This window comes from Macrosteles quadrilineatus, unplaced genomic scaffold (assembly GCF_028750875.1).
Source record: "Macrosteles quadrilineatus isolate MER2022 unplaced genomic scaffold, UCM_ALF_1.0 Scaffold_2__2_contigs__length_208266976, whole genome shotgun sequence".
Taxonomy (NCBI): Eukaryota; Metazoa; Arthropoda; class Insecta; order Hemiptera; family Cicadellidae; genus Macrosteles; species Macrosteles quadrilineatus.
The window spans coordinates 47,539,815-47,683,993 of NW_026542595.1; the positions used below are offsets into that span (position 1 = coordinate 47,539,815).

The following is a 144,179-nucleotide window of genomic DNA, read 5'->3' on the forward strand; positions in this document are numbered from 1 at the left end:
CGCATCTGATCAGCTGTGAACTGTGAACTTCAGTGTTACCAACACAACCAGATTCACTCAAATTATGGCTCAATGTACCCGATCTTCGACCCTCTCTGTCAATAATAAGTACAGTCGCGTCTCGTTGACGGTACAGTCGTCGCCTCTACAAATAGCTCCTTCTCAAACTGTATTCCTCCATTAGCCCTAATATCCACATAGCAAAGTAACTACCACGGTGGTATTCCTGGTAGGGCAATAGATAAAGTTGGTTGGTCCATGCACTATATATATACACATACTGGTAATTGGTATATGGTAGGACCTAGGCGTGGAAAAGTAATGTATAATGTGTGATCTAGTGTATATAAATAGTAGAATACAGTGCAACATTAACAGTGTATGTTGTCAAATCAATGTTTATGCAAAGATAGGCTATTATATACTAGTGATTTTACCATTAAGTGAAAATAGACAATTACTGTATTTATATTGCTGTAAACCCCGAAACGAGTGTTGATGCACGTTCCGTGCTGGTGACGTTTGAGTGCACTGGCGTCAGATACGAATAGCTTTCATGAACAGCTTTTTACTTAAATCGGACAGAACTAATTTTATCAAGTCTTCAGGTGATCCCATGGGAGTATTTTTTAGAGAAATGCTTATGCTGAAGTTTTAATATTACTTGAAGAAATATTTAGTAGGGCCTATAGTACAAAGCAAACAGATCATAATCCTTACCTACATTAATTATTGTTTTTTACTCGATTCTTCCTTAAGAAATGGCACCGGATTAGTCACAAAACATTCTTTAACTAGGCAAGTAAATACGTATACGCTTCTCAACACTTGAAGATACTACGACTACGCTGGTGCAGCGTTTCCCATTCCGTTCAATGCTTGGATTTAACATAACCTAAAAACGTTATGTAATGTTATAAAACGTTATAGTGTGTTTGAAAGACTAAATTATTTATATGCTTTACAATAACTGTAGGAAAATACTTCGCACACTAGTTACACAAATAACTATTGTTGTAAACCATAAAATATTATGTCTATATCCTAAACTCTTATATGAGCAATGTTTGTTTGTATGATTGCTTGCTTGCTCGCACAAAGATCTTGATGACGGCTTCGACGATTTCCTAAAAACTATACCGAGCCATGTCCTGGTCACCCTGTACTATTATATTGTTTTGAGCAAGGCTCAGTGCCCCGGTACTATTATATACAGTAGTTCAAGCTGTGACATTGACATTATTTACAACGAACTATGTCTACAGTTGACGCAAACTCAAGATAAATTAGACATGGACTGACTTAGCCACAAATCATAGATTCCATGTGTGCCGGCAGTGGACAGCGATACCTGTTAACATTACTTGTTACTGTTACACTGATCAAATAAAGTAAACAACAAGATCAGTGTCAGCCACCATCGACAAACATGTTGTCAACCGAGCAGTCATACAGAGACCACTGGCAAGGGAGTTCTCAACAGTCGTTACAATGGTGGAATTCAAATTGATGACGAGCTAGTTGACAAATATACACATTATTGTTTTTCTCTGAGGCATACAATTACATAGATTTCCTGTTATCAACATATTAATTCAGTTATATGGCAAGCTGGTTTATATGTACACGGTTTACGTACATAAAGTTACGTAAAATATTACGTACACGGTTTACTTTGAATAATTTAGATGATTAGTGATATCCAATAGAAGTCAATCAATTATATCAATTATTTAAGATGGAGACGCCACTATGTGCGTATTTTAACCCAAATATGAGTGAAGGATGAGTGTAGGATGAGTGGCACGATCTTGTAGTCTTGTTAGTGACTAAGGCCATAACAAAATCATCAATTTTTACACGATCTCTAGACACAGCTGTTAATTAATAGCCCATACAGCTAATGGCAACTAAGGGTCCTACAGTTCATAGTGGAATCCGAACCACATTTTAACCTTGGTATTAACGAATTATTCTAACTATCAGATAGTCATACTGTGAACACTGAATAGATGGGCAGCTCAGTGGTTAAAGTGCTCCCTAGAAGGTCGCTGGTTCGATCTTGTGAAAAGTCAGTACCTCTTTGATGGTCGAAACTGGTCCCAGCTGTCCTTTATAATTGGTCTTTAAATAAATGGTCTGTACTAAATAAACAGCTGACCTTACCAACAAAGCTAAACAGATCATCTCACTCTATTCTACCCTCTTCGTGCATCCATACTCCAGCTTAAAATACGCACCTCAGAGTAAGAAGCTATCTCAATGAATCGAATCAAAACTTCCAACTACGTTTATTTCTTAACATTGCCAGATAAATTATATTTAGAGCTAGGTGACTGATGTACGTAGATATAATGTTGCACAGTTCTCAAGTTGTTCTCAAGTACCTATACTCGAGTCCATTGACCCCTGCACAGCTATTAGCCGTACTCCGCTGTCCGCAGGGAAGTCTTATACATAGTACAGTAGTTGTTTATATCGTTGGTCTTTGGAGACTGGAGGAAGGAAGGACACAGTTGCACCAGTCCATGGCCGCGCCTCCTACACACGCCTAACCGGTTCCAAGAGGAGAAATTTACCATAAACCCAAAATAAACACACAACCAAGCTTGTTTTGAAGAGGACGTATTTTTAAAGTACCCAGCTGTTCCCGATCAGTAGGCTTTAAATAATTGATCATGGCTAATGAAACACAGCTGGTCTTAAGTCAATGGGTTTGGACCGCTTTCCCTTAAAAGTGTTTGACTTCATTACAAAAATGCCGCTGGCGTACATACGAGCAAAAAAAAAAAAAAATCTACACAGATCATCTCACTCCATTCTACACCCATCCTTCACACAATTGGGTTAAAACACTCACCAAGGTGGCGTCCCCATCTCAATTGATAATAATGATAATGATAAAGTTACAGACCTGACCAAGTTTAAAATAAACCTATTTCCACAGAGAAAAGAAATCCGAGGTATTACTCTGTGGCTGTTTACCAGTCCAATTTCCTTCATTGTTCTACTGGTCTCTCTACTGGTCGAGAAAAATGATTAACTGCTTTAATTTGGAGACTTTTATGTCATATACAGTTTATTTCTTACGTTTATGTAGTATTGCTTCCTTCATGTTTTATAAATAAGATATCAGCTTTTACCTATAGCAATTGTAAGAAACTATACGGAGACCTTTGGCGTAGGTTATAAAGTTGCGGTGTTGCTGATATAAACTTTACAAAGATTATACACGCAAATAACAGGTCAGCACTTACCACAATAGTTGACTGTGTAGAGAAATAGTCAAATAGATGTCCCATTTCTATGTTAAATTTGTAGCCATTTTTAGAATGAATATAACGCGGTTGAATTAAGCAAACGCTATACACCTGTAGAGGTGTATAGTCAATGCTATTACTGATGTCTATTGGAAACCAGACTTTTGACGAATCTCAAGCGAAAATATAACATTGGAATAACGCAAACTATAGCATCTTTAATGTTACATAAATGATCGTGATCAAGTATTAAAAATTAAGAATTAAAATTAATAGTAGACTCTTTGGACGGTTCATTAGACTATAATTGATTTGGCTACATCTAATCCATTCCATATACTGTTGATGTCCAGTATAGTATACAGCAAATCAATCCTACACATCTGTTGCAACCCGTTCAATGGTAGGGGTCTAATGGTTTTATGTTATTTTTGTCGACAACTAACGCGATCTATACATGTTATTGTTCTAAGTATATCTACGTCATAGACAGTATCTTGACATTATCTGGTGTGTTAAGCTTTTATTAATGACCGGTCATTGCATCAGCCAACGGTCCGGGCTTGGGGCGCCGCTAATCATCTGTTCAACAATCAACAAAGCTCAACCAATCAGCTGACGACCCCTTGTTGACACGCCCAGGTGTTTGTTATTTTAACGTTAATGGTGAGGGGATTTCCAGATACCTAATTTGATGTTATGTTTTGATACTATACGATTAATAGACATTCAAAACAATAAGTGTGTCCATAGTCAGAGAAAAAGAGGATATGACCTTAAAAAATTGCAAGAAAACGTTTTATGGTTTTTATTTGGTAGTGTTGGGTCTGCAGAGTGACATACTAAAAGTTGCTAAAAATCGGTCGACAGGAAACCACCTAAAATCACTATTTAAAATGGCGGCGTTACCCATCATTGGCCAAATTTGAAAGAAATATACCACATGCATTATTTTATTCAATTTTTTTAGACATTGACTTGGGACGACCACAGATGTTTATTGGGTGGTTACTACTTTATTTCGATAGGGAACTCATTTTTGGCCGCCATCTTGGACCCACCATATTAGATATAAATAAAAAAAATCAAATGTAGGCCTAATGATAACGTTGTGACACATCATTATAAACTAGATTTTCACGCAAATTTCAATGCCGAAATCCATTTTTAAAATTATGTTTACGTTTTGAAGATATATTCAAATGAAAATTCTCCCCCATACATTTCTTATGGATGTTTCGTACTTTCGTAGATTTTTTAAGACAATTTTTCTTATATCTCCAGTTCTTATCAACGCTTGCAGTTCAGTCTAGCCTTTAAATATTCTGTAATGTAAGGGGCTTTCATTTGGCCTATTGATCATTCAAATCGAACGAGTTAGAGACGAGCTATGATCCCCAAACCAATATTAAATTTAACTTTTTTGAAATCTTTTTTTATTAAAGGATTTGTATCTCACGTTGTTAAATACGTCACAAAGTTCTTTGTGGTCTCAAATTACTCATTTATTGTTTTGCTTTAATTAATAAAATCTGGCAAATTTAAAATTAGCAGAGTGCCTTAATTTAACATAAAATTATTTTTATTTTGAAATTTGTCTTTAGTTAAATGGTATTATGTCACCAATTATAAATAACTCCCAAAACTCATAATGGTGTTAAATAATTCCTCAAAGTATTGACTTTTATTTTAGCTAAAGATTACTTATGGATTGTTTTTTATAATTGGGTATATATGTCTTAAACCAAAGACAAACTTCTAAATAAAAATAATGTAATGTTAAATGAAGGTCCACGAGTCACTTTAGATTAGTCAGATTTTATATAGTGATTAATAAAATTAAAGCCAAACATTTACTAAGTAATTCAAAATCAGAAAGAACTTGGTGACGTATTAACAACTCGAGATAAAAATCTTTTAATAATAAAAGATTTCTAAAAAGTTAAATTTAATATTGTTTTGGAGATTGTAGCTCGTCGCTAACTAGTTCGATTTGAATGATCAATAGGTAAAATAAAAGCCCCTTACATTACAGAATATTTAAAGGCTAGACTGAACTGCAAGCGTTGATAAGAGCTGGAGATATAAGACAAATTATCTTTAAAAATGTTCAAAGTACGAAACGTCCATTAGAAACGTATGGGGGAGAGTTTTCGTTTGAATATACTGTATATTCAAAACGTAGACAGATATTTAAAAACGAATACAGAACATATATTTCGGCATTGAAATCGGCGTGAAAATCTATTTATAAAGATGTGTCACAACGTTATCATTACATTTAATTTTTTTTATTAATATCCAATATGGCGGATCCAATATGGTGGTCCAAAATGAGTTCCCTATCAAAATGAAGTACTATTTACCCCATAAACATCCGTGGTCGTCCCAAGTCAATATCTCAGAAAATTTTGAAAAAAATATGCATGTGGTATATTTTTTTCAAATTTGTCCTATGTTGGGAAAAGACACCATTTTAAATCGTGATCTTAGGAGGTTTCCTGTGGACCGATGTTTGGAAAATTTTAGTATGTCACTCTGCAGACCCAACACTACAAAATAAAACCATAAAATGTTTTCTTGCAATTTTTTTAACGTTCCCTGTGTCAGTTTTTTTAGTTTGCTTGGACTACCAGAGAATTGTTTGATAGACCAATACGACTACATCCATCCTCAACAATGTCATAGTAGCCTACTTAAAACGCTTAGTAAATTAGTCATACTAAAATTTTTAAATTTTTAAAAATTATGATTAATTTATCATATTAAATTTAGTTAAAGAAATTAGGTCTTAAGCTCCACTATAAATGTATTGAATACCAATACTTTTCGATGTATCAAAAATAATATTATTAATTTTTCTAAAATGTGAAACGAATGATTTCTGTATTAATTTTGTAACGGTATTCTTAAATTGATTTTAAATAATATTTAACTCCGAAATAATTCTATTTTGGTGAAGTGTGATATACTTGGTTGATCAGAATGCCTTTTACTCTGTGTTTGGTCGGATACCGATGATTTGCGACCTATCGCTCATCGTGAATTCTGGTACTTAGAAATAATCCTCATGCACGACAGCAAAAATACAAAAATATGCACAGTTATTTTCGTCTCTAGTTGACAAGACTTTGGATTTTATTGATATTAAATCCACAAACAAAAAATATACGGCTATATTTATCAAAATTAGGCTCAAAGAGCAGCCTGTGGGCCCGCCCATCTGCGTCACCGGGGCTGCGTGCTGATAAGGTGATATCTGGACTGATAAGACACTAGGTGATGTCACAAGGTCACTCGGCAGAACACACCCTCCTCACTCCCCAGCCGTCGTCTGCCGAGACAAACAACAGCCCAACAGGGAGGACCATCTCAAAGTGCAACTTTGTAACGCAAAGCTAGGAAACGTAAACAATTTTTTAGAGTTACTGTATTGAAGGCTATGACCTTTGTTTGTTTGTTACAAGTTGTGGAATAGTCTGTGTACAGTCAATGATTGAATATAGTTTTTACAGCGCTAATAATACATGCATAAGTAATGCTGCATGGTGGCAGTATGGGAAATTAACAGCTGTGTCTAGGAATAAGTCGGCCTTTTGTCACTAACAAGACTACAAGATCGCGCCACTCACCCTACACTCATTCATACTTGGCTTAAAATACCTACTTTGTATGGTCGCCATTTCATTGAAAAGTATTAAAGTATTAAGTAATAAATACATTAAAAAGTATTCATTCATACATTATTCATTTCCAGAATTATTTGACCGTAGATAAAGGTTCAAATAATTATGTAAAAAAATAATTCTCTCCTGAAAGGTGCTGCAGTGTTGTATTTTCCTTGATATTGCGTCATAAAAATTAAAAACAAATTAGAGGATGAATAAGAGCACATACAAAATATAACGTATGGCCGATCGGTATTCATTGTTTGATATTGTTTTTATTATACATTATGAGAATTCCCATTTATACGTGTACAATTCACATAATGCAACTCACACTTTACCACCTAACCTACGTAACTAGTGGAAATTTCCATTCGTAAACTGCAATACTACAATTCGTTAGTAAGATTCCACTTGAGTTTCAGAGAACCATTTACGTGCTTATACAGCAAGGCTGATAATGCCAGTGCATGTTCGCTCTTTGCGTCTGTATCTGCAGATGATGTAACTGCTGCCACCATTTGTATCATATATTTTGGATCTGCTTTTCTAAAGGTTAGTTAGTTTCATTATATATTTTTATGTGGTTCATTAAGGTATTTACCCTTGAAACACGTTATGCTTGTGTACCAATCAATTTAAATGACAACGTAATACTTGTCCAGGAGAAAAGGTCACTACTTGTCACAATCACAGCCCCCTCTTTAAATGCAATTTTGCTCAAACCAACTTCGTAACTAACCCGTATGAGCGATAACACACTCTTTACAGCAAAACTCTTGACATTTCCCTCCAGTTTTATTCAACGAAAAATAGAATTGTACTTAACTGAACAATTTTTTGCCATTCAACTCTTTTGGAACACTTACATATACACTCGAGTTAGAAGGTAATTCTCAAACAATTCCCTAACAATCTCTTATTGGGATTTATCTACTTTCTGAGACTAGTGTAGCTGTGTACTTGTTTAGTGTTATCGTTGGAGCGGTTGCCCAACGATTCCTTTACAAAGGAAATTATACTTGTCTTATCGCTTTTAATCAATAGACAGAAGTTCTAGTAACATGAGCGATCAGCCACGGGTCAGGTATTATCATGTAGCCACAAACCATCGGCGATTTGCGGGATTTGAACCTGAGACATTGTTAATCACTGGACCAGCCACGCACCATTCAAGGCAAGAATAAGTTGTATCATATTTACGTTATGGAATCGTGGGATTGTAGGTTTACAGTTGATGACATACATGTTTTCACCGTAACAAACACAGCGATTGGCGGCATTGGCGCCTTGTGGCTTGTTTCGAGTGTAATCCAAGATAAGCAAGTAATTGGACTGACTCACTCCCAATTGGGCTGTAATTGACGTTTCGGCGCACCACCCTCTTCACCTTAATTGGATCATTTACTACCGCATTCAATGTTCATGGTCATATACATTCCCAAGAGTTACATAAGAAATCCCAGAGTTACGAAAAACATCCACTCAAATTTTGTTTTCCCAAGAAAAGTCAACTTTGCTTAAGAAATTGATGAACTTCTCAAGCTATTTTAAGATCATATGTATTGTTGCTTATATCTTGAGATTTACAAATAACACAAGAAAACCTGAAGAAGAAAGAGAAAAGGGGTCTTTAAACAGCAGTGAAATTGAGAAGTCTACAAAAACAATTGTCAAACTTATCCAGGAAGAATGTTTTCAGGATGAAATAAAGCAACTGAAAAAACATGGACATGTCAAAAACAAGAGTAAACTGAAAAATCTATTCCCATTTTTGGACGAGGAGGGTCTCTTGCGAGTTGGAGGCAGATTGGCAAATGCAAATATACCGTTTGACATGAAACATCAATTGTTATTGCCAGGAAAGCATCATTTTTCAAAACTTCTGATTAGAAATGAACATATCAGACATCTACATGCTGGCACTCAATTGGTTCAGAATGTAATACGACAAAAATATTGGATTATTAACATCAAGAATGAAATAAAGTCAGTTATTCGGAGTTGTACAACATGTATCAGGTACAAATCGTCAACAGCTTCCAATATAATGGGTAATTTACCAATCTCCAGAGTCAATGTTGGAAGAGCCTTTAGTAAAACAGGAATAGACTTTGCCGGTCCTATTACTACAAAAAGGATGGGAGGAAGAGTAAAAGTATTCTTAAAGAGTTATGTTGCACTATTTGTTTGTTTGATTACCAAAGCTGTCCACATTGAATTAGTTTCCGATTTAACTTCAGATGCCTTTTTGAGCGCTTTCAAAAGATTTGTTGGTCGAAGAGGATTTCCTAACGACATGTATTCTGACAACGCAACCAATTTTAAAGGTGCCTATAACCAACTACACCGTGAAATTGTCAAGTTCGATTCAATTTCGAGATTTTCTCAAGAACGAAGTATCAACTGGCACTTCATTTTTTCCATCATCACCACACTTTGGTGGATTGTGGGAGTCAGCAATTAAATCTATGAAGATTCACCTAACTCGAGTAATGGGCGATCAAGTGTTAAACTTCGAAGAACTCTCCACTTTACTGGTTGAAATCAAAGCTTGCCTTAATTCAAGACCATTATCCCCTATGTCTAATGACCCAAGAGACTTAAATGTTATTACACCTGGGCATTTTCTTATTTTTGCTCCTTTAACCTCAGTTCCTAACCGAGATTTGACTGGTGATAAAATTAATCACGTAAAAAGATGGACACTTGTAACACAAATGAATCAACATTTCTGGAAGAGGTGGTCTCTAGAATATTTAAATAACTTACAACAAAGAAGCAAATGGACGGAGGTAACAAAGAATTTAAAGGTCGGAGATCTAGTCATCATCAAGGAAGAAAATATTCCTCCATGTAAGTGGCACACTGCCAGAGTAGAAGAAGTACATCCAGGAACTGATGGAATAGTACGTGTGGTCACCTTAAAAACGACAAGTGGAATAATCAAACGATCCATCTCAAAACTGATTGTCATTCCAACGGACTGATCTTGAGATACAGGGTATCTCAAGGGGCGGAGAATGGTTAGACTTTACCATAATTTCTTTATTTAAGTCATATGTTTTCTAATTATTAAAATGTTAGCGTTTACTTTCAAAAATGTAAATAAATATTGAGTTGAGTGAGTAAATGAATGAGAAAACCATGTCCACTTTTCTGAGTAAATATCTATAATTTCTTTAGATTGGTCAAGTCCACCACAATTTATTATGTCATCATAGATCTACACTCATGTCGCACCCAAAATTTGACATTCTTGGATTCTATCTAGTACTTGAAAACCTCAAAGTTCTATTTTATTAGAAGAAAAAACACCAGCGACAATTTGTGGTATTTTAATAACATTTGAAAATCTGATCTTGTTTCAGATGTCTACCTTTTAGTTAATTAATATTAGACATCTATAGTCTAATTCTAATTTTTGGAATTGAATAAAGTTTTAAAACCAACAGGCATCGTAGTAGGGTGCGTATTTCTGCTGTATTAGTTTCAGCCTACATCGTGGTCTCGTAACTTGGCTCCTTAGGAAAATGTCTTTGATAAGCAAATATAATATAATATAATTTCATAGTAACATTATGATTGAGGCACGAATTTGATATTTTGGAAATTCATATTTATTTTGAAATTAGAATTTAGTTATATTGTGCCTATTAGCCATAATGTATTATATTAATTATTCCAATCTACTATGAACAACGAAAACTACCAAACCCATAGATAGTTCTTTATAAAGCTTTCTCTGTTATGAGAAACGTTTTCAGACTTTATGACGTTTTTAAACGATTTATAGCATAGAAGAACTGGATTGCGGATTGCTTAGCTGCAGTAATATGGATAAATAACTTATCTGCATTTACAACAACACATGAACAACAAAAACAACAAGGTAGGACTATAATGGGTAGGCCTACTACCCACTGTGGCCGTGACCTTGACAACAGCTGGGATGAGGCCATAGATCTATAATAACAACACTGGATCGCTGACTGAGGTGGCGGAGTAGCGGCTAGAGCGGTCCGGTGGCGATAGTGCTCCCCCCACCACTGTAAGGGGTTTCCCGCCATCGGCAGCGCTTCACGTACACGTGTGTCAGGTGCCAATATGTTGATGGCTCGTCTCTGTTTGTGTATTTACCATCATTTTGGAGCCAGTTGTATGTTTCTATTATGTTGAAATATGGTACAGTTCTGTGCAGCATTTGGTTGTAGTAATCAATTTTCAAAAGGCTGCAGCTTATCGTTTCACAGGTAAGAAAAACTAAACGTTCCGTAGTCTTTAACTTACTTTGCTGTAATATAAAACTAATAGTATTAGGGTTATGTAAATACACTTAGCTAATAAGCCAATAATTTTTTGCATACTTACTGTCCAGTATTAGGCTTAGCCCTTTAAATTATAAGTTTTAGTGTAGGTCGATTTAAACTGTTTAATCGTTAACCAGTACCAACGTAGTTGATTTGAGACTTTATATACCTGTAATTAAACTGTATAAAATCCCAGCAGATCCCCTGTTGGTGAATTATAAACTAGCAAACTAATTAATTGCCATTCATTTGCTTAAACAAATTAATTACTTCATTATGACAATAAAGGTTTTATATATAGTACTATAATTGGACATTTTTTCCAGATTTCCGAAAAATCCTGACCTGAGAAGGAGATGGGCATTAGCTACAAAAAGAAAAGAGTTTACGCCAAACAACACCACCGTACTTTGCTCTAAACATTTTCAAGAAAGTGACTACGAAGTAGGAGGGATTGTTAAAAGATTAAAACCAAATTCAGTTCCTTCTGTGTTCGAGTTCCCCCCAAATTTGCACCTTCAATCAAGTGCACCAAAACACAGAAGAACTTTATTTCGAGCTGAGGTTAGTACCTACCACAAACTAAAACTAATAAACCTATTCTTAGTGTAGACTTGCTTTAAATTAACAAGTCTTAAACATATAAAATAATATACGCTGAAATTGTATTTTTTTCTACAGTTTAAAATTAACTCATTTGGTTTGCAGAGTAATACCTTTTGACGGAATTGATTTTTTACAGGTCTCAAGGAAAACATCAAATACAAATACCGACATCAACGACAACAATGACATACATAACGAGAATAATACACTTACTTCCTTTACCGAAGCACAGAATAAACGAAATACAACAAATGAAACTCCAACAGACTGCTCATCCACCACCAAAAATAAGAAACAGGTAATTGTAATTATTAATTAATTATAATGTATCTATTGACTTCTACTTACATCAAATCTTGTTGTTCCCGGTAAAAAAAGGAAGGTTTATCCGATGTCTGAACGAGAGAATATCTTTTTTCATTATACAGGGTGGTCATTAAATAATGTCACAAACGTCATGGCCCAATAGTAATCATCAATTTGAACAACAAATGTCCGCCTGCCGCTAGCCGCCATTTTGTATTTTTTTACAATTTATATTGGGATTATTCAAGCTACGGAAACCAAAGTTTGGACATTCATTTGTTTCTGTCAAGAGGCCATTACAAACAAATTATAATGTAATTACCTAACAAAATGGTGACCGTTTAAAATCTTTAAACAAATATGGCTGATTTTATGACACTAAATTACCATATAACTAACTCTTCATTTACAAGTTTGTACTTTGTTCAGGCACATACCATTAGTAATTACTAATTTCATTCGTGTTTAGGTTTCATCACCGACGAAAATTCTTCTCAGAAGAAAAGTTAAAATCCTTCAACAGAAGCTGAAACGTCGGGATAAAAAAATACGGACAATGAATGACATGATCACAATATTTAAAAAAAAACTTAACGCGCCAGAAAAGCTAATAAATCTGTTAGAGGATAATTTTAGTGGATTTCCATTAGAACTTATTGTATCAACTCTGAACAACAATGAATTAAGTAGAACCAAAAAACATTACACAGAAAAAATGAAAGAGTTTGCCTTAACCCTGTATTTTTACTCGCCGAAGGCTTTTAAGTATCTAAAGAATATAGGGTTTTGTCTTCCAAATCCTTCAACAATTAGGACCTGGTTATCCAAATTTAACTGTTGTCCAGGGTTATTGGGAGAGGTGTTTGATTATTTGAAAACAAACGTTTCAAATAATCCTAGCCTAAGAAATGTAAGTTTGGTTTTTGATTGTATTAGTTTAAGAAAACAAGTAATATTTGATCATAATGCAGGGAAAAACTTTGGATATGTTGATTTCGGAAACGTAAACATCGAAAATCAGGAGGAATTAGCTACAGAAGCGCTTGTATTCCAAATTGTCTCCCTCCAGAAATCGTTTAAATGTGTTGTAGCATATTTTTGTATCAACTCAATAGACAGTAGTGTTTTATCTCAGTTAATAAAAACTGTTATTTTGAAGCTTAAAGAAGTTGGTGTTACAGTACACAATCTAACGTGTGATGGTCCCTCAAATAATATTAGTGCTCTTAGAAAGCTTGGCTGTGATCTTCCTGAGAAACCCTGGTTTATTTTGCCTACTATGTCCGAAAAAATCTATGTAAGCTTAGATGCTTGCCACATGCTCAAGCTGTGTAGGAACGCCTTAGCAGACATGGGTGAGATTCAGTCTTCAGACGGGATAGTTAGTTTTAAATATATATCCTTGTTAAATGATGTGCAGAAACAAGAAGGTTACACATTTTGTAACAAGCTTACTGATAAACACATTCAATTCAAAAACAGAAAAATGAGTGTGAAAACCGCAGCACAAACGTTGAGCTCGGGAGTTGCAGACGCCATAGAGTTTCTCTGTTCTAAAGATTCTCGATTTTCAGGTAGTGAAGCAACAATTAAGTTTATAAGAACTATCGATAAACTTTTTGATATTTTAAACACCAGGGACCCATATGGGAAAAACTTTAAAGAGCCAATAAAGTCCTCAAATAAATCTTCAAAAGAGAAGTTTTTGCAAGAGGCAAAGATTTTTCTCTCTAATCTGAAAATAAATGGTGTTCCTATTCTAAAACACCCAAGGAAAACGTTTGTGCTGGGGTTTATAACCGACATTAACACTGTAATGGCCCTAACCACGATACTACTTGAAAATGAAGGTTTTAAGTACTTGTTGACATATAAGTTGTCCCAAGATCATTTGGAACTGTTTTTTTCTTGCATTAGAGCTATGGGAGGACGAAATAACAACCCTAATGTGTTACAGTTTAAATGGGCCTTAAGAAAACTAATGTTTAGGAACAGCGTTCGAAGCAGTGACGGCTCAAACTGCATTGAGTTTGATCCGCACGTTCAAGCGTCTGTTTTAAGTAACACAAATGCAAATAACACAGTAATGTTTCACCCCACACTGTAAATAAAACATGTGATTGGAGTTTCTTCCATTTGTTTTGATTTTCTGTTTATATTTCGTTGTTATTTCGTCACCAGCATGGCAATGCATAAGATCCATGTAATTTTTTTCAAATTTTTAAACTCATTTTTTGTGCTTATCTTTGAGCCTATTTAAATTTATAAAGGGATTCTGCACAACTACAGGAAAATAGCATTCTAACGGTATGCGTAGATTTTCCCTACGATGCACACGAGCTGAGAAAAAAGGTTTTAAAGAAACATGCTTGCCTATTAATATATAGATTGGATAAAGTAAGACAGAGGACGGAATAAACAGATGACTATAAGGGGCTAGCGAGCGTTCAGCCGTGAAAGACCGATTTTTGACCGTGAGTGCAGTTCCATATGGCTTAGGCGGGCTACCCTTCCAACCCTTGTAAATTCCTTTGACCATGAGTGCAGTTCGACCACTGGACATTACTCGTACTTTATTTAATACACGTTTTAGTGTCTGTCCCAATAAATACAACAATAAAAAACCTAACCTAACCTAACCTTTACAAAAGAAGCTTCGTTATAATAAGAAAAAAACCTATCATGTTATCGTAAATACTATGCTAGAATTTTCTGTGCACATATATATGTGTATTTTTTACAATGTCAGTAGTAAGTTTATTTTTTGACGTTTAGATTAATTTAATCAAAACTTTTCAATATATTTCAACTAATTTAATAAGTTTTAATCAATTCAATCATGGTGTTGCACAATGTGATATAGGCTAATTAAAAACTGACCGTGAGTGCAGTTCCAGTACCTCCAGAAAGGCTCAAAGTGACCGTGAGTGCAGTTCCGTAGTTGGATTAGGACCAGGGACTGACCGTGAGTGCAGTTCCAGCCCTCCCGCCTGAAGATATAGGTTCTGGTGGAGTATTTGTAAAACAAAAAAAGGAGTGTAGAATAAGGGCGCTACGCTCGCTCCATTTAATAATTACGACGATATCCTACTAAGGTTATGCAGTTGACTTACATATAACCAAAGAACAATTATACAACGTTGTAACTGTGACCTAAATGTAATTGTAAGTTTTGAAGTCCTCAGTTTATACCACCTTAACTGTAGCCGCGTGAGACAGCCAGTAATCAATTTGTCGAGGACAAATGAATCGCTATTTGGATTTACATTTAGGGATGGAAAGTTAAATGGAAATGTCTAACATTTATCACTCGACTTCTAATGTACATTGTATTAAAATGTGACCTCGCGGTAGATACGGCTCCTTTCGTTACCCCACATCACACATTGCCTTGTTTCACATCTATTCTTGGTAAAGATATCTTGACCTTACATTTGTGTCATGTGACCATTACGATAGGCAGCCGTGATCAGTCTGGTCAACTTAGTCTGTATACAAATGTAATTTCTCCCTTCATGACCAAAAACTTTACTAATTAGTAATTAAATATCAGTTGTGTACAGCTGTCAAAGACAATTAGTTAGCGTTATTGAACGAGTAGTTGAATAACTACAGTACTTCAAAATACCATAAAAATAGAAAGCATTTTATAATGATATAATTTAATAGATTTAGGATTGTTTGTACCTCACAGTTATACTGTACTAATAAACTGCTTGTGTCGTAGTAAAAGGTGTAATACTGAGCTCAAGCACATATACCATCTAATACTTTTTTACAACATGAAATTAATAATAAGCCTCATTTTCGAAACTGTTTCCAGCTATTTTAACCTTCAAATTCGATGCAAAGGAGCCTTGGACCGTCCGCCGTGTAAGGCCTTCGACTGAAGCTTCCGCTGCCTGGTCAGCCTTTCGCTGCTTCGCTCAGATGCAGATGTAGAAGATACACTACTGCTGGAGGGATTATCATTATTGATAAACTACTACTATGCTGTTGTTCATGGTGGTACAGCAATCAGCAATTTGTTAATTTAGAATGAAATGGTTTATATTACCTGTCCGTCAGTGATCCTATTGTTGTCGTAGGCGACCGGTTTCAGGATTAAAATCCCATCATCAGGCTATTAAAAAATGTCATGTCACTCAAATCGAGGTCATCGGTAAACACAAAAACACACACATACAACACGAAACACGAAAATACGGATTAACATTGCTACTGGCCAGTACAGGACACTATGACGGGGCACGGGTAGTTGCGTGGTCATGAACTACACCGTATTTCTGCAAGTTTATTTCGTTTTTCATTTTAATGTCCCCAGAGGCCAAAAACACCAATCGTTCAAATGTGTATAAATGTATATATATATATTTTCGTACGAATATAAAATTCTTATTTGGGAATTTTTAATTTAATTTTTTTTAATTTTCTCCTTTACTAATAACGGTACAAAAAAACTTTGGTATACTAAATGATTTATTTTTTAAGCACTTGAAAAAAGTCTAAAGATAAATTGAGAAATTTTGTGTTTTGAGGGCCAAAAATGAGAAAACCAATTTTTACTCCCATAAAACCCCCCGTAAATCCCGTTCCCGTGGTCCGATCATGTTGGTTCGCGAACTCATTCAAGATTATTCCGCATTACACCTTTAAACCAAATTTCATCAAAATTGGACAAAATTACTCAAGTTATCGTGTTCACGGACATATACATCTATATAAATTTGAACGAATTGTGTTTTTGCCCTCTGGGGACATCAATATGAAAAAGTAAATCGGTCCCGGACCTAGGTCTTACCGTGCCACCTACGGTAATCGCTACTTCCCTATAGGGTAATTCGCTAAAAAACAAAAATAACTTGTTATTCCCTAGGGACAAAAAGAGTTAGACCCGCAACATACGTATTAAAAACGGCTGTTGTTGCTGCAGTTGGACGAAAATGTATTTTAATTGTACGCGAAGAACAAAAATCCGGTGAGAGAGAGACTAGGGAACTGGAACTGGTGGAACGGTTTTCTTATTTGTGGTTCGCGTAACGTAGATTTGTGTATATAATGTACGTGCAAGATTGTAGTTCCTTTTGGTTTTCAAACATGTAGAATTTTACTAGAATGCCATTTGAGTTAAATGACTCCTCAAAATTTAAATTGTATTGTTCATACAGTAATGTTGTTGAGAATACAAAGATTCCGTTCATTATGAAATTACTAATCAAACCTCTCGCAACAAATAACACAAATTTTTGTAACATTGGTTAGATCCTTGATCAATTGTATACCATCGCCAATTTTGGTAATGAAACTCATTATCTTTTAAGATCAAACGACGTAATAAGGTAACATAGTACACTGTGTTTATATGTTATAGTTAGTAAACAAAACTATAAATATTCGTTCAATTGTTCATTTATTTTAAACACGTAATCACAGTCAAGTGTTTCTACGGAAATAGATTACAACAATAGTCAATGATAATAGTCTGTCTGTATTTTGTAAGTGATCGCAACGTAAAGAGTGCTCATAGTCAGTGTAGTCAAGGAAGTGGAACGTGGAGCGTTACAGACCAATTGTATTGTATGCATGCAAGCAGGTGGGTGACTCACTGATAAGGCGACCTTGTCAAGGTCAAACTGGCTGTTATCAAGGTTGGATTGAAAGTTCCCTCTTTCTTCACCAAACTGTTATATTACAATTCCACTACATCTGAGTGCTTTTGTCTTCTATTTAGACGTATATATATTTAAATGACCAATGAGCAAAGCGACAGATTCATAATTTCCTAATGTTTTAAATTTTAACTTTTTATTGCAGTCTCACTGTTACGATTATGCCACGAATACTAGAACAGAAACAGTATGGGTCATAAACATAAACATGTGATGTTACTGGCCCGAATGTAAACACTTTTTATCAATGAATGGAACTGTCTAAACCATATTATGTTAATACTATTATAGGTTAGGGTTCGGGTCAGTTACTTCATTTTGTTTATGTTTATGATCCGTACGACTTTCTGTTATAATATTGTAGTAGTTTTGCTAACAGAAGTCCAACAGTTTTCTTAAAAATGCTTTCTTTTATGAGTTGTCAAAAACACATTTGAGTTGAAAAAAAAACACATGCAGGATCTCAATCAATATAAAACATGCAAAGCAATGCATGCAACTAAAAATAAAGGAAAAATGAAAACTACATGCTGCAAGCCAGTATCTTCACAGCTGTTTATATGTTGAAAATTCAAACAAACAAAAAATAATAGCGCTTAAAAACTTCGTAACTTTTTAATGCTATTGAACATCATAGAATCTAGCTTATGTGTTTAGTTGAAACAGCTATAAAATTCTTTGATTCTTTAAAGATGAATAGCCTACCCAATAAGGTAAACATAGAAAACTCCAGAGCCACTGGAGCGGAGTCCATAAGGATTTTTGAGATAAGAATATGCTTATGCTGTATATTATTGGGGAATGTGAGCTATCATCTATCATCATGCCAAATCAATTTTGAGCCCAATCCGACCAGTAGTTAATACGTGATTGAGATTAAGCCCCAAACAAGCAAAAAACTAAAACAAACAAACTTTCACGTTTTTAATATTAGATATAGTATAATATGAATAGATTAAGTATCATCATAGACAAAACATACTCCCTTAGTACGTTTCTCATCATTATGGATCAGCTGAGGACAATTAATTCTTATATAGTTCCGTTCGGTGCACTGTAGAGGTCGTGTTTTGTTGGAAAAGTATTGAATGCTATATCCGCTAAATATTGCAAGCAGACAACTGCATTGTACACCTAACCTAATCCAGCTATCTCAGCAGGTATTAGTGTGATAGTACTGTAATAATAATGCTACAGTAGATCACCCTGTCTGACACTAGCTGTTTGTTGTGTCAGTCTACAGTATCTCTAGCTGTCTCAGCAGGTTAGTGTGATGGTAATAATAATGCTACAGTAGACCACCCTGTCTGACACTAGCTGTTTGTTGTGTCAGTCTACAGTATCTCTAGCTGTCTCAGCAGGTATTAGTGTGATGGTAATAATAATGCTACAGTAGATCACCCTGTCTGACACTAGCTGTTTGTTGTGTCAGTCTACAGTATCTCTAGCTGTCTCAGCAGGTATTGGTGTGATGGTAATAATAATGCTACAGTAGACCACCCTGTCTTTTGTAAGTGATATGGTCTTTTGTAAGTGTCCCTGTCTGACACTAGCTGTTTGGTGTGTCAGTCTACAGTCTACAGTATCTCTAGCTGTCTCAGCAGGTATTAGTGTGATGGTAATAATGCTACAGTAGACCACCCTGTCTGACACTGGCTGTTTGGTGTGTCAGTCCATACTCTACAGTATACATTATCTCTAGCTATAATTGCTCTTATCTGGCCCGCGCCGTGATAACACCGTTACAGCTTCATTGGGATAATTGGTTTTGGAGCTATTTTTAACAATTCAATAGATATAGATTATTTGTTTGTAGCATGATAGCTCGGTTATTTAACTTTTTGCAGATTTTCTTGTAATGATTTATTTTTTTTTAATCAGTAATTTTCCATGTGTGTCAATTCGTGATCGGTGCGTGGTTGGTAACTGGTTTTGTTGCATCTAATAGAGGAGAGGGTTTGACAGTCCAGACTTTACAGCATGTCTTCGTTAGTGTATATTATTTGGGAATTTCCATAAAAGCTGTCAGGTATTTATACTATAACGAAAATTTATTAGAACTATTTAAATTATTTAGTACCGGTACATATTGCAAGAAAGTGCAGTAGTCTGATCAATTATATTCAAGGGATATGTCATCCGATGAAAGTTAGAAATGTAAATTGGTTTGGACTAGCAAGGAATTTAGCATGCACCTACCTTCCAACAATGGGTACAGTATTTATAACAGCCTGGTTACGGGAGGAAAAAAGTTTTAAAAACAACCCCAGTAGGCTCGCTACTCAATAAATTAGGCGTTACATCTTTTAAAGAGTTTGGGAGTATGTTTTATCTATGGTTTGACCATCGATGTGGTTAAAAATGGTCCCATTTGGACTATAGATGTGCGTTGCCATTACGGAGGCATTGGGAGATCAAATAAGGAGGCCTTAACACACCCCCGCAATCCCCGCTTTGCGGGGGGCCGAGGTCCAGGGGGCACAGAGGTCCAACTGTTGATTCGCGGACCGAGGAGCGCACAATACTTGCTCTAATGGGAGGTCATAAATAAAATCCGTAGGGGTAGGACCAAGGAGCGCAGAGGTACCTTGCGCGCCTCGGTCCTACCCATGCAAGGAACTAATCCCCTAATTATACGGATTAAAAGAGACAATGGCTGGGTCAACCCTGCAAGTAAATCCCATTAGTCGCGCCTCATTGAATACACTTCTTTAAAATGAAAATGTAAGGAGTAATTTTGAAACTATAAATATGTTAACAGAGACAATGCAAGATACTGGATTATGCATTCGAAGTAGTTATCTTAAAAACAGTTGGGTTTTGTCCTACGTTAATAAGCCCATTTTCAATGCAGACACACTGCATATTTTTCTAAGTGCAGTTTAATACAAATTAAATATTTATCAAAATAATAGTACGGAACTAAATTTGCATTATTCTATTATAATTAAAATCATATTAGATTATTTGAGACAGCTAAACTTTCTCTCTGCGTTTCAGAACTATCAAATGTTTACATTATTTTGTTTTGCAGGTATAGTTTATACAATTTTGAAATAGCTTTGAAGGCATGACGACTATTAATTGCTTATAGCATGCATGATTCTACGTGATTTGTTTTGATCATCGACCCGTGATTCAACCTTCGTCTCCGTCCTGTGGAAACACCTGACATTTTCTCTCGTGATAGAGGTTAGGATATTGAATGACTTAATATTACCGGACGTTCGTACTATTTAGGAGCAACGCATACCATTCTTGAAACTAATTCTTAAGAACAACATTATATGTTGTGCATTTCCGGATTAGGTGGGTGAGCCTACTGCTGAAAGTGATATTTGCCAAATGACAATGTGCCTGGGCTAAATTTACTTCAAAAAGTAGTGTTGTTTACATAGGCTTTGTTTAAATTTAAAAATACTTTTTGAATAAGAATTACTTAGGTTTTTCTGAAAGTATATAGTTAGAAATATCTGAAAATAAATCGATTATTTTGTTTCGTTTACTTTTTTAACTGTTGTATTGCCGACAAAAAAGTGTATCTAATGAAAACATTTACTCCTCAAGATCCTATAATTATTCCCAACTGTTTAGACAAGCACAAATTTGTTTAATCAGAATTTACTTGGCTATTTCCAAAGTAATGGTTTAAGCATCGTAGATTTTATAGCCTCCGGATTACCAATAAATATAAACATAATTACTCTATTTTAATGCTAAATTCAAATAACAATGCTAAATTCAACAACTGGCACATACTCTAAAAGGAATTCTAAAAAAAGAGTAAACTACAAAAATTAAAACTTGTCTTTATTCAAGTAGTGTTACCTGTTACAAAGTAAATTATCTATTATAAAAAAATAAACTTTTGAGTCTAGAATCAAATAAGAGATAATAAGTAATGAGTAACTTACAATCAGTGACGTGGGTTTTTTTTTTAATTTCTTGCTGTACATCTAATAAGGTGACCAATTTTACAAATTCGTTACCGGTGCAGATTCCTAAAGAAAGTTCTATTCTCGGTTAATGTTAACGGTGCAATTGGTACATTTTCTAACTAATGTCACAGATTCGTGGGTAAAAATACTTCATTGGGGCAAATAAATCCTAATCAGAGTGCACCATTACTCAGCATCCACAATGTAATATACTGTGATTTTTCTTTAAATTAACAATAACTGTTTCATCTAAATAAGGCTAACTGATTATTTCAGGGCAAAATAATCAAACTTATTTATCCAGCGAGAACAAAGTTATTTTTGAAAAACATCAAACCGTAGGCCTACAGTTTAAACATTTTTTAGGCCTATACAAACATTAGTAACAATGAATTATGTTGTTTGACGTTGTGACATGTTGCTATTTAGACATTGTGATGACAATGTTATATTATACATCATTTGTGTCATTTAACAAACGTTTTACATGGTGACAACATAAACGCCAAATATAGATGATAATTCGAAAACTAAAAGAAAGTACTGTAATACAAATTGAGTTTAAATTAGGAAGATTATTTGGAATTGCAATAACTTTAAAATTATATGGAATTTGAGTCATGCTACCATATAAAGTGTTGGCTAAGTAACTTTAAAAAATTGTTCCTTTGTAAAATCTTGTTTTTGTAATATAATGTTATCACTGTTGGCATTTAAAAGTAAAGCTTACCTCCTAAGAAATGTGAAATGAATTGAGAATGGCCCGTATTGTATTTTTGGAAAAAATATATGGGATTCGAAATAGTACAAAATTGTCTACATAAAAAGTCATCATTTTGACACAAATACAATATACATAGTAAAATTCTGACTCCGATCCTTGCTCTCGAGTCTGAGAAACTGCAAAGTATATCAACTATATACTGTATTGGTACGTATGTTTTGTATTACCTTTTCTTTTTATCAATCAATGGAAAAATAAAGTACTTCAATGGATATGCGCATTTTACATATCATAAAGATGAGATGGTTTCTGTCTGTTGAATTTACCTATAAAACTAAGATGAAAAATTCAGGTTGTTTTTATCAATGGTGGGTACACGTTGAAAGCATTTAATTGTATTCATGGATTTAAATTAGCTAAGGATTTTACAAACCATTCCTGCATAAAAATTAGTATATTTCATAGCGAGGGGTCCCATTGCAAATTTGCACATTTTAATAGGGTTTTAACACCTTTTCCAAGGTAAAACTAACGGTGCTATACCCCTTTCTTTTCAAAGATTATGTTTGTTTAAAGCAGTTATTAAAAGTGAATAAACTTACTAATTTACAATAATTTCCATTCATTGATTTTAGATCCACACCATGAAGACTAAAGTCACCTACCTTAATCAAGTCGCAATTATTAAAAAGTAGCCTATTTTAAATCCATTTTTATAAAATAAAAAAATCTAAATGTGGTTTAACATTCAACTGAAGGATCAGCTTTTATATTGCAATTTAAATTCGAAAGTGAAAGTGTACGGCCTGGTAATTTGTTGATACATTAGTTTGGTAATAAGTTGCACTAGAAAAATATACCTGAATCAATGGTGTAGACAGTGAGGCGCGACTAATGGGATATACTCACAGGGTCGATTCAAGCATTGTCTTGTTCAACCCTCGTAAGTAGGGGATAAGTTCCTTGCACGGGTAGGACCAAGGAGCGCAAGCACCTCTGCGCTCCTTGGTCCTACCCCGACGAATTCATCGGCCGAGGGGTTGACAGTTTTACGACTTGCGCTCCTCTGTCCGTTTCCCCCAACTGTTACCGCGCACCTCAATCTTGGAAAAAGGTGACGTTTCCGTGACCGCGGGAGACATTGATGATATCTCCAAGAGCGAAGAAGATATTCAAGACTTTGCCGCAATGGCGGAAAAATATGTTGCCGTTTTAATGACCGTGGGAGATGATGATGATGTCTATAATACCGAAGAAGATATTCATGTCTACGATGATCATGTCTACATGAACGCACGATATATTCAAGGTTTGACTGCGATCACGGAAAACGCTGATGATGTTTCCATGACCGAGGGAGACGATGAAAGAACGTCCGCGATAGTTTTTGGATTTTGCCGCAATCAAGGCTTTTGCTGAGATAAACGAATAAAGCATAAGTGGTGATGTTTTTAACGTCATCACTGTGCTGTCTACTGTACGTTGTAGGTCTAGGACTATAGTCCGTGGTAAAGTCCCCCGCACGTAGAGTTATCGCTGGTGTGTGTGTGTGTGCGTGTTGTGAGCCTCCCAAGTCACGTACACTACAGTGTATGTGGCCAGTCAGTGCGCGGTGGTGGTGGTGTCGGATTTAATGTGATAGTGGTTTTCGTTTTGAAAGTGTCGTCTTCAACACATGGACCAACGTCACCACATTTATCTCTGCTTCACTGCTTCAATGGTACGATACCCTTTTATAACTCATGTGCAAATCAATCAATTACTAGGTACCCGTCGAAATCGATGGTCACTCTTGAGGTTTCAAGCAAATTCAGCTAACTGTGATTGATAAATTAAAGTTATTAATACCCCCACTGCAGCAAACCTGCTGACTAAGCGAATTTCCATTTGCCTGGATTGATTTTACATTAACGTATTGAAACCACAACAATGTAGATAATTTAATCCTATTAAAAATGCCATCCTAACTTTGATTCTACGTTTAACGTCCGCACTAGTGGGTACTGCGCATATCCGCAGTACCACATATTGTCTGTGGCAGTACTATCCTGATAATTACACCAATTTGTTGATACCAAGGCAAAAATGTGGTTCGGATTCTACTATAAACTGTAGGTCCCTTAATTGCCATTAGCTGTATGGGCTATTAATTAACAGCAGTTTCAAAGGAATATGTCGGCCTTAGTCACTAACAAGACTACAAGATCGCGCCATTCATCCTACACTCTTCTCCATCCATGCTTGGCTTAAAATACCTACTTTGTATGGTCACCATTTCATTGAAAAGTGTTAAAGTTTAAAAAGTATTAAAACATGAGAAATTTATTTATTTTATACTAAGCTATTGATATTTTACAAAAAAGTACACTTTATTAGTTTCCTTGTAGAAGCAAAACCGCAAACTAGATAAACCTAATGTTATTTAAATAGATTTAATTGAAAATCAATTCTGACAAATGAAAATTCACTTAGTCGGCAGGTTTGCTGTGGCGGGGGTATTATTTTGATGTAATAATGATTATTGAAAGTAGAAAAAAAGGCAAGTGGCAACCCTTACAATAAATACAAGCTAACCCGATAAGAAATAATTATCTGTTCCTTTGAAAGAAAAAAAATGATAACACTTACCATGCAGTGTAAAATGAATGTTAAAATCACAAAACATGTTCAACATTTTCATTTTACAGTTTCAGTAAAAATGCTTATAAACATGACCTTTTCAATAAAATTTCAATGTTACTGTAACTGCTGTTTCATTAAAAGATCGTGTAAAATTCTCCACCTGGCCATAATCTAAACAAATCTGGGGAGGGAACTTTAAAGGCCTCTAGGGAAGAGACTCAATGCAATTTACCTTGTTTCTCTTTTGATGGCTCATTGGCTCATTTACAGACCAAAACCTTTCTTAAGACACCCCTATCCTGCCAAGTTTCTACGCCCAGCCGTTCTCTCAAATTAGTGGAGCAAAAAGCCCGTTTTTCTTCCATAAGAATAACATGGGAATTGGGAAGGGAATTTTAAAGGCCGCAGAGACTCAAGGGAATTTACCTTGTTTCTCTTATGATGGCTCACCTACAGACCAAGACATTTCTTTAGACACCTCTACAAAGTTCTCTCAAATTAGTGAAGACAAAGAATAACAGTTTCCAATTAAATATATAGATTGTTGAGATGGGGACGCCCAATAATTGTTCCGTAGAACATATTAACTGTGATTTTAATGTCTCATGTTTATTTTCACTTCATTGGTTGGAATTTGCGTAATATTATAATGCACAGTATAACTCGTATGTCTTAACGTGTTCCTCTTGCTTTTAAAGCGACCAAAGGTGATTTATTAGAATTAAGTTCATAGTATGTACAGTACACTTCATTGTGTTTAACACTGGGTATGCCTAGAGCAGTTATATTGTTGGATTGTATTAAGGGAATTATTATTGATGAAACAATAGTTATCAGGGTGTTCTATCTATCTTATATATTAAAACACTTTTGCAAAACTTATGACAGCCAGGTGAAAATAGAGAAATTTGCACAATTACTTTTGCTCGAGTTTTCGACCACGGGGCGAGCTCTAGTAACCAAAAATCCCAATGATCAAGGACATCCCAATGGTAAGGTAAACATCGCCCCACCACGCCGTTACGGAAGCTGTATATATTCAAGTATTATAGTAATCACATAATGCTTACGACGTGCTTTGCTCTAACGTGTTGACCAACGAGGAGAACATGAGCTCACTGGTTTATAGCTCGTAGGCTGCATTTGCATTCAGTAAACACTTAAGCCAATTAAGCACTTGTGTAAAAAGAAATCTTCAATAAAAACTAATACAATCTCAAACTATATTTTAGCGATTTTTTTAAATGACAGTTGTGTTAAGATTAGATATTTCTGAACCAACAGCCAAATCCAGATCAGAGGTTTCCAGAATTTTGGTCAAACAAATATGCATCCCAGTTCATCTCCGGTTTTTACTTATTGGTAAGTGTTATTCCACTGACCACAACATACCTAGTCAGACACTATACAAATTACAAACATCACGTATCCTGTGGTATGACGTTGATTCTTCAGCTGAAGAACCATCCCGTCCGACGCCCTAACTAAACTGCTGACTATCAGCCCAATCCGACCAACACCAGCATTTCTACAGCTTCAGAGCCAATGTATGGATGTGGCGTGATGTTCATTCAAATTCTACTATGACCTCATTACTCTTATCATGTTAACATTTAACAAAGATAAATAACTCTGCTCTGTGGTCTACCTCCACGACGTTTATTTGTCATCCTTTGCTTGTCATGTCGTTTTATACTGCTGTACATACTTGCTGTACATACTTGGACTCGTTCAACACAATCGTTTGTTACTCACGATAATAATTTATCGGCTATAAAGGCAAGGGGGTTGTTTAAGCTGTTTTGTTTCACGATTGATCCTAGTTGGGAACAACGAAGCCCCCCCCCCCTTAATAGTCTCTCGACCAATTGGTTTATACGAGCACGAGTCATCACTTTGTGATAAAGAATAAACAACCTTAACCACAAAGTTATGACTGTAAATAGCCAACAAACAACCTTGTTTGTCTGTGTGGCTTTTATTGGGCCCAATGTACTTTGAGTGTTCGGATGAATATTTCTTCATTTTCATTTCATTGCTTGTACAAGTGTGCCAAATTGTATGTATGTTTATCATATTTACTGATAGTTTGGTTTTGTTGTGAAATAATAATGCATGTAGGCTATAGTTAAACTGACAAACACGGGTTCTCACCCCATACAATCACGCCGTCATGCGCTGAGTTTGATCAGCACTTTAAGTTAAATGGGAGCTATCCTGGAGCTATGCACCGCGTGAGCGACTCGGCGATCTCTAAATCGCGACAAATCGCAGCTTCAAAAAATGTGTCGCGCGCGGTTCAAGTTCTCTTGCTTGGATCAAATGGGTACGTCGCGGCGCGACAGTTGTATTTTTCATACTCCACGTGGTATATTCTCCATATATTGATACTACCATATATTAATATGATATATACCTTTCACATATATTGATTAACGTCAAATATTAATATTTAAATAATTTCTTTACCCTTTATTTTTAACTAGCTGTACCCGCGGGCTTTGTCCTGGATGAAGTTCGTTCGCTACGCTCACTCACCTTTAGGTTGGAGCTCGTTCGCTGCGCTCACTTGCCTTCAGGTTCGCTACGCTAACTCGCCTCCAGGTTGAAGTTCGTTCGCTACGCTCACTCACCTTTTGGTTGCAAATTAGCTGTTGTCATAAATTAGGGGAAATTCGCTAAAAAAAGCTGCACCCTGTTGGTAATCCTTGTAACTTTATTGCTATTGAACATCATAGATCAGAACCAACTTGTTTAATTGAAACAGCTGTTAAGCTTCATCAATTCCTTTTAAATATGAAAAATCATAAGGTTAACATGGGAAACTCCAGAGCCACTGGAGTTATAAAACATTTTTATAAAACAAAGTGATAACTTTGTTTTACTGGTGTGAGCAACTTTGCGCGACTGAACTTCTTTTAAAGTTCTTGTGTCCAAATTAGAGAACGCAATTATCCTTTCATCGAAGTCACCTGTTTACAAACAGCAGCTGCAATAAAATTTATATTGCAAGTTACAGTATTTATACAGGTTTTAGTGATTTACCACAGTTAATAATCTGTTCATTATTAGAGATAATGAACACAAACTGTAGTAAAAACTTAATAAGTTGTATTATTGCTACTACTGTAATTCTACAAATTTTTAAAATGCTACTTTGACTTTGACAGTTCGTTTTGACGTAAGTGACAGCAGACAGCTCACAAAACAAAACACGGCCGCCGGGCCGGTGCATGTGTGTGTGTGTAGTGTGTAGCCGCCGTTGCCAAGAGACGAGTCAGGTGATGAAACTGCGCCTTGTCAGCCAATAAGCGCGCAGCTACTTTCCCCCACTCACCCGCCGCCATCGACCGCAACCATATGATCGCTCGCCTCCGTTCAGTCAGGTTCGGGTCGAAGCTTGGATCAGTAGGTTCGAGAGTTCGGCGCCCAACGCGCGTCATCTAGTCGAGTTACATGTTTGAAAGGACGTATTTTTTTCAATTAGCCAATTTCGGATTCAGGTAGTGTCTGTGTGTTTCCTTGGAGTGACCATTAACGGCCTAACCATTCCCATCCCCAGTGCCAAACCGGACGACTCGTCCGGCGCCGCTACCCCTGAGGACATGGGTCACCACCAGCCACCTCAAGATGTGAGTAACCCAGTTACACCGTCTTGCATGTAGTCATAGCAGTGAGATTACTTCAGTACGCAGTACAGTACCAAACAATCCAACCTATAGATTACTTAGTTGCGCAGAATCCATAGTATTTATTAAGTTTAGACAGTGGCCTAGCTAGCTAAGCTAAGCATAAGCTTATAAGTTTCTTTGGACCGCCTCGTTCGAGGGATGTAAGTTTGTTTACTTAAGTATACATTTATTAAGGGTTGTATGATGGCTATTTGGGGAGGAGGGTCAGTCCCCCGCTGATGAATTATCAAATTTTAGTGTTGGCCTCTATTTTTAGATAAGGCTGCTCATGACATTGTCAGCTAATTAATTTTGAATCGAATATTTGACAAAGTTTAAGGTTAGACCAAATTTATGAAATTTTGAGTGGGTGCAGTTCATCCGAGTTGTATAGGCTTTTGGTTTTTTCAGACTCATTATTTAGAGCGATAAGGCCAAAAAACTTGCAGTTCATCGGTTCAATAGATCAATCAATTTACATTCATAGGATGTAGATGTCTGTGAAACTGCCAATAAACCAACATTAAGCTATGACGTCACCGTCAGATCAGTAGATCAAGAAGGCCGTGGCATCAAAACTTCCTAACCTCAATTTCATGTATCAAAACGTCCTAACCTCAAACACATGTTTCACGTGTCAAAACTTCCTAACCTCAAAAACATTTTATGTTTAAATCATACGTTTTGAGCAGTTTTAAAGTGTTTGTTTTACTAATGTACCATTTATATGTAACTGAGGTGTCTAAATAAAGTATATTAACCACAAAAACACTTGTTTCTATACCATAATTGTATCACGCAATGTACTCCCACGTGCGAAGATAGTATAAAAACCTGAGCTAGTAAAAACATAAATCTTCAAAAACGGTTTATAAGATTTTGATAATTTTTATGTAGTATAATTATAAGTACTTAAGCAACCTGAGAAATAAATTGCATTCCCATACCATGCTTATGATGGTTTCTATAAGTGGTAGAAGTTGTGCCTGTTCATTTCAAGGCAACTGATTTGCAGATTTAGTTAAAAATGAATATCTCAAAAATCGTTTAAACGATTTTAATCATTTTTATGTAGTATGATCATAATGTCTTAAGCTACCTGTAAAATAAATTGCATTCCCATACCATTCTTATGACGGTTTCTATAAGAGGTAGAAGTTGGGCCTGTCATTCCTAGGTTACTGATTGGCCGATATAGTTAAAAATTTATATCTCGAAAACCGTTTACAAGATTTTAATGATTTTTATGTAGTAGGATCATAATGTCTTACTCTAACTGAGAAATAAATTGCATTTCCATACCATGGTTATGATGGAATCTATAAGTGGTAGAAGTTGTGCCTGTTCATTTCAAGGCAACTGATCTGCCGATTTAGTTAAAAATGTATATCTCAAAAATCGTTTAAACAATTTTAATGATTTTTATGTAGTATGATCATCATGTTTTAAGCTACATGAGAAATAAATTGCATTCCCATACCATTGTTATGATGGTTTCTATAAGAGGTAGAAGTTGGGCCTGTTCATTACTAGGTTACTGATTGGCCGAATCAGTTAAAAATTTATATCTCAAAAATCGTTTAAACGATTTTAATCATTTTTATGTAGTATGATCATCATGTTTTAAGCTACCTGAGAAATAAATTGCATTCCCATACCATTCTTATGACGGTTTCTATAAGAGGTAGAAGTTGGGCCTGTTCATTCCTAGGTTACTGATTGGCCGATACAGTTACAAATTTATATCTCGAAAACCGTTTACAAGATTTTAATGATTTTTATGTAGTAGGATCATAATGTCTTACTCTAACTGAGAAATAAATTGCATTTCCATACCATGGTTATGATGGAATCTATAAGTGGTAGAAGTTGTGCCTGTTCATTTCAAGGCATCTGATCTGCCGATTTAGTTAAAAATTTATATCTCAAAAATCGTTTAAGCGATTTTAATCATTTTTATGTAGTATGATCATCATGTTTTAAGCTACATGAGAAATAAATTGCATTCCCATACCATTCTTATGACGGGTTCTATAAGAGGAAGAAGTTGGGCCTGTTCATTTCTAGACTACTGACTTGCCGATTCAGTTAAAATTGTATATCTCAAAAATCGTTTAAACGATTTTAATCATTTTTATGTAGTATAATCATCATGTTTTAAGCTACCTGAGAAATAAATTGCATTACCATACCATGGTTATGATGGGTTCTACAACAGGTAGAAGTTGGGCTAGTTCATTTCTAGGCTATTCTGATTTGACGAATTAGTTAAAAATTTATATCTCAAAAACCTTTTACAACATATTGATGAATCTTATGTGGTATGATCATAATGTCATATACTACCTGTGAAATAAATTGCATTACCATACCATGGTTATGATAGGTTCTACAACAGGTAGAAGTTGGGCTAGTTCATTTCTAGGCTACTGATTTGCCGATATAGTTAAAAATTTATATCTCGAAAACCGTTTACAAGATTTTTATGATTTTTATGTAGTAGGATCATAATGTCTTACTCTAACTGAGAAATAAATTGCATTTCCATACCATGGTTATGATGGAATCTATAAGTGGTAGAAGTTGTGCCTGTTCATTTCAAGGCATCTGATCTGCCGATTTAGTTAAAAATGTATATCTCAAAAATCGTTTAAACAATTTTATTGATTTTTATGTAGTATGATCATCATGTTTTAAGCTACCTGGGAAATAAATTGCAATTCCATACCATGACCTAAGGGGTAGAAGTTGGGCCTGTTCATTGTTAGGTTACTGATTGACCGATTAAGATCAAAATTTATATCTCAAAAACCGTTTACACGATTTTAATGATTTGTATGTAGTATTATTATAATGTCTTTAGCTACCTGTGAAATGAATTGCAATCCCATACCATGGTTATGATGGGTTCAACAACAGGGAGAAGTTGGGCTAGTTCATTTTTAGGCTATACTGATTTGACGAATTAGTTAAAAATTTATATCTCAAAAACCGTTTACACCATATTGATGAATCTTATGTGGTATGAACATAATGTTATAAACTACCTGTGAAATAAATTGCATTACCATACCATGGTTATGATAGGTTCTACAACAGGTAGAAGTTGGGCTAGTTCATTTCTAGGCTACTGATTTGCCGATATAGTTAAAAATTTATATCTCGAAAACCGTTTACAAGATTTTTATGATTTTTATGTAGTAGGATCATAATGTCTTACTCTAACTGAGAAATAAATTGCATTTCCATACCATGGTTATGATGGAATCTATAAGTGGTAGAAGTTTTGCCTGTTCATTTCAAGGCATCTGATCTGCCGATTTAGTTAAAAATGTATATCTCAAAAATCGTTTAAACAATTTTATTGATTTTTATGTAGTATGATCATCATGTTTTAAGCTACCTAAGAAATAAATTGCATTCCCATACCATTGTTATGATGGTTTCTATAAGAGGTAGAAGTTGGGCCTGTTCATTTCTAGGCTACTGACTTGCCGATTCAGTTAAAATTTTGTATATCTCAAAAATCGTTTAAACGATTTTAATCATTTTTATGTAGTATAATCATAATGTATTAAGCTACCTGTAAAAAAAATTGCATTCCCATACCATTTTTATGACGGTTTCTATAAGAGGTAGAAGTTGGGCCTGTTCATTCCTAGGTTACTGATTGGCCGATATAGTTAAAAATTTATATCTTGAAAACCGTTTACAAGATTTTTATGATTTTTATGAAGTAGGATCATAATGTCTTACTCTAACTGAGAAATAAATTGCATTTCCATACCATGGTTATGATGGAATCTATAAGTGGTAGAAGTTGTGCCTGTTCATTTCAAGGCATCTGATCTGCCGAATTAGTTAAAAATGTATATATCAAAAATCGTTTAAACAATTTTAATGATTTTTATGTAGTATAATCATCATGTTTTAAGCTACCTGAGAAATAAATTGCATTCCCATACCATGATTATGATGGGTTCTATAACAGGTAGAACCCATTCAATGCTTATGATGGTTTCTGTATGCGGTAGAAGTTAGTTTTTTTAACACAAAACTATTTTAATATTACAAAACCACCCAATAATTTAAAAATACAATTGAAAACAATCCAATAATAGTTGCATAGTGTTATTTTTGTTGTTTGAATTTTTTTTACAAACAAAACTACATTTTTTGCTCACCCTCTCGGCGGCCCTGGTTATTATTATTAGGGATGGCTGATTGTCGATAGTTTTTTTTAGACTTTTAGACTTTTTAGACTTTTTTAGTCTTCTTACTCATGTCTCATGTTCTTACATTATGTCTAGCTAATAAATTAACTAACACTAATAATTCTCTCACAATTAATTTCTTAAAATAATACTTTACATATTTACTAATTAATATCTAGCGCTAAGGCACAAATAAGACCACAGTGTAGGTTAGGTACTGGGGTACTGGGTAGATAGTTAAGAATAACATAAAGAACAACGCAACTAAACAACTATGTTAGATTGTTAGGTTAGAGAATGAGACCTTCCCAACAGGAACACCAACACTAAAATACCGGTATGGATCATAAACATAAACAAATGAAGTTTTTGGCCCAAAAGTAAACAAAACCCCTATAATAATAGCATTAATTAACAATGGTTTTGTTTACTTTCGGGCCATAAACGTAATTTGTTTATGTTTATGATCCATACCGGGTCTTTTCTAGTATTCGTGCCCCCGCCAAACCACGGCGTCGTGCCACCGGATTATAATCGATTGTTAAAAACAATCGATACTATCGATTGCACAATCGACAATCGGCCATACCTAGTTATTATATTTTAATAAAAAAAAATTATTTATTATTTATGCCTCTTATATTTTATTTATATCATTATATTTCAAAAGTTTATTTGATTTGTTTCAAAAGTTAATGTTTATTTTGTATCCTTACTAAGTTAGTTTGATTTATTAAAACAAATTTATGCTCCTTTGGTTTGTATTTTGTTTTGTTACATCTAATTTATGTTCCTTTTGTTTGTAGTGTATATTTTAGCATCTAATTTGTATTTTAAGCTTAAATATTTAAAGTCAAATGACCCAATGATAAAACTATATGGTGAGGTAAGGAGAATCTGTAGGAGAAGAGGAGGCAACAATCTAAAAAAATGAAAAGCAAACATAACACTTTATTACAAGCCAAAACGAAAATTCAAACATTTATCACACCCACCATGCTTATGTACCACTTTACTAACATAAAGTTATAAAAATATATATATTAGACTCTGCCTTAGTTATGGATGGTATACTTACTCCACTCATTTTAATTAACGATTTGTTAACTGAATTGTTAAATCGTTAACAGCCCGAATGTCTGCCTGTTAAAGACACCATCATAACCATCGTATGGGAATGCCATTTATTTATCGTTTATCTTGAGTACTTATTATCATACTTTTTGAAATATTAATTTTATTTTTATATGAAACTTATACTGTATCCATCTTAATGTATGCAGGAGTAGCCATTCGGATGAAAGTATTGTCTTGAACATGCTAGGTGAGGGTGAGGTTCTCTTCAATTGGTAGGCGAGGTCTTAACTGGTAGGTCAATTGATAGGGAGCAGGTCGAACTTCTACTCCCAACAGGTGCAGGTTTGTGTACGATGTACTCAATAAACAGAACAGACATACAAGCGCAGTAGCCTACAATGGAGCCGGTACAGGAGGCACAGTTAAGTTAGTTTCAGTAATCTACATCTAATAGAAACCATCAAAGCCATGGTATGGGAATGCAATTTATTTTACAGGTAGGTTATGACATTATGATCATACCACATAAGATTCATCAATATGGTGTAAACGGTTTTTTAGATACAAATTTTTAACTAAATCAGCAAATCAGTAGCCTAGAAATGAACTAGCCCAACTTCTACCTGTTATAGAACCCATCATAACCATGGTATGGTAATGCAATTTATTTCACAGGTAGGTTATGACATTATGATCATACCACATAAGATTCATCAATATGGTGTAAACGGTTTTTGAGATATAAATTTTTAACTAATTCGTCAAATCAGTATAGCCTAGAAATGAACTAGCCCAACTTCTACCTGTTGTAGAACCCATCATAACCATGGTATGGTAATGCAATTTATTTCACAGGTAGGTTGTGACATTATGATCATACCACATAAGATTCATCAATATGGTGTAAACGGTTTTTGAGATATAAATTTTTGACTAATTCGTCAAATCAGTATAGCCTAAAAATGAACTAGCCCAACTTCTCCCTGTTGTTGAACCCATCATAACCATGGTATGGGATTGCAATTCATTTCACAGGTAGCTAAAGACATTATAATAATACTACACACAAATCATTAAAATCGTGTAAACGGTTTTTGAGATATAAATTTTGATCTTAATCGGTCAATCAGTAACCTAACAATGAACAGGCCCAACTTCTACCCCTTATACAAACCATCATAACAATGGTATGGAATTGCAATTTATTTCTCAGGTAGCTTAAAACATGATGATCATACTACATAAAAATCAATAAAATTGTTTAAACGATTTTTGAGATATACATTTTTAACTAAATCGGCAGATCAGATGCCTTGAAATGAACAGGCACAACTTCTACCACTTATAGATTCCATCATAACCATGGTATGGAAATGCAATTTATTTCTCAGTTAGAGTAAGACATTATGATCATACTACATAAAAATCATAAAAATCTTGTAAACGGTTTTCGAGATATAATTTTTTAACTATATCGGCAAATCAGTAGCCTAGAAATGAACTAGCCCAACTTCAACCTGTTGTAGAACCTATCATAACCATGGTATGGTAATGCAATTTATTTCACAGGTAGTTTATGACATTATGATCATACCACATAAGATTCATCAATATGTTGTAAAAGGTTTTTGAGATATAAATTTTTAACTAATTCGTCAAATCAGTATAGCCTAGAAATGAACTAGCCCAACTTCTACCTGTTGTAGAACCCATCATAACCATGGTATGGTAATGCAATTTATTTCTCAGGTAGCTTAAAACATGATGATTATACTACATAAAAATGATTAAAATCGTTTAAACGATTTTTGAGATATACAATTTTAACTGAATCGGCAAGTCAGTATCCTAGGAATGAACAGGCCCAACTTCTACCTCTTATAGAAACCATCATAACAATGGTATGGGAATGCAATTTATTTCTAAGGTAGCTTAAAACATGATGATCATACTACATAAAAATCATTAAAATTTTTTAAACGATTTTTGAGATATACATTTTTAACTAAATCGGCAGATCAGTTGCCTTGAAATGTACAGGCACAACTTCTACCACTTATAGATTCCATCATAACCATAGTATGGAAATGCAATTTATTTCTCAGTTAGAGTAAGACATTATGATCATCTTGTAAACGGTTTTCGAGATATAAATTTTTAACTATATCGGCCAATCAGTAACCTAGGAATGAACAGGCCCAACTTCTACCTCTTATAGAACCCGTCATAAGAATGGTATGAGAATGCAATTTATTTTACAGGTAGCTTAATACATTATGATCATACTACATAAAAATGATTAAAATCGTTTAAACGATTTTTGAGATATACAAAATTTTAACTGAATCGGCAAGTCAGTAGCCTAGAAATGAACAGGCCCAACTTCTACCTCTTATAGAAACCATCATAACAATGGTATGGGAATGCAATTTATTTCTCAGGTAGCTTAAAACATGATGATCATACTACATAAAAATCAATAAAATTGTTTAAACGATTTTTGAGATATACATTTTTAACTAAATCGGCAGATCAGATGCCTTGAAATGAACAGGCACAACTTCTACCACTTATAGATTCCATCATAACCATGGTATGGAAATGCAATTTATTTCTCAGTTAGAGTAAGACATTATGATCATACTACATAAAAATCATAAAAATCTTGTAAACGGTTTTCGAGATATAATTTTTTAACTATATCGGCAAATCAGTAGCCTAGAAATGAACTAGCCCAACTTCTACCTGTTGTAGAACCTATCATAACCATGGTGTGGTAATGCAATTTATTTCACAGGTAGTTTATGACATTATGATCATACCACATAAGATTCATCAATATGTTGTAAACGGTTTTTGAGATATAAATTTTTAACTAATTCGTCAAATCAGTATAGCCTAGAAATGAACTAGCCCAACTTCTACCTGTTGTAGAACCCATCATAACCATGGTATGGTAATGCAATTTATTTCTCAGGTAGTTTATGACATTATGATCATACTACATAAGATTCATCAATATGTTGTAAAAGGTTTTTGAGATATAAATTTTTAACTAATTCGTCAAATCAGTATAGCCTAGAAATGAACTAGCCCAACTTCTACCTGTTGTAGAACCCATCATAACCATGGTATGGTAATGCAATTTATTTCTCAGGTAGTTTATGACATTATGATCATACCACATAAGATTCATCAATATGTTGTAAAAGGTTTTTGAGATATACATTTTTAACTAATTCGTCAAATCAGTATAGCCTAGAAATGAACTAGCCCAACTTCTACCTGTTGTAGAACCCATCATAACCATGGTATGGTAATGCAATTTATTTCTCAGGTAGTTTATGACATTATGATCATACCACATAAGATTCATCAATATGTTGTAAAAGGTTTTTGAGATATACATTTTTAACTAATTCGTCAAATCAGTATAGCCTAGAAATGAACTAGCCCAACTTCTACCTGTTGTAGAACCCATCATAACCATGGTATGGGATTGCAAATTATTTCTCAGGTTGCTTAAATACTTATAATCATACTACATAAAAATTACCAAAATCGTATAAACCGTTTTTGCAGAATATTGCTTTTACTAGCTCAGGTTTTTATACTATCTTTGCACGTGGGAGTACATTGCGTGATACAATTATGGTATAGAAACAAGTGTTATTAGTGGTTATTATACTTCATTTAATCACCTCAGTTATAAAAAATTTGTATTTTGTATAAAAAACACTCTGAATCTGCCTAAAAGGTATATGTTTTACATTTTATAGTGAAAAACGCATTTTGAGGTTAGGAAGTTTTTCAGCCACGGCCTTCTTGATCTACTGATCTGACGCTGACGTCATAGCTTAATGCTGGTTTATTGGCAGTTTTACGTGCATAGGATGTAGCCTATCTCAGTAATATAATAACTTAGGCCTATAAAACCATAAATAAGTTGGGCTTTGTTTATTGGATATGTTCATAATTTACTGTTGACACAGTCAAACATGCTTTATCAACTAAGGCCCGATTTCACCAAATTCTCTCTAACGATGGTTTAGTTAAACTTCGGTTAAAACTAACCGATGATTTAAACCACAGTTAAGGAAATCTGGTTTCACCAACGAAAACGCGTCAAAACTGACGCTGGTTTTATAAACGAGAGTTTAGAGTAAAATCCAGGTGGCGGTGGCAGTGAACTGTCATAATACCGGGCTGTTACGGGAGCAAGTAAACGTAAACATAACCTAGAAAATAGATCAGTGTCACTGAGCTCAGTGATCAGTGTCTAGTCTATGAGGTAGTGAAAACAAAACTGGAGACAGCAAGCTTACAGGAATACAATAGATTCTGAGCAAAATAACAATAGAGAGCAAGAATAAATACAAAAAAAATAACATTAGTAAATAAAGGCAAGGCAATGTTGATCAAACTTATTCGAGGAACAAATTGGTTGAGTTTTGCGGTCAAGTCAAGACTCATCAATCCAACTTTTTACAGGGTTAGGGTTGTTCAATATTCTGTTTGTCCACTAACCAGTTTGGTACATTTGAAGTAGTGAAAAAAACTGGAGCCAAAAGAATTACAAGAACGAGACACAATAAAGATAACACCAAAATAATCATTTTCTATAAAATACTAGCAGAATAGGTTTAGATTTTGCTTTAATTACGTCTGTGGTCTGACCGAACGCAAAACAATTGTTTGAACGTTGGGTTAGGGTTACCCAAAGCCGGGAGAAGGAAAAGGCAGCCTTTTTTTCGAGCAATGAAATAATAAATTTGATAATGTTGGTAGAAGAGCCGGGACACTCTTTTTAGCCGGGATAAAAGAGTACGGCTCTTGATCGAAAATCAGTCCAATGCGGTCGCTGATCACAGATATAACTTACGCCTGAACTAAAAACCTTGTGGGATAACCTAAAGCAATGCAATGGATAGCCTATTTCCTAAAGAAAAAGGCTAAACGTTTTGATGGTTCATATCTAATAATAAAATCAATTTCATCTTTGTTATTAAAATTATTAACCCTTTATCTTATCCACCTAGTTCGGCAAACAACATAGGCTACTCTTCATCGCAATCACCCAACCACTTTCTAAAGCAAATTCGTTTCGTATTCTCTTCTACCATTTGGCTTTTCCATATAAACTTTAACCTTAAATACATCTGATATTTCCTTAACGAAGGATTAAAGAAGTTAACCGGTCAAAATTGGGCAGTTAATTATCTAACGACGGTTTAGTCTTTAAACTAGCTCTAACGGCGGGTGGTGAAATCCGATTTCGTCAGTTAAGAGTTAACTGCAGTTAGAACATGGTTTAACGGCGGTTTAAGAGTTTGGTGAAATCGGGCCTAAGTCAAACTAAAAAGTTTTACTTTCTATTTACTCCAAGATTAATTACTTAGAGGATGAATTATCAAATTTTAGTGTTGGCCTCTATTTTTAGATAAGGCTGCTCATGACATTGTTAGCTAATTAATTTTGAATCGAATATTTGACAAAGTTTAAGGTTAGACCAAATTTGTGAAATTTTGAGTGGGTGCAGTTCATCCGAGTTGTATAGGCTTTTGGTTTTTTTCAGACTCATTATTTAGAGCGATAAGGCCAAAAAACTTGTAGTTCATCGGTTCAATAGATCAATCAATTTACGTTCATAGGATGTAGCCTATCTCAGTAATATAATAACTTAGGCCTATAAAACCATAAATAAGTTGGGCTTTGTTTATTGGATTGGATATGTTCATAATTTACTGTTGACACAGTCAAACATGCTTTATCAACTAAGTCAAACTAAAAAGTTTTACTTTCTATTTACTCCAAGATTAATTACTTAGAGGATGAATTATCAAATTTTAGTGTTGGCCTCTATTTTTAGATAAGGCTGCTCATGACATTGTTAGCTAATTAATTTTGAATCGAATATTTGACAAAGTTTAAGGTTAGACCAAATTTGTGAAATTTTGAGTGGGTGCAGTTCATCCGAGTTGTATAGGCTTTTGGTTTTTTCAGACTCATTATTTAGAGCGATAAGGCCAAAAAACTTGCAGTTCATCGGTTCAATAGATCACTCAATTTACATTCATAGGATGTAGCCTATCTCAGTAATATAATAACTTAGGCCTATAAAACCATAAATAAGTTGGGCTTTGTTTATTAGATATGTTCATAATTTACTGTTGACACAGTCAAACATGCTTTATCAACTAAGTCAAACTAAAAAGTTTTACTTTCTATTTACTCCAAGATTAATTACTTAGAGGGGGTTTTATAATGACAAGTTAACTTAAAAAAGTTAGTTCTGTGTCAATGTATAGACCGACGATGTACGGCTTTTATCTACAAATTAACTAACTGTCTCGTGACATATTTGATTGCATTCTTTGATTCCTTAATTAAGTTCCTTATTTAGTTAATTATACGTGTAGATATACACGGACAAAAATAAAATACAGAAGGATAAAATTATGATCCTAAGACTTACAGGACCACATGGAAACGAAAACTCAATTAAGAAGTGTCTATGACGATTTCCCCATTCAATTAGTTATTTATTGGTTATTTTGTGGTTAAATAATGTTGCTCGATCGCTTTGAACTTGTTAGGTAAGTTTTGGTTTTACTTATCTGTTATTAAAGTAGTAAACTTACTCTTGCCAAGCTTTTTAATAGGCATATTTTTAGTTAAGTAAACACTAATCTTTTGAATAAAGATTGGTGTTTAACGTTAACCGCCAGATTAATTAAGTTTAAATTAGTTTATACACCTGAAACGACAACAAAACATGTAGGCTACTAACTGTGGTAAGCATTCAAAATACATAGTAGGCCCTATAAATAAGACTCCAAAAACCTATGACCGTTTGGCGTTGATATAATAAACACAAGTCCAACCTCACGCTGTGCCCGACAAAAAAAAGTTTGTCTCTCAAAATGGATGTCATTTTGTTATAACTAACCCGTGAGGTAGACTAAAACAATGGTAATGAATAATGTTTCAGTTTAGTCGTGAGTTAGTAAATAGTTATTTGTGTAACTACTGCGCAAATTTCTACTTCAAAATTTAAACGAATTATTTGTTTTTTTTTCCTATGGGGACATTAAAACTAAAAAGTGAATCGGTCCCAGGCCCAGGTCTCAACTGTAGGTTACCACCTGCGGCAATACTAAGCTACTTCCCTATTGAGATATTCCCCAGAATTCAAAACTTAACCATACTAATTTGGCGACTTGGCTTGGTTGATACCTGCAAATAGATGGATATCTGTATTTTAACTACAGTAGACATGCAATGGATTCCGTCACATGCAACATATATATTAAGCATCAGGATCTAAGGAGACTTCATGATCAAAGCTAAGCTAAGCTAAATGAACTATTATGAATAATTGTTAGCTTTGTTTTGTGTATAACACAAGAAGTAGGCCTAGCAAGGTCAACGATAAGATAAATAATCAACTAACTGATCTTCTGATTTTCAGTGACAAAACACTGAAAATACACCCTGAAAACACTGTCGGCGTTTTAGTGAATGGATAAAAATAATGGTAAAATGTAAAATTTAAATCTAGTGATCTCCACAAATGATTAGGCAACTATTGTTGTTTGTATGACGCATATTTCTAGATTTGTTAGGACAGCTCTACAACTTGAATGCTGCTTATAGTACTGTATTTAAGATTAGGAAAGGCAAGGTGTATATTTATTGTTTTTTATCTGTCACAGAGTATGCCATCTTTGTAATTTCTTGTAAAAATAGTGTATACCGTATAAATAAATAAACATTTACAAAACTAGCCCCATGTTTTGAAACGTACGAATAAAGAGAACACTAATGCAAATACCTTTATATTTGTCTTATTGAAATAGCCTACTGAAATTACACACGACCGCAACTTTTGTTTTTGTAAAGGTTAAACCTTGTTGGTTATGCATAGTGGCTGAAAAGTAAATTGCACCCCGCTTAACTTTTAAACCTTTTGAGATATTTAAAATCGGTTTGCGGCAACCTTCTTAGAAATGAGGGGCTTCAGTAATTAATTATGGTTGGTATTGAAAAATTTCCCCTTAGAGGGTAGCTCGAAATTTTCAAATGTCAAGTAGCCCAGAGTCGAGATTGGTATCATTTTACAGACCTTGACAAAACTAAACAATTGACATAAAGAAAACCAAAATCGGACCAATAATAACAAAATGGCGTCCTAAAACGTTTCAAATCCAAATAACCACGAAGGTGGCTGAAAATTAACTTGCACGGCATCTTAACTTTTGAATTATTTGAGATATTTGAAATCGGTTTGCGGCAACCTGTTAAGATATGAGTGGCTACAATAATTATGGGTAATTTTGAAAATTTTGCCCTTAGTGGGAGCGGGGTGTAGCTCAAAATGTTTAAATAGGAAGTAGCCTATGGTCTAGTTTGGTATCATTTTACTGGTCTTGACAAAACTAAACAATTATCACGAAGAAAATAGAAATCGGACCACTAATAACAATATGGCAGTTAAAAATTACTATTAATAACCATTGTCTTAATAATTTTTAGCTGCCATTTTCTTATTAGTTGTCTGATTTCTATTTTCTTTAGCACCTCGTATCCAAACAGGTTACCGCAAACTGATTTCAAACATCTCAAAAGGTTTAAAAGTTAACGGGGGTGCAAGTTAATTTTCAGCCCCCATCATCCGATTTTTGTTTTCTATGTCAATTGTTTAGTTATGCCAAGATATGTAAAACGATACCAAACTCGACTATACTTGTTGCCATTTGAACATTTTGACCTACCCCCTACCTTCGCTACTCCTAAGGGCAAATGTTTGAAAATTAGCCATAATTATTGTAGCCCCTCATTTTTTAACAAGGTTGCAGCAAACTGATTTCAATTAGCCTATCTCAAACTATTGAAAAGTTAAGGGCACCCCCGTTACGTTACCAAGTTACTAAGTATTAAAGTACCAAAAGTTACTTTTCAACCACCCTGCATACCAAACTAACTGACCTTTAACTAGCATTTAACCCTATAGCCGCCTCACCCAGGGCTAGAGTAGCCCTGCGCCTCACCGCCGTTGCGCGCCGTTTTTTTTCAACCCGTTTCTTGAACGATCCTGCTGTAGCTAGATTTAGGGCCTACAGTATTTATATTTACTTCCTGGTTTTACTACTGGATGTTCTCTAATCTGCTAATGTAGGCTATTCCGCTAGTGTTATTGTTATATACTGAACGAGAATAAAGCTCGCCCCGTTTGAACTGTTTGAAGAGATAAAGAGTGTGGGAAGAGTTCACCGATAAACAGATAAACGTAACAAAGGCAACGGCACAAGTTAGCAAAGATGGAAATAATAAATTTGCTGTATCTGTGTGGTTACGTAAGAGAGAACAGAAATAGAATTGCTTATACAGCTTGGTCGTTGGTCGATGTCCTCCTCAGGTCGGCCCGCTCTGTTGGCAACACTGTCAGTGCCAACAGCTGATTGTACATCTTCAGTACAACAGTTGGCAGCAGTTTTCGCTTTTTATGACTTTTATGAGCGTTTAGGCCGGGGCCACAGCAGCAGGCGGTTTTTAGCCTATTCGCCTATGTTCTAATGGCTATATACATCGATAGAACAGACTACTGTAGGTGAAATTTATTTCTCTTCGCACCTTGCCACTGTGGCAAATATTATACAGCGGCTGGAAGTGGCTTGTCATCTACTGGACCTGTCATCAGGTTACACTGTCACTGGAGCTCTAGCGAGCCCAAACTACATTTTTATGACCAAGAGGGTAGTCTTGCATGTTTGCAACTTGGAATTTTGTCATCTTGCCTATGTGCTGTTCTGGTGATTCCATACTTTCTGTTCACGATTTTTCTTTAAGTCTTGTTAAGTGCCTTGTTACGCTATGGACATGTTGAAGGCTGGCTAGGAATTGGTAATCTTGCAACCTTGTGACGATCTTTCCTAGCTACTGTATCTACATCGAGCTGTCATCTTGTCATGTGACAACGGTTGGGACAGAGTACAGACAGTAGTGCAGCAATGTTACATTTAGCATTACCGGTATGTAGCAGCTCTTGTCTCGACATGTCAGCAGTCAGCAGTCCGATGCATGATGCATGCTGTATGACTCACAGCGCACATCTGGCTCGCACCACTCACACTTGCGGTGTCAACGACCTACTCCACTCTACTCTCGTGGAAAATTCCATCGCTGATAACAATTTTATACGCGCTTATCACCACTTAATCCGCACGCCAGGTGAAAGTCAGTAGCAATCATGCCGCAGGGTCGTGTCTCATGTCTGGTGGCTGTTCTCTTTACTACAACCGCAACGTCCGCTCCGATCTCAACTCAGCGCATCGAAAAATTCCATATACAGTACTCACTCCCTATGATTTAATTAGTTTTTGATTAGCAACTATCGATGAATATATATATCCAAAAAATACCTTAGGCCCCGCCGGCCCCGGGTACGATACGAGCGGCGAGCGGTAACCTGAGCGGCACGTAAACGGTGGTGGTAGCTACGATACAAGCGGCACATTTATAACGCTCATCAAATTTCCACAGTTTTATGAGTCAGTTTAGTTGAAAATGGTAAACTATGCTTACCTGCAAGACGTATTGCAACAATTGTTGCTATCTGAAAATTTACTTTACTTTTTAGTTTCGATGTCCCGTAAAAAAACAATTCGTTTACATTTTTGAAGTGGAACTTTGCGCAGTAGTTATGACAACGAACTAACACAATAACTACAATACAACACACAAATAACACACACAAATAACTATTATTTATTTCCTGGCCTTTTGCCAATAAGGTTGTTGTTCAACATGCCAGCCCGAACATTGATTGAGAATCTTCTCATGCCAATAGGATGGGGGTTTTCAGCTGCCCACGTATGGTTGTTTCGGGAATTATAAATGCCATCTCGAGTAAATGTGGACTCGTCTGAGAACAGTACATTTTCTACGAATCTTGGATCTTCAACAATTTTGTGTAGAAACCATCTAGCACTGTTCACGCGACGTGGATAATCGTCGGGATACATGGCTTGCACTTTGTGAAAACTGTACGGGTAACCCGTTTTCTTTAAGTACTTTCCAAACAGAATAAGAACTAGAATCTACTTCACCTGCTACCGATCTTGTTGTTGTTTTTGTGAACAGAACTCCTCCCTCATTTTTGAACCGATTTTGATGATTAAAGTGTCAAAAAAATTGCCCTGATCTGTTGCAAAGTGGTTTTCATCTTTTGAACGGGATTAGCGATCATTACTGCCGCTTCAGTGCTTGCTCGAAATCAGTGCACCGCCTTTAACTTATATCACAGAAAACTTATATTCAGTTCGATTGACAATCGGTGTGGTTTGCAGACTCGGTGGTTGTATTGATTCCCCCAGTTGGAGTGGGACACAGTTCCCTGGATGAGGACTAGGAGTGTCAGTGCTGGAGAGTAGACCTTGGGTCCAGAACCGGTCTGTCCAAACCTCAACTCTACACCCTACACACACCTCACACGTGTGTTGTGCTCTCTCTACTCTCTGGTAACGTTCAGTTGTACATCATACACCCTACATACACCTCACACGTGTGTTGTGCTCTCTCCACTCTCTGGTAACGTTCAGATGTACATCATACACCCTACACACACCTCACACGTGTGTTGTGCTCTCTCTACTCTCTGGTAACGTTCAGTTGTACATCATACACCCTACATACACCTCACACGTGTGTTGTGCTCTCTCTACTCTCAGGTAACGTTCAGATGTACATCATACACCCTACACACACCTTACACGTGTGTTGTGCTCTCTCTACTCTCTGGTAACGTTCAGATGTACATCATACACCCTACGGCCTACATACACCTTACACGTGTGTTGTGCTCTCTCTACTCTCTGGTAACGTTCAGTTGTACAACATACCCCACACCCTACACACACCTCACACGTGTGTTGTGCTCTCTCTACTCTCTGGTAACGTTCAGATGTACATCATACACCCTACATACACCTCACACGTGTGTTGTGCTCTCTCTACTCTCTGGTAACGTTCAGATGTACATCATACACCCTACACACACCTTACACGTGTGTTGTGCTCTCTCTACTCTCTGGTAACGTTCAGTTGTACAACATACCCCACACCCTACACACACCTCACACGTGTGTTGTGCACTCTCTACTCTCTGGTAACGTTCAGATGTACATCATACACCCTACGGCCTACATACACCTTACACGTGTGTTGTGCTCTCTCTACTCTCTGGTAACGTTCAGTTGTACAACATACCCCACACCTTACACACACCTCACACGTGTGTTGTGCTCTCTCTACTCTCTGGTAACGTTCAGATGTACATCATACACCCTACATACACCTCACACGTGTGTTGTGCTCTCTCTACTCTCTGGTAACGTTCAGTTGTACATCATACACCCTACATACACCTCACACGTGTGTTGTGCTCTCTCTACTCTCAGGTAACGTTCAGATGTACATCATACACCCTACACACACCTTACACGTGTGTTGTGCTCTCTCTACTCTCTGGTAACGTTCAGATGTACATCATACACCCTACGGCCTACATACACCTTACACGTGTGTTGTGCTCTCTCTACTCTCTGGTAACGTTCAGTTGTACAACATACCCCACACCCTACACACACCTCACACGTGTGTTGTGCTCTCTCTACTCTCTGGTAACGTTCAGATGTACATCATACACCCTACATACACCTCACACGTGTGTTGTGCTCTCTCTACTCTCTGGTAACGTTCAGATGTACATCATACACCCTACACACACCTTACACGTGTGTTGTGCTCTCTCTACTCTCTGGTAACGTTCAGTTGTACAACATACCCCACACCCTACACACACCTCACACGTGTGTTGTGCACTCTCTACTCTCTGGTAACGTTCAGATGTACATCATACACCCTACGGCCTACATACACCTTACACGTGTGTTGTGCTCTCTCTACTCTCTGGTAACGTTCAGTTGTACAACATACCCCACACCCTACACACACCTCACACGTGTGTTGTGCTCTCTCTACTCTCTGGTAACGTTCAGATGTACATCATACACCCTACATACACCTCACACGCTGTGCTCTCTCTACTCTCTGGTAACGTTCAGTTGTACAACATACACCCTACACACACCTCACACGTGTGTTGTGCTCTCTCTACTCTCTGGTAACGTTCAGATGTACATCATACACCCTACATACACCTTACACGTGTGTTGTGCTCTCTCTACTCTCTGGTAACGTTCAGTTGTACAACATACCCCACACCCTACACACACCTCACACGTGTGTTGTGCTCTCTCTACTCTCTGGTAACGTTCAGATGTACATCATACACCCTACATACACCTCACACGTGTGCTGTGCTCTCTCTACTCTCTGGTAACGTTCAGTTGTACAACATACACCACACCCTACCTACACCTCACACGTGTGTTGTGCTGGTAATAATAATAACTGGCTTGGTAGTTGAATGGTTATAGTGCTCACCACAGTCAAATATTGCCGGTTCGATCCAGAGAAAAGTCAGTAGCTTTTGATGGTTTGAATCTCTTACTCCTTTTTGCACTCACTCATAATTGGGTTAGGCACCTAGGCGGCGTCCCCATTTCAATTAATTGATTATTGATTATAGCTGGCAAGCTAAAACAAACTGTAAATCACAATGTTACGTGCATGCTTTGCCTACATGATGACTCCAGTTCCTACCCTGTCCGACCTGACACATAGCCTGTTCTACATGTCATACATCTGCATTTGAACATCCTCTAGTCTATGAATGTTCTAGGAGACGCTTAATACAGAATTGCCACCCCACGTACTGTATCAACACTACAGTTTATACAAAGTAAAAGGAATTTGTTGTTTTTTTTTATTAAATTTATACTACGAACAATTCTATTGTAATTAACAAATTATAGTGATTGATTTTATTTATAGTGATTGTATTGCGGATGTATGTGTATAAAGAGTTTTCTAATCGTTCCTGGTTCCTATCCTACTTTGGCCTTTTGCATTTAAGAACAAAATGACACTCCGTAAAATCGCCCAATCGCCTTTTTAAAGTGGATGTTTTTCAAATCAAATTATCGTTTATTCATTTTGTACACAATATACATGAATAGTGTCAATACAATAATCGTGTCAAAACTAAAATTTTATACAACACGTAATTACGTAAAATATTTGTGTTTAGGCACTAAACGAGGTACAGTAGTAGTTAAATTAAATTTATAATGCGTTTGTTTGTAACTATGCCACGTTAATGAAGAAAATAGGGAGTATATGTTTAAATTCTTATTATTTACTCTCGCAATGTTAAAATGAAATATTAAATACAGTAACTACTGTCACGCTTTCGAATCCGTTATTTTTACAAAGGAGAAGACGGGCATTGTTTATGACGTGCAAATGATGCAATGAGGTTAGCACTGTGTGATAGTGATGGACAGTCAGCATCCAGCAACAGGAGCAGTAGTAAAGTGGAGTGGTGTGGCGGAGTGAGTGTGTACTAGTGTACTACAGTAGTTGAGAATTGAGATAACGGCCACGTGGAGCGGTTGAGTTGCATCACACATTGCCTTTGTGTTCAGCGGCTACTGAACTTCACTTTTTTTAACCACTACCCAACCCTCGTATTGTCAATACATACATGCACAATAAAAACACACGCACGCACTATCAAACACGTCGCGCTCACATTGACCCATTCTAGTATTTTATGACGACGAGCAGAATAGAATACACCAGTTCGTAACAAAAAATCCCTTGTAGGCTAATAACAAGACAAAATTATGATCACCCTGGTTGATTATAGTACAAATAACAAACTACACAGCTCACCTATGTAGCTAACAGCAACCTGATCAGTAGGTCTGCCTATCAGAATGTTTGTGGCCAGCACTCAAACAGTACAGTATATTGGTAATTTATTGTCAGCAACAAATAATTACAGTTAAGTAAGTGCATTCCAGCGAACAATTATTAAGGTCTATGTAATTAGGGGATTTCCCTATCGGGATGAAGCTATTACCGTAGGTGGCACGGTAGTGACCTTGACCTGGGACTGATTTACTTTTTTCCATTTTGATGTCACTAGAGACCAAAAACACTATTCGTTCAAATTGTTATACGAACATTGTTATATATTATATACTGTATAGGTTTATACGTCGCGTAAAATAAGTACAGTATACTGTTGTAGTTTGTTTGTGCATCGATATATTTTGATCAAACTTAGCAAATTTATTTATTTTGTACTAAGGTAATAATATTTCACTAAACACATACTTTAATAACCCCCTGTAGCAGCAAACCTATGCACTTGATACACCTTATATCATCTGTATATAGATTTAATTAAAAATTGAATCAGGCGAATAGAGAAATTCGCTTAAGTCTGCAGGTTTGCTGGGGCGGGGGTATAATATACTCAGCTCAGTAACAATTAACTGTAGCCAGCAACCGAGCTCAGTCAAAAACAACACACTATAATAGTCAACATCAACAAACCAGTTCAGTGTTACAAACAATATACTGTAGTCAGTCAACAAATCAACTCAGTATCAAACAATATACTGTAAGTCAGTCAACAAATCAGCTTAGTAGCAAGGTAGCAATCAATGTTCTAATGCTCTAATCAACAATTCAGCTTAGTAACAATCATTAATATACTCTAATCAACAAATCAGCTCAGTTACAAACAATATACTGTAGTCAGCAACTCTGTTCAGTATCGTATAGAAACTCTGTGCTAGCAGTGCACTATCGGCGAGGCGTGCGAAGGCGAACACGATATTGGACTCGGTCTGATCGCGCCATGATTCGTTTTCGTGCTCGCCTGGGCTTCCTTTTTTTGTCGGTTTTTGGGACGAATCAAAGTAGACGAGCAGAGGCGAGTGCCGGTGAAAATATCCACCATCAAGCATGTTCGGCGAACATGGGCGGGCGTGTACTGGGCGAAAAGGGCGAGCTCGTGGTCTACGTTCAACGTTCGGCAGTATTCGTCGTCGCAACTCGAGTCAAAAATCCGGAGATAGTCTTATAGTGTACTGCTAGCACAATCACAGTGGTGGGTGACTTCCAGGTTGGCAACACTGTATCAGGCAGGACAGCTTGTAAGCCTGGTCACGTATCAAGGTCAAACCACTGCCACCGACCACCACGACCTACTTGTTTCAGTTTCAGGCAGTGGCTTCGTTATTGCAGCGTGGGTGTAGCCGTGTAGCTCGTAGTTTTGTGTAGGGGAACTGGTAGCTCTAGCAGTGACCTTGAACTCCCATCTAGATAAAGGACAGAGATGTCACTCTTGTCAGCACACGCGACAAGCCACCGTCACACTGCACTGCAGAAACACATAATAATATGTGATACATGTCTGTAATATCAATAACCAAACCGTGAGGGAAATTCAGAAAGTTGGAAGAGTAGCCCCTATGTAAGTGCGATTCAACCGTGATAAAGCGTATACTATAGGCGTAGCCGTAGATCATCCAAATTACCGATTACAACTTTTATTACTTACGCCTCTTTCACACGAAGCGGCGCGCACCGTACGGCGTCCGCCGCGCGGCGCAGCGCCGGACAAGCGTGTGTCTTCACACTATAGTACGGCCGGCCGCACACCTGATACAGCACGGCACGGCAAGGCGAGGCGAGACGTCTTTGCCTCGCCTTGCCGTGCCCGATGGAGATTTGAGATGCATACGGCACAGCACGGCAAGGCGACTTGAGCACCCACATGGTCGATCCCATGGTTTCAGTAAAGTGAGATACTGTGTGTTATATGAGGTTGTTTGTACATTTTGTGACACTTTGTACTACACATTTTGTGAGAATGGATGCAGAAGGCGAAGAAGACTGAAGAGGCTGCTGCCATCGCTGCTAAATGGTACCATTGACTGTTGTGTTTATATAGTCAATGATGGTACCTAATGAATGTAATGGATGATCTCCCTAACAGAGAATCGTGGGTGCATCCCATCAACCAAAAAAGGAACTTGAAACCATTCATTGCATAACTAAGAGCAGATCCGGAAAAAATCATAATTACTAATCGTTGGAAATGCACACTGATTTTGACAGGGGCTGTCACTGCGCTGAACGTGCTGTCGATCCTCGCGCATGCGCACATAGTTTTGCCTCAAGCCTTTTGCCCGAAAGACGAAAATTGAAAAGGCAGAACAAAGCGCCGTACGGCGCTGTTTTGCCGTGCCTTGCCATGCCTGATGATGTGTGCGGCACCCCCATTTGAAATAATAGAAATCTAGTCGCATAAGGCGCCTTAAGGCAAAACGTCGCGCCGTGCCGTGCCGTGCCGCATCAGGTGTGCGCCCGGCCTACGGTTTCGTGCGGCGCGCGCCGTACGGCACTCCTAAATATTTATTATTTTCTGTTCAGTTATGGCTTTTAAATGAATACTCCACTTAAAAGTTCAAATTAAATGAATAGGATAATTTAAATATAATAAACTAGTGCACCTGTTGCTCGAATTTGAGCAATTGCAAAATATTAAAGGAGTTTTTTTACGAATAACTGTCACTATTTCCGTTGACGTGTGAGAGTCAACTCAAAGATAATGTAACCAATCACTCCACTCCAGTTATCGAAACTGGAAACGAACTCACTCTGAAAACGAACGCTCACTCGACTCCATCTATCGAAACTGAAAACGAAAACTCTTGTGTGTATCATGTGTGTACTATGAACAGCTGTAATTAATACAAATTATTCGTCCGTTTAACTAAACAAAATCTTGTCTTCATAAGATATACATTGGGATTTTGATGGCCTGAGGGGCAAAGCCCGAGGACTTTTACTACAGGAATTGGTGAAAGGGAGCGTGTACACAACAAATACTTAATTTTGACACATCGTTTGTAAAAATCGGTTCATTATTAACGGAGGAGTAGTATTTCGTAGAAATCACCTTCACGTATTATATATAAGTATTCGTCATATCTGAAAATATTGTATTCTAGAAGTTAAAAAAATGTTTCATTACGTATAAATTACTAAATTATTAATTTAATACTAAATATTCTCCTCTAGTTATTAAAGGAAAATTTTTGTTTTAATACTTTAAGTTGGTCGATTTGCATGGGATTAACATAAAAATGTATGTTTTGTAATAACTTTAAATATATTATTTTCCGATACAACGATATATATAACGAGGGTGCAACAATTAATTAAGAAATTATATATCGTTGTATCGGAAAATGATATATTTATTAATAATATATATTAAGTTATTACAAAACATATATTTTTATGTTCATCCCATGCAAATCGGCCAACTTAAAGTATCAAAACAAAATTTTTCCTTTAATAACTAGAGGAGAATATTTAGTAGGTATTAAATTAATAACGAATTAAATTTATACGCAATGACAAATTTTTTTAAACTTCTAGAATACAATATTTTCAGATATGACGAATACTTATATATAATACGTGAAGGCGATTTCTACGAAACACTACTCCTTCGTTAATAATGGACGGATTTTTAAAAACGATGTGTCAACATTAAGTATTTGTTGTGTAACACGCCCCCTTTCACCATTTCCTGTAGTAAAAGTCCTCGGGCTTTGCCCCTCAGGCCATCAAAATCCCAATGTATATCTTATGAAGACAAGATTTTGTTTAGACAAATAATTTTATTAATTTCAGCTGTTCATAGTACACATGATACACACAAGAGTTTTCGTTTTCAGTTTCGATAGATGGAGTGGAGAGAGCGTTCGTTTTCAGAGGGAGTTCGTTTCCAGTTTCGATAACTGGAGTGGAGTGATTGGTTATATTATCTTTGAGTTGACTCTCTCACGTCAACGGAAATTGTGACAATTATTCGTAAAAAAAACTCCTTTAATATTTTGTGCACAAATTCGAGCAACAGGTGCACTAGTTTATTATATTTAAAATTATCCCATTCATTTTATTCGAACTTTTAAGTGGAGTATTCATTTAAAAGCCACAACTGAACGGAAAAAAATAAATATTTAGGAGTGCCGTACGGCGCGCGCCGCACGAAACCGTACTAGTGTGAAGACACACGCTTGTCCGGCGCAGCGCCGCGCGGCGGACGCCGTACGGCGCGCGCCGCTTCGTGTGGAAGAGGCGTTAGATACGTAAAGCTATTTGTTTTGCAGGATATTAGCATAGATTAAACTTTTATAGGATGAGTCCCTAGTTCCAAAATGTAATCAAAATCCTTCCGCTGGATTTCGAGATATATATTACAGACAGACATATAGACATAGCTTGTTTTAGAGTATGGGATTTGCCGTAACTGGTTGTTTGTATAGATTGGATTTACTTGGGTAAAAAAGGCAATGATTGTAACAACATCTCTGGTTCATAACGTTGCGAGTTGTGGCCTTGACTAGATTGAAGTGACATTTGACATCTGATTGACCTGTAGTTGTAGACCTCTGTTGGAGACCATTCTCTCTACATTCACACACACGTATATTTCTAAACTATTTATGTTCATAGACTTGTTGTAATTAAAACACTAATCCAGTACAAATTTGTATGGATGTGATGGCATTTCGTTTGGTTTCCGCGTCCTGTTTTTTAGTCGGACAGAGGCGTACAAAGCTAAATTGAGACCAGAAGTAGGTTTGTGTTGGAGCGATAGCCACTGTGCCGAGCGTTATTGTCTGGTCAGTCGTCATCGTCGTCATGGGTTGTAGAAGTTACCCGCATGTCGCGTGTGTTGAGTACTTGGTATATACACATTATCGTTATTTGTTGTTTGTTGTTTGCCATTGAACATTATCGGTAGACAAAGGAAACGTGACGCAACGTGTGAGCACTGAGCGTTGCTGTTAAGCGTTATTGTCTGGTCAGTCGTCATCGTAGTCATGGGTTGTAGAAGTTACCCGCATGTCGCGTGTGTTGAGTACTTGGTATATACACATTATCGTTATTTGTTGTTTGTTGTTTGCCATTGAACATTATCGGTAGACAAAGGAAACGTGACGCAACGTGTGAGCACTGAGCGTTGCTGTTAAGCGTTATTGTCTGGTCAGTCGTCATCGTAGTCATGGGTTGTAGAAGTTACCCGCATGTCGCGTGTGTTGAGTACTTGGTATATACACATTATCGTTATTTGTTGTTTGTTGTTTGCCATTGAACATTATCGGTAGACAAAGGAAACGTGACGCAACGTGTGAGCACTGAGCGTTGCTGTTAAGCGTTATTGTCTGGTCAGTCGTCATCGTAGTCATGGGTTGTAGAAGTTACCCGCATGTCGCGTGTGTTGAGTACTTGGTATATACACATTATCGTTATTTGTTGTTTGTTGTTTGCCATTGAACATTATCGGTAGACAAAGGAAACGTGACGCAACGTGTGAGCACTGAGCGTTGCTGTTATTGCGTTATTGTCTGGTCAGTCGTCATCGTCGTCATGGGATGTAGAAGTTACCCGCATGTCGCGTGTGTTGAGTACTTGGTATATACACATTATCGTTATTTGTTGTTTGCTGTTTGCCATTGAACATTATCGGTAGACAAAGGAAACGTGACGCAACGTGTGAGCACTGAGCGTTGCTGTTAAGCGTTATTGTCTGGTCAGTCGTCATCGTCGTCATGGGTTGTAGAAGTTACCCGCATGTCGCGTGTGTTGAGTACTTGGTATATACACATTATCGTTATTTGTTGTTTGCTGTTTGCCATTGAACATTATCGGTAGACAAAGGAAACGTGACGCAACGTGTGAGCACTGAGCGTTGCTGTTAAGCGTTATTGTCTGGTCAGTCGTCATCGTAGTCATGGGTTGTAGAAGTTACCCGCATGTCGCGTGTGTTGAGTACTTGGTATATACACATTATCGTTATTTGTTGTTTGCTGTTTGCCATTGAACATTATCGGTAGACAAAGGAAACGTGACGCAACGTGTGAGCACTGAGCGTTGCTGTTAAGCGTTATTGTCTGGTCAGTCGTCATCGTAGTCATGGGTTGTAGAAGTTACCCGCATGGTCGCGTGTGTTGAGTACTTGGTATATACACATTATTGTTATTTGTTGTTTGCTGTTTGCCATTGAACATTATCGGTAGACAAAGGAAACGTGACGCAACGTGTGAGCACTGAGCGTTGCTGTTAAGCGTTGTCTGGTCAGTCGTCATCGTAGTCATGGGATGTAGAAGTTACCCGCATGTCGCGTGTGTTGAGTACTTGGTATATACACATTATCGTTATTTGTTGTTTGCTGTTTGCCATTGAACATTATCGGTAGACAAAGGAAACGTGACGCAACGTGTGAGCACTGAGCGTTGCTGTTAAGCGTTATTGTCTGGTCAGTCGTCATCGTCGTCATGGGTTGTAGAAGTTACCCGCATGGTCGCGTGTGTTGAGTACTTGGTATATACACATTATCGTTATTTGTTGTTTGTTGTTTGCCATTGAACATTATCGGTAGACAAAGGAAACGTGACGCAACGTGTGAGCACTGAGCGTTGCTGTTAAGCGTTATTGTCTGGTCAGTCGTCATCGTAGTCATGGGTTGTAGAAGTTACCCGCATGTCGCGTGTGTTGAGTACTTGGTATATACACATTATCGTTATTTGTTGTTTGCTGTTTGCCATTGAACATTATCGGTAGACAAAGGAAACGTGACGCAACGTGTGAGCACTGAGCGTTGCTGTGCGTTATTGTCTGGTCAGTCGTCATCGTAGTCATGGGTTGTAGAAGTTACCCGCATGTCGCGTGTGTTGAGTACTTGGTATATACACATTATCGTTATTTGTTGTTTGCCATTGAACATTATCGGTAGACAAAGGAAACGTGACGCAACGTGTGAGCACTGAGCGTTGCTGTTAAGCGTTATTGTCTGGTCAGTCGTCATCGTCGTCATGGGTTGTAGAAGTTACCCGCATGGTCGCGTGTGTTGAGTACTTGGTATATACACATTATCGTTATTTGTTGTTTGCTGTTTGCCATTGAACATTATCGGTAGACAAAGGAAACGTGACGCAACGTGTGAGCACTGAGCGTTGCTGTGCGTTATTGTCTGGTCAGTCGTCATCGTCGTCATGGGATGTAGAAGTTACCCGCATGTCGCGTGTGTTGAGTACTTGGTATATACACATTATCGTTATTTGTTGTTTGCTGTTTGCCATTGAACATTATCGGTAGACAAAGGAAACGTGACGCAACGTGTGAGCACTGAGCGTTGCTGTGCGTTATTGTCTGGTCAGTCGTCATCGTCGTCATGGGATGTAGAAGTTACCCGCATGTCGCGTGTGTTGAGTACTTGGTATATACACATTATCGTTATTTGTTGTTTGCTGTTTGCCATTGAACATTATCGGTAGACAAAGGAAACGTGACGCAACGTGTGAGCACTGAGCGTTGCTGTTAAGCGTTATTGTCTGGTCAGTCGTCATCGTCGTCATGGGTTGTAGAAGTTACCCGCATGGTCGCGTGTGTTGAGTACTTGGTATATACACATTATCGTTATTTGTTGTTTGCTGTTTGCCATTGAACATTATCGGTAGACAAAGGAAACGTGACGCAACGTGTGAGCACTGAGCGTTGCTGTTAAGCGTTATTGTCTGGTCAGTCGTCATCGTAGTCATGGGTTGTAGAAGTTACCCGCATGGTCGCGTGTGTTGAGTACTTGGTATATACACATTATCGTTATTTGTTGTTTGCTGTTTGCCATTGAACATTATCGGTAGACAAAGGAAACGTGACGCAACGTGTGAGCACTGAGCGTTGCTGTTAAGCGTTATTGTCTGGTCAGTCGTCATCGTCGTCATGGGTTGTAGAAGTTACCCGCATGGTCGCGTGTGTTGAGTACTTGGTATATACACATTATCGTTATTTGTTGTTTGCTGTTTGCCATTGAACATTATCGGTAGACAAAGGAAACGTGACGCAACGTGTGTCGGTTGCTTAACTATTGACATTGCAAACACGCGAATGAGTCAATAAGGTCATCCATCCTTAACAGAAAACACGGTTATGTTATTGCTCACTTGGGCATTTATAGTTACACAATTGAACATTTGTTATAATGAAGTAGACTTTCCATCTACAATGGACCAGCTGAAACCAATATTGTTATTTGAATACAAATCAAACGTACTAGTTTGATTTGTATTCTGAACTACTCCAAACGTAGTAGTTCAGTTACCCACTCACCGTGTGTGCTCTGCATCTTTTGGCATTAAAGAAATAGTTTATGTGACATATGCATGTCACATAACATGTACACGTACTTTTAGTTTGACTTGGTTCGAAAATTGGCTTATTCGACAAATAACAGCAATTTACATCTGCGCACTCTGGTGGTGGTTCACGTACGTCTAAAACTAGCTACAGCTATAACATGGGATTGGCATTAATTTCTAATTGTATTAATAGTAAAATGTAAAATAAAAAATAAAAAATAAATCTTCAGTAGAAAATTACTAACCTTTTTTTAACTTTTGTATGGGTTGTTGAAGGTCTGATATGAACTGATTTTGAATAATGAGCCAATACGTATAAAGATACAATATGGTACTGTATAAAGATATAAGTATGCACATGATTCTTTCGAGACTAATTATATGTCTCAATTGGCAACGATTCTCGTATCAGTGACGGAATGTTGGTGCACCTGTTCTCGTTGCAGTCAGCTGTTGTTTTGCCAAACATCAGTTAAAAATACGCGCCAACAGATGGCAGCTACAAGCCTTTGACCTGTGGTCGTGTACTTGTATGCGCTTGAGATTAACATTACGTGGGTGGCTGATTGGAACTCATATGATGTAAAGAACACAAACACTAGGTTTACGCCTTTACCTTCTGTTATATTGTATAATTTAATAAATAGGACTGATCTATTTACTGTTAGAATTTGAACGGTGGGTGTTTTGGCCTTTGGGGACCTCAAAAAGAAAAAGTAAATCGGGTCTTACCATGAGACCTACGGTAATAGCGTACTCCCTATATGGGAAATTTGCTAAAAATAATCAAGATAAAGCTACAAAACTTGGTAAAAAGTCACTAGGCATTAAAATCATTTTAACAGATTATTCAGTGATACGCTAACTCCCCAAGGGACGTCATGTTAGGAGTCAGAAGAAAAACTTAAACTTAAACTACAGGACATTTTTAGCAAAATACAATGCCGCAAATTTGAGCTTAAAAGAACAACTGAGTAAAAAAATGACAACTGTTTAAAGATTCAAAAAGGCACATTCGAGACATCTTTGAAAGGCTCTCATTTATGACTCGGTTGTCTGATTTCAAATTTACGTCGTTGTATTTTAATAGAAAAGGATTTTTTTTAATCGGTTGTCCGTTTAAGTTCGGGTTTGCGGCATTGTAATTTACTAACAAGGACCTTTAATTTGACGTGCATATCAACCTATGCTTCCATTTAAGATTTTCGTCTGACCCCTAGCCGGGGTCTCCCTAGGCGAGGAGGTAGCGTATCATTGAATAATGTTTTTTTTTAAGTTATTTTAATGCCCAATAACTGTGTACCAAGCTTTGAAGCTCTATCTTTGTTATTGATTAAAATATTTTACCGTCCCGGGACTTTTTCCACCCCCATAGTCTTCAAATTGAATACCTAAATACTTTCCTGGATGTATTCCTTTAAAAACACCGTATTGCGCTATTTTTTACGCATTCTAATTTATCAACAGGGATTTAAACCACGTAACTTTTAAAAGCGGCATTTTTCAAAGCATTTAGAACATATTTTTATGATATGCTATGCTCGGCGGCCCTCAACATTAACCATATCACATTATACCAGCAGCGCCACGGAGTAAACAGGAAAAGGAAGTGGTCCAAGGGCGTCGTCCCCGCCATAGAGCTGGCATTGTTGACGTTTCATGTTGACCACTCGGTCCGGAACGAATGCCTCATAAATTCTCTTGAGAATAAACAATGTTCCCTTTATTTATATGTAAATTGTGGCACCATTTATGCGTTCGCGAACCAGCAAGATCGGGTCATAGGAACGGGGTAATTTGGGGGTTTACAATTTTCGAAAATATTTTTTTTTTAGCTTTTTACCCCTAAAACATGGAAATACCAACATTTTGTTAAAACCATCATGTAAGGATTAAAAATGTCGTATGTTGTAGTGTCATTGTACAATTAAAAGTAATAGAGAAATTCCCCAAATTATTCTTAGGAGAAAAATAAAATCGTTGTAGTTTATTATTTATGGACATATTATGTTGATCCAATTAAGCAAATTTATTTATTTCATTGTATACTATCAACATTTGGTCAAACAACCACTTTTTAATTTCCCCGTAACAGTAGCAGCAAACCTTAGCACTCGTTAAATTTAATGTTACTGTTTAAATGGGGAGTAAATATCCCTTGATTTTTATGGAAGTGTTATGGTTAAATCAAATCCTCAGGCTGTAGGTTAGCTGCGGTGGGAGTATTTAGTCATTCATTTGTAAGTGATATAATTAATGCTTGAATGTACAGTACCATAAGAATAAGAGTAAGAGTTGATTTTCACCGTAGATAAATATTTTATTTTATCACATTTTAAGACAATTTTATTAGCTCGCTTTCTTGTCTGTTTGGTACAAATTTTGCAATCCAATTTTAAATTAATTTCCCGATGAGCTAGATACTTGAAACATATAGCTCACAAATGGATGACAATGCAATATTAAATCATTTAATTTTCATATTGGGCTACACCCCCATGGGCTTCCAAAGTATCAGTGTTTACATTTTGGAAGAATGTAAATAATATATCATTTGAAGTCAGCTGTAAATTTATTAATTTGACCGTTTCTTTAAAGAGCAGAGGTTTTAGGTTAAGAGGGATAGGTTCTGCTCCCCTGAGATTCCAAAGTTTTATGATTAGTATGAGAATACTAGCTGTAACCCGAGGGCTTTGCCCCGTTTAACTTTTTAATTTTCAAGATGATCTCGTTTGCATGGCTCAATCACGTCCTGGTTGAAGTTCGTTCGCTACGCTCACTCACCTTTAGATTGGAGCTCGTTCGCTACGCTCACTCACCTTTAGGTTGGAGCTCGTTCGCTGCGCTCACTTTCCTTCAGGTTAGTTCGTTCGCTACGCTCACTCACCTTTTGGTTGCAAATTAGCTGTTGTCATAAATGTAAAAGAAATAATAGTGCTGCACCCTGTTGGTAATCCTTGTAACTTTAATGCTATTGAACATCATAGAACAGAACCAACTAGTTTAATTGAAACAGCTGTTAAGATTCATTAATTCCATTTCTCATAAGTTTAACATGGGAAACTCCAGAGCCACTGGGGCGGAGCCCGGAAGGATTTTTGGGATAAAAATATGCCTATATGTTAATCGGGAATATGAGCTATCATCATGCCGAATTTCAGCCCGATCCGATCAGTATTTTTTGCGTTCACTTGTCACAAACATACATCCATCCATACATCCATACATCTAAACTTTCACATTTATAATATTAGTAAGATTAGCAACAACATCTGATTACTGTTAAAAGGGGTTTGGTTTGATTTAACAGGCCATATAAAATAGATTTAACATATTTACACATTTATGACTAAAAACTAGAAAATCCTACTAATATTATATTATATTATATTATATTATAATATTATAAATGAGAAAGTTTGGATGTATGGATGTATGGATGTATGTTTGTGACAAGTAAACGCATTAACCACTGGACGGATTTTGCTGAAATTTGGCATGATGATAGCTCACATTCCCAATTAACATATAGGCATATTCTTATATCAAAAATCCTTTCGGGCTCCGCCCCAGTGGCTCTATAGTTCCCCATGTTAACCTTATGAGTATTCATATTAAAAGGGAAGAATTTAGTCAGCTGTTTCAACTAAAAAGTTGGTTCTATGATATGCAAAAGCATTAAATAAATGGTTTTAAGTTACCTTTGTCAGTAGCTCATATAGAGTCCTCAGAACTCTTAACGACTTACTTAACGAGCAGGGAGAATCTTAAATATTAAAAACGTGACAGGGTTTTTTTCTTGATTCTGAATCAACCACTTGGCGGATTTTCATGATTTTTGTGTTGAAAGAAAGATAGTTTTGAAAAACTTACAAGGATTACCAACAGGGTTTAGCACTATTACATTTTTTTAAATTTATGACAACAGCTAATTTGCAACCAAAAGGTGAGTGAGCGTAGCGAACTTCAACCAGGACGTGATTGAGAACGAACTTCAACCTGGAGGCGAGTTAGCGTAGCGAACGAGCTAACCTGAAGGCAAGTGAGCGCAGCGAACGAGCTCCAGAGTGAGCGTAGCGAACGAACTTCAACCAGGACGTGATTGAGCCATGCGAACAAGCTCACTTATAAAGTAAAACGGGGCAAAGCCCGCGGGTACAGCTACTAATTTATAAATTAAAAATCCTTTAAAATAACCACACTTCATTTAAACACACTAAAAAGTAGAAAATAATTTATAAATATGTGAAGAAAATAAATACTTGTAAGATTGAAAACGAAAAACGTTGGGCGCATGCAATAGCTAATAAAGAGGGGGTTTTCATTAATTAGCCATTTTATGCCCCCAACGTTTTTCGTTTTAAATCTTACAAGTATTTATTCTCTTCACATATTTATAAATTTCTACTTTTTAGTGCTTTTAAAAAAGTGCTACAGTATTGGCCGACACCATCTATATTCTAGACCATAGTCCAGTGGATAATCTGGCCCTGAGTTTCATATATTAATAATACCCTAATCTCATTTTTGGACTAGTTGAAGTTGTGTTTAAAAAAATGCCCAACCTAATATTAGGTAGCCTATCTAAGTTAAATAGACAAGTAAAATAAAATCCTTATAATACAGTCTGAAGTGAAATAGGAGGACACTTAAGGTCTTGGTGTTATGCCAGGGTTGCTTTAAATATTGAATAGAGTCTATTTTGATTGTATTCCAATAATAATCTTCAAAGTAAGTATGATGAAATGTATTTTAGTTTAAATGATTGATGTCATGTTTCAGACTCATGCGCTGTTGATAGATGCATTTCTGCAGAACAACCGGCTGGACCATGTGACCCAGGTGATGGGCCTACATCCCAAGTATCTGGACGTGTTTCTGAGGACTCAGAACTTCATTCTGCGAGGGGATGGTCCACTACCTTACGACTATAGGCACTATATTGCTATCATGGTAAGTTGCTTAGTCCAGTGTCTACCACATATTTGATTACCCACTGTATTGTCTCCCAATCATAATGTTCAGTCCCGTTTTTGTTTTAACGTTTCATTTTTACTTTTCACTTTGTATGTTCAACTGCAGGATTTGCTTTTATATACAGTGTTGATTGATGTAGAAATAGGGAAAATATTGAGTCCTTCAGTAAGGTATCAGAAGTACACGCAGTTACACATTGAGAATCTTAAATATTAAAAACGTGACAGGGTTTTTTTCTTGATTCTGAATCAACCACTTGGCGGATTTTCATGATTTTTGTGTTGAAAGAAAGATAGTTTTGAAAGGAAATTAATGTTAAAGCCATAATTTTAGTTTGAGGTTTTAGTTTTTTAGAAATTAATTTTAAAAAGTCCAGCACCCGACGCTAACAATGTTAAGACTTAACAGCTGGTTTCTTACTATCATTGAAATGTTTATTATGTTACAAGTTGTTTGTTTAAAATATTGATCGTCTCGGTGTTTGCCTACATACTATTTCACTTTAAAATTTAGTCAGATTCCTACTGTAAAGCATCTGCGATATCAGGAAATGAAGAAGTATTGGTTTATGGTTTATGCCATGAAAATGTTAATTCATCTTTTAATCGTTAAAGATATAAGTGGTTTACATATTGGGTTGATACTTCTTTTCTTGGTGTTCAAATTTGTGTATGTCAACATACAAAATTTGGGTTTGTAATAAAAATTTCAACCGGTGTAGTAGTAGGTCTTAAGAAAAAACTCCAAAATCGATTCATACCATACCATAACCATCCAAGTAGTACTGTAATGTATGGTTCATAAATTTGGACACTGATCAAGAACCGAAAAACCTCATTGCTGGGTTTGAGAATAGAGTGTGGAGAAAATATATGGACCAGTTCAAGATAACTGGAGATTGAGATACAACAAAAGAACAAAGAGCTAAGAGAAATGTATGAACACCAAGATATAGGGGTGTTTTGCCAAAAGTGAAAGGCTCCGATGGAAAGGCTATGATGCATGGTGGAATCGTGGAGAGAAGATACAACAACTTTTAAAAGTGTATTCTAAGGAGTGCCATAAAATATACGACCACTTGGAAGACAAAGAATGAAGTGGAAAGACCAAGTAATGAAAGACATCTCCAGACTGGTATCTAAATTAAAAGAGGCAGGGGTTAGAAGAGGATTAGGCCAGAATCCTCTTAAGGTTTCACTGACCACGGAGGTAAGATAAGGTATGGTAAGTGATAGTATGCAATGGAAGGTGGTATGTAGCTTGAAACCAGTGTGTGTGTGTGAATCAGCCATCAATCTTACTTCAAGGCTTTTTAAATTGACACAATTGCTCTTCTATTGTAAAATTACAGTATAGGTCTATCGAGATAGGCCTTCTCTTGGATGACAGAAACAGGTGGTCACTTGAGATTTGTTTACAAGATGATTTTCCCATGAAACTGTCAGAATTTGTCTTAATGCTTGTAGCTGTTCTGAATTATATCCAGTTTTAATTGACTACTCAATTCCCATAAGTAGGACGTACCAAAAGCTCGTATACTATAAAATCATTACCACAATCGCTTAATCAATATGTTTTAAGCAGGATTGGCTTAAAACATTTACATGTCCCCTGTCAGTGGAGAAGGAGAATTTCCAATTATTAAGCTGGCTACGGTAAAGTAAAGATTACGGTGCTGGTATTGCAGTTGAACTAGCTAGTAGCTCACTTGGCTGCGACGTGAACATGTTGAAGACCTTAATTTACATACAACACTTCTTATGAAACAGCTTTTTCTGTCACCTTTTGTTCATAGTATGGGTTGATGCACCAATTAAACCAGTGAACCTCATAAAGGGAACCTTGTGGGAACCCTTGCAAACCAATTGCAGCCAAAACTTGTTATACTGGCTTATTTTCCTTGTTACTTTGCAGGCTGCTGGGAGACATCAGTGCAGTTACCTGGTGCAGTTGCAGAAACAGGAGTTCCTCATGCAGGGAGGGGACAAGACTTGGCTGAAGGGCTTGGCACACATCCCTCAGAAGCTGCGGAACCTGTACGAGATCAACAAGATTTTGGCTCACCGGCCATGGCTGCTCAACAAGTCCCACATCAAGGTAGAGAACAAATCAATCTTTCTGACGTAGCCACAGAACTTCAATACCTTGGCACTGATAATTAGGTTTATGCAGGCACGATGTTAAACCAATGTGCCGATAAAAAATAAATGTCACTTCTGCCGAGTGTAATCTGGCTAAGTCGATATCCGGTTTAAAGGTGTCCGGATAAGAGGAAGTCTACTGTATATACCATAGATGAGGATAAGCCACTATAAGAAAATTACCATCCAACATGGAGGTAAACCTTTTTACCTAAAAAAAATCTGAACTGGATCCTCATTGATACACTTGGTAAAACATGTTTTTCAATGAATAGCTATCATTTTATGAACAAAATGCTTTGCCAAACTGAACCATGGAGCTCTAGTTGGAAATCCCAGACACTGTAGTTTGAAGGGACTTAAGTGTAACTCTTAAGACTATAAGAGACTTATAACTTGTGTTATATAACACAAGTTATTAAATTGTTTTTTAAACAATCCTTATCAGATTTTTATTCTGTTACTAGTCATGTTTACAAGCAATTGAAAAATCATCTTCCCGGTGCTGAATACAATTTTTAATATATTTTTTAATTAAATTATCATTAGTGAAAGTGACATTTAGACCTTAACTTTTAGAGCAAAGTTAGTTCCCCTGTCAACCCCTACTTATGCAATGTGTATGCAGTTTAACAAAGGAAACTCATCAGTTCTGCTCCAACAAATGCTATCTAATACAGTAGAACCTCGATAGTTCGATACTTTGTGGACCTAGGGGTGTCGAACTATCAAAATGCCGAACTATAGGGAGTAAATGGAGTTTAATATACAGGAAAGTAAAACACAAGTTTAGGCCTATATAGAAATCACCCAAATTTATTAAATACTAAAAAGCTTAACAATTTCACTGTTAATTAGTCTCACGTCAACAATAAATGACAAATTAATATTCAAGTCAGCTTACATCACAATAGTAACCATTAAATATCACTTGACAAAATAGCTCAGCCCATGTTGAACTACAAGGAGTTTCGGCCTATCGAAGGTTTACTATTCTAATACTACCTAATCCTATCTAATAATACATCTAATCCTTTATTGAAGCAGGTATTGAGATGTCCTCTGCCCCACATTACTTCACAAATTATAACCGTGTTGGAATTGTAGTTTTATACTTTTGGCAACAATACAGGAAATTATTTTTTGCCTCAATTGTTTTAATTGACTTTCTACTCAAGAATTTTTTCCGGAAAAAAGCTGTAAGCCACCTGCTTAATCAAATGGGATTCCATTACCTACTACTGTACGATAATACATTTTGCCCGACACTAGCTGATTATAATTATTTTTAGACTTTAAAAATCTCATGTGGATATTTTTAGGGATGCACTGTGGAAGCAATGCTCCCTGGTGTGGATTAACATCTGCACTAGTGAGTACTACGACTATCCGCAGTACTATCCTGATAATTAGACCAATTCGTTAATTACAAGGCAAAATAGGTCTCTTAGTTGCCACTGGCTTTATGAGCCATTAATTAACAGCTATGTCTAAGGAATATGTCGGCCTTAGTCACTAACAAAGATTACAAGATCTCATCACATCATTCTACACTTAACTCCATTCATACTTGGCTTAAAATACCTACATTCGTACGGTTGCCATTTCAGAATAAAGTATTAAAGCATTAACAACTTTTTTGTGATCCTTATAACCTTTCTTATTAACTTCTGTCAATTAAATAGTAATATTCATAGCTCAGGTGTTTTTTTGACAGATGTTGACGAAGGGCACAGACAACTGGTCTCTGTCAGAGGTGGTTCACGCCATTGTGTTGTTGGTCCACTTCCACTGTTTGTGCAGCTTCGTGTACGGCTGCGGAGTGAGTGAAGAAGTGGACGCGAGCGAGACGACCGACACCATCAGCTCCGAGGGCTACACTAGTGATATGGACACCGGTGTGGGCGTGGACACACTCATGCAGCGGATGAAAACACTGTCAGAGCAGCAGGAGGAGTTCTCCGCAGAGGAGCGAGCCAAGCGCTTTGAGAGAGTGGAGCTGCAGAGTGTAGAACTAGGCACCAGCGCAGGTCTCCGTATCACGCCGAGCATCGGACACTTTGTGGATGACCCAGACTTTATATACGAGGATTTTGCCAGAAGAGGGGAAGACTCTACGATACCTACGTTTAGAGTTCAGGTATGGAATGTGCAGATTGTTTCTTTTGTTTGCTCTAAAACAACAATCAAATGGTTTAATGTAGGTACTGTAGTTAGGAAATAGTGGGCTAGAAAAACAGAGTAGGGCAAATAGATCAAACTGTGATATATGATGTGGTGTTATAGAAATGTCATAATACTTCTCGTGGAATACTTAGAGAGGATGTTTGAGTTCTCACGCCAGTTAGAAGGGGTGTTTGGGCTTCTCGCACCAGTTAGAAGGGTTAATTGTTTGGGCTTCTCACACCAGGTAGAGAGGTTGTTTTGGCATCTCGCACCAGTTAGAGAGGGTGTTTGAGCTGTGTTGGTGGCAATAAGAAGGGTGGTAATGTACCTGGGACTTCACAACACTATGGTTGTTGACATAGATGTGAATCATAGGGCCCCTTACCATTACCATTAACATTACCAACTGGCGATCGCTGACCAGATGTCTGGATTGATCTTGTCAGATAAAATTTACTTTTAAAAATTAAATAAACTAATATTTACAATATTTACACTCCATGGCGGCCAGATTCAAAAGTCAATCTGGACAAATTAGTAGTGTGAATATGTCCAGAAGTTAAACAACTTTCCCCATTTAGGCCATGTCCTCACTCCCAAATGCTTGATTCTTCCATAAATCAAGGTATCCATCAAGCTCCCGTAGCAGTCAAACTAGCTAGTTCAAATCTCAGACCTACATAGGGCGGGTTTCCGAGCTCGGGAATACGTAATCCTGGAGTTACTTAATCAGTGAATAAAGTTAGTCATTGAATAAAAAATCGGGTTTCAGAGCTCGCGAACTAACTCCCTAGTCCGCAGACTAGTCTATTCGACGACTAACTTTATTCCCCAACTTCTGGACTACTTATTCTAGGACTAAGGTAGGAATCACGGGGAATTTTAGTTTTTGAGTGGTGGTAGGGGCAGCGGACAGACGAATTTAAGACGATACCTGCCAAAGTTGTTCACGGTCAGCGCTCATACATTAGTGTCTACCACAGAAAACGTACTAACAATTTCTGTGGTGTCTACTCTCTAGTCTGGTTCTAATCACTTATCAGTTGGAATAATGATTCCTTGAGTTTCACTGAAGATGGTAACTAAAAGAAGATATCGTGTTCAAAAACGTATGCCGAAATAAAAAACCCAGTTATGTGAACCATCATTTACAAAAAAAAAACCTGAAGGTTTATTTACTGCTGTTAAGTTTGATAAAAAAAAAACTTCCCGATTGAAGAATAAGGTGTCAAATGTGTTAGCCTATGCCTTTACTTTGTCCAAGTTATTTTTTTATGAGAATCTAAAAACTGTAGGCATTTGAGATATTAGAGATTGGTTGCGACTTTTGTAATCCTAATGCAAACCCCAATAATTGTCTATTTAAGGTCTTACAATTATTTTGAAATGAATACTGTATGATGATAAAAAACATAAAGGGAAATATTTTATTATTCTTTGAATGCAAATCAACCGTAAAAAATTATCATTATTACAACAATTTGTTGGTTTAACGCTCTAAGAGTAGGCATAGTTATAATTTATCTGCTTAGAATGTATTTGTGTTCTCTGATTGTTTTGCATTTTAACAATTCATCTGGAAGTACAATATGTAGTAGAGATTAAGTAGGTGTCCAAGCAACTTCAGTTAACTTCCAATCATCTGAGCTCCGGTTATCTGAGACTCCAGGTTATCCGAGTTAGCTCACGGCTGAAATATTTGTTATTTAACCAAATTCCAAATTATTATACTAGACTAGCTGCAACCCGCGGGCTTTGCCCCGTTTAACTTCTTAATTTTCAAGATTATCTCGTTCGCATGGCTCAATCACGTCCTGGTTGAAGTTTGTTCGCTACGCTCACTCACCTTTAGGTTGGAGCTCGTTCGCTACGCTCACTCACCTTTAGGTTGGAGCTCGTTCGCTACGCTCACTCACCTTTAGGTTGGAGCTCGTTCGCTGCGCTCACTTGCCTTCAGGTTAGCTCTTTCGCTACGCTAACTCGCCTCCAGGTTGAAGTTCGTTCGCTACGCTCACTCACCTTTTGGTTGCAAATTAGCTGTTGTCATAAATGTAAAAGAAATAATAGTGCTGCACCCTGTTGGTAATCCTTGTAACTTTAATGCTATTGAACATCATAGAACAGAACCAACTTGTTTAATTGAAACAGCTGTTAAGATTCAATAATTCCATTTCTCATAAGGTTAACATGGGAAACTCCAGAGCCACTGGGGCGGAGCCCGAAAGGATTTTTGAAATAAGAATATGCCTATATGTTAATCGGGAATGGGAGCTATCATCATACCAAATTTCAGCCCAATCCGACCAGTATTTTTCGAGTTTACTTTTCCCATACACACATACAGCAACCACCTCTTTTTTATAATAGTATAGATAGATAGATATGAGTTTCAATTGAAAATAATACTAATACAGAAGTCTTTTTTCGTTAGGCATACTGTTAATTTTGGTTAAAAGTATTCCTTAGTAAAATACTGCATTACAGTAGACTATCCGGACTCCTCAGTGCCGAGGCCAGTCCGAATAACGGGGTTTCCGGTTAAACCAACGTCCCCAAAAACTCGTTAAAATGGACCATTTAAATGCATGTAACCCTATGTAACATTATGTACCGCGTATTAAATACGTATTTAGGTTTGATAGGCCCTATATTATTTTTTTCATACAGTTAAGTTTTTCTTTCTGTCTTCGTTATATTATTATTTTAAAATCTACGTTTAGTACCTTATAATATTAATTTTAGGGACCGTTTGGCCTATTATAGTCTTGAGCATAAATTGTAGATAAACGGGTTTCATTCAAAGATGATTTTGCATATATACTTAAGAGAAAAATAAAATTTTAAGGAAAAATATCAAGAGGAATGAAATTGCCAGTAAATTTTATGACGATTAAGAATTTGGCATTTATATAGATACAACTTCACAAATTGAGTACTTACGCCAAAAGTTAAGTTAGTCCGCCCCTTAATCCTGCCCTTCACCTGGACTAAAAATTGCTCATATTTATTCCTCGAGTTAGTCTTTGTTGCCCAGTTGTGGATTATATATTTGGCTCCGAAACCCGATCGAATAACATTTAATTCGAGGATTAAGTAGCCCGTGACTCCGAAACCCATGAGAGTAATTCAGGGACTATGTAACTCTCGGAATAGACTTAGTCGTTGACTAGCGTAATCCTGGAGCTCCGAAACCCGATTTTTTAGTCCTAGAATAAAAACTGGTTTGAACTGGATTTTAGTCCAGGAATAGCGTTAGTCCCGAGCTCCGAAACCGGCCCATAGTGTTCCTTGCTTCTTCCAGTAATATTCTTGCCAATTTCCACTTCTACAATTAGTCTTGTCATGGTATTTGTAAACATCATGAAAGATAATGATAATTGACGCTACCGCGTGATCTGTGATTAGGTTTCTAAAGGAGAGTGTTCAATTCCCTTTGATTACAGTTTAAAGTTGACAGATGTGTATAAACTATAAAGAATAGTTATTTGTGTAAATAGTGAGCAAAGTGGCACTTTGCTGCACACGAGAGCAACGTTTACGAATGATCTCGAGTGCAGCAAAGGCCTTTTGCACTTGTTTTACACATTATATTTTTCCTACAGTCACTATAAAGCATACAAATAATTAGTCTTTCAAACACTATACAACACGTTTTTAGGTTCAGCTGGCAACACAAATAGGTGCCCTAGAGAAAGTAGTCCCCGGTCCGTATCACTCCACTAGTTTTTCCTCGGCAAGCAATGTGCTCCGCAACTTGAGAAAATAGTTCCGTATATTTTTGTAATTTTCAGTGGTTTCCGCACCTAAAAAAATGCTTTAAAGGTATTTTCTTGTTTATTAAGATCGTAGGAATGTTATAAAAACGTTTAAAAGTCCAGAAAGTTCAGAGATACCTAAAAGAGAACATAAACTATAAACACAAAATTACAGGTTAAATCGTAGTTATAATAGTCAATCAGCTGCTCATAGTATTATTTTCTTTAAGTGTTGCCAACCTATTTCCAAGCGTACACAGATTACGTGCATAATAGAACCACACTGTTTTGTGTTGTTTCGTTGGATTCCTGATGTGCGCCAAAGTATAAACGGTACGACAAAGTATAAATATGCAGCAATTAGCAGCTTTCTGTACTATAAACAGTATAAGGAAGCCAACTTTGTCGGGTGACTGTAGGAAAAAGTATTTAAATGTAGATAATGTGCATGAGTGGTTCAGGTAGTTTGCAGAAGCCAGTACGTATTTTCTATTACCTACAACACACCTACAGCCTACAGCCTATTTACCTACAGCCTGGTCGGTATCAGATTTTCATCTGTTTTCATCGAGAATGTGATTGAACTTGTAGAAACTTTGCTTGCTGATCAGGGTGTTTCAGACTTCCAGGGCTTACCGTATCGTCGATAGTCTTATAGAGACGTCGTAGCACCTACACACACCCGCTGACTCTTCCTTGGGCACAATTTGTACATCACTGTTTACTTCATTCACCTTCATTGACTTGTGATGGACTTCAATAGCCATTGACTAATATGACCAAGTACATCTTTATCACAGATTGTGAATATTACATGGCGGGAGCGTTAGTTTTCCTCCACAACATTTTTGAATACTATGACGAGACCGATCATCCCAAAGAAGTGGGAACTGGCTAGTGGATGAAGTAGGCCTAAAGGACACAACTTTGGTCTCAGATTAGAACTATCTTGCTTGGCTGCGACGGACAGTCGTCGTAGATTTCTTTAAGATTTATAAATAAAATTAAAGCATAAACATTTTGCAACACCTTTTACTGAAATCATTATCTCATGTTGAAATAAAAATAGTAGGGAGTGAAAATAGGTAAATATAGTCTATAAGCATTCTCCTGGTATCTTAGTTTTATTATTGACACTCATAAACTTTTGACCGTGCATTTTTTAGATTAGTTATTTAATTTATTTTATTTTAGTTAGTAGTTATTATTTTTTAGTTAGTATTTAAAATCCTTAACACAAGGCATTTTGTAATTTTGCCAAAGATATAAGAGTAATAATTGAAATTTTCACTTAAGGAAATTATGTTCTAAAAGCAAATACATTAATCCAAATAACTTATCACATTCCTATTTTTATATAGGTACATTGTACGCAATTCAGCTGCAATTAGTTTTGTTTTTGTTTAGAATGTTATCATGGAAGAAATGGCTCTTGAAGTTGTGCTATTCTTGCTAGAGTAATGACGTATGACTACCATTCCAATAATATGCATTGTACTTATCTCTTATCACATAGTTGTTTTTCAAATTGACTTTTGACCTTCATGAATAGATTTTTATTTGGGTACCATTAACCTATTTCCTTCTCGGTTTTAACACTATTTTTTATTTGGATTTATGATGTTCATTTTACAACTTTTATCTCAGTTTTGGGAGGGAAAAAGTTTTTTGTATTGTGTTATAAGTAAATAAGTCATAAGTCATTAATTCAGCCAAATCAACCAAATACAATTAGTGTTAGCCATGTCAAAATAAACTTAAATAAACTGAGGTAAAACTAATTTACACACCTTCTTAGGTAGTAACATTTGCAAAACTTTTTATTGGTTGTGACTACCAGCTGAAAAATCCTGGACGCTGTAATACACCTTATTTAAGAGCGATCTCTTCACTCAAGTGTTGTAAGCACTTTTAATATTTTAGAAAGTGTTTTCAATTAAATAAAAAAACCTTCTTTTTAATAAATTGAACATTGCAATGTTTTGTTCCATTTTATCACAATACACAGTCCACCTTCACTTAACCAACCCATACAAGAATGGGCTTTGGCTTAGGTCAGATAACTTAACCTAATGAGGGGATTCTGACTTAGGGGAGGTACGAATGAGGCATTTAGTTCAAAATTCCTCCGTGAACAGCGCTGTAGTAGAGACAACTTTGGCAATGAAGGTTTACTAATCGCAAAAATAGTTCTGTTAATAAAATAAAATTATAAATGTCTCAAATTCAATTTTATTATTTTTTAATTATAAAATTAAACTATCATAACCTAACCGAACTAACCAAACTTGCTGATAAAGAAATAATATAACAAAAGTTTAGTAATCGGAAAAATAATTCTGTTTATTAAATAAAACTAGAATTTGCTCAATTAAAATTTTATAATGACTTAATAATAAAATTAAACTGTAATAACCGAACCAAACCAGCCAAACTTGCTGATAATAAAAAAATCTTGGACAAAAAGTTAATGTTACCAGCGGGATTCGAACCCGGGACCTACAGTATATCAGCCAGGCACGCTAACCAATAGACCACCGAGGCCGATGGCTATCGATCGTTTTGTTACGGTAATGACGTTCCCTCAGCTAATAAGAAGCCCACAGCTGTCATCGTAGCCTCTTCTATACCTCCCCTGAGTAAATACCATTATAATGGGTAAATTTGAAACCATTTCAAATACTAATGTAAGAAATTAAAATGTATTTAGCATATAATTGAAAAACAGAATTTGGAAAATTGCTATGCTTAGTTATGTAAATTTTATCATAAAATATACTGTAATCAAGTGACAGTGGAAGTATGCTGGTGACGTAATTGTCAATTTACCATGCCATAGCAAGACAATCTTTCTTGGAAATAAGAATACTTTGATAGGAAATCCAGACAACAAATAATTGTAGCCCACACAATTTAACTGAAACAAGCTGTTGGCCCGTCCAGGAATCGACAATTGAGTAGTCAATTACAACAGCTGAATATAATTCAGAACAGCTAGTTTACTCGCATAAAGACAAATTCTGGAAGTTTTAATGGGTAAATCATCTTGTAAAAAAATGTCATGACCACTTATTTCTTTCATTCGAGTATATGCCTATAGGATATGCATTTTAGATATGATAATTTTACAATAAAACAGCAATTGTGTCGATTTGTAAAACCTGGAAGTGAGATTGGTGGCTGATTCACACACACTGGTCTTAAATAAAGTAGATACATACCACCTTCCATTGTATATAATCACATACCGTCCGTACCGTACTTTATCTTACCTCCAGGGCCACTGAAACCATACAGTACTAATTGGATGGTTATGGTATTGTATGAATCGTATTTGTTTTCACTGACAACCTGCAATTTATTCAGTTTTCTAGAGACCTAGTACACCGGTTGACATTTTCATTTTCACACTCACATTCAAACATCAAGAAAAGGAAGTACTAACTCGTAAACCACTTTTATCTTGAACGATTAAGGGTGTAATAACGGCATGGCTCACAGGCGCTGGGAGTGTGTTAGTTCCAGTGTTGGCCACTACGCGCGCAACGTGTATTTAACCAAACTCAGTGAATAGAGCAAACCCACCATCACCGTGAGCCTCTCTTGGAGTAGTAGTGAGAGCTAGTTGTATTTCTGTCTCACTCTCACAGTCACTAACCTAATGTTGTACTCCTGGATGGGCGCTCTCGCTCTGAGCTGCGGCAGGCCACCGTGGCATATACACTCTTGTTTATTATACAATATTAACATTTACTACGTACTCATTTTGTAGACAAGAAGAAGGGGATTTTGCATAAAATAAATAAATAAAAATCCTTAGGGGTGATTTTTTTGCTGCAAGAGTTGACATACTAAAATTTGTGTTACATTTTTCACACATATTTCAAAAGTAGAGTGCTGGTACTTTTCTTCAAATTTATAACCGACAAAACCAAGTGTACTACAAATTGTAGACATTTTATTGCCTACGTGGAAATATGTTTGATTTGTTACCCCATCTAAAGAAATAAATATACAACATTGGAAAATATCGATAAATGTACACTAATTATTTGAAACGCAGAAAAAATCTCAAATATAACATATAACTGTGTAATAAGCCAAGACTGTTATATTATAAAGGTTATACTAACCTCTATTTTTGCCCGAATCGAGGCAATTAACCTGAGCAGCAGTTTATCTTGGGTCTACTGTAACAAGTGATCCTTATGTCCAATGGCCCTTGTGTTTCAGGACTACTCGTGGGATGACCCTAGTGAATCGTCTGTACAATGACGTAGGCAACTTGCCATTGATCCTGGATCTACTACAACATGTAATCCTTATGTCCAATGGTCCTTGTGTTTCAGGACTACTCGTGGGATGACCCTAGTGAACTGTCTGTACAATGACGTAGGCAACTTGCCATTGATCCTGGATCTACTACAACATGTAATCCTTATGTCCAATGGTCCTTGTGTTTCAGGACTACTCGTGGGATGACCCTTGTGAACCGTCTGTACAATGACGTAGGCAACTTGCCATTGATCCTGGATCTACTACAACATGTAATCCTTATGTCCAATGGTCCTTGTGTTTCAGGACTACTCGTGGGATGACCCTAGTGAACCGTCTGTACAATGACGTAGGCAACTTGCCATTGATCCTGGATCTACTACAACATGTAATCCTTATGTCCAATGGCCCATGTGTTTCAGGACTACTCGTGGGATGACCCTAGTGAACCGTCTGTACAATGACGTAGGCAACTTGCCATTGATCCTGGATCTACTACAACATGTAATCCTTATGTCCAATGGTCCTTGTGTTTCAGGACTACTCGTGGGATGACCCTAGTGAACCGTCTGTACAATGACGTAGGCAACTTGCCATTGATCCTGGATCTACTACAACATGTAATCCTTATGTCCAATGCTCCTTGTGTTTCAGGACTACTCGTGGGATGACCCTAGTGAACCGTCTGTACAATGACGTAGGCAACTTGCCATTGATCCTGGATCTACTACAACATGTAATCCTTATGTCCAATGGTCCTTGTGTTTCAGGACTACTCGTGGGATGACCCTTGTGAACCGTCCTCAAATGACGTAGGCAACTTGCCATTGATCCTGGATCCTACTACAATATGTATTCCTTATGTCCAATGGTCCTTGTGTTTCAGGACTACTCGTGGGATGACCCTAGTGAACCGTCTGTACAATGACGTAGGCAACTTGCCATTGATCCTGGATCTACTACAACATGTAATCCTTATGTCCAATGGTCCTTGTGTTTCAGGACTACTCGTGGGATGACCCTAGTGAACCGTCTGTACAATGACGTAGGCAACTTGCCATTGATCCTGGATCTACTACAACATGTAATCCTTATGTCCAATGGCCCTTGTGTTTCAGGACTACTCGTGGGATGACCCTAGTGAACCGTCTGTACAATGACGTAGGCAACTTGCCATTGATCCTGGATCTACTACAACATGTAATCCTTATGTCCAATGGTCCTTGTGTTTCAGGACTACTCGTGGGATGACCCTTGTGAACCGTCTGTACAATGACGTAGGCAACTTGCCATTGATCCTGGATCTACTACAACATGTAATCCTTATGTCCAATGGCCCTTGTGTTTCAGGACTACTCGTGGGATGACCCTAGTGAACCGTCTGTACAATGACGTAGGCAACTTGCCATTGATCCTGGATCCTACTACAATATGTATTCCTTATGTCCAATGGTCCTTGTGTTTCAGGACTACTCGTGGGATGACCCTAGTGAACCGTCTGTACAATGACGTAGGCAACTTGCCATTGATCCTGGATCTACTACAACATGTAATCCTTATGTCCAATGCTCCTTGTGTTTCAGGACTACTCGTGGGATGACCCTAGTGAACCGTCTGTACAATGACGTAGGCAACTTGCCATTGATCCTGGATCTACTACAACATGTAATCCTTATGTCCAATGGTCCTTGTGTTTCAGGACTACTCTTGGGATGACCCTAGTGAACCGTCTGTACAATGACGTAGGCAACTTGCCATTGATCCTGGATCTACTACAACATGTAATCCTTATGTCCAATGGTCCTTGTGTTTCAGGACTACTCGTGGGATGACCCTAGTGAACTGTCTGTACAATGACGTAGGCAACTTGCCATTGATCCTGGATCTACTACAACATGTAATCCTTATGTCCAATGGTCCTTGTGTTTCAGGACTACTCGTGGGATGACCCTTGTGAACCGTCTGTACAATGACGTAGGCAACTTGCCATTGATCCTGGATCTACTACAACATGTAATCCTTATGTCCAATGGTCCTTGTGTTTCAGGACTACTCGTGGGATGACCCTAGTGAACCGTCTGTACAATGACGTAGGCAACTTGCCATTGATCCTGGATCTACTACAACATGTAATCCTTATGTCCAATGGCCCATGTGTTTCAGGACTACTCGTGGGATGACCCTAGTGAACCGTCTGTACAATGACGTAGGCAACTTGCCAATGATCCTGGATCTACTACAACATGTAATCCTTATGTCCAATGGTCCTTGTGTTTCAGGACTACTCGTGGGATGACCCTAGTGAACCGTCTGTACAATGACGTAGGCAACTTGCCATTGATCCTGGATCTACTACAACATGTAATCCTTATGTCCAATGCTCCTTGTGTTTCAGGACTTCTCGTGGGATGACCCTAGTGAACCGTCTGTACAATGACGTAGGCAACTTGCCATTGATCCTGGATCTACTACAACATGTAATCCTTATGTCCAATGGTCCTTGTGTTTCAGGACTACTCGTGGGATGACCCTTGTGAACCGTCCTCAAATGACGTAGGCAACTTGCCATTGATCCTGGATCCTACTACAATATGTATTCCTTATGTCCAATGGTCCTTGTGTTTCAGGACTACTCGTGGGATGACCCTAGTGAACCGTCTGTACAATGACGTAGGCAACTTGCCATTGATCCTGGATCTACTACAACATGTAATCCTTATGTCCAATGGTCCTTGTGTTTCAGGACTACTCGTGGGATGACCCTAGTGAACCGTCTGTACAATGACGTAGGCAACTTGCCATTGATCCTGGATCTACTACAACATGTAATCCTTATGTCCAATGGCCCTTGTGTTTCAGGACTACTCGTGGGATGACCCTAGTGAACCGTCTGTACAATGACGTAGGCAACTTGCCATTGATCCTGGATCTACTACAACATGTAATCCTTATGTCCAATGGTCCTTGTGTTTCAGGACTACTCGTGGGATGACCCTTGTGAACCGTCTGTACAATGACGTAGGCAACTTGCCATTGATCCTGGATCTACTACAACATGTAATCCTTATGTCCAATGGCCCTTGTGTTTCAGGACTACTCGTGGGATGACCCTAGTGAACCGTCTGTACAATGACGTAGGCAACTTGCCATTGATCCTGGATCCTACTACAATATGTATTCCTTATGTCCAATGGTCCTTGTGTTTCAGGACTACTCGTGGGATGACCCTAGTGAACCGTCTGTACAATGACGTAGGCAACTTGCCATTGATCCTGGATCTACTACAACATGTAATCCTTATGTCCAATGCTCCTTGTGTTTCAGGACTACTCGTGGGATGACCCTAGTGAACCGTCTGTACAATGACGTAGGCAACTTGCCATTGATCCTGGATCTACTACAACATGTAATCCTTATGTCCAATGGTCCTTGTGTTTCAGGACTACTCGTGGGATGACCCTAGTGAACCGTCTGTACAATGACGTAGGCAACTTGCCATTGATCCTGGATCTACTACAACATGTAATCCTTATGTCCAATGCTCCTTGTGTTTCAGGACTACTCGTGGGATGACCCTAGTGAACCGTCTGTACAATGACGTAGGCAACTTGCCATTGATCCTGGATCTACTACAACATGTAATCCTTATGTCCAATGGTCCTTGTGTTTCAGGACTACTCGTGGGATGACCCTTGTGAACCGTCTGTACAATGACGTAGGCAACTTGCCATTGATCCTGGATCTACTACAACATGTAATCCTTATGTCCAATGGCCCTTGTGTTTCAGGACTACTCGTGGGATGACCCTTGTGAACCGTCTGTACAATGACGTAGGCAACTTGCCATTGATCCTGGATCTACTACAACATGTAATCCTTATGTCCAATGGTCCTTGTGTTTCAGGACTACTCGTGGGATGACCCTAGTGAACCGTCTGTACAATGACGTAGGCAACTTGCCATTGATCCTGGATCTACTACAACATGTAATCCTTATGTCCAATGCTCCTTGTGTTTCAGGACTACTCGTGGGATGACCCTAGTGAACCGTCTGTACAATGACGTAGGCAACTTGCCATTGATCCTGGATCTACTACAACATGTAATCCTTATGTCCAATGGTCCTTGTGTTTCAGGACTACTCGTGGGATGACCCTTGTGAACCGTCCTCAAATGACATAGGCAACTTGCCATTGATCCTGGATCCTACTACAATATGTATTCCTTATGTCCAATGGTCCTTGTGTTTCAGGACTACTCGTGGGATGACCCTAGTGAACCGTCTGTACAATGACGTAGGCAACTTGCCATTGATCCTGGATCTACTACAACATGTAATCCTTATGTCCAATGGTCCTTGTGTTTCAGGACTACTCGTGGGATGACCCTTGTGAACCGTCTGTACAATGACGTAGGCAACTTGCCATTGATCCTGGATCCTACTACAATATGTATTCCTTATGTCCAATGGTCCTTGTGTTTTAGGACTACTCGTGGGATGACCAAGGTTACTCCCTAGTGAACCGTCTGTACAATGACGTAGGCAACTTGCGGTTGATCCTGGATCTACTACAACATGTAATCCTTATGTCCAATGGCCCTTGTGTTTCAGGACTACTCGTGGGATGACCCTAGTGAACCGTCTGTACAATGACGTAGGCAACTTGCCATTGATCCTGGATCTACTACAACATGTAATCCTTATGTCCAATGCTCCTTGTGTTTCAGGACTACTCGTGGGATGACCCTAGTGAACCGTCTGTACAATGACGTAGGCAACTTGCCAATGATCCTGGATCTACTACAACATGTAATCCTTATGTCCAATGGTCCTTGTGTTTCAGGACTACTCGTGGGATGACCCTTGTGAACCGTCCTCAAATGACATAGGCAACTTGCCATTGATCCTGGATCCTACTACAATATGTATTCCTTATGTCCAATGGTCCTTGTGTTTCAGGACTACTCGTGGGATGACCCTAGTGAACCGTCTGTACAATGACGTAGGCAACTTGCCATTGATCCTGGATCTACTACAACATGTAATCCTTATGTCCAATGGTCCTTGTGTTTCAGGACTACTCGTGGGATGACCCTTGTGAACCGTCTGTACAATGACGTAGGCAACTTGCGGTTGATCCTGGATCTACTACAACATGTAATCCTTATGTCCAATGCTCCTTGTGTTTCAGGACTACTCGTGGGATGACCAAGGTTACTCCCTAGTGAACCGTCTGTACAATGACGTAGGCAACTTGCCGTTGATCCTGGACCTACTACAATACGTATTCCTTATGTCCAATGGTCCTTGTGTTTCAGGACTACTCGTGGGATGACCCTAGTCAACCGTCTGTACAATGACGTAGGCAACTTGCCGTTGATCCTGGACCTACTACAATACGTATTCCTTATGTCCAATGGCCCTTGTGTTTCAGGACTACTCGTGGGATGACCCTAGTCAACCGTCTGTACAATGACGTAGGCAACTTGCCGTTGATCCTGGATCTACTACAACATGTAATCCTTATGTCCAATGGCCCTTGTGTTTCAGGACTACTCGTGGGATGACCCTAGTGAACCGTCTGTACAATGACGTAGGCAACTTGCCGTTGATCCTGGACCTACTACAATACGTATTCCTTATGTCCAATGGTCCTTGTGTTTCAGGACTACTTGTGGGATGACCTTAGTTAAACGTCTGTACAATGACGTAGGCAACTTGCGGTTGATCCTGGATCTACTACAACATGTGATCGTGATCCCTATGTCCAATGGTCCTTGTGTTTCAGGACTACTCGTGGGATGACCAAGGTTACTCCCTAGTGAACCGTCTGTACAATGATGTAGGCAACTTGCTGGATGACAAGTTCAAAACAGCCTACAACCTGACGTACTACACGATGGGAGGTCGCAGGGATGTAGACACATCACGGTTCCGTCGTGCCATCTGGAACTACATCCACTGTATGTTCGGCATCATGTGAGTGCAGTCACAGTATTGGCCTGATTACAGCTAGCAATTCCTACCAGAAAAGTCCCAAACAATTTTTTTGCCACCCTAAACATTGGCAGTAGAAATAAACAAAACAATAGATTTAAATTATATAATTAATATTTAAGCTTGTAAAAGTATTGTATTTAAGTAGGTATGTAAAAACTTTCTAAATGTGCTTAAAAACCTAAATAGATTGCTTGAAATGCCTAAATTCTAAATACCCCCGCCGCAGCAAACCTGCAGACTTAGCGAATTTCCATTTGCCTGATTGGATTTAAACTAAAATGTCTCCTTAAAAATATCACATTTATTCCCTATTTAAACAGAATTAGTTTAATGAGTACCTACTTAGGTTTGCTGCAACAGGGAGGGTAAAAAAGTTTTTTTTTATGTAAAATATTAATAGGTACTGCGGTTTAGTAAGAAATTCATGTATTTTCCAAATTTGATCAAAATATGTTCATAAACAAGCAAACTACAACAGTTGACTTCTTCTCCATAAGACTAACATGGGAATTTTAAAATTACAATTTTTTTGAATTTTCTCCGTAACAATTAGGCGCATAATAACGCTTCAATATACTAAATTATTTGTTTTTTTAAGCTCTACAAAATGGTTTAAAAAGAAATTGTGAAATTTTGTGTTTTTAGGGTCAAAAATGGGAAAAACCTATTTTTACCCCATAAAACCCCCCATAAACCCCCGTTCCCATAGTCTGATCATGCTGGTTCGCGAACTCATTCAAGTTTATCCCGCCTTACACCTTCAAACCAAATTTTACCAAAATCGGACAAAAATTACTCAAGTTATCGTGCGGATGGACATATATATATATATATATATATATATATCTCTATATATAGATATATAAAAATTTGAACGAATGGTGTTTTTGGCCTCTGGGGACATCAAAATGAAAAAGTAAATCGGTCCCGGGCTTAGGTCTTACCATGAGACCTACGGTAATAGCTACTTCCCTATAGGGAAATTCGCTAAAAGATTGTAACTCAATATTAAAATTAAAATTCCTCAGCAGACCTTTCCATCCATCCCAGTTAGAAAGCTAAAACTAAGCCCATAAGATAAAGTATTTCCTTGTGGAAGCACTGAATAATATGTAAACAGCCAAAACGTTGATCCATATAGTTTTTTTTAATATAACCAAAACGTTTTACAACACAGATTTAGGTGGGACGGTGGCCAAGTCGGTTTGCGTGACAGACTACGAATCCAAGGCAGGAATGTCTGTATGTACTGTACTGGCTCATCTTTTGCTTTGCTGGATACGTTCCACGCGTATGTGGACGGGCAAATGCAAGGTTGAAAAAACCGCCAACTTTTCTTTGAAAAATAAATAAATTTTCTTGTTTCTTGTAGTAGCATAACTAAGCAAATTTCTAGATTCGTCCCAATTTCTTTTTAAATGGGCAGGGATTTAGGTATAGATTTCCATAAAGAAGCTGTCCACAGAGCTAGATTCAGATCATCACACAATTAAAGAAAAAGTTAAAGTTACAAACTATTTTTCAGAAAACAATATTTTATAAATAAATATGGATGCTGTGTAGTATTTGCTATCACACAATTGTCTATGGTCAGAGGGTAATAAGTAGGATGGGGAGAAAAGTCATGGTTCTAGGTAGATTAGAACTATAATACTTTTTAGGTACCTCAAGTTTTAGAAATCAAGCACTGTACACAAGTAAAATGTTTTTCTTTGTTTAGAATGTTATATACCGGTATTTCAGTTATCTATCCCTGTTGTTCCAGGCATGACGACTACAACTATGGAGAAGTGAACCATCTGCTGGAGAGGTCTCTGAAATCCTTTATCAAATCAACTTGTTGTTTCCCCGAGCGCACAACCAAGGCTGATTATGACAGGGTCCTTAGAGAGTTTAAACACAGTGAGAAGGTAAACAATCTATGTTGTTAATCTACTGTACTAAAGGTCAATTCACACATATTAGTTACGGTACGTAGCAGGTCAGTCACGTCACAGTAAAAAAAAATTATTCTTTACCGTTAATAGATTTTCTATTGCGCTTTCTACACTGATCCGATGCAGTTCCATCAGTCGCTCTGCTGGCGTCAGTCAGTCAATTTCAGATTTCTTCTCACCGATATTTTTGGATTGTTGCCTGACAGACGAGTTTGAGGTTCGAAAATATTATTTTTTATATTTAAATTATTGTGTTTCTATTATTAGTATCATCAAGATGGACAAAGAAAATTTGATAGAATATTGTGTTTTAATTTTTTGTATGTTTGTAACATCACTGGAAATAAAGTGATGGAAGACTGACTAAAACCTGACGGTTTGACTGAGAAATTGCGGATACAACTGAGACTGAACTGTGATGGAATGGTGACTGAACTGATATTTGTGAATCAACCTAAATGGGGAAACCAGCATTCTTCCAACAATTAATTATTGTCCTTCATTTTTGGTTGTGGTGTTCCCAGACCAACTGATTGACAATTGAAAAAAAAGATTAAACACATTATTGTTGCCCTGTGGTCCAAGGTTTGTCCAACTGGATTATGCTTCTTTTGTCACGAATGCCATCGTCGGATCTGTATAACATTCCTTATATACTAGTTCCTAACCTTCATTTCATTCAGGGAAGAATAGTTATTAGTTATGGATCCAACAATGGCGTTCATGCCGAAATACACATAATACAGTAGGACAAACCTTGGACCATAAGGCGAGAATCAGGTATTTTAAACATTTTTTTTTTTAGATTAATTATTGTCCTAGTAATGAATGCACCAATAATTACCAATTTTGTACTGATGTTAATACTTTATTTGTATTAAACACAGGATGTTAGTTCTTAAATCTTTACTGTAAAACTGTTTGGGTTACGGTTATTATTGTAAATTCAGCAGTTAATTAATTCAAAGTTCGGAACTAAATTACTTTGGGGATTGACCTAATGCATTTTACTGGACCCTACCATAATCTTGAATTAACAAAATCCACATACCACCTTTGCTTACAAATGTCACATGTAATAGTTGCCACCAGTGATGTCACAACATACAGTACTTCTTGAGACAAACTAGTGCTGTTCTTCTAATGATCTCCAGAGACTATTTTGTGTTGGAGGTAAAACTGCTAATTCTATTCAAAAATTTCAGTATTCCGCTATTTTTGACAAATCAGTATTGTATAGTTCAAACAATAAAGAGTGAGTAATCTGAGTCTTGGAACAACATCCACAACAGCATGCAGGTTTTTCGAGTACATTTAAAAGGGATATTTGTAGAGCTAAACAAAAATTGCAGCATTTGGTGTTTCCTGGAGTTTGTTCTGCAGTATGTTACAGGATGGTTACAGCAATTATTAATAATCTAAAGGCAAAGCCCTCACTGACTCACTGACTCACTCACTCACTCACTCACTCATCACTAATTCTCCCACTTCCCATTTACCTAGGAGGCTGAAATTCGGTACACCGATTCTTTGGGCATTAAATAGGAAAACTAAGTAGTTTTTATTCTGATAGGGCTTTCGGGCTCCGCCCTATTTGCTCTGGAGTTTCCCATGTTAACCTTATGATTTTTCATATTTATAAGGAATTAATAAATCTTAACAGCTGTTTCAATTAAACAAGTTGGTTCTGTTCTATGATGTTCAATAGCATTAAAGTTACAAGAACAGAGTGCAGCACCATTATTTTTTTTTATTTATGACAACAGCTAATTTGCAACCAAAAGGTGAGTGAGCGTAGCGAACGAACTTCAACCTGGAGTTGAGTTAGCGTAGCGAATGAGCTAATGTGAAGGCAAGTGAGCGCAGCGAACAAGCTCCAACCTAAAGGTGAGTGAGCGTAGCGAACGAACTTCAACCAGGACGTGATTGGGCCATGCGAATACTTATGAAGTTAAACGGGGCAAAGCCCGCGGGTACAGCTAGTTGTTCTATAAGCAGCAATTGCACTTGTTGCTTTTCATTATAGAAGAGTGTTTTTGACAGCTGTTCCTATGCCAAAAATCATAAAAGAAAGACTCATAACTTTTAACCCAGATAAATCTATTATAAAAGATCAAATAATTATCTTTAGATTATGGATCAAACTTTTGATGCTTATAGTCATTATACTAGATCTTTCAGGCCTTATTCTCTATATTTAAGATGTTTGTATAATGTGAAGGTCTACATACTCTTGTCTACATTTTCAGGTCCATGTGAACATAATGGTGTTAGAAGCTCGTATGCAGGCAGAGTTACTGTACGCACTTCGAGTCATCATGAGATACATGACGTAACACAGTGCCTACAACATCTTGTGTATAGAACTATGTTAACCAATTCGATTTTAAGGGTCATTATATGATTTAGTTTCAAAATGTGATTTGTGGCGTACGATTTAAGCCTGGTCATAATGTGTTTTGTACGTGAAGATTTATATTTTAGAATGCGCTAATTTTAATCAATACTCTTTTTTTATGTGTTAAGACGTGTACCAAACAGTATGCTAGTAAATTTTGCTCCCAAACAATAAACTTAAAAATAAGCTATACAGATTGTAAAGCAGAAAAATGGCCCAGAAAATTAAAGAAGTGTCTTTCATTCCTATTGACTGTTGGTCAAAACTTTGCAATGACCATAATCTAAAAAGAAATCATTTTTCTGCAGAAACACAATCACATCATTGATAGTTTACTTTTGAACGTAGATTGTTTCATATTTAAATTGGTCTTTGGAAAGTCAATACTAAATTTCTAATGTATACCTGGTTATTTTTCTCTTGTTCCGATGTTTTTCTTAGCATTTTACCATACTGGTTTGTATAAGACCTAATAATTATAAACAAAAAATCCTGCCTAGTAAGAATCACTGTAAAGGCCAAAGGGTTTACATTATTTCAATTAATTTTCATTATCATTTCAGATTTATTTATTCTCATCTCACTTTATCTAAACCTCATCTTAGCAGATTTTCAAGTTGAATATTTCACTATTTAACGCATAACTTTTGTAACATAGGGAGATCGACAAAACTTTGTCTTGATACTTTTTGAAACAAGAAAACCATTGATGTTTGAGCTTGTAGTATTGAAGTATTATGGTCCAGGAGAACCAGTAGTTGCCTGATCTCAACACCCTTCTCCTGTCATTTAGATTTAGTACATCGTATTGTTATTAATTTGTTGCATAAACTTCATGACTAATTGCTTCCTCATCTACAGTCTAATTTGAAATAGAATTTAAAATGTTCATGATTGATATAGTTTTTTGTTAGTAAAAATTTAATTCAAACCAACTGTCATTGTAAAATAGGGGGTTATTCAAATTAAATTATTACAAACTTCTTAATTGATAAACTTGAAAAACAAAATCAAAATTTGATTTACTTTCATTGTAGAATGCATGGTCTTAGGAATTGATGCCTGGCAAATGATTATGACCTTTTGCATCATCAAATAATGTAAATCACATAAATAAACCAATCTCAAGTATTTAAGTCATAGCTATTATCTATTATCAGGTTTCTGTTACAGGGTTAAAGCATATTGGCGTGCTAAGCTATTGGGGATTATAAAATACATAAAAAATTCTGGATGTTTAATTGCACTTTTATAGCAACAATGTTTGTTTTCAAAAATATCCTTTGTAGCTTGAATAATTGAGTCAAATAAATTGATAGAAGCTTTTGTAACACAGTTACAAAACCATTAACATCAGTTTGGTGTGTATTTATGAGAGGATTGTGAATTTCTGACAAAATCAATTCAAAGATTTGAGCATCAATAATAACCCAATTAGCATTGCCTTTCTGCTGCCTTGTACAAACCCTGTTTGTAATTAGTGTCAAATACTTTATGACTTGATTTTAACTAGAATCAGAAATACTTTTGTATTTTAGGACAGGGGACTCCAAACTATGGCTCGTGTTGGCATGGGCAATGTGTGATATGAGTAGCCGTATTTTCGGGCCTTATTTTCCAATATATTTCTCTGTCTCTATCTTAAATAATATTGGACTGACAATAATTTGAAAAATTAAAGTGTTTGTTTGATGGTAATTGTTATGGTAGCAACTTTATTTGATACAATTCATTATTTGTTTGTAGTGGTTGTTTTGCACATTATATTTTAGTGATGAGGGATATCTCTCTACACGTAATCACTTTTAAGAATAATCTGTTAGGTATTTTCTTAATTATTTGACTAAGCTTTCAGATCTTTGTAAAAACCAACAGGAAAATAACAACTCAAAATTACACCAACCCGAAAAAGGGGTTTTGCTTTTAAACCCCCAAGAGAAAAAGTTTAATCTCTTTGGGTTTCAGATTGTAAGCAAGAGATTAAACCTTTTTCTTTGTCAAAATGATTAAAATGTCCACTTTGCAAGTAACGTTTTACAAAAATTTCTAGGGAGGGCTCCCCTCTACCCTTGGTGGGTATTCCATACTGTCTGGCCTCCAAGGTATTAAAATCTGGCACTTACATAAACAATGTTGGAGACCCCTGTTTTAGGATAACAAAATCTTATACTCTGTTATTAAACACTTTACCTATGTGAATTACTAAGTGAATATTTTTATATGAGCACTCTGGTCAGAAGTTTATCAGAACATCACACGCGTGACTGTGATGAAGTTCTCGTCTTTTCTTGTGATAGTAGACTTTTTAGCTGTTATGTTAAGTCATCTTGTCATTACTCATGTTTTTATCTCTTTTAAAAATGTTAGCGATTTTGTATATTTAAAAACATTGTTAAATATTTTGTCACAGAAACAAAAATTTATTACTGTTAAGCTAATGTGTCAAGTGGCATTTTCAAAAATAAAATTATAGATTTTATTGCCGTTTGTGGGATTTATCTCTTCCCTAACTTATTCTTATTTTTCAATTTTAAGGACCATTTGTACAGTTGGAGAACAAAAGTATGATGTGATTAAAATTCAAATGTAACAACATGTATGAAAGAAAAGTGATCAAAATCCGGTGTAAGGCAAGATTTAAGAAATATTAACACATTTGAGATGTCATGCGCCCAACTGCATATTGTCTCATTTAGTGTATTGCCTTCTGGTGTAAGTATACAAGAGGTCTTAAAGTACATTTTTCTGTCCAAGTAATCCTAAAGTCGTCTATAATACGACCGGTTTTGACATCTATGGCGTCATTGTCAAGTTGGACGTAAAATCTATGGTTCATAGGAGGTCGTTATAAGTAAAAATAAAAACTTAACACAAACAAAACCAGGTAAAATGCATGGCTATACAACTTCTCATTACAACACAGCGGCGTGTACAGTTATACAGTGGCGGATAACACAAACAAAACCCTGTAAAATGCATGGCTATACAACTTCTCATTACAACACAGCGACGTGTACAGTTATACAGTGGCAGATCTAGAACAGTCACAAGGGGGGGGGGGGCGAACCAGGGGGGTCTGGGAGGTTTGGGGGTACCCCACCAAAAAATTTGTGTAAACTAAGTCTCCAAAATGGCAGTTTTCTACAATTTCTTTGTCCAAAGTTAGTGGGACAAAAAGTATAATGTGATTAAAATTCAAATGTAGAACATGTATGAAAGAAAAGTTATGACAAACTACTAGTTTAACCGCCGATTCCTACATTCGTTGATTTTTGTTCATTACATTTGTTGTATGGAATAAAGATAGTCACTTAAATCATGCATCAGCACTTGGTCGCATCATTGACCAATTCTGTAACAGCTGTGTTAACTTTGTATATATAAAGTTGGACATACTTGGTTCAATGTTAGAGGGTATTAACGGTCCAATCCGATGGTAAAAGTAGTACCGGATCTTAAAATTATATAGACTACCAGAATGATATTGATTAGTGAGACTCAAGATCAATATAAACAGTTTTTTGTATCATACAGTAGTACCCTATGTTGTGTGATTTTTGTTGACCTATTGACTTTAAACTAAAGGTACATTTTTCAACCTAATGAACATAGTAGTAGCTATCTATATTATTAATACGCCAACACAAAATTTGTCCTTTGAACTCCTGCGCCATTTCTTAACCAATTTTGACCATTCACGTCTCATTGGAAAGAGCGTGTTATATTAATACTTTAATACTTTTCAATGAAATGGCGAGTGTAGGATGAGTGGCGCTGAACTGTTATGAACATCGTGAGTATCTATATGTTAGAAACTAATTTGAAATATCTCTATTTGCGTCGTAAAAGGTTCACCTACATTATTTCTGCTCTCGGTTTTAACTGATAACTTCTAATGAATGCTAAACGATCTGCTTCAATTCGAGCTAACATGTTACAACAACGTTTTTCCAGCATTGAGAATTGAAGAAAACTGTTGCATTTCTGTGTAGCCTGTGTGAAGTACCTAATTTAAGTTTGGGTCATTTTATTTCATTGATTTGAGACTTCCCTCTAATCAAACGAATTTTCTCCGTAGAGAATCCTGAAAAGTTGGGTGATATCAACCATTTCATGTGCTCCATTTGTTACCCACAATCTCTGGGTTACCAACTGGACAGCCATAATCTGCTTTGAATAGGCAGAAACATCATTGAAAGTTGGATAACGTGTTGTCTGTCAGTCACAGTATATGCCCCGCATCAGAACGTTCTCACGTTGTTCAGTGGATTTCCTCTTTTTATACCTGTCCCAAAGTTTTGAAAGTTGGTATAATCTTACTACTTGAACTTATCATAGTCAAGGCATTATTATAGTTTCTGCTAAATGTTTTGAAATTCTCGATCTGTCAGTGTCAGAAGTAAACATTTCTTGCATGCATTCATTTGATCCGTGATTAGGCAAATTTACTTTACCACCGTGACAACACTATGTGCTTTGTATATTTTTCAACTGCCAACAAAAATCTAATTACGTACCGTAGAAAAATTCAACTGAAAGTCACATTTTTTTACAATAGTCTTATGGGTTGCTAAGTAACCATGTTAGTTGAATTAAATAACAAGGAAAAAGACTTGAAGTTATAGCACGTGTTCATAATAAGCCATCTACTAACCACAGTATACTAGAAATTACAAAATACAGTACAAAAGCAAAAACATCACTTGTTACTATTGAGTAAAGATTATACTGAAGATTACTCGATACATTTGAAGCCTAGTAAAAGCTAGCAGTGCGGGATCTGTTTATGACGATTAGACTAGGTATATGCAATCCTAAAATGCTATGGGAAGGGAAGGAAACAGGTCTGCGACGTAGGAAGTGGTGAAGGAAATAGTAAAGCAGGCGAGTTGTCCGGAGTGTGGTATCTATTTATGACGATTAGATTAAGGTATTTGCAATCATAAAATGCTATGGGAAGGGAGGGAAACAGGTCCGTGACGTAGGAAGTGATGAAGGAAGTAGTAAATGCGAGCTGTCCGGTGTGGGGGAACTGTTAATGAAGATTAGATTAAGGTATCTGCAATCATAAAATGCTATAGGGAGGGAGGGAAACAGGTCCGCGACGTAGGAAGTGGTGAAGGAAGAAGTCAAGGCGAGCCGTCCGGAGTGTGGGAACTGTTTAGGACTATTAGATTAAGGTATCTGGAATCCTAAAATGCTATGGGAAGGGAGGGAAACAGGTCCGCGACGTAGGAAGTGGTGAAGGAAGTAGTCAAGGCGAGCTGTCCGGAGTGTGGGAACTGTTTATGAAGGTTAGATTAAGGTATCTGCAATCCTAAAATGCTATGGGAAGGGAGGAAAACAGGTCCGCGACGTAGCAAGTGGTGAAGGAAGTAGTCAAGCCAAGCTGTCCGGAGTGTGGGAACTGTTTATGACGATTAGATTAAGGTATTTCGGTATTTGCAATCCTGAAATGCTATGGGAAGGGAGGGAAACAGGTCTGCGACGTAGGAAGTGGTGAAGGAAGTAGTCAAGGACAGCTGTCCGGAGTGTGGGAACTTTTTAGGACTATAAGATTAAAGTATCTGGAATCCTAAAATGCTATGGGAAGGGAGGGAAACAGGTCCGCGACGTAGGAAGTGGTGAAGGAAGTAGTCAAGACGAGTAGTCCGGAGTGTGGGAACTGTTTATGACGATTAGATTAAGGTATCTGCAATCTTTAAATGCTATGGGAAGGGAGGGAAACAGGTCCGCGACATAGGAAGTGGTGAAGGAAGTAGTAAAGGCGAGTAGTCTGGAGTGTGGGAAGTGCTTATGACGATTAGATTAAGGTATTTGCAATCATAAAATGCTATGGGAAGGGAGGGAAACAGGTCCGCGACGTAGGAAGTGGTAAAGGAAGTAGTCAAGGCGAGCTGTACGGAGTGTGGGAACTGTTTAGGACTATATTAGTCTGAAATGCTATGGGAAGGGAGGAAAACAGGTCCGCGACGTAGGAAGTGGTGAAGGAATTAGTAAGGCTAGCAGTGCAGAGTGTGGGAACTGTCTGTGGCAATTACATTAATGTATCTGCAATCCTAAAATGCAATGGGAAGGGAGGGAAACAGGTCCACGACGTAGGGAGTGGTGAAGGAAGTAGTAAAGGCGAGCAGTGTGGAGTTTGGTAATGGATTTATGTATCTGCAATACTAAGACTGCTTTCAGAGTAAACTAATGATTTTCTCCGAGCATAGCTCGGTCCCCAGGTACTATTTATTAAATTGGTTTAAATATCTAATATATCCAAAATATCCTTTGGTTTAGTAATCCAATAGTCGACTATTGGATTACTAGAAGCAGGTATTTAAACCAATTTATATATTCAACGTAATCCGGAGGCTAACATCAAAATGACAATATTTATTCACAAACATGTTTGCTGCCGCAGAGTTAAACCTCTGGAGTAATTTAAATATGGTGTACAGAGGGATACCTATCCTGACACAGATAATTTGATCCTGAGATTGTTTAAATATTACAATAAGCGGTTTTACATTTGAGCTTTTTAGGGACTTATGTCCCTAAAAGCCACTAGTTTCCATTAGTTACATAATCTTTGAGTTGATTAAACTCATCAGAAATTATTACTGTTATTCGTTTTCAAGTAACTCCTGTAATACTTTGCAATTGCTCGATTTTGAGCAACACGTACAGTAGTTAAGAATATTCATACATGCATCAGCACCTCATATAATTTGTACCAAAGATAGCCTAGCTTTAAGAAAAATATTTGTTTAGATTAAGATGTGTAATTGAATTTTGTTTCTGAAACCAAAGGTGGATGTATCTATTTCATACACCAGATTTAAAGAACAAATTTTTCGCTTCAGTGTTTTCCCTGTTTCAAAGCACAGGGTCCAGCAGCTAGTTAAGTAATACAAATACTAATATGTCAATGGGGTTAATGATGCCTTTGGTTCATTATTTATTATCTTACCATGAAGATGTTGAGAAAATTCAATTTCTTATTTGTATAGTGGGAAAACAAATTTATTTAAGTTTTAGGTAAATGAGGAGGAAGTGTGTGTCAGTATTTAAACCAAATTATTTTTATTTGCAATACATATTTACAGATAACACTATACAGGTTGATTAGTTTACAAGCTAATCCCATTTAGATTGTTTGAGCTTGTAAACCTCTTTGCCCTCATTGTCGATGGCTGGGTAGTAGCCCATACCCGCGTACTTGTGCCTCATGTAGCCTATGTAACTAACACATCCAGCTAGAGCCAACAACCCGAGCCCCATCACCACTCGGTTCTGCAAATGAAAGCAACTCATCAGCTATGTTCTCCTAAAATAAACTCAAGTACTAGTTCCTATTGTCAGTTGTGGCGGCTAGCCCAAAAGGACTCTCGTACGCCGCCCTCCCAACAATACATAAATCAATTACATTCTTAGGTTAAATTAAATTAAAATACTTTAACGAGTACTTAAAACAATATGTTTTGAATACAAAATAATACTACTAAAATTAGTACTAAAAATAGAACTAATATAAGTAGTACAATGTAAACATATCAAATAATTAGATCACTCAATTCAGTAATGGCTTATTTTTGATCGTCGCTTGCTTGGTAAGGATGGCGTGGACGGCGCGGCCAGGCCAATCCCAAAACATGTAGGCTAGTCTTATAGCAGAACAACCGAACAGCGCTGAGGGTGCCATGATGTCATTCCAATGCTTTAGAATGGGCGCTTTGGGGCAGAGTCCAAATAAGACATATATTAATCAATGAACAAAATTACAAAATTTGCAATGGACATCGTCATATGATTCACTTGATATTAATATAGTTGGGAAATCCGTGTAATATAGTTGGGAAATCCACGTAAAATAGTTGGGAAATTCAAAGTGTATCCCCCCAATATTTTTTTCGTGCCATGCCCTGACTGTAGGTAAAATTATTGCGATGGAAAGAGTGACCCTTTTTAGCCCTTTCAGACCCGGGAATCTTAGTCATCTCGACCGCTTTAAGTCCTGAGCAAATTTTGAATAAATGTTGGTTTTTAACCTAGATTTCAAATACTAAAATTATTGGTTAGGTTTGTTTTAAAGACGAAACCTTCATAATACCATATTAAACATTTCAGTTTCAGTAACAGAAAGATCCAGAAACTTCAAATAAACATCTAACCTAGGTTGTCAGGACTTAAAAATTTACCTACACAAATAAGTGTGCTGGGTCTGAAAGGGCTAAACAAATCTGTTATTAATTAACTTTGTAAAGCTTTCCTCTTTGACATTGTGGAGGACACATCCTCACTAAATAACGAGTAACGACAACCTACTGCAGAACACAGGCACAGAAGAACGCACTAGACTGAGCGGGAACTTACAGCGCATGAGCGGCAGTGTTGCCAACCTAATATGATGATTTTCCACGTAATCGCCACTGGAAATTTACTTTTTCATTTTGATGTCCCCAGAGGCCAAAAACACCATTCGTTCAAAATTGTATAGGCCTATATATACAATTTTTTAATATAATGTTGTATATATATATATATGTACCCATAAACGCGATAACTTGAGTAATTTTTGTCCGATTTTGGCTTTCTATTTCTCATAACCTTAGATATTCTTTAGAATATCATTATTGTGTTATTTTCAGGGCAGACCCATTTGCAGACATTTTTATTAAGTTAAATCAAATAGCAGCCTTGGAAACCAGTTTGAATAAATATATATTGTACGTGTGTTTGTGTAGCAAATTTAAACTTTGCAGCCCTTATGATCCATAAAACAAAAATATGCAATGAACTAGTAACTTTTATTGGATCATTGATACTTACTGGTGTAGCGTACAATTCAAAGTTAACAACCCTAAAGACTGAACTTGTTTTCAAAGACTTAATCCCATCTCCAGGCTTGGCCTCCTTCTCTGTCATGATATTATGATTCTGAAACAATGAAATTATAATAATGTAGACATACTCCCAAACAATGTAACTTACATTACATAAAGCCATTTTTTAGCCAAACTTATTTGAAAAAAAAACAAAAAAGGTATACGTCTAATAATACTAGTAATAATATATTTACACTTATACTGTTGACTAACAAGATGGTAAATACATATGAAAGATGGTAAGTGGTAAGTGGTAAGTTTGCCTGTTGGGTCTGATGATGATTGGAGTGTCCAATCAAAATCGATCACAACTTACCATCTTTCATATGTAGTTACCGTCTTGTGTGTCAACAGTATAAGTGCAAATATATTATTACTAGTGTAATTAGACGTATATTTTTATTGTTTTTAGTTGATTTCCCATATAGGGAATAAGCTATTCCCTAGGTCCATAGGTCTCATGGTAAGACCTAGACCCGGGACTGATTTACTTTTTTGTTTTGAGGTCCCCAGAGGCCAAAAACACCATCAGTTCAAATTCATAAATATATATTTATATAGGCTAGGCTATAATATATATATACGGTATATATATTATGAAAACTGTAGTGATTAGGGCTACTATTTTGATATACAAATGGATTATTAAAAACTAAGTAAGTAGGTACCCTTTTTTTAAATTCATTTTATTGAACAACGACTAGTTTCGATAATTATGCCATAGTCATTTAAGACTTTGAATTTATGAATTTATGACTATGGCATAATTGTCGAAAATAGTTGTTATTTAGTAAAATGAATTTAAAAAAAGGGTAGGCCTACTTAGTTTTTAATAATGCATTTGTATATATACAGGGTGTTCAAAAAAGGTGGGGACATATTTTACCTAGTGATTCCTTAGGTCAAAATTAAGAGAAAATCAAGAATAACATTTTTCCAAAATCGCTTCGTTAACCAGATATCCGCCATTTTGTATTTTTTTCATAAACATTTTTATTTTTGACGTTTTCAACCGATTTTTATAAAACTTGGTATGTAGGTTAAGGTAGAAAAGACCAATGTTAAAAAAAAATTCATCTTGATTCAATTTAAAATTTCAAAATGGCGGCCATTTGAATTTTTTTGACTTAAATTACTCAAAAACGGCTAATGTTATGAAAAAATGTCAAGAACACTTTTATTTAGCAGTTTTTATTCCCTATCAAAAACGCCAAATGCCACAATACAAAAAAACTATCTATCTGATCAAGCGCGCAAACTGATGGTTTATCCATTCATTCTCTAGTTGGATAGTTTATCTGTCTCTGGAAGCAGCACGGACGCCCCCCACCCCACTACACTAAAAACCTTCGGATGAATCATCCATCTGAAGACTATCGCCACAATCGGATGAAAGCAAAACCATCGGATGAAACATCGGATGGTTGAAATCAGTCGTTTGTCCCATCACTACCCCAGCCCCCCTTCTCACTGAGGGGTATTCCATACCCCCAGACCCCCCTCCCCGGCAGTCCGAGTTAGCCCCCCCCATTTGGGAGCCTAGAGCTGCCTATGTATTTAATACTAGAGGGGTTACAATTAATCCGACTAGAAGTGTACAAATCCCACCCACAGGCTGTAGTAGGCCTAGCCTACATATTATTGGATAAGATAAGACAAGAGACTAATAATTAATTATTAATCAAAACATACAGATAACCTATATTATCTACCTGCACTTTACTATGTAGGCCTAGTGAAAGAAAGTTGCACTTTAAGACAGTTAACTATATTTTTGTGGAATCATAAATTGAATATATAAGTTAAAGTGTAGTTAAACAAACCTTCAAATACTCCTACTAAAACAAAGTAGATGTCTTTAATTACACTAAATAACAATAATAGCACTTTTGTTTTTGTTTCATTTCGATTTGTTGATTGATGGGTCGATTCGGTAATTCGGTTCGTTCGGGTCGGGTTCGGTGCGGTACGGTGGTACGGAACGGAACGGACCACACCGACGGTCACTCAACTCAACTCCCTCACACACTTCTCCTGAGTCTGAGTCCTGACAACCCGACGCCGACGGCATAATTTCTATTTCAGCTGCAGTTTTTTAATACGAAAAAAATAGCAGTTAAAATACCCCCGCCGCAGCAAACCTGCAGACTAAGCGAATTTCAACTTGTCTGATTATATTTGTACTAAAATATTTAAATAAATGAGACATTTTATACCCTATTTAAATAACATTAGATTTAAAGTGTGCTTAGGTTTGCTTCTACGGGGAAGGTAAAAAGTGTTTTTGACCATACGTCAATTGTATAGGATGAAATGAATAAATTTGTCAAATTTTATCAATATATATCCATAAACAAGTAAACTACAACAATTTTCATTTTCTCCATAAGAATAACATAGGAATTTTAAATTACACTATTTTTTAATTTTCTCCGTGACCGTTAGGCATACAACAGCGCTTCAATATACTAAATTATATCTTTTTTTAAGCTCACAAATGAAATAGGTTTGTACGGTACCAAATTTCATCAAAATCGGATCATTTTTGCTCGAGTTATCGCGCTAAATGACACACACACACACACACACACAGATATATATATACAGGGTGTTTTTTAAAAACTTGCATCTTTATGTAAAGCCGCAATAGATATAAATATGCAGTTGGCGGGAATCATCTGTTGACGTAGGGGGCACATTTTTTTTTAATTCAACGTTACATTCACATTCCCCCCTCCACCCCCCGGAACTTATTTTTTTTATTGCAAGGTACCCCTTGTGACATATCAAATGAAAGAGCATGAAAAAAGAAAATGTTTGGTAAAAAAAATTGAAAATCGGCTCATGAATTTGTGAGATAATCCCCCCCCTTTTCCCCTGCCCATAACTTTTTTTTAATAGCAAGGTACCCCCCCTTGGGACATATCAAATGAAAAATAAACTTCACCAAACATTTTCTTTTTTCATGCTCTTTCATTTGATATGTCACAAGGGGTGCCTTGAGCTTTTAAAATAAATAAGTTGGGGGAAAGGGGGGGAATGTAAATGTGACGTTGAATTCAAAACAATTGGGCTCCCTACGTCAATAGATGATTCCCGCAAACTGCATATTTCTATCTATTGCGGTTTTTACATAAATAAAAATGCAAGTTTTTAAAAAAACACCCTGTATATATTTTAACGTATGGTGTTTTTGGCCTCTAGGGACCTCAAAATGAAAAATTAAATCGGTATCGGGTCCAGGTCTTACCATGAGTACTACGATAATAGGCCCTAGCTTATTCCCTATTTCGGAAATCCACTAAAATGAGAAATTATAAAAAAAAATTAATTATAAAACTACTAAGGGCACAAGCCTGTGTTTACTCAAGGGAGGTATAGATGAGCCTACGATGACAGCTGTGGGCTTCTGATTAGCTGAGGGAACACCATTACCGCAATGATACGGTGTGGAGCCATCGGCCTCGGTGGTCCAATGCAATGGATAGCGTACCGGGCTGATAAGCTGAGGGTTCGAATCCCACCGGTAGCTCTAACTTTTTGTCTAAGATTTTTTTTCATTATCAGCAAGTTTGGTTGGTTTGGTTAGGTTATGACAGTTTAATTTATGATTAAAGCATTATAAAATTGAATTTGAGTCATTTCTAGTTTTATTTTATGAACAGAACTATTTTTTTTCGATTAGTAAACCTTCATTCGATTTTTTCATTATCAGCAAGTTTGGTTACGTTATGACGGTTAAATTTTATAATTAGAATTATAAAATTGAATTTGAGGCATTTATTTTATTATTAGAATTTAAAAGGTTTACGCATAATGAAAACTATAAAAATTACTATGAATATTTAAGAAGACAGGCTGACAAGTTGTTTGACATAATTATTGTTTTGATTTAATTTATAAATTAGAAAGATAATAAAACAATTTTGAATTTGAAAAAAATCATTTAATTTATTCGTAATTAAATTCTCTAATTAACTCCCACCTCCTTCTCCACGCCTCCCTCATAAAGTTTGCTAATTTACGCCAATCCCTACCATTTATGTATTCTATGTGTTCTTCCCAATGCATGCTTCGTTTTCCAAACCAATACTCCCTGATATCACCTAAAATTGGGCAAATAGAAACAAAATGAAAAACTGTCTAAAAACTAAATCTATATAAATAACGCCATGTTTAAGAATTACCTAGGTTTTCTGCTACAGGGAGGGTAATAAAGGGTATTTTTTGTAAAATATTAATAGCTTAGTATAAAATAAATAAATTTGTCAAGTTTGATGAAAATATATCCATAAACAAAGCAAACTGCGAGTTTAAATATTTTCCATAAGAATAACATAGGAATTTTAAATTTACATTTTTTTTTAATTTTCTCCGTAACCAATAACAGTACAAAAACACTTAATTATACTAAATAATTAATTTGTCTAAGTTCTTCAAAACGGTTTAGAGAGAAATTGAAAAATTGTCTTGAGGGTCAAAAATGAGAAAAGGTATGTTTACCCCATAAATCCCCGCATAAAACCCCGTTCCCATGGTCCGATCATGCTGGTTCGCGAACTCTTTCGAATGATTGTAGGGTTACACGTTTGTATTAAATTTCATCAAAATTGGATAATTGTTGGTCAAATTATCATGCCAATGGACACTTAACATGTGATCAAATGGGACCCTTTTAAGCGACGGAGAGGACTTGCGCTCTGCTGAATTTCGGCTTTCCGGCAGGGTGTTTTTTACATATGATCAAATAAATGGAACCCTTTTATGCCACAGCCTTTTCTGTCGGGCGGAATGCAGTGCTGCCAGCCTACCCCATGCTCTGTCATCCACTGTTTCGAAATCACCAAACCATTGTTACAAATAGATGATTATTGTAATAGATCGAGGATACAGCTAAAGAAGTGATATAATTGCAAAACTGAAGTGATGTAAATGTAAAACTTACATGGTGAGTATAATTAAGTTTACATTTATGTTTAAATCCTCAGAATAATACAAAAATTCGCAGCACACCATAAAAGTTTGCAAAAGCTCCATCCAGTCTACGGCTTTGATTCACCGGGTGTACAGCCCACCTCCTCCTCGTCGTCTATTTTTCTTAACACATAAATAGTTCAAAACCGATAAACAAGGTATTTCTAGTGTGACTGAAGATGCCAAATGAACAAAGTTGGCAGCACTGGCACCCCCCAACGCGGACATCATAAAAAACCAGCGGATTTCGCTCAGCGGAAAAAACTGCATTAGAGGGGCCTAGATTCCCGAAAACTTCGTGCAATAAAGTTAAATAAAATGATGTTTTTGTTGTAAATTCCCTAGTTTTCTTATATATTGCAATGATCTGCTAGCATTATTTAAAATCGAAAAACATCTTGTTTACAACGAAATATTGAAGTAAGGCTTTATATAGTAAGTTGTACTACTTGAAGTTGATTATAATATAGCCTTATAAGGAAAAACTTGTTTGTAAGTAAAAACTCAGTTACGCCATCTATGATCACTATTGTGGTTCAACTGGAAAATATCCTCAAAACAGTCCGTGACTAACTGTTATGTAATATGATTCCTTTTGTACTGTCAAATATTTATTCAGCTGTTTTATTTAAGACTGTTTTGTTTATGTATGTAATGTTTACAGTTTTGTGCAATTCTCTCGTGTAAAATGTAGCTGACTATTAAGTTGAATAAAACCATATAAATTTGGTTTCTAAACATTTCTTTTCATAACAATTTATTCAACTTAATCTTTTAACTATATTATTACAAGTTCTTCTATACAAGTTGTATTCTATCTTTTCTATTCAAGTTTATTCCAAGAAATCTAAATGGATAAATTCTTCAAGCCGGAGCCCTATCTTTAGACCCTAATGATCCCCATTCTGATCGTCAGTGGAAACATTGGAAAACCACTTTCAAGAATTTCATGGAAGAAATATGTGCTGCAGAAGATGATCTACTAAAACTTCTAACTAATTTTGTGGACTACAACATACTAACATACATGAAATAATCTCAGAGGCTGATTCTTATACTGAAGCTATATCTATTCTTGACAAACTCTTTATAAAGCCTACTAATGAGGTATATTCACGTCATCAACTGGCCACTAGAAGACAGGAACCTGGAGAAAATATTGATCAGTATCTTCGAAAACTAAAAGAACTTAGTAAAGCATGCAACTTTAAATCTGTCACTGCTAATGAAAATCGCAACGAGTACATAAGAGACGCTTTCATTCGAGGACTAATATCACAGTCCATTCGACAAAGACTTCTTGAAAATCTAACTTTGACTCTTGAAGAAGCTTATAATCAAGCCATTACCTTGGAATCAGCTGAAAATCAGGCGGTTTCATATATTTCAAGCCCTTGTAACTCTATATCTCAGTCAACTCCTAAAGATGTTGATGTTACTGATACAAATGTTTCTCAGGCAGCTTCTGATTCGTCTTCACACCAATTATCCTCGATAAGAAGAGAAAAATGTTTCTTTTGTGGACGGTCACGACACTCTCGAGCCAACTGTCCTGCCAAAGACTCAGTTTGTAATATTTGTGACAAGAAAGGCCATTGGGCAACAGTTTGCAATTCTCGCAACCAAAGTAGGACATTTAAGGGTAAAACAACTCAAAGTGATAAGACAGAAATAAACTCCATGTCTTCCTCTCTTGTTGCTGCCTCACAAAAATGTCTTTCAAAAGCTACAGTGTCACTGATGTTAAACGGCAGACCAGTAGATGCACTCATTGATACTGGGAGTTCCGACAGTTTTGTATCTGAGGCTACTGTGAAAAGATTCAATATTTCTAAATACCCAACAAAGCATGAAATATCGATGGCATCAACAAGTCATGTTTCATCAACTCTTGGCCACTGTATTGTTGACATGGTGTGCGATGGCCACGAATACCCACTGACATAGCTGCTCATCTTAACTGATTTATGTGCCGATGTTGTAATTGGACATGACATCCTTCGGCAACATTCTGCTGTGGAGCTGAATTTCGGTGGTAAACGCCCACCCTTCAATGTTTGCAATCTACTTAGGGCTAAAGTATCACCACCACCACTGTTTGATAATCTAACTAATGACGTCAAGCCTGTAGCCATCAAGTCCCGCCGCTACTCTGAAGATGATAGTAAGTTCATAAAAAGTGAAAAAAGTAGGCTTATATCAGAAGGAATAATTGAACCGAGTAAATCACCTTGGAGAGCACAAGTGATTGTGGTCAACAATGGGCACAAGAGACGTCTCTGTATTGACTACTCTCAAACCATCAACAAATTCACACAGCTTGATGCCTACCCTCTACCTCACATTGAATCATTTGTCTCTAAGCTTGCTCAATACAAAGTGTTCAGTACAATCGTTCTGAAGGAGGCATATCACCAAATACCTATTCGGAATGAAGATAAACCATTCACTGCATTTGAAGCTAATGGGAGACTTTACCAATACACTCGAATTCCTTTCGGCGTAACTAATGGTGTGGCGTGTTTTCAAAGAACTATTGATCAGATTATAGAAAATGAAAATCTACTAGACACGTTTGCTTATCTGGACGATGTAACTATTTGTGGTCGTAGCCAAGCAGAACACAATCAAAACCTACAGAGATTCATGGAAGCAACTAAAAAGTATAATCTTACCCTGAACAAAGAAAAATCTAAGTTTTCGTTGACCAGCATTCCAGTTCTGGGGTACATTGTAGAAAACATGTCCATGCGTCCTGATCCTGACCGCCTGCAATCACTCTTGAATTTCCCCGTTCCAACTGATAATGCAAGCCTTAAAAGAGCTCTTGGCATGTTGTCCTATTACGCAAAGTGGATTCCTAAATTCTCTGAAAAGGTTCATTGCCTTACTACAGTCAAATCATTCCCAGTAGGCAGTAAAGAAATATTGGCCTTTAAGACATTAAAAGAAGAAATAGCGAACTCCAGTATGTCTGCAGTTGAAGAGAATATTCCATTTACTGTAGAAACAGATGCATCTGAATCAGCTATAGCGGCTACCCTTTCACAAGCTGGAAGGCCAATATGTTTCTTTTCAAGAACCCTAACTAAGAGTGAACAACATCTACCTGCTGTGGAAAAAGAGGCCCTCGCAATATTCGATTCAATACAGAAATGGAGGCATTTCCTGATTGGAAGACGGTTTAAATTAATTACAGACCAGAAATCTGTGTCATATATGTTCAATCAGAAACACGCGGGAAAGGTTAGTAGAGGTAATTACGCACTACTGTGGGGGCCGGATCCGCTCCGGTAATTAGCAATTACAATGAGTAATTACAATTAGTTTTTTTTTTTTTTATGTAATGAGTTTTTTTTGTGTAATGCGTTTTTTTCGTGCAATGAGTTTTTTTTTGTTTTTGTAATGAGTATTTACAATTAGTTTTTTTTTTAATAAGTATTTACAATTTGTTCTTTTGTAATGAGTACAGTAATTACAATTAGTTTTTTTTTTGTTATAAGTATTTACAATTTTTTCTTTTGTAATGAGTAATTACAATTAGTTTTTTTTTTTATTCGACAATGTGTAATTACTAATTAATACACATGTTGTACGTGGCAGAGGGTACTTCTCCCCCTTCCTTAATTTTTTAAGTGTAATTATTCTTTACATCGTGAGAAATCATTGTGATGATACTTCCCACACACACTAATCCCATGTCTAGACTTCATCAATCTGTTGACACAGGGGGAAGGAACTAACTGGCGGAGGATATTCCTCCCCTTCCCTGTGTATGTGTATGTGTGTGTGTGTGTGTGTGTGTGTGTGTGTGTGTGTGTGTGTGTGTGTGTGTGTGTGTGTGTGTGTGTGTTTGTATTCACCGAATAGTGGCATCCTTCACAGGCACACGGCCGTACTGTGGCACCTTCAAAAATTGTGGCACCTTTTTCAGGGTGCCACAGCTAATTCGATCATTTTTGAGGTTTTCCAGCATTATTACGTCGTTTAAACATCACATGCCACAATTGAGTATTTTTGAACTCGTTGATGTGAGTTTAAGTAGCGCAGGTACACACCGAATTGTGGAACACGAAACCATACAGGTAGCTAGCGCGCCTCGCGCCGTCCGCCGGAACTATAACTTTCCTAATGCTACGTTGCCAATTCTCGCGCCAGCCTACACTCGAAATAGTGGCACCATGCCACAATTCAGTATATATCAACAGTGTGTGGACAGGATGCCACTTAATGAGCTGTAGAGCTTGAGCAGTGTGTAGAACAGTGCAACAAGCAACTAATAAACTAATAATACTATACTGCCACGTACTATAAAACAATTTAAGTACCATAAATAATATACTTTTGCTCCGAGTGGTGAACAATGTTTTACATTACAAATAATTTGTGTAGTAAATAATTTAAATTGATTTACCTAACCCGCCATGTTAAACTTCCCTATCCCAAGCGTGATGTATACAACTTCCTTACTTCTCGAGTGATGTAAAGTATCAAAAACTCACTCGGTGATGTAAAGAAACCCATTTAAATAACATTGAGTGCTTAACTTAAAAAATATAACTCTATGGAGCCAACGATGTTCAACGCTAGAAATCAGCTGTGCGCTTGAATGTTATTATTATGCTTTAAAGTATTTTCCTACCTAACCTAGCTTTTGTTAGTAAAAGAACGTTACTGATAGAAGATGAGTGAAATGGATAATGAAAAATATTGTACGTAAACCCATGTTTATTGTCGGGTCAGGTAAAATCTTGTACGTTACACGTTACGCAAGAGCGTGCTGTTTACATCACTTAGGTGAATTATGCAACTCGCTTCCGCTCGTTGCACAACATTCACCTGCGTGAAGTAAAAACGCTCTTACTACACTTGTAATGTAAATAGCTATTACGCAACCATTAAAAAATTGATTTTTGTTTACAAACATAAATTGGTAACGTAGTTATTTTGTATCAATTGAATTTGTACACTGAAACGATAACAATGTTTGAGGTTAGAACGCTATATAAGTTGTCCTAGACTGCTTTTTTTATCTTACAAACTATTTCGTGCTGATACATCTATTTTTTTTTAACATTTTAGTCATGTTGACAAAATATTTTGCAATTACATTTCTGAATCAGTCAGTAAAGGTAGATTTCGATGCATCATTGCTGAAAGTTATGTTTTGCTTCTCACTCTCAGAGTATTCCAAAGACATCTAATGTTTCAATCTATGTTCAAATGTTATATGAGGTAAACATATAACCGAATCAATTAAAGTACTTAAATTAAAATACATATTATTATCAACACGCATAATCTAGTTCAGATTATAATATCATCTCACAATCATATTTGTAAAACCTACTGTGATGTTTTAACCAGTCCCCACTAACAAAAGCATAAAATGAAAGGTCCTAAAGAGGTTAACATTGAGTCATAACAAAAGTAGTTTAAAAGTTGTAACCATGATACTGTAAATAATTTGATATTGTTAGATATTATAAGATCGTTTTACAATTTTGTCAATCTATCTGTTACTTTCATACAAATGTATTTTTATTATTCAATGTTTTGTTTTGTAGAACCTTTAGTATTTTCAACTTTATTAATAACTAGTAGAATACCCGACCACAGACAATGGAAACCATTAGAGTATTATATTGTCTGTGCTGCTTAGTGTCGCCAGTTCCGCCATATTGAATTGGTAAGGGGCTCGAATTGGGTCGCGGCAGTGAACAACTTTTAATTGAACACGCACAGAATACACCGTGATACGGGGTTGGCATATAAGTAGAACATGACCATTGCAGTGTTGGGGAGGAAACGGTCTAAGAAAATATGGTCTTTTAATTTATACGGTATCCTATAGTGTGGCACACATATACCTATAATAAAAGAATGTGTTTAATGGTATGCACTGTAAACGAAAACCTATCACAATAGTTCCAAACATGTAAATAGGGCAATTTTCTAACATATTTTAGTGAAATTATAATCAGGCAAACGGGAATTGGCTCAGTCTATAGGTTTGCTGGGGCAGGGGGATTATATTACTGTTTACAAACAAATAAATCAAAAGAATATACCCCATAACTCAGGATAAGGGCCTAGGTTGATAGGGCAATATAGAATGTTGATTATTTCCTATATCCATTGAATGATATAACAACATATGTTATAACATTTCACAAATATTATAACAGACTCAGTATAGTTAGATCATAAACAAATGAAGTACTGTAACTGAAACAATCCTATAATAATGAAATTACATTAACATATGGTTTGACAGCTCCTTTAGGTAATGTTAAATAAATTCAGGCTAGTGACATCATTATTTTAAATTTATAATCCTTACCCTCTCTGTTCTAATATTCGTGCAGTATTTAATAAGGTTTGAACCAGCTGTGTTGAATTGAGAAATCAAAATCAATTTGACAGTTAGTTCTGCTTGTTTACATTTTTAAACTTAATAGGTTTGTTCTTTGTTACCATGGATACCATCAATCAATATTTACTTTTAAATCTCTCATCTCAGATTTTTGAAAGCCCACGGGGCAAAGCCCTAGGTGAATATCGAAGCGGTAATAGTTCTATATGTATCCTAGGAGCTGTAGCTTCATTTGTGTGCAATTTGAGCATAGTCGGATCAGTATTTTTTGAGATTAGCTCATACAAACACACACACAGACTCTTCTTTATAATAGTATAGAATAGAATAGAATATAGAATAGAATAGATAGATAGATAAACCTATTTCAACGTACAATATCAGTTTTAGGAAATTCCTAGTAAGGTTGTTAGAAGTGTATTGGCATCCGTGAAGTTTGTGTAATGTTTTTTTAAAATCACTGTGGGATATATTTAACTTCACTTATTATTTATTTTATATGTTTCTACTTCTTGAAATTCTCAGTTAACTGGGAGGCGGAGCAAACAGTTTGTTCTAAAATGAACTTGAAAATTTTAAACAATCTTTTTTCTGTTGGTTTACTTAAAGTATATAATGTTCTACTATGAATGCAAATCTTTAATATAGTCTAAATTTCCAGTCCCACCCTCAAAAACTATGATATTTAACAGTTGAATCTTTATAACGTATCAACACATTATTTTTAATCGGTCATCAAACTGATTCTTGAATTAGTAGTTGCAAGAGTACGCAAAACTGCAGAGAGAGTCCTTGAAAATGCTTGTGCAATGATATAGTTTTAAATTATAAAAGAAACCCTTCAAAAATTGTATTAACAGGACCAGAGGACCAATATGCACATGGTATTTCATTGGTATAAGGCAAAAAAGTTCAAATCATATTAACTTATGACTGCCAATAGATTTTGGGTTTCCTTAAAACAATTATATAAAACTGTCTGCAAATGTCAATAAAACTGATTTTATAAGAAATTGTAGATTCTTCTGTTGCTCTGTAGGCGACCATTTTGGTCACACAAGGAAGTCCAAACTTATATCTTAGTTTGAACAACGTCATCTTGATTTTACATTGCTCAAGATACATAATCGACACATAGGCTTTCAAAAAAAAAATAAGTAAAGAAAGTAACTAGTGATGGACCGCGCAGACATAGGAACAGTCTAGACTTGCCTCTTACTGACGTTTTCCAAACGAATATAGAAGTTAGATCTACATTCTTCATTTTAGGCTTGAAATAAATTTGTTTGTGGGTAAGAGCGAATGAGTAAGCATGAACAATAACCCTTCTCCCCGACACGCTACCATACCACAGCATCTTACTAGCAGAGCTCAAGGTCATTGACGTAATTGTAATGAACTAAATTTAGACTTCCACCCCCCAATGTCACCAATGGGCCCTAAAGGTTGGTATGTAACAATTCATGACGGTTGAACAATGGCCTTTAAAATACGCTTTTAATTTGTTTCCTAGCGTTTACCGTATCTTAGAAAAAGTTAGTTAACAATAATTACAAAAACTTGTTGGGCGAAAGAAAAATTCTAAAAAGCTACAAATTAATTTATAATATATGTATCTATATCGTATTAAGGTGTGTTAAAGGTTTAGCGTTTGGTTTACAATGTAAAAATTTTCAAAGTCACAAGATGGTTTCTGAAACTCTTTATACAACTCTCCTGACGAAGAAATAAAAACAGTAGCAGCCGACGAACTTTGTTATGTCATATTTAAAAACTCATTTAAAAGTACCGACTTTATTTCAAGATTTAAAATAGAAAATATAAACTTTTGAGCTTTTAATTAGAACCAATAGTGTCCTAGACTAATTGACATCTTTCACACGAAGTGTCAACGATTTACCTTTAGTCTAAATGTCAAGTTATTTTGAAGCTGGACATTGAGTTTTGGTGCCGTTTTCATTGGCATCTACCACTTCTAACCTGCACTAAGATGGCGGACCTGGCTTCAACTGCTTGTATGTTAGTTATATAGATGTGCTCCATCTATTGGTCTTATGTGATCGTTTATTTAAACTAACGGAATTCTGATGAAAATTTGATCATGAATTATTAGCAGTTTTGCAGGATGATTAATTAACAATAGTTTTTTTTTTTTTTTATTTAAATTGCTTGTTAGTTGGCAACAAATCTTAGAGATGTGTATACATTTTTTAGGACAAAATTGAATTAGCAGATGCCATGGTAAAGAAGCGTACTAGAAAAAGTTACTGTCGCCTCATCCAATTTTTACAGCAGTCAGCTGTTGACATGATAGGCGAGCAACCGCGACAGTGAGGACGGGGAACAGCTGATTTCATGTTCCTAGTTGGCAAATTGTCTGCTAGCTACTAACGTACACATGCATAAGCCATCATCGGTAGCACCAGTAGCCTCAATGAATATATAAACACTTGTGTTAAGGTTTAAATACAGTAGTCAATGTTATTGCTGAATTTGATACCTACTATACATATTGTTACTAATATATGAAATGGAGAAAAACGTTACCTTAAAAATACAAAATTTCCCAATTTATATCCAGACCTTTTTAAATAGCTTAGAAAACAAATAATTTAGTATATCAAAGTGTTTTTGTACGGTTATTGGTAACAGGACAAATTCAAAAATTGTAAATTTAAAATTCCCTTGTTATTCGTATAAAGAATATTGTAAAATTTTGTAGTTTGCTTGTTTATGGATATATTTTGATCAAACTTGGCAAATTTATTCAAACAATTACAAAACTATTTGGATCATGAACGGTACTCTAGTTTTCCCAAGGTAGGACACGTGAATTGGAATTTTTGCGTTACAGGCACAATGACAGTAAGAATCAAACAAACGTACAGATATATACAAAAGACTCGTTTCGGCTATCTTATTATATACAACGTAGAAATAACCAAACACTTCATGAGTCTACGCAATGTACAGACAAAACAGTAAAGACTTTATAATCTTATAACTAACTATCTGCCCATGCTTCGCAACGGGGTGAGAATCTTTGGGTCTCTAATTCCACCGTAAAAAAATAGTATATTTCGTACCTAGGGCCTAAAGTGAGGTTTTGCCGACTCGATATCGGGTTTTAAGTTCGGGACGAAGTCGAGAACGTGAAACGATCGAGAGCTGCAAACCCATTTTGGCTCGTGGTACGAGCGGTTTTTTTTACCCAAGTATGTTTTGCAATATAACGTCCCTCTTATTTATGTGAAATATTTTGAGGAATCAGCAAAATCAAAAATAACAATAAATAGTTGTCTAGGCAGCTGTGACAAAAAACAAGTCTATTGCAATGCCATTGATACAGCTTGTGCATTTAATATACATTAATGTTTTAAGTAAATAGGCGAGCAAGTGATTTTGCGGCCCTAGGGATGTAAACCCCTGCTCGGTCCCCATATGACGATGACAGCTGGCATGGCCAGCAAAACGTAACTTTCAGCCACCAATTTAAACCAGCTAAATGTATGTAAAACAGCTAAAAACATCATAGTGAGGTGAAAAATTCGTTACGCATACTTTTACATTACCATGAATTAATTATATGCATACAGAAAAAACGGAGTCATACTTATTGCGTATTTTAATGTAAACTAGTGGCTTGTAGGGACATAGTCCCTAAAAAGCTACGGAAAAGGAATTATTGTTGGAATATTTAAACAAACTCAGAATCAAATTATCTATATGTCAGGATAGGCCTAGATATCCCACTACAACATATCTTTTGTGCAAAAAAAACAAAACAGTTTGTTGTTTGTCTTTGATTGCTTTTGTTGATAACGTTATGTTCAATAAAGAATTTGAATGATTCCTGAGTTTAACTGCTAAAGGCAGCAAACATGTTTATGAATAAATATTGGTTTATTAAGGTAGCTTTGGTTTTTTGGTTAATGCTGATAACAAGGCTTCCCTGATTGAAATACAGTATTCCAAGTATCTCAGTTCTTATACCATACATACAATGTGACGATAAAATATCAACAAAATAGCATGTAGTTTTATGTAATCCTCACGACATTTCATTTGGTCCATTGACTTTAAATCCAATAATTTGTAAAAATTATTGGAGCTTTGAAAAAAACTTCATATAAAATCCTTACACTAATAAAAGACGACGTCATGAGCGCGGGAAATGAGCTACAGCGGCTAGAGCATAGCCACATGAATACAGAACGGAATGAAGGAACTAGAACGGAGAACTGGCAACAGCGCACGCGAGAAGTAGGGGGGGCGCACACACCGCTCAAGCACTACAACGCATTAGTGGCATCCTGTCCACACACTGTTGATATATACCGATTTGTGGCATGGTGCCACAATTTAAAAACTGGAATGTTAGATGTTAAAATGGAGTGTTCATTAAAAATATCGATACAGACATGTTTCTACCACCTTCCTTCATCCACTGGTGGCCGCAGGTTGAAAGATGCCACAATTAGGTGTTTGCGAGTATTCGGTAAAACCCCGTATGTGTGTGTGTGTGTGTGTGTGTGGGTGTGTTGGTGTGTGCGTGTGTGTGCTTGCGTGTGTGTTTCATAACACTGCCGCTTGGAGCGCTGGTGTAGGGGAGTAGCTACGGCGCTTCCACACTACAAGCATTCACAGACAACATGTTCTCCGACGAAGAACTCATCGCTGCCGCTGATGAAGCAGTGGCAAGACACCACGCCGAATTGGAGACCGCGGCGACTCAGCAGACGCATGGCGAGCGTAATTTATCCATCACGGATGAAGAGGTTATCGCGAGTGCTGACGTCATCGAAGCGAGGATTGAATTGGAGGATAATAACGTCGAGCAGGAGGAGGAGGGGGAAGACCAACAGTACGTCATCAATGTGCTGTCGATGGAGGAGTTGCTCCAAATACATTTGGAGGCAACAACCGAACTAAATGAAGGATGGTTAGCTCAACCTAGGGATGACGAGGAGGAGGCTAGGTTGAGTAACCTACTAACCCTTATCCCCATGGTGGAAGAAATAATCGCATCTATACAGCGGAGAGAAGACACGGAGGAGTAGATTTAAGTAGTAATTAAAGTAGAATTAAGTTTTGTAAATTAATAATAATAAAAATATATATATATACAAAAAAAAAACAACAAAAAAAAACAACAAAAAAAAAAACAACAAACAAACTAATAATTAGAACTATTCCATACAGTCTTGGCATAGCTAAGACAGTGATGCAATAGTGGCAGTCACCACAAGGAGAGAAGGGGTGTCCCCATCGTTCCTTCCCACACACACATTAATCACCCTGTCTAGACATCGTTAATCTGTTGAAACAGGTGGTGAGGGAAGGACGATGGGACACCACTTCTCTCCTAGTGAGAGGTTATTTCCGCATCACTGTGGATTCTGGACCAACAGTTTATTTTGTATGTTTGTTTGTTGTTTTTTTTTATTACTATTTATTTAATATTTTTTTTATTACTATTTATTTAATATTTTATTACAAAATCTTAAACTAACTATCTATTCAACCATCTCAGAAACTCTTCATCTGTCATCTTCATTATCATGCGGTTTTCTTCACGCTCCAGCTTTCTTCTGCGCTCTAGCTCAGCACTCATATATCGAAGATTTTGCTTGATGATCTCCAGTTGCTGAGCTTCACCCTCATCTCTAGGTTGACTCGAAGTGTTTGACCATCGTATGGTCCATTCCAACGACTCGTCATCCAAATGTTTATATTCCTCCGTGGTAAATTTTTCTTCTGCGGCCTTACAAGCAGAAACTAACTGTTCGTCAGATATGTCACTAGGGAAGTGAGACATGTTACTAGCCTGATGACGGAATGTCGAATGACCGTGTCTGTAAGAGCACTATGAGCCCCCCACTCTTTCCAACTGAGAAAGTAGTGGGAGTAGTGCTGCAATATCCCCCCCCCCCCTAGTGATATTTTTCACACACACATAATTATGTATGGAAGTGCAAGAGTGGTAATAAATATATCTATGAGTAAATTACAAAAAGCTAAAAGAATCAATAATGATCTACGTTGGAATCTTTTTATTAAAAGTGCGATAGTACGTGCAAGAGTCACATTCTACGAGGAAAACTTTAATATCAACCAATGACAAAAATAGCGTACATATGACGAAAAATTATAAGAAAAATGTATTTTTTTCAAGTCCAATAGTTACTATATTTTACTTTGCGGACTATGAAGACAGAAGATGCTACTCACATTTAGATAGTATTCGTTTTAAACTAAGAATAAAACAGACTGAAACATTATTACGTAAACCTATTCTGCTAAGGTTACAACATATAAGAGAGTGTCAAAATTTAAACCACGAGTCATGTTTTGAAAAATTATTAAAATATTCTGTTGGCACACCTGCAGTAGCTTGCTCACCTCACCCCTAACTCATTGCATATCACGTCAGTCACAGTGTAGCAGCCGAACAGTGTGAGTATGAATCCCTCTTGCAGCATTGACGAATACATTCAATCATTTATGCAAGAGATAGACGGTATGACGGACAACGCAGTTCAACAGACTCCAATCACAAACAGTACAAGTAGTACGAAGAAAAGGAAGAGTCCCCCGGCTAAGACCAAGATGGAAAAGTCAGGATGGGTACCCAAGCCGCCAGCGGATTGTCCCATAGTATCATGGATGGATAAAGGTAATATGTACGCAGTGCAAAATCCAGCAAACAAAGGAAGTGTTTTATTGAAAATAGAAGTGTATGAAGGTGTCGACATGAAGTTCATGTGCGGTTTATATTTGGACAAAGACAAAACAGTACAAGAGAGTGTTAATGAAACAATTGAAAAGATCGAAAACATGTGGGTTGATAAAAAAACTGGTGCTCCAAAACTCACGGGATTAACTCAAACTGTTACACCATGCAAAAGTGACGAGCTAGATGTAAAACCGAAGAAACGTGTGGTACGTAAAAAGCAATAGACATGTTTATAGGAATTAATGAACACATGTGCCCATAAACTATCCACATATGACAACCAACTCTTTTTTCTAGACATTTGTTAGCACGTGTGTTAAAACAGCTGCGTTCATTATTATTCACCCCCACTCTCCCACCAACTAAAATGGCCGCTGATCGGAATAAAAAGCCCCAGTCTGTCTGAGACAAATGCCAGTCTGCTCCAGTTCATCAACACCTCACCACTAGCACCAGCACTGTCAGCTTCCACTACACACACACTATGAGCAACATTGCTGAGATGGACAACGTGATGACCACTGAGGCGGCTACACCGATGGACCTGAAGACTGCATTGAACACCTGCAAGAACAACTCGCCTACATACACCAGACTGACCGACTTGATTGATGAGGTTCCATACCTAATAACGATGATGGAGAGAGCGGTTACACCATTCGGCGAGACAATCATCGTCATCCTTGAGGCCCAGACGGGAGATGACTACTACCTGAGAGTCTATCTGCCGAGACGCTTCAATGATGTGGTGAGCAATGCCGACATCGATCGCTACAACAACGGTTTCGGAGATCGCCTTCGCTTGGTGAAACGCTCACCCAGGCCCGGCGCATCATTCACTCCGTTGGAATTTGTGTAAATATTGTAAAGCAAGAAAACATCAAGACGTAAATAAAAAAAAATGTATGTATATATATTCTTAAAATAACCTATGTAGATTTTGATAGTTTTTGTAAGTAATAAATTTTTGATTTATTTGCAAACATAAACACATGACTAAAATGATTGACTTATACCCGAAGGTAATACTATAGTTAAAGCAATGAGTGATTGGTATCAGTAGTTAGTATGACTTTGAAGTGGTTACACCCATTCTCCGCCATTGTGGCGGGGCCTTCAGGTAGTGGTAAATCAGTGTTTGTCTCAAGGTTTATTAATAATATTTCAGAAATGTGTGACACATTATTCTCTAGCATATACTGGCATTATGGTAGTGGTGGTGGAGGAGGAGTTGGTAATTCATTAAACTCAAAAATAAAATACATTGAAGGTTTACCAAACATGGAAGACTTTGACGGTAATCAACCGATACTTGTGGTAATAGATGATATGATGCGAGAAACAAACAACATAGTGGTTGATTTATTTACAAAAGGTTGTCACCATAGGAATATTAGTGTGTTTTTTATAACTCAAAATATTTTCCACCAAGGACGTGGCCAGAGAGACATATCACTAAATGCGCATTACTTAGTATGTTTTAAGAATCCTAGAGATAGGGTGCAGATCAAGTGTTTAGCTAGACAAATCCATCCAGAAAACTCAAAGTTTATCGAGGAGGCGTATACCGATGCAACAAGTAAACCACATGGCTACCTATTGATAGATCTGAAACAATCAACACCTGACGATATGCGAATACAGAGTAATATATTTCCAGATGATGATAATCATTTTGTGTATATGCCGAAACAAAATAGGAAAACAAAATAATTTAGTTATCATCATGTCGTGCTTGAGGAAGGACAGAGCGCTTCTCAAAGTGTTAATAGAGGCTACTCCAAAAGAGCGCAAAGGGCTATTAAAAGTGTGTAACTTGAGTACTATTCGTACAGTTTGTGAATGTATTTACAATGTGTTACGAGGTAACGTTCCTCTATCAGACAAGATAAAACAAAAATTGCGAAGACACAAGACTACTCTTCGTCGAATTGTAAAACGAGGTGAATGCTGGAATAAAAAACGCAAATATTTAGTACAAAAAGGAGGTGGAACTATTATCCCATTATTATTAAGTACTGTGTTGCAAGCAGTTGTACAATCAGCTTTAAATAACTAAAATTTGTATTAATCAGGTGACTCCTACGTCTACATACATATAAAGATTTGTCATTCTATTCTGAGACACCGTGCGTGAAGTTACACAGAGTTACACGACAATGGAGCATGCACGAAAAATGGTCATTGTTCCACAAGAGTTATTTGATCGTTTAAAATCGCCGGCTAATCAACAGTCACTTTCAACTGAACGTTCATACAAAAGTTTGGATGACGAAATGGAAGAGATAATGAATAATAAAAAACTCAATGATAGTGATAAATGGAAGTTGTACAGTCAAGTGTTACATCGTTTTTTAAACGTAGCGTCAAGTAATCGTGAACCAGTTAGTATCCCCATTGTGAACACCAAACTAGGTGATCAGATTAACGAGGCTGGTGAAAGAGACAGACAGTATGGGCAGCAAGAACATAACAAGCGACGTGTTTACCCTGGACAAATAGAGGAAATTGTTGAAACATTTTCAAAGACTTATAAAGATAGCGCTCGAAACTTATTGCGCTTCATAACACGCGACGACAGTTTGATTAGCTGGAATGATAATTTTGAAGTGATTATACAGGGTAACAAAATACCAGGATCAAATTTAGTCGATGTGACACATGCAATCGTACGAGTTCGAGCGGCACATTCATTACCGCCAGGATGGAATGAAATGTTGAGCGCATTGAAACTGATGAATGTCCCTAAAGAATATATACATAACAAACAAGCGTTGGACTATTTAACGTTTGATGAGGCAACAGATGAATCAGTATATGACTCGGTAGAAGAAACAATGGATGAGCCTGATGATGGGGCAAGAGGGGGGGCAGCCGCGCTGTCAGTGACAGGGCGAAGGAGATATTTATTACCAGATCGTTTACAGTCTGCATATGTCAGGCGGGTGGGTCACGCTCCGTATCCACAAAGGCAAGTGGCTGATCACCGTGCAGTGAGAAGAGAGGTACTTCAAGATTCGATTGTGCAGTCACTCAACAATTGGGAACCGTACGAACCGTAAACAATGGAACAGTTGTATTATAATCCAAACGATCCTGCCTCGTATGGCGGCGTAGCTCCGTTAGTACGAGGAGCGAGGGAGAAAAATATTTCCAAACGTAAAATAGTTGATTGGTTACAAACACAAGACACTTATACTTTGCATAAACCAGTCCGTAAACGATTTAAACGCAATCCTTATATGGTGTTTCGACCATATGAACTATGGCAGGCGGATTTAAACGATATGCGAGGATTGAGCAAATACAATGATGGTTTTAACTACTTGCTGTCAGTGATTGATGTGTTTAGTAAGCGTCTTTATGTTAGGCCGTTAAAGAAGAAGGAAGGTGCTGAGGTGGCTACCGCTTTTGACGATATTTTCAAAGAAGCAAATAAAACACCAACGTGCTTACAAACCGACAAAGGGAGTGAATTCACAGGTAGAAAGACCGTACGATTGTTTAAAAAATATAAAATTAAATATGTAACCACACAAAATCCTGATATCAAAAGCGCCGTGATCGAAAGAGTTAATAGGACCTTGAAGACTCGTATGTGGCGATACTTGACTCATAAAAACACTTATCGTTACATCAATGTGTTGGATGAATTGGTGAATGCGTACAACAATAGTGTGCACAGGAGTTTGGGCAATAGACTACGCCCTGTAGACGTGGACGGTGGTGACAAACATGTCGTCTACAATGTATTAAAACATATGTTTAAAAGGATACCACGACGAGTGAAACCAAAACTAAAAGTAGGTGATACAGTTCGAATAGCCAGGGAGAAAGGGAGATTTAGCAAAGGCTACGAGACAAACTGGAGTAAAGAAGTGTTTTCGATACATCGAGTGAATGTGTTTACGCCACTACCTTTGTACACACTTACCGATCTCAATGGTGAAGAATTGAATGGACAGTTTTACGAAGAGGAAATACAAAAAGTCACATTACCCGACAATCACTTGTTTAAGATTGATAAAATAATAGAGACTAAAGGTCGAGGACACAGTAAGCGATACCTAGTGAAGTGGGAAGGTTACGGAGACGAGTTTAACTCTTGGGTAGCTGCGCACGATATACAGCATGTCTAGTAGTATCAGTCAATTTTTTATGACATTGCCCAGCAATAGTTCTATGAAATATTTCCCACAAAATACAGTGACCAGTTATACCACACACTTGTCCAAACACATCCAATTAGACGGCAAGTGGGAGTTGGCTTTGGTGGACATTCACTATCCTTGTTCATTTGTGGTGAATGGAAACAATGTTGATGACGAAACAATACGATTTCAGTATGATAGTTTACTAGCGAGATCGACGATCCGTGATACAGAACAGTTCGCTGTTAAAATTACAGGCGGATACTATAGGAATCTTGATGATCTATTGAATACAATAAACAAACATGAAGACATCCACGATTATATGGAATTTTCATACGACACGAGAATCAACAGAGTTAAACTCAGGATCATGAACGGAAACGTATCGAATGTGAGTCTGAGTGAAAAACTATCACAGCAGTTGGGTTTCGATTATGACGAGAAAAATATATTAAAACCCAATATTACCGAATTGATTGGTTCTAAAGCGCCAAACCTCGCATTGGGTATTCCAGCGCACATTTATGTGTATTGCGACTTGATAGAGCCACAATTTATCGGCGACACTACAGCGCCATTATTGAATATAGTCAACATCAATATAGATACGTACAAGTACGGTTCGTACAATTCAGTGTCATTCACAAGTCCGCACTATGTACCCGTTATGAAATCCACATTTGAAACAGTGGAAATCGACTTGAGGGATCACACAGGGAAAAAACTGCCATTCATGTTTGGAACGTCGTACGTGAAACTTCATTTTAGGAGAGTGCAGCAGCAACAGCAGCAATAATGATAATCAATCTGAATGATCCCTATTTAGCATACTACCGACGGCAACAATTACAACAGACTGGCGGTGCTATCGATCGAGTATTTCACGGTGCACCATATCAGCGAGGACATGGAATCGGTAGTTTTCTGGGCGGTATGATTCGCACTATCGCGCCACTGATCAAGTCCGGAGCAAAATCGGTGGGACAAGAAGCGTTAAGATCCAGTGTTGGATTCCTAACCGATCTGGCAGGTGGTAAAATTACAGATCCAAAATCGGCCGCCAACTTACGACTTAGAGAGTTTACTGGATCGTTGAAACGTAAAGCTGACGAACAGATAGAACGTATTATGCTTAATGGCGGTGGAGGCGGCAACATTGGCGCGAGGAAACGACGCGTAACGCGTAAGAATAACGCGAAACGCGCAATGCGTGGCCGTGGCAGAAAGCCTGTTACACCACAGTCGTTGGCTAAACTTCTTAGGGTGCGGACGTCTACATCAAGAAGAAGAAGAAGAGTTGGAGGAGTGAAACACAAGAGACTAGTAGGGAGGATACGACGACGAGGAGGAGTAGAGCCAAGGAAGAAGGTGACTTTGCCGAAGAAACGTACTCGTCGCAGTAAAAATTTGAAGTCTATTGATATTTTTAGTTAGTTAAAGAAGGAGGAGAAAAAAAATGTCGTTCCTACATCAAAAATCATGTGAGTGTGTCAAAACCGAGCTGGATCTATTCTCCTTACCACCTACGCAGACGAGTATTGAAAGTGGCAAATGGGTCCAGTACAAACCAATATCCACATTGACCGATGATGCGCCAATAGAGTTTGTAGTTCCGGGTAATGGTGATGAATACACTGACCTTTCACAAACAATGATACAATTGACCGCGTCTATTGTTAAATCTAACGGAACTGCGGTCACTACTGACGAAGAGGCGAAAACAGTTGGGCCGGTCAATAACTGGTTACACTCACTATTCAGTCAAGTTGATATGTTTATGAATCAAAAACTTGTTACTCCCCAAAACAACACATACGCATATCGAGCGTATGTTGAAACGTTAATGAACTATGGATACGATGCTAGAAAATCACATCTAACATGCAGTCTTTGGTACACTGACGATGGAATTGACATGAACGATTGCGCGGAAGAAAATGAAGGGCTCAAAGCGAGACGGGAACTAACTAATAAAAGCCGTGAGATTGATATGCTCGGACATTTGCATGTGGATATTTGCAATCAGAATAAGTTCATGCTAAATGGCGTAGAGTTGAGATTTAAATTTATTCGATCAAAAGATGCTTTCTCCATTATGGCCAGTGCTGGTGAATTCAAGGTACATATTGTCGATATTAGTCTCTGGATTCGAAGATGCAAAATAAGTCCCACCGCACTGTTGGCGCACAGTAAAACACTCCAGACTGGTACGGCAAAATATCCAATCACACGAGTGGAGCTGAAAACATTCACACTACCCTCTGGAATACGTAACAAGACTTTGGACAATATGTTTCTCGGCCAAGTGCCGAAACGCGTCATAGTGGGAATGGTTACGAACGCCGCATACAATGGAGATTTTAAAAAGAATCCCTACAACTTCGAACATTTTAAAACAAACTTCTTTTGTCTATATGTTGACGGAGAACAAGTTCCATCAAAACCGTTACAGCCCCACTTTGAAAAATCAAAGGATAAATATGTTATGGCATATCATTCGATGTTCTCCGGTTCTGGTGTACATTTTAGCGATGCCGGCACTGTTATCAGTAGGGAAGACTTTGGTCAAGGATACTGCCTGATGGCATTCGACCTAACACCAGATTTATCTGCAAGTGACACTACACATTGGAATCTGGTGCGTAACGGTAGTGTTCGAATGGAACTCGGATTCGACGACGCGCTTACCGAAACTGTCAACTGTTTGGTTTATGCCGAGTTTGACAATGTTATCGAGATTGATCGACAGCGCAATGTAATTGTGGACTTTGGCGGTTAATCGATCAGTCTTCAATAAACATTCGTTTGAGATGGACCGTTTACGCAGAGCATTCAAGAAATTGAATATATCATCACCCATCATTGTGGACATTCAATGTTTCAAGGACAATCAAAATGAATATACACTGAAGGAAGTTTGCGTCTTGGAAGCTGACACCGGCGTACTACTTATGCATCATATTGCTAAACCACCTTACGATCGATCAGAGTTATCAGATGAAAAACTGAGGGAAAGCTACTGGCTCACAAAACACTGCCACGGACTACGATGGGAGTTCGGTGATATTGCGTACTACGAACTTTTTAACAAATTGACTGATTGTATATCAAAAAGACCGACGGTTTATGTCAAGGGATTGGAAAAGAAAGAATATTTAAAGCGTCATCATGTGATGGACTTTGTTACTACCAATATAATCGATATCGGTGCAATTGGTTGCGAATCAATCACTTCAATCAATAATTTAATGTCAACAAACGTTTTACGATGTCGAAATCACAAGTCTACATACAGTCGATGTGCGCTCACCAACTGTGTCGCAATACGTGGTTGGTTGCATTTGACAACAAATTTGGACGAATGTCTGGATACCAGCGGAGATGCGAGATCCTACTACTGTTCTTGTTTTAGCACCTCTACCAGTACAACAAAAACAGCATCTACTGCTACTATTGGTTATGATACTGTAGAATGAACACGCTACAGATTGAAAAATATCTAGCCACACTTCCTGTGCGCAACGTTGGAGTCTACGCTGCTGACAGAATCCCACGACGCATCTCACCACACACTGCAATAATTGTAAACACTGATCCACACAATGAAGGTGGGACTCACTGGGTGGCTTTCTATTTGAATCGAGAGGGGATGCTTGAATATTTTGATAGTTACGGCCAACCGCCATACTTACCACTATATCAAACATTCCTGCGACACAACGCTCATCATTACCTGTACAATCCATACCGACTTCAAGGTGATACGTCTTCAGTCTGCGCCCACTACTGTTTGGTTTTCCTGTATTGCAGCACACACTTCAGTATGAAGATGATGGATTTTGTTCAACTCTTTGATGAACACACTACTGATCGTAATGATAGAATCGTCAAAAGACTCTTTACTCAAATGTATCACAAGACAAACTAATCACTGTACTGTTGTAAATTATATATATTTTTAAATATATATTTTTTTTTATTACCAATAAACTTTTTCCTTTTGTCAAACAATATTTTCAGTTGTTATACTTTATTACCTGTGTTCATCATCATTATTATCATATTTTTAGTTTAAAGCGCATAGACTCTGATTATTTAAATGTGAAAACAAAATGATTTTTCCCTTTATTATTATTAAAATATTTCTGTTCAGAGTCTATGAATGCTGTTCAAAGTCTAATATTATACTATGAATGATAGGAAAATAATTACAATCAGAATTTGTGAAATAAATATATCTGTTTATTAACTAAAATACTATTTACAAATATATGCATACTTTTGAGGAGTCAGTGACTAGAAATATTTACACGTGACTTTGAAGTGGAAAAAATTTAAGAATTTATTTATCAAAACATCTTTGAATTGTATTCAAAATCTAATACTAATGAAGACTGTTCAATAAATAACTCTACCTAATATCACACTCATGCGGACCTTGGTCTACTAATCAATAATAATATATCAGTTATGATGGGGATAGAGGTTGTGGCGCAATTGGAGAGTATCGTATCCACTAAAGGGCCAGTGGCAGTAGTTAAGGTCCCTCAAGTATCTGTGGTGCCCTTAATGGTGGTATTGCATAGTGTCCCCAAGGTAGCGTGTTGATACCATCTTCTGGCATTACGTATCGTTTGTCGTCAAACGGTGCCAGTGAGCGCTTCTTCACCACAACTGTGTATAAAATGTGGTGACGGCTTTGAAAACGTTGATTGTCTGTACTTTTAGTAGTTTTATTGTACAGACAATTCAAATAATCTTCTATGGTGAGATCACGCTTCACTACTGCTCTGTTTACCCCTTTTGCTCTCTTCACAGGCGGCGGTATACAGTTGGCACCATCTCCGTTGTCTCCTTCAGGCGCACACGTTAAGATGCTATACGTGAAACAATACAGCTTCGACATCAGACCAATGAACATTTTAATGGCCACACCGGCAGCTTCGTCCTTAAACTTCCCCAGAACTCTAGCGTTTCCTCCGTCGTAACAAATGTGGTTCCGGGGATAGTTACTGGTGTCAAAGTCGTCCAAATGTTCTAACATGTCGCGGTATACGTTCTTAGTACGTATTGAATAATGACAGCCATCGGTGTCCATGTAAATCATCGATATTCTATCGATTCCATACCTATCTACCATGTCATAATGGAAACCATACATCCACCTCTTACTGTGGTCCAGAATGCACATCCCTGCGTAGACGGGTTTGCTCAGTACTACCCGCACTTTTGACATATTCAGTATGGCAAGATTCTCATTTAACCAAATACGATCATTGAAATTAGCTTTTGCTACATACTTTGTATATGTTTTGCGGGATGATGCAATCTTTAAATCTTGATGTTTGCGTACATTCTGAAGACTCATACCGTAGACAGCGTTTACCATAAGTTTAAACATTTCTACCTCAAATTTATTTACAGCACGCTGTCTAAGTTCGGTATTCATAGTCACGTACGGTTTCAACCATGCCGACTGTTTAAAACGAATCACTCTGTGGATTCGAGTTACACGTAATCCATTCTCTATAGCTTGTTGTAGGTAGCGATAGTGAATTACATATTCCCTCTTATCCATCAGTGTGGCCATTAATTTCTTCGATTTTCCTGCTCCACTATTGATAATTTCCTCCAACGAGTATGGGAGTTGATTAATCGGCGCTTTGCATATCTCGGGACAGAATGGTAAATCCCTGTGTCGATCGTGCAGTGCTGGATCTCTGGGGTATTCTAGATCTACTTCCAGCACATATCCATATTCACCATCTGTTGGAATTCTTCCAATGTCCAAGTCGTCACATTCCTGACGTGATAACCACTCAAACTCGGAGTGAGGGAGCAGTTCCGACATTGCCCAGCCATAAAGATTGTTTGCGTCATAATACATTATAAATGTATCGTCATCTCTTTCATCGCAATATTCACTTGATGCTGCTGCGTTCTGACCGTCTCGGTCATTACCAATTGTTTCCATTCTGGTAAACTTATTGTTGGCAACAACGTGTCTAGTAACGCATTGGGTCAGTCCACCTCGAATACCCTTCTCAAAAAACAGATACATATCAATATCTTGTAGGGTATCAAGGATAACATCTGTCTTGAACATCATTACGTCCCAAGCATATGATGGAAGTGTCAAATAACGCGCTGGGTCCAATCCGTAATGTGTTAGACACATCTCTCGGAATCCCTCGAACACATCCGCTAATAGCAATACGTCAGTTACCAAATAGATATCAGCATACTGTCCGAGGGTCGTACAGTCAAATTTCTCCCATACTCGCTGCGCATGCTCGTAATCCGCATCACTCACTCCTTCTCCAAATACACACTTTGGTGGAAGGACATCTTCTTCGAGTACCTCCATCGATGAAATGTACTCATACGGAAATACACCTTTCCTCCTAAGCAGATCGAACTGTTCTTGATTGGCGTAGCGTGACTTTGTAATTTTTAATTTATCGGCCGGCAGGATTGATGCTAATGTCCCTAATGCTTTTGACATTAACCTATAGGAATCAACAAATTGTAGTTTGAGACCACCTTGCCGACCTGCTCCCGGATATTTAAATCGTTTGGAGAATGTGATATACTTTTCCTCCGTATTTGCGAGTACATTTATATTTCCTTTATCAACGGATAGCTCTCTGATGATAAAGTGAGCATCGTAATTGGATAAATTGTGGAGATAAATGTTGATAGTGTCCTGTTCCTTGTGGCGGATATTACAGGAACGGTGTGCTGCTCCTCTGTAAGTATAGGGAGGAGAGTGTTCGTGATCTCTAACACGGGGGTCGAGTATTGTGAATTCTCGCTTGCATATGTAGCATACTGTTTGCTCGCGGAAAGAATCCTCTTCCACCTGTGTTAACCGTGGAGGGTCATTCGGCAGACGTTGCCCATACACTATATCACCAATCTTCTGTACGTCATCCCGTATCGATTTGATAAAGTGCTGGGCGGCGTCTTCACCTCTGTACAGGCGCAATTTGGAGAACGTCAAAGCTGTATGGTCATTGTCATCAGTATCACCATCACTTACATTTCTATTATCATCTCGAATGTAATAGGCGTATGCATATGGTACATGGACATTTCTGGCATTGTGCATTTCACCAGGTCGGTCTCGACGTGCTCCTCTTGCTAATGCGGGATCCCATGCTGGCGGTGGAACAGTTGGCGGAGGATCGATTGTTTGTTCAGGCTCAAGAGGTACGAGTGCGCATTCAAAGTCAGCGTAAATGGTGAATCGACTTCGTTGAGTGCGTTCAAAATTTTTAAAATGTATTGTTTTGTCTTCCGCAAGATCAGTTCTTAACGGAGCATTGTTAAAACAATATCGCTGATGTTCCAAAAGACGTTCCTCCCCTCTAAGGCCTAACTTCGTTGGCTGATTATCGAAGTGTGCAAAACAGCGCTTACATATGTAAAGGCGATGTCCATCTGGTCTCAGCTGGGAAGAAACCAATCTCGTAAAGCTCTTGATCCAAACGTAGTGGGTGGTGACGTCATTTGTTATAAGGAGTAGGTCAAAATGATTGGCTAATTCACGATCTGCGACACGAAGAGGGTAGACAATGTGTTTGTCCGGGTCCGTGAAACGTTTCTTTTTCTTCTTGTCCAGACCATACACATTAACACTAACGCCTTGGTTATTGCGCTCAAACGTGCGGATTTGGTTAAGACTTACAGGGAAAATTAAGTCATTAAAGTTTAAATTTGCTCTTTCTCTAATTTCTGCTGTGAACATGTTAGGTGTTAGTTGACATTGACGATTAACAAAATATTTGGAGAGTATTGAATATTCAAAACAACGTTCATCCGCATCGTTTAGCACATTAACCGTTGCTTTTTTAATGGCGATATCATGCGGCAGTTGAATGAAAGAACTACCTTTGAGTGGGCTATAGACATTTACACGGATTTGCATGTCTAAAACCCTGACAAAGCTCCAGCCAGATCCTTTCATTTCACATGTTTCCTTTTCTAGTAATACATTTTGAATAAACTCTTGCACTAATTCGTCAATGTGAGACGATTGAAAAAAAGGTACATTTTTAGTTTTGAAAGCTCGCCTGCATGTATCACCATGAACATTTACAAATTCACATTCTACAAATATATTACACTTAATGGCATGAGTGTGATTTAATATAGTCCGCATGAGTGTGATTACCTTATCTCGAATGTCATTGAGGAACTCCAGCAGTGAGACGGTGTTTTCGGCAGGCTCGGATAAACAATAGGTTTTAAGCCGACCTTTGAACGCCGTCTCAATTTCCTCGAACCCTTGTGGAGCCAAATTGTCAGGAATCTCGACCTGGTCATTAGTATCATCCTCGTCACTAGTCGACTGAGGTGATGACAGGTTGATGGATGGTGGGGCGGGTGAGGGCTCTGGCTGATTGATTGGTATCTCAGATCCGTTACCCCTGCAGCTGAAACGAGTGTGCTTGTGTAACTTATTCTTCCTGGTGAATGTTTTCCCGCAACCGTCGCATGTATATCCTATATAAAACAGAAAAAAATCGGTGTGATTAGCACGTAAACTTAAACAAGATCATAAAAGTTTATCTCAATTTATTTAATTGCATATAGTAGTTTTAAATTTCAGAGTTGTTATTTCAGCGATCGAATGTCCATTGTTTGCAATAAAAATAATTTTCGTAAATTATATAATAAATATTTTGATTTTGTTTTAACGATTAAACCTAACTAACTACAACCGAACATGGCTCGGCCCCACTGAAGTTTCTAGTAAACAGAAGAGAATAGTATACTAACTCTTAATGAAAAATTGATTTTTACTTTAAACAAAAGAGTGTAATGACAAAAAATATACTATATTGTTTTTTTTTTTTTTGTAGGCCTAGTACAAGGAAAGTGACAAAAAGATATCTCATATTTTGACTGTGAAATAGTAAAATTTGTTGGTATTGAAATAAAATGAATGAATAAATTATAATTTACTACTACTAGTACTTCAACAATAGAGTTCAAAGATAATTCTATACTCTATTGTCATGATACTAAATGTTATAAATCGAATTATCTTTAATTAAAACAATTGTATAGTTGATTGGTAAATATATCATTTAAAACGTACCTATAAGGCGAGATACAGCGGGTTGAGCTATCATCGGACAATCTGGGGCAGACGATGGTCCAGGTCTCGGAATGTAGTCGGGAGCGCTGGATGGTACAAGTCGATTACTTGCGGTAGTAATAGCATTGTTCTGTCTAAATGCGGGATTCTCAGGTTGTTGTGGTTGTTGGCGATGCACGATTAGCATGTGACGTTTTAAGTCATCGTTGCGCCTAAATGTTGTCCCGCAGATAGAGCAGGCTTCAGGTGTACCGCCATGAGTGACTCTGGTATGGCGCATCATATTGTTCTTCCGCGTGAATACCTTGTCGCAGAGGGCACAAGTGAAACTACGTCGTACAGTGTTATTATTCATGATCTGAAAACCGAAACAAATACTTTTAATATACATACTAAACACCTTTGATGAAATATTTTAATTTTTTTCAAGCAAGAAAAATATTTTTAATATCATACATTTGAGTTAATCAATCTAATTAGTTTTCTACTATGATCATAGCGGTTCTGTTTAGTCAATGATAGATTGGGTTTCTTTTTGTACTACTACCACTATTTATGTAGATTAAAATCTAAACTTTTTAATGTAAGCAAGTTGTTAAGTTAAATATTTATCTCTTATTCTTCCTAGTAAATTTAATTACATAGACCAATTCTAGTAACTTCTTTCTGTCAATGATAGATTGGGTTTATTTTTGTACTACTATCACTATTTATGTAGATTAAAATCTAAACTTTTTAATGTAAGTAAGTTGTTAAGTTAAATATTTATCTCTTCTTCTTCCTAGTAAATTTAATTACCTAGACTAATTCTAGTAACTTCTTTCTGTCAATGATAGATTGGGATTATTTTTGTACTACTACCACTATTTATGTAGATTAAAATCTAAACTTTTTAATGTGAGCAAGTTGTTAAGTTAAATATTTATCTCTTCTTCTTCCTAGTAAATTTAATTACCTAGATTAATTCTAGTAACTTCTTTCTACATTTGTTTGGATACAAAATATGTAACAATAATTATATTTAGTGATACTTACATTTTATGATTGTAAGGTTAATTCAAAATCTCGATACTGCTCTGCACCTATCGACTGTAGAAGTGGGCTGTTGATCAGTAGGTCCGCACTACACGACTAATGGAAGTATAATGAATCCTTCATAGTTGATGTAGGGCGTTGGTGTTCACTAAGCAACTGGATATGCGCAGGATAGATGCGCAGTAGACGATACGTACGAAGTGACAGAGGGGTTCGCTCCCCTCATACATAAATTATCATCGTAACAGGTGGTCCTCCGACACATCGTATCTCCACTTCTTCCACCATCCCCCGACATCTCAACATATGTTCGTCAACATATGTGGTCTGTAGTGGTTGAATAAATAACGTCACTGTTAGATCCTTCCCCAGATCAACAGATTAGATTGATGGTGTCTAGACATGGGATTAGTTTGTGCGGGAAGCAACATCACAATGATTTCTCACGATGTAAAGAATAATTACACTTAAAAAATTAAGGAAGGGGGAGAAGTACCCTCTACACATTGTCGAATAAAAAAAAACTAATTGTAATTACTCATTACAAAAGAACAAATTGTAAATACTTATAACAAAAAAAAAATTGTAAATACTCATTAACAAAAAAAAAAACTAATTGTAATTACTCATTACCCATAAAAAAAAAAAAATAATTGAAAAAATACTCATTACCCATAAAAAACTAATTGTAAATACTCATTACAAAAAAAAAAACTCATTACATAAAAAAAAAAAAACTAATTGTAATTACTCATTGTAATTGCTAATTACCGGAGCGGATCCGGCCCCCACAGTAGTGCGTAATTACCTCTACTAAGGTTAAGAACAACAAGATTTTAAAGTGGCGATTGGAACTAGCACCTTTCTCTTATGACATAGTGTACCGTTCTGGCAAGGAAAACGTAGTAGCAGATGCATTTTCACGAGTTTCATCTTCCATCTCTTGTAGAGATTTCGAAAAACTCCGTAGAATTCATTGTGACATTGGGCATCCTGGAATAGTACGGATGGTTCATTTCTTAAAAAGTAAAAATCTCCCTTACTCTATCGAAGATGTCAGGCGAATGACCGCTTCATGCTCTGTTTGTGCGGAAGTGAAACCTCGGTTCTACCAAAAAACCCCATCAACACTCATCCATGCAATGGCTCCTTTCGAGAGACTTAACATTGATTTTAAGGGGCCAATACCATCTGTGACAAGGAATAAATACATACTCACGGTTGTTGATGAGTTTTTAAGATATCCGTTTGCTATTCCTTGCTCGGACACATCAGCATCTTCTGTCATCAAAGCACTTACATCAATCTTCACCATCTTTGGTATGCCTGCTTTTGTCCACTCCGACCAAGGTTCTGCTTTCATGCCAAAAGAACTGAGTGATTTCTTACACTCTAAAGGGATCGCCACTAGCCGATCTTCACCTTATAACCCTCGAGGTAATTCTCAAGCTGAGCGATATAATGGAACGATTTGGAAGACTGTATCTCTTGTTCTGAGAAACAAGGGACTGAAGACAGAACAGTGGGAGTATGTTTTGCCAGAAGCTTTGCATTGTATACGCTCGTTACTATGTACAGCTACGAATGAGACCCCACATGAACGACTTTTCAAACACCAGAGACGATCATTTCATGGCACCTCTCAACCTCAATGGCTCATGAATCCAGGACCAGTATTAGTGAGAAGGCATGTAAGAAATAACAAATATGAACCTTTAGTGGAAGAAGCTCAGCTGATAGAGGCTAATCCAGACTATGCTCGCATCAAGTATAGAGATGGTAGAGAGGCTCTGGTATCGGTGTGACATCTCGCTGTTCCTCCTGAAGCTATCCAACAAGAGAATGAGCCAGTGACTTCGGAAAATCCCAGTCAAGAACTAGATCCTGCTCTTCAAGACCTGAGACGTGAATCAAATCTGCTTCAACCTGAAATTGGGAACTCTATTCAATCTGAAATCGAAACATCCCCTCTGCATGAGACCGTGACCCCTACTTCTGTGAGGGATAACGAAGAAACAAACCTGCGTCGTTCCACTAGAGTCCGAAGACCTCCCACCTATCTAAGGGATTACATTTAAAAAAAGATGGGGTGAATGTTATGTAATATGATTCCTTTTGTACTGTCAAATATTTATTCAGCTGTTTTATTTAAGACTGTTTTGTTTATGTAAGTAATGTTTACAGTTTTGTGCAATTCTCTCATGTAAAATGTAGCTGACTATTAAGTTGAATAAAACCATATAAATTTGGTTTCTAAACATTTCTTTTCATAACACTAACTACTGCTGCTACCTAGTTATGCATTGATTAACTTGGTTGTTTACTAGTGGTCTCACTAGAATTGTTGAGGTTAGCTTAGATAATGGTTTTTACTCCATAGTCTACAAGCACAGATAGCTGAGGTGGGTAGGGCGTGTGTCACTTGGCATCTAGTTGGTGACCTATGTGCCTATGTGTTTGTAACAATCAAACCCCCCCCCCCCTGGTATCAAACCCCTGGGGCATAGTGAGGTGTTAAATCCTTGGTTTAGACATACACCTCAGATCATCGGATTGGGTGAATATTTTAAGTCAAGGGGTTTTTTTGTTAGTTTATCCTTTGTTCAAAGAAAAGTTTTTAGCTACTTTATCTCCATCACATATGATTTTAGTAAACAACGATATATTGTAAGGCAGTCAAAGGGGTAAGTATCTTATCTATATACAGTAGGTTTATAGCGAAAATGCGGAGAGTAAATAAGTCAAATAAGTCTTAAAATTACACCCACATTCCATAAAGACCATAAACTAAACAGTTTTCCACTTTTCAAGTTTGCCGCCATTTTGGAAAATGGCCGCCATTTTTTAAATAATTTAATTCATATTTTTAACGAATTTTATGGTCTTTTTGGAATGTGGATGCAATTTTAAGACTTATTTGACTTATTTACTCTTCGCATTTTAGCTATTAACCTACTTGTTTAGGAGCTACATGGTGTAAAATGTACACCGGAAGTCATTTTTCCATAGGCTGTAACTCCTAAACGAGTTGGTTTATCGAAAAAATGTCAAGAATAAAAAAGTTTTTAAATTGCATTTTCTATCCGAAAACATAATAAAATATAGGGTGTTCCATAAGAAATTTCAAAGTTGGCCGCCATTTTGGAAAATGGCGGCTGAATTTCGGAAAAATAGAATCATATTTTTAACTGCCACCAAAAATAAAGGAATGTCCCCCATTTAAAGTTTTCTCTAATTCTTACCGTTTCCGATATCCCAATGGTGGCCTCCTTGAGTTGATCACCCTGTATATAATACGTGAAGCCGTATTTTGTTAACGCAACTCCTCCCTTATTTGTGGACCAATTTCAAAGTTTAAGGTGTCAAAAGATTCATCTCAATATGTAGTTTTGCAATAAGGTTTTAGAATTTAAAAATTCTTACTCTTAAGGGCATGAGACCCTCTCAAAGGTCGGGTTATCCCCATAAGAAATACACAGAACAAATTTAAAAACAAAAAACAGCTGTTTATAAAAAGAAACTCATTAGTTTTTTGGGAGTAAATATGGTACTTTCCTGTTAAAGGGAACATTCATTATTATCGATGATTTTTTTCGATATATCGATATTTTTGTTTTCTGGTCCATTACAAATTGACAACTGATCTTGTTTAGGCTAAAATAGACTGTTATATGGATTAAGAAATGAAACTGTTCTAAGCTAACCTAACATAACCAACCAAACTTGTTGTACTATTTAAAAATTCCTTTTGATAACAGAAAAGGCAAGGTAAACACGGAATTTTTAAATGTTACACAGCAAGTTTGGTTAGTTATGTTTTTAGAACAGTTTCATTTCATTATTGTTTGTTGATACCGAACAATATTAATCGTAGTTGTCAGCTGATATGTTTCAATTTGTTAATATCGATATCGATATATCGAGAAAAAAATCATCGATAATAATGAATGTTCCCTTTAACAGGAAAGTACCGTAAATATTAATGTTTTAGTATTCAGTAGGTTAAGACCAAGTTAAACAGTTAATCAGTCTGAAGTTCAAAGAAGAAATTTTGAAAACGGGAGGAGGAGACAATTAATAATAAGGTATCTTATGCGTATAAGGAGAGTAGAGAAAGGAAGGCCTGGTCTAACAGATACACATTCACTTGGTGAGATGAATAATATTTGCCAGTTCTGCTATGCAACTTACTTTGGATGTGAAAAAATATACGAAGCACATAGTGTTGTCACGGTGGCAAATAAACTTGCTTAATGTCAGATCAAATGAATGTATGCAAAAAAATTTTACTTATGACACTGACAGATCGAGATATTTCAAAACATTTAGTAGAAACCAAAATAATGCCTTGAGTTGATAAGTTCAAGTAGTAAGATTATACCACATCTTGGTGGACCTTATGTTTTTATTGTAAACTTTTGTATTATTCGCTCTACTTTAATTGAGGAAAAACACAAATGGATTGTTTACTTCTAGGTTTTGTTGCCAGTTCCTCGGACAACTTATACAAAGTTTTTTTCCTGAATTTTAGTGGCATTATTAGACATAAGTGAAGGAATTAGTGTTCATGTATTCAACGATCGAGTAGTTACAGTCAAGTTTATTTTTATGATTCACAAGAGGCAAATAATATACGCTGTTCAAAAAGAGAAAATGAAAATTGCTATCCAAATCTTTTAGCTACAAGAGTTATTCAACCTATTTCGAAAAATGAATCCATACTTTCAAAACTTTGGGACAGGTATTAAGAGAAACCCCATTGAACAACGTGAGAACGTTCTGATGCGGGGCATATACTGTGACTAACACACAACACGTTAACAAACTATCAATGGTGTTGCTGCTTTAGCCTATTCAAAGCAGATTATGGCTTTCCAGCTGATAGCCTAGAGTTTGTGAGTAAAAAATTGAGCACATTAAATGGTTGATAACTCTACTTTTCAGGATTCTCTACGGAAAAAATTCGTTTGATTAGGGGGATGCCTAGGCAACAGTTTTCTTCAATTCTCAACGTTGGAAAAATTTGGTTGCAACATGTTTGCTTGAATTGAAGCAGATCGATTAGCATTCATTAGAAGTTATCAGTTAAAACTGAGAGCAGAAATAATGTAGGTGAACCTTGACGACACAAATAGAGATATTTAAAATTAGTTTCTAACATGTGTTTAAACAACTCTAAGCTGTAACTAGAATTACTCGAATTTAAGCATAACGTTTTCCTTGGCATTGTGTTTCATACTATGTGGCTCATTGAGCCGCACGGGTTCTCTAGTAGTTTATATTTGGGGTGCACCTATGGAATAATTAGATACAGACTATTGACAAGTACCATAAACATTTATTGAGTTTAGTGTAATGCTCAAACATAACATATTGGGTCCTTTAACGTTTCTAAATACAATACTTATAACATATTTATATATACAGTACATATATTTTGTGATTCAAATGTTACAAGAAATTACTAATGATAAAATTAATTAATAACTCTTTTGAAAGATAAAGTGATAGCAAACACAAGTTTTTTATGCACATGTCATAACAACATGTTATTAACAAACAACTGAATACTGGCTTTAAAAATCTTTTACATCAAGCAAATACTAACATTACTAGGAATGAATATATATTGAAATGAGTTAACAAAGAATGGATTTAGTTATGGAGGATAACGTCATATGCTTGAAAGATTTGAGGGGCAACATCAGGTGCTCTTGACTTCAGAGAGAGAGTAACATTTGGATTTCCAGGCTGCACCTTGAGCTCATTGAGGACCCATATACCATTGGTAAGTTTAAGAGACTGGTACAGCATATCCTGTCCCTCCACATTCCGTTTAGCAATAGTGAACACATTATTCTGTTGCATCTTCTGCACAATTGCGTCAGCATTGCACTGGACATTAGTTAGAGTGTACTGAACTTCATTCTGTGCTGGTATATCTTTCCATGTTGACAAAAATACTCTTTTGTCCATCTGACCATCCTCCACAAAGTAAACATTCATTGGAACGAGGCAAGCGTAGTAAAATACATCGATGTTATTTTTTATTGCAACTTGCAGGTTGTTTAGAGGATCCATCCTTTGAACAGCTCCTGTGGTAGCCAAGGATAGAGAACATTCATGAGAAACCCCAGGAGGTAGTGGGGTTAGTACCTGTAGTGGCCTTGCAGGAGTCAAACCAAAACTGTTCTTGTTCAGCTGAATGGCAAATCCAGCCATTGGCTGCATAGCTTTGTTGGTAAAAGTAAAGTCCATACTAATCTGTCCGTTTTTACGAGAGAATGTACCCCAAATGTCCATACCTTTGCCTTTGTCAGCAGGTAACCAGTTTACTTTTGGGGCCACATACATTGTAGGCCCTGCTGTGAAACCAAAGATGTCACCTAACAACCCTGTAGTGGATTGAGATGCTCCAGTACTCTGCACGCTGACGTCCCCTCCAAGCAGTGAATCCAAACCTCCTCCTAATAGGTCTATTGCTGGAGCTGGAGTAGGATTTGCAGTAGTCCCTCCTCCGATATCCATACTGAGAAGATCTCCAATGAGGGAATCTTGAGAAGGAATTACAGATGCTTCTTGAGGAGGGTTTACTGTTTCTTGTGACCCTGCTCTGGCAGGAAGTGATTTTCTCAATCCTGCTCTACCCTCAACAAACGCTGATGGTGGTTTGTGATATACAGAGGCCAAACTTGAAATGTGACAAATCAGTTCATCTAGGAGAGTGGGCTCAAGTAAATCTGTTTCTTCAGAAATCAATGGCTTTTCAGCAAGAACAACTTCCTTTGCCGCTGCAGGATCAGTTGAGAGAAGTCGCCAGTAGATGAAGCCTCTATCTCGAAGGTCCGGGTTATCTGAGTCTTGTGTGGCTAAGCTAAGTACTTGCTGAACTAATTCTTGAGTATCTGTCGGTCGTTTCAAGAACAACTTAACTATAGCTGTAAGCAACTGGAGTTGAACTTGAGTGTTTTCATCATGGAATCCTTCTAAAAAGCTTTCCAACAGTTCATCAGCATTATCAATTCTTTCAGCATATTCTCCGATGATCCAAATCATTGAAGCTCTAGCTTCAGGCTCATCGAGTGTGTCCAGATTTTCACAAAGAGTCGAAATTATACTCTCGTATTTGTTGGGGTACTTTCTGAAAATATCTTTTATTACAACAATGGCTTCTTGTACAACATAGTTGACTTTTGTCTGAATCAGATCTAAAAGCGTTGAAACACATCGTTCTGCGGACTGTTCAACTTTGATGGCACAACGGCCGATGGCTCTAACAGCTTTTCTGACAAAGTCAACATCAACTTCAGTAGCATATTCTTTCAACTCAGACAACACTTGAGCTATGTTGGCTTGGGATGCTAAACGAATCATTATGTCCAATTTTTCCAATTTCACATAAATGGGATCATTATACTTTACAAAGAACACCTTCATCTCGTGTTTCAAAATGTCAGGCCTCTTTTGGACGATTAAGTTAATATTCCTGAGAGCAACATATTGTACTTCAGGCTCTGAAGACAAGAGAGTTACTAATGGAGGGGCCAGCTTTTTTGTCAATGTTGAAACAAAATCAGACTCAGCGGCTAACATTTCCATGAATTTCATCAAGACTTTGACGGCAGACAACACAACGGCCGCATTAGCATGGGCCAGTCGAGGTGTTATTCGCTCACATATGCTCTGGGCTTCTCTATCGTCTTTAGGGCTGTAGTTTGCTAGAGAGTCTAATATGAATACTTGCCCCCATTCAGTACATTCATTGAGTGCAGTCAGCAGTTTGTTGATAGTCTGGGCATTCATCTCGATCAAAGGAGAACCACTAGTGCTGGCTTCATTCATTTCTGACAGTGCCGCAACAGCATTGGCAACCTGAAATCATATATATTTTATTAGCCTCATATCCAACTCTTATTTGAATTAAAAAAGCCTCGCTATCACTGGTTCCAATTCTGAGTATGGTAGTACTAGCAACAAAACAGCTCATTTTAAACAATGGTCACTCAGAAACTACCGGGTGTCCACAAAGTCTTGGTCTGATTTCATGGCTTTGCTGTACGAAAACCATTAGAGCCACACTTAACTTGTATGCCTTGTTTTGAAGGGAATTTAAGTTTTATTTAATGAAATTAGTAACACCTTAACATAGCTGATTGACAACAATACAAGTTATGATTCAATATAATTACAAATCAGAAATGGTGAGTTTACAAGAAAAATTACAGTTTGTTTTGTTGTTTCACGAAACCCAATCCCCAATAGCAGTACAACGACTATCCATTTAAGTGGGAAGGTTAACAGACACATTAATTGTAGAATTTTGGGGAGTTAAAATCTCAGGACCGTGATTAAAAATAAAAGGGCCAGTCCAAAACTGAATCTTTGGTGCGGTGTAATGCATGATGGAATCATTGGATAATTTTTCTTTGTGGAAGAAAATGTAAATGGGTTTGTTTACTTGGTTATGTTAGAGTTGTATGTAAATAAACTCAATAACCTCAATTATAAGAACTACAACTTATGATAATTATTCAGCAAGACAGCGGCGCTCCGCCTAATTGGGCTAAATGTGTGAGGGATTTTTTAAATCTTCACTTCCCCGGTCGCTGTATCGGTCGTGATGGCCCGACCAAATGGCCACCTCGTTCCCCCGATGTAACCCACATGGGTTTTTTGTGGGTATTTGTCAAGGACACTGTCTCTTCTTCCCCGGTTCATAATTTACACACACTTGCGGGAGAGATTCAGGAATTCTGTGGCGTCTGTAACCCAGGATATGCTGACTAAAACCTGGGACAGTCTGAAAAGACGGATAGAATATCTCAAGGCCACTGTAGGTACACACGTAGAGTTGTGTTACATTTGTACATAGTTATAGAATCTTAAGAAGTTGCCTGTTATATCTGTAAATAAATCTTTATCCTACTATCACTCGTTTTCATACTATGCGGTTTCTTTATCAGACCAAGACTTTGTGGACACCCGGTATTATTCTTTAATCTGTACAGTACTGGGGGGACCGAGCCTTGCTAGGTATAGGTTTATAGGGTTAGCTGCTATGTAAAAATGTGCAATAAACCGAAAATTTAGATAAACATATATGATCTTGAGTTAAAGTGCCACTCCTACTGTATTTTTCTCCCGGGTCTAGTCACTGAAACACGTTAATTTTTCACGATGACCTATGACAGCAGATGAAAAATACAAAATAAACTAAATCATATCATGGCGGTTATATTTGGTGACTTGGTGACAGACAATTTTTTGCTATTCTGCAATTGCTTCTAAAGAAATTGAGATCTTGTTCATTCTATGGGATTTAGCATAATAGTTAGTAATAAGAGTAGAAATATTTTGTCTAGCCTAATTAGGTACACATTTCTTTCTTCTTCTGTAGCCTAGGAGTTTTTCAGATCTAAAACTCCATATAAGTCTAGAGCTAAGATTTTTATTTCCCAAATTATTTTTTTTAAAAAAATTTAAATTTCTTTTCAGTATCGGTACTTAACTACCAATAAATTTTATAGCTTCAAAACCTTTTACTCCTAAAATTCCAACCAAATTCTTCCCCTAGTTTTTGCCAATTTCCAATATACTGAATAAGCTATTACCTTAGGTCTCATGGTAAGACCTAGTTCCGGGACAAATTTTCTTTTTTGTTTTGATGTTTCCAGAGGCCAAAAACAATATTCGTTCAAATTCATATATCCTATATGACAGGGATACGAGTAACTTTTGTGCGTACAATGATTTTAAACACGGCTCTTCTGAAATTGTTAGAACTATCTTAGTTTTAGCGGTTTTAGTCTAAAAACAATATTATTGCTAGGCTCTTTTCTCGGAAATTTTGATTTTTGTTAAAAACTTTAAATGTCAATCATTAATTCTACATTGTAAATCAACACAGCCGTTCTTCCTCAAACTTTAATAGATAGATATAATATAAAAAAAGCTAATTTATTGTAAAATTTATATTTATACTTTTTATACAAGATTTATTTTCACATAAACTACACATTTCACCAACTATGTTTTAACAATTAGTTAGTGCTGTGTTGCCATAAAGAAAACAACACTTAAAAAGTTTTATTGTCAATTGTAACCACTGTATTTAACGAATAAATAAGAGATCTTGTTGATAAATAATATATATACCTATTTAGAACACAAAATAGTGTACAGTAACAATATCATATAGGCCTATACATATTATATATATATAGGCCCAGTGCTCGATTTGCGGAGGAACTCAGCAGAACAGAGTTCCGATATACCTCTCTTTCGGAAGGATAAAAATATTAGAAACCCATGGTTAGGCACAAGAAGAGAACTTATGTTCGAATAAACCAAGAAAATGTAAAGAATTAACTGGCACAGGTAAGTTGACAAACGGTAATGACAGTTCTAACCTGAAGGCAGTGAAAAGGAAAGGACTAAATTTGTTTTTGTTTTTAGACTTCAACTTTCGGTTGAAAAGGCCAATGTCGTAAACCATCTTACATCCTTCAAAAGTGGTGATTATTTTGTTGAAAATTTGGTTAGGCCTACCAAGTATCCAAACTCAAACTATAACTCTTTCAAAGTTGGTGTTCCAGAATCGCTATGGGACAGCATTTTTTGTGAGGACTTTTGGCCGGAAAAAACTTTTATTAGTGAATTCAAACTATCAAGGCGCAATTTAAACTATCAACGGAAGGCAGAGACTGGGGCAAACATAGACTAAGCCCAGTAAATGATAACCTTAATGTCTTGTTTCTTAATGTGCAGGGGTTACATTCCAAGGAAAACATCATAGGCCTACATGCTGTGATTAATCAGTATGACTTACTCTGCTATAACGAGCATTGGTTGAACCCAAACGAGGCAGGTTATATTATCGTTGAGGGTTATAAGCTTTTGTCAACATTTTGTTGCAAAATCCATATAAAAAAAAGGTGGTGTCCCAATATTTGCCAATAATAGCAAGCCTACTAGGTCTACCTTTCAAGCGTTGGACAATGAATTTTTTTGTCATGAATTAAGCTTTGAATGTGTGGGAATAGTTTTAATCATAATTAATTTTATATATCATTCTCCTGCTGAACACTCTGAATAATCTTCTTTTTTCTGAATAATCTGGAGCTGCTACTGATCAACCTGAGCAAATTGAAGATGATGGTGGTGATGTAAACTCAAAATTCGATGTTATCCGAGATCAACTTAATGTTAGAAGATTACTTAACCTACTCAGGCAATTTGATTGTGTTTACTTTTTAAACGACAAGCCTACCCCCAAAAAAGCTTGTCTGGTCAATATTTTTACAAATGTCCCGATCAACTCCTGCTCCACACACGTCGTTCACCCTGACATACCTGATCATGAGGGCCTGGGGTTGAGGCTAATAATGGCATCAGAAGCTGCTGAACCATGGATTGAAGAAATTATGCACCGCAATCTTTCCCAAAGGTGCTTAGAAAACTTTAAAGCTGAACTGAGGAATGTGAACTGGTCTAACTTCCTAAACAGTAACCTTGTGGCCGATCAGTCAGTTGAAGAGACTTTCAATTTTTTCTTCAACCAGCCGATTGATATTTTCAACTTAACTTGTCCTGTTAGTTACCTAACCGCAAAGAGATTTCCGGACATAAGGACAATTAGGCCTAAAGGGGGAGTGGCATGGTATAGTGATGACCTTTAAGAAACTTAAGGAAACAGTTATGGCTTACCGTAGGCTACTGTCTACATGAACCCTAGAACCGATGACTCGTGCAGTGCGTACAAAGAAATTAGAAACCTCTATAAAAACGTTGCGAACAGAGTTAAGTTAGCCGCAAACGCTGACTTCATTGAGCGATCGGCAAACAAATGCCAAGCGGCGTGGATGATAGTAAGGCGAGTTTCTTCAGAGAAGAAGGAGGTTAGCTACAACCATTCTGCCGAGGACTTCAATAAATTCTTCATCGACTCCATAAAGGATGTCCGAGCCAGCATTCCTGAGAGTCCCCTGCTGGCGGATCACTTCCTGCAGCAAGTGAAGAGGTCCAGCACCCAACTTGAGTGGAATTGAGTGTCATGTGATGACGTGCTCAGTGCAATGTAAAAAATGAAATCCTCAAGAAGCAAAGATGTGTATGGTTCAAGTTAAACAAATTATCTTTGAAATAGTTAGGCCCATTGTCTTTTGTATCAACCTATGTCTGAAAGAAGGTGTTTTCCCAACCTGTCTCCAAAAAATTTCTCAAGTCATCCCAATTTTTAAAAATGGGGAAAAAGCAGATAAAAAATTATCGTCCAATTTCTCTAGTCCCTATAATTGACAAGATCATCGAAGCTGTCATCAAACCTCAGGTATTTAATTTTTTGCTACAAACAAAATTTTTCAAATTTCCAATTTGGTTTTTGTAAAAGTTTGTCTACCGTAGATGCCCGGACCACATTGTTTCTAAGATTTTGAGAGCTTTTGAGGAGTCGAGCTTTGCTCAGATCACAGCTTGTGATCTGAGTAAAGCATTTGACTGTATTGATCACAACATACTCATCACCAAGCTGGAGTACAATGGCCTCCACGGTATCCAGTTTAAGTTTTTTGATTCATACCAGAAGATAAAGAACTCAATTCCTTGATGCAGGAAGCAAGGTGTCAAGCTGCTTGAATGTTAGCCCAGGTGTGCCACAAGGCTCGATTATAGGTACCCTTCTTTCTATCACAGTTATCATCAATGACCTACCAGCCAATATAAAAATATCTTCCACCATCATATTTGTGGACGTCACAATTTTTTTAGTGTTCGTTCCAAGTTTTATGATCTCATGTCAGTAACTGAGCTCACCACTGATTCAGCTTATATGTGGTTTAATGCTAAGCTGTTGTCTTAATAAGAATAAAACTCAAAATCCTCCTCAAAATCAAAATAAGCGCTAGCGCACAGTTGTCCCATAAGTATGTTTCCTCTGTAGGCCTACCCCTACTTCAACTTAGGCCTACATCTCTTTGACTAAAAAAGCCAAACTAAACTGAACAATCTTTTAACCTAAGTTAAACGCCACAGTGTAGTGAAAAGTCTTCTTGAAAAACATAGACTAACATACATTGATATTACTATAACGTAAAGCTAAATCTGATACGATATAAATATCAAACTAATAGTTCATCCAATAATATATTGTAGGTTCTCTTCAGAACTGTAGGCCTACCCGGGCAATAAATAGCACCTTCTCTGTATAATGTGACCTTTAAAATGACACTAAAGCCGCGTTTACACAAAGCCAGCAGGCAGTCCAGCTGACTGGCGTTAGCTGAGTGTGTGAACTGGAAGCCAGCTAACTGGCGCTAATACCCGTTTAGACGTAGCCAATTGACTGTCGCCAGTTGAACTAGGACCATGGAGGAGAGTGCATCTCCAAACCTCACCCGCGTTGAGCTAAATAATATTTTTCAAAATCTGTGTCGAGAATTTGTGTGGGAATCTACTAAGGTGCTGCAAGAAGAACTCAACAAGAAATGAGAATGGACAAGGAAATGGATTTTGGGGAGATTCATCTAGAGCCCCATCTCAACTGTTAACAGAATTGCGGTTAAAAAATCCCATTGAATATATAGAGCTCTGTTGAGAATCTGCCCTTTTATTATTTTTGACTAACTTCTAGATCAAGTAAAACCCTTGATTGCTAAACAGGACACAGTTATGAGAGAAGCACTAAGTTATCTCCCAAGTTAAAAAGGTGGAAGGACTGGAATGGCTGGAGCTGTAGTCGTTCACACGTTTCCAGTGGGTTACCGGTAAGTTACGTCACACTCAATTTTTCGAGGTGGGGGGACTGGACTGGTGCGAAATTTACTCCTCAAGCCAGTGCACTGGTTCAAGGCTTTTTTTCCACTGAACTGGAGTATCAACTGGCACCAGTAGTGTTCACACGAGGCCAATAGCTGGCGACAGTTAACTGGGGATAGTCAGCTGGACTGCCTGCTGGCCTCGTGTAAACGTGGCTTAAGTAACTTAAGCTACCAAGGTCTTAATAGTAATTCAGTCGAAGCTGTAAAAGATGTTTAACACTAACTTACCACCATAGGATTGGAATCTGAAAGAAGATCTTTGAGCTGATCCAAAAAACCCTGATCCTCAACTAGTTGTGCATTGATGTCATAAAGTTTCGCAACACAGACGGCAGCCGTTTTTCGAACATAAGGATCTTCATCCTTTAAGCATTTTCGCAAAGGCTCACACAAATACTCTGTAATTTTATCAACTCTGATACAACCCATGGTTCTAACTGCCAGAGCTCTTATCAGAGGATTTGCATCCTCACAATCTTTGACGAATGTGTTGACTGCCATTATTGCCATATCAGGTTGGCTCTTAGCATAATTCATGAGATACAAGTAGACCAATTTCTTAAGTTCTAAGTTATCAGTTTGCATACAGTTTACAACATCAGGGAAAAGGGCTGACACATCTTTGCCAACAGTCATTGATGCTATCACTTTCTTAACAGCCTCCCTTTTCTTCTCTTTCTTGTCACTGTTTAGTTCTGACTTAAGCTCGAAAATTTCACCCTTTTTAGTGGTAGTGAAATATTTTGAATCAGTCATTTTGTGAGGGTTCTACTACGATTACTATCTTAACACGATATGTATTTAAAAACACTGGGAAACAATTTACCACTTCCGTAAAAACTTCTGCAACACCACGTTACTCTACTCGTTAAAGTAACTCAGACTGACTAGACCACTAGACATGAAAGAAAACGAAAACCTATCTATACTGTTGTACCACCTAAAAACCACCAACCACCGGAGGGCGGACCGAGTTTAGTAATCAGTAATGTCAAAATGTCGTCAATGCCGATGGGCGATGACGTCTTCTCTTGCTTGGGGTCTGACTTAGGGGAGGTACAAATGAGGCATTTAGTTCAAAATTCCTCCGTGAACAGCGCTGTAGTAAAGAGCACTTTGTCAATGAAGGTTTACTAATCGCAAAAATAGTTCTGTTCGTAAAATAAAATTATAAATGCCTAAAATTCTATTTTATTAATTTTTAATTATAAAATTAAACTATCATAACCTAACCGAACTAACCAAACTTGCTGATAAAGAAATAATATAACAAAAGTTTATAGTAATCGGAAAAATAATTCTGTCTATAAAATAAAACTAGAAATTGCTCAATTAAAATTTTATAATGACTTAATAATAAAATTAAACTGTAATAACCAAACCAAACCAACCAAACTTGCTGAAAATGAACAAATCTTGGACAAAAAGTTAATGCCACCGGCGGGATTCGAACCCGGGACCTACAGTACATCAGCCCGGCACGCTAACCATTAGACCACCGAAGCCGATGGCTATCAACCGTTTTGTTACGGTAATGGCGTTCCCTCAGCTAATAAGAAGCCCACAGCTGCCATCGTAGCCTCTTCTATACCTCCCCTGAGTAAATACCTCTTGCTTGACAACTAAAACTACAGACAAAAATTAAGCAACTGAGTAAGCTAGACGGACGGACACAGTAGGAAAGGAAAAACTAGTTAACTTAAGAAGCATTGATTATGAACCACTGTTTAAGTGGTGAGTTGCAATAAATTAAATGCTCCTTCACACATTTAACTATTAATGAGCATAACTGCCTATAATTTCATTATAAAGCATTTCATTTATAATTATAGGTATGTAGTAAAAATCATTTGGATGGTATAAAGCAGGGTTGGCATGATATTGACTATTGAGGTTTCGTTTCAAATAACGATTGTTGCTTATGAGTATCGGCTGGCCCTGAGCGACTAACAAATCCATTACAATATACTATTACAATAGGGCGACCCTACAAATAGGCGGTACCTGGGGTCTATCGCGGATGTTAGCACAGCCGTATTTCAGATATACCATTTTCCCAAAGTATTGGATTAATATGCTTTTCCACTCAATATTTCAACTTGCAAGCACTAAACATATGCATTGTAAACATTGGCAGTTCTAGAACCTTGTCAAGGAGAGGGCCACTAGGGGGCTGTGGAGTATCGCCCCAATAAAGTTGTGGGTCCGTCCTCCCCCGGGAATATTTTGAATTCTAAAGCCGTTTGGTGACTTTCTAAAGTCATTTTAGCACCTAAAACTGTGTCCAATTGTTCATAAACTCCCATTTCACCTGTTGTTTAACATGAGCAAGAAGATATTTAAAAAATTAAACTATAACGATTGCATTAATTAATGAATTTCAAATCACACTGTAGACTACGGCCATATCCTCCTAAAAGCCGTTTATTGGTGACTTTTTAAAGCCATTTTAACGTGTCTCAGAGAACTGTGAGCAAAACCTCCCATTTCCTCATTTAAACTTACTAGGCCTATGATGATTGCATTCATAAATCTCAAAACATTTTGTAGGCTACGACGGCCATGTCCTCCGTCCTCCTAAAAGCTGTTAAGCCATTATTAATGTCTATATCTGTGTCCAACTGTCCTAAAACCTCCCATTTCACCTGTTATTTGTCATGAGCCAGCTAGTAGACATTTAACAAATTTAAATATGACGATGGAACTTGCATATTAATGAATTTCAAAAGATATGCCTACTGTAGACTACGAATCAATATCTCTCCTAAAAGCTGTTTGGTGACATTATAAAACAACTTTTAACGTCTATAACAACTGTGTCCAATTATCCAAAAACCTCCCATTTCACATGTTATAATATAACATGTCATGCAACATGTCATGCATATTATGTCATGCAAGCAAAAAGGTAGACACGCTTTTTAACCTTACGTTTTTTTTCCATTTCATAAGAATAAGAATATTTATTTTCCTTTTGACAAATTACATGCATTTGGAATCTTCAGTTAAACAAGGCATAATGATCACAAGGCATTCACAAGGCAAATTCAATATCAATCAACATGCTTCTACAAAACTCTCAAAAAATTCTACAATACCCCTGCCGCAGCAAACCTGCCGACTAAGCGAATTTCCATTTGTCTGAATTGGTTTTCAGTTTTTAAAATATATTTTAATAACATTAGGTTTAACGAGTACCTAGGTTTGCTGCTACAAGGAAACTAATAAAGTGTATTTTTTAGTAAAATATCAATAGCTTAGTACAAAATAAATAAATTTGCCAAGTTTGATCAAAATATATCCATAAACAAGCAAACTACAACATTTGACAATATTCTCCATAAGGAATAACATGGGAATTTTAAATTTACAATTTTTTAAATTTTCTCCGTTACTAATAACCGAACAAAAATACTTTTATATACTAAATTATTTGTTTGTTTAAGCTCTTTAAAAAAGTCTAAAGAGAAATTGGGAAATTTTGTGTTTTGAGGGTCTAAAGTGAGAAAACCCATTTTTTACCCCATAAAACCCCCCGTAAAACCCCGTTCCCATGGTCCGATCATGCTGGTTCGCAAACTCATTCAAGTTTATCCCGCTTTACACCTTTAAACCAAATTTCATCAAAATCGGACAAAAATTACTCAAGTTATCGCGTTCACGGACGTATATATATATATCTATAAATCTATATATATATACATATATAAAAATTTGAGCGAATGGTTTTTTTGGCCTCTGGGGACATCAAAATGATAAAGTAAATCGGTCTCGGGTCTAGGTCTTACCGTGCCACCTACGGTAATAGCTACTTCCCTATAGGGAAATTCGCTAATAAATATATAATAATAAATAATCATTGTATGTTCACAACTAAAAAACTAAAAGATGCAAGGTCTAATTACACATGCAAGTCAAATAAATATCACATATCAAGAGTCAAAACTTAAAAATAGGTACTTACGGATGCTGCTGGTATATTGAAAATAATCATTCCAGGAATACAGTGGGTTGGCCAATAAAAGGTTTCTGAGGTTGGTTTTGAATTTTGAAAAATTCTGGTTTCGGGCTTCACATATGGGAGTCTGTTAAAAAATCTTAAACTTAATAAGCTGTGTTGAACTTGACTTTTTATTAATCTAACAAATGGCACATCAAAAAGGTTCTTAGATCTAGTGTCATGCTCATGAAAATCCTC

At 36.9% G+C, this 144,179-nt stretch overlaps 6 protein-coding genes and 1 long non-coding RNA gene across 9 annotated transcripts in view; 3 read left to right on the plus strand and 4 right to left on the minus strand.

The window, feature by feature from the left end:
- LOC128987875 (uncharacterized) overlaps window positions 1-109 on the minus strand; it is a 3,648-nt gene extending 3,539 nt beyond the window's left edge. The window contains exon 1 of the long non-coding RNA XR_008490290.1: window positions 1-109. This exon is cut by the window's left edge and continues 110 nt beyond it. This is a non-coding gene — a long non-coding RNA (uncharacterized LOC128987875).
- Window positions 110-9,648: 9,539 nt separating this feature from the next.
- Window positions 9,649-16,234, plus strand: LOC128984154 (THAP domain-containing protein 2-like). Its single transcript, XM_054403444.1, has 5 exons — window positions 9,649-9,837; window positions 11,120-11,181; window positions 11,565-11,802; window positions 11,981-12,142; window positions 15,974-16,234. The coding sequence occupies exons 1-5, from the start codon at window positions 9,649-9,651 to the stop codon at window positions 15,980-15,982; spliced, it is 660 nt and encodes a 219-aa protein (XP_054259419.1). The 3' UTR covers window positions 15,983-16,234.
- A 12,234-nt stretch (window positions 16,235-28,468) lies between these two features.
- Window positions 28,469-87,400, plus strand: LOC128986251 (sestrin homolog). The gene is made up of 7 exons (XM_054406508.1): window positions 28,469-28,735; window positions 62,046-62,216; window positions 64,155-64,337; window positions 66,099-66,521; window positions 80,367-80,557; window positions 82,344-82,488; window positions 84,765-87,400. Exons 1-7 carry the CDS (start codon window positions 28,709-28,711, stop codon window positions 84,849-84,851), a joined length of 1,227 nt encoding a protein of 408 aa, XP_054262483.1. The 5' UTR covers window positions 28,469-28,708; the 3' UTR covers window positions 84,852-87,400.
- Window positions 87,401-91,959: 4,559 nt separating this feature from the next.
- On the minus strand, window positions 91,960-95,739 carry LOC128987820 (small integral membrane protein 8-like). 2 transcript variants are annotated; one of them, XM_054408849.1, is made up of 3 exons: window positions 95,610-95,739; window positions 93,731-93,838; window positions 91,960-92,194 (listed from the first exon to the last, which is right to left on the minus strand). In XM_054408849.1, the coding sequence occupies exons 2-3, from the start codon at window positions 93,824-93,826 to the stop codon at window positions 92,039-92,041; spliced, it is 252 nt and encodes an 83-aa protein (XP_054264824.1). In that variant the 5' UTR covers window positions 93,827-93,838; window positions 95,610-95,739; the 3' UTR covers window positions 91,960-92,038. The 2 variants fall into 2 exon arrangements, with proteins under 2 accessions (XP_054264824.1, XP_054264825.1); XM_054408850.1 differs by having other exon boundaries at window positions 95,499-95,733.
- Window positions 95,740-117,482: 21,743 nt separating this feature from the next.
- On the plus strand, window positions 117,483-118,805 carry LOC128984155 (uncharacterized protein F54H12.2-like). Its single transcript, XM_054403446.1, has one exon. It carries the CDS (start codon window positions 117,483-117,485, stop codon window positions 118,803-118,805), a length of 1,323 nt encoding a protein of 440 aa, XP_054259421.1.
- A 1,557-nt stretch (window positions 118,806-120,362) lies between these two features.
- Window positions 120,363-126,528, minus strand: LOC128986551 (uncharacterized). Of its 2 annotated transcripts, XM_054406979.1 has the most exons (3): window positions 126,168-126,528; window positions 125,133-125,490; window positions 120,363-124,534 (listed from the first exon to the last, which is right to left on the minus strand). In XM_054406979.1, the coding sequence occupies exons 2-3, from the start codon at window positions 125,485-125,487 to the stop codon at window positions 120,564-120,566; spliced, it is 4,326 nt and encodes a 1,441-aa protein (XP_054262954.1). In that variant the 5' UTR covers window positions 125,488-125,490; window positions 126,168-126,528; the 3' UTR covers window positions 120,363-120,563. The 2 variants fall into 2 exon arrangements, with proteins under 2 accessions (XP_054262954.1, XP_054262953.1); XM_054406978.1 differs by lacking the exon at window positions 126,168-126,528 and having other exon boundaries at window positions 125,133-125,731.
- Window positions 126,529-131,483: 4,955 nt separating this feature from the next.
- Window positions 131,484-140,946, minus strand: LOC128986760 (AP-1 complex subunit beta-1-like). Its single transcript, XM_054407274.1, has 2 exons — window positions 140,210-140,946; window positions 131,484-134,039 (listed from the first exon to the last, which is right to left on the minus strand). The coding sequence occupies exons 1-2, from the start codon at window positions 140,735-140,737 to the stop codon at window positions 131,823-131,825; spliced, it is 2,745 nt and encodes a 914-aa protein (XP_054263249.1). The 5' UTR covers window positions 140,738-140,946; the 3' UTR covers window positions 131,484-131,822.
- Between the last annotated feature and the right edge of the window lie 3,233 nt (window positions 140,947-144,179).

What these genes read in the sequence shown, in the direction of transcription:
- LOC128984154 (XM_054403444.1), top strand. Translation starts at nt 9,649, where the DNA reads ATGAATCAACATTTCTGGAAGAGGTGGTCTCTAGAATATTTAAATAAC. An exon ending in ATCCAGGAACTGATGGAATA is followed by an intron (nt 9,838 to 11,119) that starts GTACGTGTGGTC and finishes AATATGGTACAG; the next exon opens with TTCTGTGCAGCATTTGGTTG. An exon ending in TGCAGCTTATCGTTTCACAG is followed by an intron (nt 11,182 to 11,564) that starts GTAAGAAAAACT and finishes CATTTTTTCCAG; the next exon opens with ATTTCCGAAAAATCCTGACC.
- LOC128986251 (XM_054406508.1), top strand. Translation starts at nt 28,709, where the DNA reads ATGGGTCACCACCAGCCACCTCAAGAT. An exon ending in GGCACTATATTGCTATCATG is followed by an intron (nt 62,217 to 64,154) that starts GTAAGTTGCTTA and finishes GTTACTTTGCAG; the next exon opens with GCTGCTGGGAGACATCAGTG. An exon ending in AGTTTAAACACAGTGAGAAG is followed by an intron (nt 82,489 to 84,764) that starts GTAAACAATCTA and finishes CTACATTTTCAG; the next exon opens with GTCCATGTGAACATAATGGT.
- LOC128987820 (XM_054408849.1), bottom strand. Translation starts at nt 93,826, where the DNA reads ATGACAGAGAAGGAGGCCAAGCCTGGAGATGGGATTAAGTCTTTGAAA. An exon ending in TTGAATTGTACGCTACACCA is followed by an intron (nt 92,195 to 93,730) that starts GTAAGTATCAAT and finishes TTTCATTTGCAG; the next exon opens with AACCGAGTGGTGATGGGGCT.
- LOC128984155 (XM_054403446.1), top strand. Translation starts at nt 117,483, where the DNA reads ATGTCGTTCCTACATCAAAAATCATGTGAGTGTGTCAAAACCGAGCTG.
- LOC128986551 (XM_054406978.1), bottom strand. Translation starts at nt 125,523, where the DNA reads ATGTATATTAAAAGTATTTGTTTCGGTTTTCAGATCATGAATAATAAC. An exon ending in CGCTGTATCTCGCCTTATAG is followed by an intron (nt 124,535 to 125,132) that starts GTACGTTTTAAA and finishes TGTTTTATATAG; the next exon opens with GATATACATGCGACGGTTGC.
- LOC128986760 (XM_054407274.1), bottom strand. Translation starts at nt 140,737, where the DNA reads ATGACTGATTCAAAATATTTCACTACCACTAAAAAGGGTGAAATTTTC. An exon ending in CAGATTCCAATCCTATGGTG is followed by an intron (nt 134,040 to 140,209) that starts GTAAGTTAGTGT and finishes ATATGATTTCAG; the next exon opens with GTTGCCAATGCTGTTGCGGC.